Here is a 144179-nt window from a genome sequence, read left to right on the forward strand (position 1 = left end):
TGTTTCAGTGTTATATGAAAGCCAGAATGGTGCTTTTCCCTAGTAGTAGACTCCACTGGTCTTCATGTCTGCTCAAACCCCATATATAATGAGCAACTCTGGAAGCATCTCCAATCTACTCCAGTGCCTTTGTTTTGCAGACTCCTGGGTTTAACTCTTTCCTTTTAATTTCTTATTTTGTGTGGGGGTGCTGGACAAGATGGCCCCAAACAATTTGGCTCAGACTATACAGTTTATCTTTTGATAATGTGTATTCTAATATGGCTTGTCTCTAGTCCAAGCTTCTGCCTCACTATTCTACACAAATGTTTAGAGTTAAGTTGTGACATTATAAGAATTATAAAAAAGATACTATATTAGACTTTGCAATATATTTCTCAGGTCAAAAATTCTCTCATGTCTCTATAAAAACATTATCTCAGAAATACCAATATCTCAAATATGGCAAAAGTGCACTGTGGGTAAGAACCAGGCCGAATCTAGCCTAATTGATTTTCTGCCTTGGTGATTAAATATGTTTGATTGCCATAAATTAAAGCCACACCCCAATGTTTCTATACTCCAGTTAAAAATCTCTAAAGGTAATGATGGCTCACCTATAGACTCCCCAACTATTTGCTCTCATCTTGAACTTACATTGCTAAGAGTGTAATTGGTAAAGAAAACAATTACTCAACAACCTTTAACTTTATTTCCAACGTATTTCTAGTTAATTTTTTCTAAGTACTTTAAGAGCCCTTTTCCATGAGACCATCTGTAGCCCCTTCTCTACCTCTGTGTTCTTAACCCTCTAAAGTCCTGAAGAAATGGTCATTTCCAGTTTGATTATTACCACACTTTGCTGCTCTTGATTGGGTTGCAAAGCCAGAAAAAATGAACACTGCAACTTCAAACAACCTTTGTGCTTGGTTCAATTGCTCATTTAGAAATATAATAATAAGGTCACTAATACATTGGAAGTCACCGTACTGGCTTTTACTAATTCACCAATCTACTTCATTGAGCAAATAAAATGTAAGCTCTGTGAAAGCTGAGACTATGTCTTTCTTGTTCATTGCTATTTTAACACCCTTTACAACATGTGGAATGAATGAATAGATCAATAAAGTAAATGAAAGACTAAACCCTGTTAACACCATACCCCATCACACAATGCCACTCCAGCCCCATACGTATATATAATGGTTAAATATATTAAGATCTAGTAAATACATATGACACCAGAAATATAAATCTTTCTTCCTATTTTCTTCTCCTCTTTATAGATAGAATAATGGCAAAATCCTCTAAATGCTCTAGAATAATTAAGTTAAAATTATATTAACTTGAAAATTAAAATAAATACTTTAACAGGAATCATAAAAACAAAGAGCCAGTGATAATTCTATATAAAAACCTGGTTTTCTAATCTCTTTAATAATCCTACTATCCAGTTTTACAAAGAGGCGGTAAAGCATAGAGGGCAGCGGTATGGACTCTGGAGTCAGATGTCTGTGGCTCATCTCCACTAATACCTGTTGGCCTTAGACAGCTCATCTAAAATCTCTGGCCCTTGGTTTATTCATTTGAAAATAAAATAATCATAGAATTCACCTAATAGGATTATGTGACTGTGCTTGTTATTTGTTCATTGTGTCTCAGCCCCAATACTCTCTTCTATCCTCTGCTCTATAGTACTCTGGGGAAGAGTGCTACAAATGACACTTCTCATCCTCCTCTGTCAGTGGTCATCGTATTAGGCTCTACCAATAAGAGACACAGGAGGGATGTTAGAAGACAGAGAGAGAGAAAAAATACTTCTTTCTGATTTTTGATAGTTTGTCAGCATTATTCATTGCCATTTCTTCAAGCTTCCAGCTTATTTCAACACCCTTGCCCCCTTAGAGATATAAGCAGTAGCCTGTCCATGCCATTAACTCAGGGAATGATTTCTATGGGGCTGTTTCTCAAATTCAAATCTCTTGGTTACAGCCAAGAGATTCCTCTCATCAAAAGGCTGAGCACCCTCCTGTGATCTACCAGATTCTAGTAACCCCAATGTCCACTGTTCTCCTGAATGTGAGGGGAGGGTTCCTGTAGCTGCTTTTTGTAGTTATTATCTCCACTGTGTAATGGATTTTCTATATAAAATAGCCCCTACTCAAATACAGAATGTGATTACTATTTTCCTGACTGGACTCTGACATGCAATAAGTAGATATTTGTAAAGTTCTCCGAACAGTGCCTGGTACATAGTAAGTGCTTCTTATACCATTGTTATTAGTGTATTGCTGACTTATTTATCAGGACAACAGCACCTCATTCTTAGTTTCTGCAGTTGGGAGAACAGTAGCTGAATTTAAGAGAAAAGCTGAAAATTATTCTCCCAGTAACCCATGTGAATGAAACACACAACTTTATAACCAGAAAATAGCATGCAGTAATATTTGCTAAAGAAAATAAATTGTGGCTTCTCTAGCTCTCTGTGAGGACAAACCTTTTTTTTTTTTTTTTTTAACATTTCTAACCCATCACAGACTGGTGTATAGTTCCCTGAGCATGATCAAAATACAGCTTGTGTTATCCATGACACAGCACAAGAGGTCAACGCACTAGACTATTGTATGCCCTGTTCAACAAAACAAGTCCACCAATCATGGGGCTTGCATGTTGTCTTGATTCGTTTGTGCTATTACAACAAAATATCTAACACTAGGTAATTTATAATCAAGGGACACTTATTCCTCATGGTTCTGGAGGCTGGGAAGTTCAAGACCAAGGCACTAGTAGGGTTGGTATCTGGTAAAAGCCAGGTCTTCACTTCCAAAATGGTGCCTTGTTGTTGCATCCTCTGGAGGGGACAAACACTGTGTTCGCACATGGAAGAAAGAACAGAAGGGCAAGAGAGTGCCCCCCTTCAACCTCAAGCCTGTTTATAAATGTGCTAATCCCATTGATAAGGGCTCTGCCCTTGTGACTTAATCACTTCCCAAAGACCATACCTCTTAATACTGTTGCATTGGGAATTAAGTTTCAAAATGAATTTTGGAGGGAATATCATCATTTAAATCACAGCAGAGGTGTGGCAATTTTATATTGCCATAAAAGTTTTTAAATTCTTACTCGCATATTCTATGCCTATCTTCTGTGGGCCGGTTCCCAACAGTTTGAAGTGGCCCGGAATGCACTTTTAGCAGCACTGCTTTGTAGTAATTTGTAGCTGTCTATTCCTTTTATTAGCAAATTCCCCCTAAAAGAGAATTCCAAATAAAAAAAAAAATTAGCCAGCCATGGTGGCATGCACCTGTAGTCCCAGCTACTCGAGAGGTTGAGACAGAAGGATTGCTTGAGCCAAGGAGTTTGAGGCTGCAGTGAGCTAGGATTATACCACTGCACTCCAGCTGAGTAGACAGAGCAAAAACAAAAGAGAAAAGAAAATTCCAATTTTGTGGGAGGCTTTAGTCTTCCCTGATACGACTGTGAATCCCCTTTAATTACAAGGTTTTCTAACTACACAGAGAGAAGAAAAGCTTGGACTACCTTAGAAAACATGTGATTTTGTGGGCTTCCATTTCAGAAAGGAAAGCACACAAACAACTATTCGTATACTTTATGTCTAGGGTAAAAAAGTGCTTCACCTCACTTTCCTTTTCCCGAACAGGAACTACTACCCATTTCATACACTTTCTAATCTTTATACTTTTGACATAGGATACTTTGTCCTATAATGCTGCCCGGTGTTCCCCACCCAGTCATCCTTCTAAGCCCAAAACAAAAGCCATCTATTTCATGAAGTCCTCTCTGAACCCCAATAATAGCACCTCTATTTATACCCGTATACTTGACACATACTGTCTGATACCATAGGTTTGTTGTTATGATACTGTTTTGTTTGTTTTTTAATTTATGGCTTATCTCCTTTAAAGGTTGTTAGCTCCTTGGGGCAAGGTCTCTAACGAAACTTTGTGTCCTCCTGAGAAACTGCGTGTAAGGTTCCACATAAAGGTGTTCTCTAAATGCAGTTTTACAAGTACAAAGAGTACACAGAGATGCCCATATTCATTGAGGAAGGTGCTGGGAGAAGAAAGCATAATATACCCCTAAATTTCAGCATACCTTCCAGATTTTTGTAACCAAACTATATTAAGACCAATGCTTATAAAGCATTCAGAAATTCTTGGATGAAAGACATTTTGTGAAAAGTAGAATACAGTGAAAGAGTTCCAATTAGGAAAAAAAGAGGAATCATGAGGTAAGAATTTATTGATATTCTAAATTCTACAATTAAAAAATTACATTTTTTATTTTTAAAGTATAATAATAACCGAAAGTCTTAAAACTGCATTTTGTGTTAGGGAATATAATAAAATGATCGAGTTCCAGACTTTACATCAAGAATTTTTAAATATTTCAATTTTCTTCATCCAAAATTAGTGGATAAAAACTTCAGATTTCTCTATTTATAAATAAATAATTTGCCAGACAACATGAAGGATACTTCAGTATCTATCTAAATTATTTAAAATATTTTAATCTTAATTAACGATCTGTTTTGTCTTTTTAATGTGAAAACATCTAAGGAATAGAAAGAGATAGCTCCATTCAGAGATTATGATAAAAAAGTGTGTATGTATATATATATATGCACATACATATATATGTTTTGAGTTGTGGCCCTATAACTAACCAATTTTAAAATTCTCGTAAATTTGTTTAAGTTCTTTGTAGATTCTGGATATTAGCCCTTTGTCAGACATTCTGAGCAAACTATCGCAAGGACAGAAAACTAAACACCACATGTTCTCACTCATAGGTGGGAACTGAACAATGAGAACACTCAGACACAGGGTGGGGAACATCACACACTGGGGCCTGTCATGGGATGGGGTTAGGCGGGAGGGATAGCATTAGGAGAAATATCTAATGTTAAATGATGAGTTGATGGGTGCAGCACACCAACACGGCACAGGTATACCTATGTAACAAACCTGCACGTTGTGCACATGTACCCTAGAACTTAAAGTATAATAAAATAAATAAATATTCTCTGCATATCTATATGCTTACCTAAAAACTAAAAATGAGATTTAAAATACATGATATATATGTGTCTTTTCATCAGAAATCTTAAAAAGGTGTTTTTCAAATGAAAATATTTTCCTAAGACGAGAAGCATCAGTGATTGCTGATCTACAACAATGAACAATTTGACATTTCCCCAATAGTTTTTGGACTAAATCACATCTTTTAAATTTTTAAAGGTGATAAGAAGGTAATGACTCAAGCTAACCATTACAAAGTCTGCTTGGCTACTGCCGTGTTTGGCAGAATTATTCTAACTCTAACCCTATCAGAATGCTCTTTTCTACAAAGTGTATTTCTTTGCAATTGAATCTTCCTCTATAAGCTCTTTGTAAGCCGTATGTATCTCAAAAATATATTTTGACCTTGACTTCAATTTGAGAAACATATTTCATGCTGTGGTCCATTTTCTTGCAGTAGAGCCTATGACAGTGGAAGCTTTTGCATAGTTAATTTCTGGCTATTGCTTCATAAATTACTTAGACTGCCCCTTTTCTAGAAATGAAAAGAAAGTTATGTCCATTAAAGTTTCTCAGAGACTACACTAGCAATCCACCTTGGTCTGTGTATTTCCTGCCTGTTTGTAGGTATTTTAATGCCTCATTTACTATGAATATTCCTCTAGTCCTTCAGAATTATAAAGTCCATGTAAATTAGAAATCAAATAATAAGATTCCCATTCAAATGCCATTAATCCTGTGTAAATATTGCTGAGGATAAGGGTGACAAACCATCTTTTGTTTGGGCCTTCCTCATGGCAGGGATGTGAATGAGTATCAGCAGATGGTATATTCATCATACGATTAAGGAAATTAAAACCTATGCCCATCCTGACACTGATTTCAGATGAGGTACATGCTGTTCACACACTTTCTTGTTTGCTTATTTTGCTTGATCTTATTATCAGGAATTACATACAGTTACCATGAGTATCTAGGTGAGCTCCTATAATAACAACTGTTATTATTACAACTTCTAGAGAAGGAGAAGCTATAGAAGGTGTTCCCAGGCCCACTGAACTGCCAGAAGTATATTTGTAAAGGTGGGCAAGGAAGGGTTTACCAGAGTTGTGAGCTTACCAATAAATCTCTGTCACAAAGGTGGGAAGTGGGAAAATTGCATGAACAACATTACTTAGTCATAGGTAACAGACTGACAACATTTGAGCCTCTAGGATCCTTCTGTTCTAGTAACTTTAACTGCAAAAATTGTCTTTTGCCAAAGGTGTGTGTGACGGTTAATACTGAGTGTCAACTTGATTGGATTGAAGGATGCAAAGTATTGTTCCTGGGTATGTCTGTGAGGGTGTTGCCAAAGGAGATTAACATTTGACTCAGTGGACTGGGATAGGCAGACCCACCCTCAGTCTGGGTGGGTACCATCTAATCGGATGCCAGCATGGCCAGAATAAAAGCAGGCAGAAGAAAGTGGAAAGATTAGACTGGTTTAGTCTTCTGGACTACATCTTTTTCCTGTGCTGGATGCTTCCCACCCTCGAACATTGGTCTCCATTCTTCAGCACTGGGACTTGGACTGTCTTCCTTGCTCCTCAGCTTGCAGACGGCCTATTGTGAGACCTCATCTTGTGATTATGTGAGTCAATACTCCTTAATAAACTCCCCTTTATATATGCATTAACCCTATTAGATCTGTCCCTCTAGACAACCCTAATACAGTGTGGTAGATAATGCATATATAATATACTTTATCTCTAACTGTATGATAGAAGTTACAGCAATTTGCTTTGTATTCCAATTTTTTTTCATTCAGTAGATATACTAGGTGCCAAGAATAAAACAGTAGCCCAGTAGAAGAATCAAAAAGCTATACGAATGTTTCAAGTGACATCCAGAAAGTATCTTAATAGAGATACGTGCAATGTACGCTAGTAGCACAAAGGAAGGAACAACCAACTTTCCTTAGCACTGAAGGAAGTTCTCAGGAGAAGAGGATATAGTCTGGAAAGTTCTTTGAGATAAATAGAAAGTTCCCAACAAGACATTTGAGTAAAGACTGATAAAAAAAAAAAGTGTTCTAGTTAGAGGGAACAGAATGCCCAAAAGCAAAGAGGCATGAAATAGCATAAAAGATCAAGATCAGAGAACTACAGGGGAAAAATTAGGGGGCCAGTTATGGTATTGGGGATTTATGCTTTTGGCAATAGGAAGACTCAAATGCTTCCTTAAAGCAATGGAACAGTATGATCATATTTGCCTCTTGGTGAGATTACTCTGGCCAAAACATGTAGAATGGTTAAGTGAAACCATATTAAAGATAAAATGAGTGGTTTGGAGACTTGTAATAATTGAAGCCTGATCCAAAGAGGGAGAAAAGGATGAAAGGAAGGGACTAATTTGAGAGACCTGTAGGAGGAAAAGTGGACAAATAACATTGAGGCTAAATCAGATGGATTTATTTATTTGTTTTGCACTTGGCCTGGGCACTTTACTAGCCCCTCGGGATTGTTAAGACAGACTTTATACAGGAACCTCACAATAGGTATAGGAACCACAGCAATGGAATTTTGCACTGAGAGGGAGAGAGACCAGACTCAACTTCAAACATAGCACAGTCAAGTTGGAATTTGTAGCCAAGTAGCAGGGTGTGGGTCAGTGGATGTAAAATTACTAAGAGGAAACATCAGAGGCAAGGGAGATTCTGGCTAAAGCAACCTAACAGGATTCTTGCTGAAGACAGACCAGGATGATCCGTTGGGGGATAGGGGAGGATAAAGAATATGATTAGACATTGAGTGTGATCAGATAATCAGGGATAAAAGATTCTAACTAAACTAAGCGAAGTTACTTGCTAAAACTAGATTTTTTAAGGAAATGCACAGGTGGGCTTAGGAGAAGATTCAGGTGCCTGACTAAAGTTTGACCAAGCAAAGAATCTTTGTCAGGATACAATTAAATTGAACAGACATGGAACTTAGGGTCTAGCAGGATAGATTGAACATTAAACAAACTTTAACAATGAAATGCAAGTACTATAATAGGGTAATATGGGTTGCTATCACAGCAGACTACAGAGTCTCCAATCCTAGAAAGGAGTTCAGGGAATATTTTCCAGGGAAAAGAAAATCTAAACTGAGACTTAAGAAAGGCTACAGTGAAAAGGGGTATAGGGGAGACTTGCAGAAAGAGAGGAGAGCACTTGAAAAGAACTTGATGTGAGAAATTGCTCAATAAGAGAGAGAACCTAAAAGAAAAGTGTGCAGAGATAAGGAGAGGCAAGAGAGGTAAGCATATGCATCAATTTAAAAAATAATAAAAAATTAAAAATGAATTGCATAATATCTCCGAGAGAGAGAGAGAGAGAGAGACAGAGAGAGAGAGAGGTCAGTAGAGGCCAGAACACAGAGGGTCTCAAGGCAATGTTAAGAAGTTCTGCATTCATCTGAAGGGCAATGCTGAGCCACTGAAACATTTGTAAGCACAGGAATGGTATGCATATTGGTACTTTTAGGAGATCATCCTTGATGTGAGAACTCATTGTAGGAAGGGGCCAGCTCTAGTGTTTACTATGTCATGGTACTCATCACATTTTGCTCAGTTGTATTAAAAACTGTTCCTCCAACTATACTAGATACTTTGTTAAGGCAGAAAAATGTCTTTATTGTTTATTATTGTATTCCTAGGCAGATGTTTAATAATTATTAAATGAAATTAAATGAAATTTAAAAGAATAAATTTAATAATAAATTTAAAAATAAATTTAATAAGAATAATAAATTTAAAAGAATAAATGAATTAGGTGCAATTAGTATGGCATTATAGGAGGCCACAAAGATAATGTGGATTTCTTGACAGGAGTAGGGGTAGCAGAAATAAAAATAACTGAACACATTCAAGAGATATTTAGAAGTAAAATTGACAGGTCATTGAAAGAGATGGGAATAAATTTATGAAAAGGCAAGAATAGTTTCCAGCTTCCTGCCTCATAAAATTAGGATGATAACAATACCATTGTCAGTTGTCTCTCCTTAGCCATCTAACTTTATTTCTCATAATGCTTCGACCCGCAGCTTCATGCTCTTCATCACTTCCACCCAAATCATTCCCCAAACTGCATTGCAAATCACAATTAGCAGTTGCCACCAGATTGTAATCAGTTTCCCTTGAGCTCCTTAAAATCAGACTTAAAACTCACATTTTCCAAAAATTTAAACAAAGAAAAAAGTTATGACAAAATTAGAGAAAGATTTGTAAGCAAGGGTAAGAAGGGAAAACACAGCTGAAGCTCAAATGAAAAATGAGACAAAATATGGCCATCACCGTTAAACATTATAATTGAGAATATATGATGTATAAGACACTAGATAGAGAAAATTTAATAATTGCATTATGTTATTTCAAAGATAGGACATTTATGTCCCATAACGCATAGGTGTATAAAGAATATAAAGCAATATATAATAAGTGCCAAATGAGACGTACAGAGAGAAAGGTTTATGTGAAGTCATGATGTAAACACTCTTGTGTACTGAAACATAGGGCAAGTTGAAGAAAAGACCTAGGAAGCCCCAGATGTCCTAAATCTCTTCTCGATAGGGCTTTGGATCTCTGCTAACAACTATGTCAATTGCTGTTCAGTGGATTTTCCATCAGGATAATATGATGCACTCCAAGTTCAGTGTTTTTGCTCCAACCTGCAGCTGGCAATATTCCTGAGCAGGCATAGCTAATACCCAACAGCTGAATGTATTTGGATTGGTATTCAAAAATATTCATGGTGCCAAATGTGAGAAGCACTGATACTCATGCCACTCATAAAATGAGCAAATAAGTTATTTAATTTTTCTAGCCCTTACAATCTCAGCACTCTCATATTCTCTTTGCCAAAAAAAAAAAAAAAAAAAAAAAGGTGCTATCTGGAGACATGGGATAAAATCAGAACATGTCATCAGGCATACAGAAATTAGGCTATTGCCATTAATATTTCTCTCTCAGTTTGACATGTTCACCTTAATGAAAATACCCAAACAGCAAGCAGTTCTCTTCTTAGCTCCTGGAAAAATAGAATGCAACAGAATCCTAATGCTTTTAACATGATTTATCCACTTTGGATAGTCTAAGGTGTAATGGGAGAAGAAATAAGGAAAAATGAGAGAGATGAAAGAATTATGAGAAAAAGGAAGAGCAGGAGGCAAAGAAATGACATAATGATTTTTTAAAATCATTTTTGCTGATAGTAGCCACAAATGGAAATGTAAAAAGAAAAAAAGCAAGATACCTAAGAAATAAGCCATACTACATGTCCGCCTATCTGTTTTACATATGAAACCTCTGTGTGTTTGTGCGTCTGTCTGTGTGTGTGTGCACGTGTGTGTTTTGCTGGCAAGATTGGTGTTATTTTTTAGTGTTAATGGAGAAATGGCCAACAACCTTTTCTTCCTGCCAAAGATATTCTCCAAGCAGCAAATTAAATATACATAGAAGAAATGAGAACTAAATGTGCCTTTTAAACAAGAATTCCAGAAAGGGGAAGGGAGATAGGTTAGCAAAAATAAACAAATCAAAAACTAACATAGAAATGAGATGGAATAGAAAAAGGAAGGATACACTTAAGTGATACTGGGAGATCCAAATGTCCTGAAGGGAAACAGAATTTAAAATGTAAGAATGTAGGAATTCAAGAGAGAAATATGGGATATAATAACTCTATGGAGGTGTGGTCTTTGATAGCTAGATGTCTTCATGTATTTTATTGCTACTTTTTTATAGCAAAGGTTTTATCAATTTAAAATGGACAAGGAACCCTAATCAGACTAGCTTTTGCTAATTAAAAGGTGAGAGTTTTTCAGCTTATCTTCCGTAAGACACTGCAAGCCAAACCCTGTTACAATTATGGAAACTTACAGAGATCTCCCACTCTTACAGCCATCTAGTGGGTCTTTATAGTAAGATGTGGTGGGTAAAGCAATGAGAGAGGCTTATTGGAGAAGCATGGGTAAAAGGGAGTAGTTGACACAGTTTCCAAAGCAAACTTGAACCAAAACAACTGAGTTAACACATTAACATAAAACTGCCTTTGCATGTCTGTTTATAAAGTGAGAAAAATCAGCAAGTATCTCATTCTCTCTGATTTTCGCATGGCAAAGATAGCTTGTGCTCGGCTCCCTTTAAAACTATAAAACATGCAATTAACAATGGAAATCTGTCAGAAAAATAGGTGACTTCCACATCAAAGCTGTATTTGAAGAAGCGTGGTAGGATGGGATGGAAGGAGGAGGTGAATAAAACTTAATTTGAAGTCCAGTTCTTTCCTTATTCATTGTATGACTTTTGAGTGATGACTTAACTTTTCTGAGCCTTGTTTTCCCCTCTTACAAAATTAAGACAATAATACCTATTTAGCAAGAGTGTTTTAATACATGAGTGCATGTAGTTTGTTGATTTAATGCATACTTTTGGAGCACATTCTATGGGCAAACTGTCAATACTTGTGAAAACATGTATTGATGGTTCAGGGTTGAACAAGCAGAAATGGTCCCTAACCTCATGAAACATTCTATGACAATATAATAAATACATAGATGCCCGATAAATTCCAGCTAATATATTATTTTTTGAAGACATAAGACATGCACTCAGAGTGAGAGGAATCCCTCATACACACCATAAACTATCATCTGCACGTAGATGGATTTTTACTAAATGGAAAACAAATGTAGATGATTTGGTGTAAATTGTGCTGTTTTGACATATGTACAGACAAGATTGAGAGTAAGAAGACTGGCTGATGAAAGAGGTATATGAGAAAAATATGTCTGACTTTATATGTATGTATGTGGCTTCTGTAAAAACCCATTGCGATTGCCCTGTTACATATTCAGCAAGATTTCCTAAATTGAAGAAGCAGGTACAGGTTGTGTTTCTGCTCCCCTATGGACTCACTGTGAGTATCAAGAGAAGTTTCAGTTTAATAAAAACAAAATCGAATTTCTCTCTAGGCTGGTGAATAGGTAGCGTTATTTTAGCTCACTGTAGCGGCAGAAAATTGACTTGATCTCACAGCCCATGCTCATCACAGTGCTAAGTCTGGGGAAAATTTCTTCTTCCATCAGGTATCTACAGAAGCTGCCAAAAATAAGGACTTTGAAATTGAGGCTTGTCTTCCTTTTGCTTTCAGAAGTCTCTGGCATTTAACTCCAGCTTCTTGGGATGCTGTTTTGCCAATAGGTAAAGCCTCAGGCTAATTATTTCACTCAGAAGAAGAGCCTTTGCAGAAACCCTAAGTAAATGCTGCAAAGCTTGCTTTCTTCATTTCCCAAATTCTGTTTAGGTTGTTGTTATTACAGTGACAGCTTTGTTGAGCTGGCCTCAAGTTCCAGCGGCCATCTCTAAGCTGAGGCATTAGAGGAGTTCCCAAGAAACCATTGCTCAATTTTGAAGAAATTAAAAATATGATTAGCTTAGAAATCTCTCGGACAGCAGCAGCCCTATCTCCATACAGGCCAGCAATTGCAAGAGCCCAAATGGAATTCCTTACTGATATTTCAAGAGCATGTCAGCGTCTCCATGGTATTTTGAAAAAATAAAATGAAGAAAGTTCAGGGAACAAAGGTTGAATAACTCTTTCCTTGGGAGATGAAATAAAGAAAGAAGTAGAATAGAGTAAAGGAGGCAAAGAGAATGAGGAAAGTTATTTACAGGAATATATCTCTACAATAATCAAAAGAGTCTCTTCTTTGATTTTTTGGACAAAGAAGCTATTTTATGGCCAGAAGATATATTTGTATTCAATTCAGTAAATGATACACCAAAGAGAAAACAGTAGTCAATACTGTTTATTGGAGTTTTGGTGATTTTTGTTTTCTTATTTTGCCTTTGATATATTCTCTTTGTCCTAAAATAGTAATATGTCTAAGTTGGGTAAATAAATATGTAGATTTTAAAATAAGACAAAAAGATAGTCATGATGAATGTGTTTTGTTCCATGACCACTGTCAGGTCTTTCTCCTCAGTCAGCCCCTTGTGATGTAATTCTTTACACCTAGCCCACTAACTCTACATTAAATTCAGGACCTTATTATCTCTACCAATGAAGGAGGCAGAGCTGCAAGTCACAGAAATCACTAAACAAGGATAATAAAAAGGGGAGTAATTTATTTAGTAGCAGGATAAGGGCTATGTCTTAGAACACAAAACCAAGAAAAACAATAGACCTGAAAAGGGATTAGAACCAATAACTGGAACCAAAGTTATAGTCTCAACCTGTCTAGGTTTGTTGGTCTGTCATCTCTGCTTCTTTCTATATATGCTTCATTCACTCTTTCTAAAGGGTCGTCTACTTTTCTGTTCACATAGTGGAAGGTTGGCAGACTCTTCCAACTGGTTCTATTATGCCTCATAGTGGACACATGGGATAAATAGAGAGGGTATGGTGGCAATTTCAAGCACTGGCCCCCGTTCATTAGGCAGTCGTCCATCAGTGTACAAGGGGGTTGGTTCCAGGACCAGCTCAGTATACCAAAACCTAGGAATACACAAGTCCTACAGTTGTCCCTGCAGACCCTGTGTATATAAAAAGTTGGCCCTCTGTATACATGGGTTTTGCATCTAATGAATGTCGTAGTTTACATCCAAGTTCTGTAGAAAAAATTCCGTGTATAAGTGGATCCACACATGTTACCCAAGGGTCAACTGTACCTGGATTTTTATTTCTTTCTGTGACAGTAAATTCTGTTCAGATGTCTCCAGGTAGAAATCTTATCAGGTTCTCCTGCTCTGTGATATGCTACCACCATGAAGTAGTCAAATTTGTTCACTCCTAGGCTTCTCTGGCTGAGAAAAAACTTAAACTAGGACACCCATTTTCAATGTTCGAAGGTAATGAACCCTGTAGATTCATCCTTCCACTCTCCAAAATGGCCATTTTACCTCTTTCCTCACCGAGTTCTTGACAAAATAATATTTTTTAAAAATTAAAAAATAAAAACAAAATGGCCATTTTTGCAACACCTATTTCTTGTCTTCTTCTATTAAAATGCCTAACACTTCTTCAGACATCACTTAAAAACATAAAGTCAGATGAGAGCCATCTCTTATTCCCACCACCAAACAGCACTGTTCATTTACATATGTTTCTGTCTTACCTCGTGTTACAATGAATGAAATTTCCATACATTTTATCTCATGACAAACCCTCCATTTACACTCTGTTGAGCACTTTATACATGACTAATCCAAATTGATATGTGCTGTAGGCATAAAATTTATGTCAAATTTCAAAGACTTAATATAATATAAACAGTAAAAAATCTCAATAATTTTATAATAATACATGTTGAAATGAGAATATTTTGGATATCTAAGGTTAAATTTAAAATTTTAAAATTAATTGTACCTGTTTCTTTTTATGTTTTTAATGTGGCTACTGGAAAATTTTAAATTACTTATGTGGCTCACATTATACTTTTTTTTAACTGTGCTGCTCCAGATCCTATCCTTTCTTTCCTACTCAGGGTCTTCTGTTCCGCCATTATTTACCTGCTTCCAGCAACATCAGTTTCTCTCTCACTCCTGAATCATTCCCATGATAATGGGAATATAGTTACAGGATTGTATTTCTACAACAGTCAACAGAATCATTCCCATCAGAATGCAGATTTACTTTTCTTTATTCTACCTTTAAAATAAGAACTTTCTCGGATTTTTCTCTGCATTTCTCTTCAACTCTTCAGTACAAAATTCTTCAAAATATTTATTTGTCTGTAATTACTACCTATATTTATCTCCTAAAGATCCCTCAAGTTGGGCTTCAATTTCTTTATTCAGGTCACTATGGCATCGATATTGTCTAGTTACATCATCAGTTTTATCTTCTCTTCTTACTCAGCCTCTTGGCAATACTTGACAAGATTGACCACTCGCTCCTTGAAATAAATTTTTTCCTGGTCTTCTCTGACTGTACAGTGTCTTTTTCTGACTTCTCCCTTTGTTCCTGACTATAAACACTTTAGTTACTGAAAGCACAATCCCAGACACCCTCATCTATTTTCACTTACCTAAATGTTTTCATCCAGTTCTTCCTTTGGCTTTTAATATTATCTATTTGCTGATGACTCCAAATCTGTTTCTGTACCCAAAATGTGTCTATCCATGAGCCCCAAACCCAGAAATCCAGTTGCCTCTTCCACATTTACTCTTGCCAATAGGTATTCCAAGTCCTGAACAACTATAGCCATCCTTCAGATCTGCCTTTCCTTCATGCGGGTTGAGTACTCCTAATCCTAATCTGAAAATCTTAAACCCAAAACATTCCAAAACCAAAACTTTGTCAGTGTGGATATAATGCTCAAAGAAAATAAATGCTCATTTTGGATTTTGGATTTTAAAATTAGAAATGCATAACTGTAAGTATAATGTAAATGTTCCAAAATCCAAATAAATTCAAAATCCAAACCACTTCTGGTCCCAAGTATTTCAGATAAGGGATACTCAACCTGTAATCTCTAACCTCAATCTATGACACCATTGTCTACACAGATGCTCAGGCCACAAACCTAAATGTCGTCACTTCCCTCTCCTTCCCCTTCACCTCCAGTCTGTTCTCCTGGTCACTTTTCAGCATTCACATTGTAGCCCAAGCCACTCTCATGTGTCCTAGAACATCATAAAACCTAGTTCCTTCCTTGGCCCACTTCATTTATTCTTCCTCAGGGCATATAAAGTGTCTTTTTAATATTAAGCTCAAATGAGTTCAGATTACTCCTCTGTTTACAATTTGCAATCACAACTGACATAAAATCCAAATGCCTTAATATGGTTTATAAGGCTGTATATGATCTGAATTTTGTATTGTCCCTGAGCTTATTATTCACAATGTTCATCATCTTTTGCTGGACTCTAGCTTTCTGGATTTTTTTCCTGCCCCTTGAACACGCCAAGCATTTCCTGCTTCAGGGTCTTCACATTTGCTGTTTCTTCTCCTTTTCCCAAATTTGTGCACAGTTGGTCCTTTCTTATTACTTGGGCCTCAGCTCAGTTATCCCATTACATTGGGATTGACCATTTTAGATAACATACTATCTCTGCCACCTTCACAATCACTTTTTTCTATTACTTTATTTCCTTCAAAGAACATATGTTTCTGAAATATTCTGTTAGAATAAAATCTCTGTGAAGAAAAATTCGTTTTGTTCACTATTATATCCTCTATGCCCAAAAGAATGATAAGAATCCATTAAATTCTCAAAAGAAGACAGATCAATGAAGATATTAATTAATAAATGAATGAATGATACAATGAATAGAGGCCAAAAAACAATGAACTGCCCTAGAATTTGTTCTCATGATATGCAGGGAATGCCAGACCCTCAAGGTTCATACTGAATTCTAATCACTGAAGGTGATTTACACTGGGAAATGTTATCAACTCTATTGAGCATGAAATATACACAAGAAGAACACAGAATGTAATAACCTGGTAAAATTGGAGTCCTCCATCACATCCAGCTTCTCCCTCATACCATTCCAAAAGTCAGAATCCTACTCCTTGCTAACCTATGTAGCTTGGCCACAGATGTGCAAAGGGTCAGAGAATTCAGCAGCTGAATTAAACACAGCGTTTACCTAATTTCTTAATCTGAATTTCAGCAATTTCAGAATTTAAGACATCTCAGACACAGGGATTTTCACAGGACATTTTCATATTTGAAATGTTATATTCTTCTTTGGGCTCACAAATCTTTCCTTTAAGACTCTTTTCTTAAAGAATCAGTGTTAGTGTGTGCCAAGAAAATACAAGGGCCAGTTTATTGTTTCATCATCAATAAGTAAGACTATCCCTCTGCTTCAAATGATGACATTTTCACTATCCTTAATATTCTACAATTTTTCCCAGGGGTCTATTACTTCCCACTGACTGATAAATGTCTGTCAAGTTACCATTTGATAGTAAGGCACACAAACTCATTTAACTTAAGCAAACTGTAAAATGCCTCAGAAGAATACCAGAGACATAGCCAAACCTCTCAAAGACTAGAATCAGTTGAGAACCAGATTCGTTTCTTCACCTCTCTATTTCTCTCTGTAAATCTAGTTATCCTTCTCTCTCTTTCAATAGTGGCTATTTCTCTGATTCTTCATTATCATAGCAGAGATCGACAATATAAGTTTCCTGTTTCCTGCTTTTTATCATCTAGTAATTGAAGTCCTAACAAAAACTCAATCAATTGTAAGTTCAAAAGTCCTGGAAAGGGAAGTGTATGTCTTAGCTTGGCTCATGAGAATACCTGTGGTCCAATGGTTACATTTTGGGGTCACCTGGTCCACTGACTATATAGCTGTTGCTCTGAGTATAGGCTTTCTGAGAAGAGGGCAAAGGTAGGTTTTTTAAGAAGGTAGTGTGGAGGCAGGGAGATGGTGAAGAGTAAAATTATTTGCACATCTGGTACAATACCAGAAATGGAAGAAAACATAGCTTCCATTGACTGCTCATTGCTTCCCTAGAACACTTTGATAATCAGGCACTATGTATTATTTATACTTGCCCATTGAATCCCCAGCACTAAATACTGTGCATTACACACAAGAGCCTACATAAATGGAGGTTTAATAAATAAATGGTGAAAAGCAATTTTCACACAATAAATAATATAGAAATAATTTTTAAATAGAAAAATCATAATCCAGAAGAGAAGAATAATCATGGAGCTGTGTATTAAAGAAAGGATAAACATTTACTAGAGATTGAGATTTGACAGCAGAATCCTGCAGAGATATTATATTAGGGAAATAAGATGTATATTCGAAGTGCGTAAATAATCCTTGAATTCTTAAACAGGCAATCTTGACTTTATTCATTAAGGAATAGAAAGCCATTGTGGGAGCTATTACAATCTTCCAATTGTTCCCTAAGATACTACACTCATCTCTCCAGTCTAAGAGAATATCAGTATAACAATGATAATAGGTGTGTTCAAGATGGGCAAAATATCCTAATGGAATGTGGAAGATGCTAGGGATAAGTTTCACAATTTTGGCATTAATACCTTCCATCTGTACAGCTTTTAAACTTTATCCACAATGCTTTCATATATTTTCCTTTTTATCTTAAGCATAAGATTACCAATAGAAAGTTTATACTCTACATTAATAGGAGAAGAAGTGCTGCATTTTTGTTCACAGAGTAGAGATATTTACTATTGCATTTATAATTGGATGGCACTGAGAGAGCTCAAAGATAAGCTGTGGGCTTTCTGGGATATTTATACATATCACAGAGGAAGGTAAAATGAACAGCCAATTGTTTGCTTCTCAAGCAAATGAAACCATGATAAACCAACACTTAGAGATGTGCTTGCCTCTTAAATATGTAACTCAGATCTTTTAAAACTATTTGGTGTACTAGCAATTTTGTTTGATTTGAAAAGGAGTATTAAAATGAAATGGATGTCCTTGATTTCTCTACTTTCAGTGGTGAATCTGTTTAGATTGTGAATGGCACAATTCCTTCCATTCAAATCTCTCAAGTTGAGTTCCATTATTTATAATAGTTAAATGTTTTACACTTAATGCATTTTCAGTAAAACTTTACTGATATTTTTCCATTTTACCCTTACAATCATTCTTCATAAAATGTAAGTCAGACAAAAATATATTGTTCAATCACAAAACAGGTATTATGGAAACAAGTTTAAAAACACATTCTTTGCCCCTAAATCATTTCTGGGAGAAACAGCCATGTTATCAGAAGGTCATCATAGAATATAATGAGAATTAAAGTTAGTAAAGGGTATTCTGGGAGCTCCTAATACACACTAAGAGGTTATTGCCCACTGGAGAAGATAATGCTCAACCTGGTTTCTTAATGATAAAATCAACATACCCGGGTCAAGAGAATAAGAGAGGCTCTTGGGAAAGATGGGGTGTTAGAAAGCTCCATGTAAATATGGTGCCTATCTTACAAGTTATCAATAGATGAATTTAAGCCCAGTTAATCAAGGATAAGATAACATATTTCCTCTATTTGACCTATATACTTTCATGTATCTTACACTATACCTCTTACACAAAAAGATTTTATTTTGTGATTAAAAAAGAATGGAAGATTGAAATTATATGATGACTATAAACTACAGAGTTCATTAAAATCTGGACTGAAAATAAATATCTGTGGCCCTTATTGTATTTTGATATCAGGCTTATCAGTGTTTAAGCACTGTATGTGAATTGTCTCATTTAATTTCACAAAAAACATTAAGGGATATACATTTTTATGTTCATTCTGTAGATGATACCATTGACGTAGAGAGAGGTTAAGACACTTGCCAAAGACTGTACAGCTAATAAAGCAGCAGGGTTAGTATTTAAATGCAGTCAGTTTAACTCCAGTATCTGTTCACTTTGATACATGATATGATTCCTAGCCTCATCCTAACACTGATTTAACTAGTTTTGTGAAAGGTATGTGTAATAAGCTGATTTTTAATGGTATGCCATTTGTGGTTTTTCTACGTATTTTATGCTGTCAGATAATAATGCAAGTGTGTGTTCGTATTTGAAGAGTTGCTAGAGCAATAATTTCTGAAATAAGAGAAGACTACATAAAGAAAGGGCATACGTATGCCTGCAAAAATAGAGCCCAAATGAGCAACTCTGAGACCAAACTAATTAAAATTGTTAGTCTTTAAAATAAAGGAAGACATTCTTTAAACACACAGGAAAAAAAATTAAGTTGCTTATAAGGAAAAACACTGGATTTATATTAGAGTTTTCAACAAAAATATTTTTACGGAAGTAAATGTCAATCAAATATTTTATATCCAGTCAACCTGTCCTTCAGGTATGAAGACCATAGACATTTATTAACTTGTAAGCAATATCTCAAGAATGTTGATTCCAGGAATCTTACCAGAGAAATTTAATAGAAAATAGGCTGCAGGCAACCCCAGAATAATTTCAGAAAATCAACTGAAGATTTGTGTTTGAGCATTAAGTGTTTTTAACTCTGACACAAGTATTAGAAGTTGTGCATAAGTATGACAAAATAATATTAGGAAATAAATGCTCTCACAATGCAGAAAAATGTAAGTAATAAAAATGGGAGGAGGAGAGAGAAAAAAGTTTGCAGTAGATAAAGCTTGAAGATTGATTTATATGTATTATTGGAGAGTGAAAGTTGATTACATAAAGTTAACAAACAAGTACAATACGTTTAGGTACATTTAATGTCACTAATATTAAAGAAAAAATAATACTGGGATATCATAAATGATACAGAAAACCTAAGAAGCATACATAATAGTAAGCTGTATAAATACATTGAACTGTGATTTTTGATTATTAAAAAAATCACTTTTTCCCCAAAGAACGTGTAATTATTATGTAAAAAAAACCCAGTTTTAGCTTAAAAGGAGACAGTAACTTTTTCAAGAAAACAGAATCCATGCAAATAGGATTATCTGACCACAATGCAATAAAACTGGAAATTATAACTAAATAAAACAAGAAGATTTCTACCTATATATATTTTTAAATACTCTATTAAGCACAACACAAAATTGCCAAATTTCTACAAAATCATAATAATAAAAACACGACATATTAGAATCTGTGGAATACAGATAAAGCAGTACTCAGAAGAAAATTTATAGCTTGATACATTTATATCAATAAAGTACAATAAAAATAAGCTAATCATATATAATTTCTAAAGCTATTGATTTGCTTGTCAGTAGAATTATGTATTAATAATTACATCAGTAAAAATGAAGAAAGTCAAACATACAAGTGTAAAATGTACCAATATCCCGATGTAGAAATAAATTTTGTACTTCAATGAAAATCTAAGCATTTCTTACAGTATACCAGCTGAGTCCATCTGATTCTAGTGCTGTTAATTGTTTTTGAGGTATTTTTCACCTTTTTCTAAACTGTAGGTAATTTAAAGGAAAACAGAGCATTATACCAAAAATATACATGTACTAGTATTTCACTGCCATGCTCTTCACGATAGCAAAGACATGGAATCAACTTAGGTACCCACCAATAGTGAACTGGATAAAGAAAATGCGATCTATATACACCATCGAATACTATGCAGCCATAAAAAAGAATGAAATAATGTCCTTTGCAGCAACGTGAATGGAACTGGGGGCCATAATACTAAGCAAATTAACATGAGAAAAGAAAATCAAATACTGCATGTTCTCACTTATAAGTGGGAAGTAAAGATTGAGCACACATGGACATAAACATGGGAACAACGGACACTATAGACTGCTAGAGGGCTTAGGGAAGGAGGGCGACATGGATTGGTAAACTACCTATTGGGAACTGTGCTCACTACCTCAGTGCAATATGTCCATATGACAAACCTGCACATGCACCCCCTAAAATAAAATTTGAATTTAAAAAATTGCAGGTAATTGATAGGTATACAAACTCTATCTTGTAAGTTAAAATTTTCATTGATATTTCTCCACACTATGAAGAAAAATTCTCTCCTTGTTTGTAATTTATCTCAATATTCCTTTAATTCCATATAAATTTCTGAAATTTTGATTTTTCCATTTAACCATTTATAACAGCTGTGGTCCCCTCATTGATTAATAAAGTAAAATATTTTACACATGTGTATTATTTTATCTCTATAAGAGTTACGACTTTACCTTTTTCTTCGAATTATCTTTTGCCACTTATCATAGTAAAATTATGCACTGTAAATAAATGATCAAATAATATCAATACAATAACAAAATTAAACATTGAATTTCAAAATTTAGATATGAATGTTCATAAAATAAAAGGACAAAATAATTAATAATTATAAAATAATAAGTTAAAAAACTAATAAATGAATAAAAAGCTGATTTTTTGAAAAAGACAAACCAAATAGCAAATATAATAAAAATAAAGATTGGAGTACATTGCGAAGAAAGTACAAATATACAAAAAACAAAATTGCAAGGAAGAAACAGCAATTGAAACAGAGAAAAATTTATAAGCAAAGGATTGTTTTGCATTAAATATGTTAATACATTTGAAACATTGATAAATGGATAAATTTATAGCAAAAGCATAAGGATGTCTGATTGTCTTTAAAATTATTTTCACAAAAATATCAACAGAATTATTTCCTGAAGATAGAGAAGTTGACTGTAAAGTTAATTTGAAAAAAAAAACAAGTAAAGATAGCAAGAAAGCTGTGATGGTTAATACTGAATGTCAACTTGATTGGATTGAAGGATGCAAAGTATTGATCCTGGGTGTGTCTCTGAGGGTGATGCCAGAGGAGATTAACATTTGAGTCAGCGGGCTGGAAAAGGCAGACCTACCCTTAATCTGGGTGGGCACCATCTAATCAGCTGCCAGCACAGCTAGAATATAAAGCAGGCAGAAAAATGTGAAAAGATGAGACTGGCCTAGCCTCCCAGCCTACATCTTTCTCTCGTGCTGGATGCTTTCTCCTTTGAACATCAGACTCCTTGTCCTTCAGTTTGGGGACTCAGACTGGCTCTCCTTGCTCCTTAGCTTGCAGATGTCCTATTGTGGGACCTCGTGATCGTGTGAGTTAAGAGTTAATTAGTTCCATCCTTCTAAAGAACCCTGACTAATACAAAAGCCCCAGAAAAAAAGAGTAATGTATGGAGGATAGTCCTATTGAATATTAAAATATTTTTCAGGTAAGCCTTAAGCATTATTGTAATATAAGACTTTTTAAATTAAAACAGGCTGACTAGTGAAAAGTATATAGAAAGTTTACAATTAAACACAAATACATTTCAAATTGGATATATGATAAGGTGGTGATATATTCAAAGTGAGTTGAAGAATATCTCCCAAAAATTTATGTTCGCCTGCAATCTCAGGATAGGATAACATTTGGAAATAGGATTTTTGCAGATGTAATTAGATGAAAATCTTTAGTTGAAATTAGTCATCCTGGATTCAGATGGTCCTTATAAGAGGAGGAAAGGGGCACCATGGTTCATGCCTGTAATCCCAGGACTTTGAGCAGCTGAGGTGAGAGGATAGCTTCAGACCAGGAGCTCGAGATCAGCCTTGCCAACATAGCGAGACACTATACCCACAAAAAAAAAAAAACTTTAAAAATTATCTGAGAGTGGTTGTTCATGCCTGTAGTCTTAGCTACTTGGGAGGCTGAAGCAGAAGGACTGCTTGAGCCCAGGAACTCAAGGCTGCAGTCAGCTATGATTGCACCACTGTATTCCAGCCTCGGCAACAAAGCGAGACCTTGTCTCTGGGGGAAATAAAAAGGAAAGGACACAAAGAAGAAGGCCATGTGAAATAGAGGCAGAAATTGGAGTTATGCTGCCAAAAGCCAAAAACTGTCAAGAGCCACCAGGAGCTGGAAGAGTCAAGGAAGAATTCTCCCTCAGGGAGGACAGCCCTGCGGACACTATGATTTTGGACTTCTGGCCTCCAGAACTGAAATCCAAAGTAAAGCTCTGTAAAAGATTTGCCTTTATCTCTAAGTCAATAGAAAACTTCTGGAAGATTTTAAGAATTATGATATTAGATTTATATTTTTAAAAAGCACATTCTAACTGTAGAAAGAAGATGAACTGAAATGTAGAACTGTTAGGAAGATAGTGTCAGAAGTCCAGGAAAGAGCAAACAGCAGCTTGTATTAGGATGGTAGTAAAGAGACAGAGAAAAATGGTCATATGCAGAAGATATTTAGGAGGTAAATCACAGAAGACTCAGTAATGAATTTTTGTATAAAATATTAAGAGTAAGAGACAAATGCAAAATTGTGGATTTATTGTGATAAACCAAACCTGAAAGAAACACACGGAAGAAATATATAAATTATAGATAACAATCTCATTTTTTTAACTTTCCAAGATGATAATAATGTGGTTATATTATGCTGCTTTTAAATAAAAATAATATTTTAGTTTAACTGCCACAAAATTACAGTGTTAGGGTCCTTCCTCAAGGATACATGAAATGTGTATATGTTTTGATAAAATTTTGTGTGAAATTAATACGATCAAGAGAGGCCTGGCAGTAGAAATTATCTCTGACATTTAAATATACCACAGAGAGTCTGCAGTAAAAGGGGTATTCCAGCACAAAAAGATCCACATAAAAGCTGAAATTATTGTTAGCAAGACTTCTGCAGTTAATTTTCTTGAGGAAGGTTCTTTTATATACAGATAGGAAATTACTTCCTCTTTTACTTAAGACAAGTTTTTAAAACCCTGTGAGGCTTGAACTCATTCATCTCCTATAAAACAAGGTTCCTAACAGTACTTTCTATTTAAAAATATTATAAGGACAAAATGAGATAAAGCAGGTAAAGTATTTTGAACAGGTCTGGTATGCTAAGTGTTCAGACAGGTAATAGTAGAGGTGGTGGTTGGGTTAGTTGTAATTATTATTATTATTTTTATTATTACTTCTACCAACATTTAGAATGCTTAATGTCTGGTATATGGTTAAAACGAAATTGTTTCCACCTTATTTTGTTGATTATAAGTTGAGAAAGATTATTCCTGTTTTGTGAGAGAGTAATCAGTTTACTGGTTTATATTAAGAAATATATACTTGGCCTTCATCCCACGTTCCTGGTACAAAGCTCCTAAAAACTTTGGAATTTCCTGAGTGATAAGGGTGAAAGGAGTATGTTTTGTTACATTACTTAGGTTTTGAACAGAGCTCCTAAAACCATTGGAATTTCCTAAGTAATAAAAATATATTTCCTCCTATATACATCCATTTTATCACACCTACCTTTATGCTAATGAAGTGACTTGGGCTGGGCCCCTAGATAGTCTCAGGATTGGGTTGGTCACCAGAAAGACCAAATAATTGAATGGTTGAAACTTTTAGCCCCACCCAGGCACCTCCAAGAAGGGGTGGCAGGGCTAGGGCCGGAGATTAAAGCTCTACAAAAATTTCTTGAACAATGAGTTTTGATGAGCTTCCGGGTTTGTCTTCCACAGGTTGGGAGGGTGGTGCACCCCAACATCACAAGGACAGGAGCTCCTGCACTCAGAACTCTTTCAGATCCTGCCCTATGTAGCTCTTCATCTGGCTGTTCATCTATATCCTTTATAATAGCCTTTATAATAAACCAGTAAACATAAGTAAAATGTGTCCCTGAGTTTTGTAGACATTTGAATAACTTAGTGTAAATTTATATAGTTTAGTATAAGTCAGCAATTTAGTGTAAGCCAGCAAGAACTGATTGTCTAAGCAAAATGAGAAGCACTTGGTACAAAGTAGAATCTTCTACTATAGTTTTATCTGATTTTTCTTGAATGAGATATTTTTTTTTCACCTATAAGGGAAATTTGAGAAACACATACATTTAAAAAGTTAGATCTTTGTGAAGTTTTGTCAAAGTTACCTAAAGAGCCCTGAAATTCAAAAGTAAAAGAGACAGATGGAATGACTGAATTGACAGAATTGATTGATCAATGTGATTCTCAAGCAATATTGTAATCACCTGATGGGTTCATCTTGCCCACTGCCCAGAAAAAGCCAATGCACTAAGAACAGCAATGTTTTTTGTTTTTGTTTTTGCAGGAAAGAAAGAGTTTAACACAGGGCTAGCCAAGTGAAAGCAGAATTTATTACTCAAATCAGTCTCTCTGAAGGTTCAGAGGTTAGGGTTTTTCAAGAATAGTTTGGTGAGCAGGGGGCTAGGGAAGAAGTGGTGCTGATCAGTTGCGGATGAAATCATAAGGGTGTAGAAAATGGTCCTCCTGCACTGAGTCAATCTCTGGGTGGAGATCAGAAGCCCCCTTGAGTCATGAATCACTGGTCTGGGTGGAGTCAAGTCGTTGCCAGAATGTTAGAGTCTTAAAAACATCTCAAAGACCAATCTTAGGTTCTGTAATAGTGATGTTATCTATAGGAGTAATCAGAGAAGTCCCAAATCTTGTGACCTCTGGCTTCATGACTCCTGAGCAATAAGAAATTTTAGGAAAACAAGCTAGGAAACAATGGCTGAATATCAACAGAATTCAGGCCCTTGACATAATCCTAACCCTGTGGCCTTTCATTAGTTTTACAAAAGTGATTTCAGACCCCAAGCAAGGAGGGGATCAGTTTTAGGGAGAGATTATTATCATCCTTGCTTCAAAGTTAAACTATAAACTAAATTCCTCCCATTGTTAGCTTGGCCTATGCCCAGGAATGAGTGAGAACAGCCAGCTTGTGAGGCTAGAAATAAAATGGAGTCAGCCATGTTAGAATTATCTTGTTTTCATAATCTTTGCAAATGTAGTTTTATTTTTAGATGTGTCCTATTTTAAGTTGTATTCGTGAAATACTTGTAATGTAATGAAAGGTGCACTATTTTTTTTTTTTTTTTTGAGATGGAATCTCATTCTGTTGCCTAGGCTGGAGTGCAGTGGTACAATCTTGGCTTACTGCAACCTCCACCTCCTAGATTCAAGTGATTCTCCTGCCTCAGCCTCCCAAGTAGCTGGGATTACAGGAACGCGCCACCATGCCCCGCAATTTTTGTATTTTTAGTAGAGACGAGGTTTCACCATGTTGGCCAGGCTGGTCTCAAACTCCTGACCTTAAGTTGTCCACCCACCTGGGCCTCCCAAAATGCTGGGATTGCAGGCATAACCCACCGTGCCCGGCCTAAAAGTGCACTTTTTGAACCAATGATGCCTTCACCTCCTGGTTGGCCATCCCAAAATGGACATATTACAAGTTTTTTCTCAAAAGTGTATTTTTGGACCCAAGGAAGTACACTTGTTTCTTGGTAGCTAGGGTATTGGTTCCAGGATCCCCCACAGATACCAAAGCCCAAGGATGCTGAAGTACCTGGTATAAAATGGCATAGTATTTGTCTACAACCTGCACACCTCTTGCTATAGACTTGAAATCATCTCTAGATTAATTATAATACTTAGTGCAGTTGACCCTTGAACAATGTGGGTGTTGGGGCACAGACCCCCACACAGTCAAATATTCATGTAACTTTTGACTCCCCCAAAACTTAACTATGTAACAGCCTACTGTCGACCAGAAGCCTTTTCCAATAACGTAGTCAATTAACACATATTTAGTATGTTATATGTATTATATACTGTATTCTCATAATAAAATAACCTAGAGAAAGAAAATGTTTTTAAGAAAATCATCAAGAAAGATAAAATGTATTTATGATGCATTAAGTGGAAGTGGCTCATCATAAAGGTCTTCATCATCTTTACATTGAGTGTGCTGAGCAGGAAGAGGAAAAGGAGAAGTTGGTCTTGCTCTCTCAGGGGTGGCAGAAGCAGAAGAAAATCTACATACAGCTGAAACCACAGTTCAAACCCATATTGTTCAAGGGTCGACTGTACATTGTAAATGCTATGTAAATAGTTGTTATACTATATTGTTTGGAGAATAATGTCAAGAAGTCTGTGAAGAAAAAAAACTGGTACAGATGCAACTGTCCTTTTAATTTTTTTTTTTTTAAATCCATGGTTGTTGAATTCACAAATCTGGAACCCACTGATATGGAGAGCCCACTGTTAATACATTCATGCACCATATAATGGTGTTTTAGTCATTGATGGACTGCGTACACAATGGCGGTCCCATAAAATTATAACATGTTTTTTTTTTTACTCTACCTTTTCCATGCTTAAATATGTTTAAATGCACAAATACTTACAATTGTGTTACAATTGCCTGCAATATTCAGTGCAGTAACATGCTCTATAGGTTTGTAGCCCAGGAGCAATAGGCTATGCCATACAGCCTAGATGTGCAGCAGGCTATACCATCCAGGTTTGTGTAAGTACATCCTCTGATGTTTGCATGACAAAATTGCCTAACACCACATTTCTCAGAAGGTATCCTGATCATTAAGCTCTGCAGGACTGTAATTAGTATCAGAGTTCTCAGTTTGTTTTTCAGCTCCATCTCCTACTACGTGTAGGTGCAGAAGCAGATTACTTAATCTGACCTTTAGTATCCTCATGTTGAGAAATGAGGAGTGAAACACCTTATGCATGTCATGGTTGTAAGATTTAAATAATATAACATTAAAATCACTTAGCATATGGCCTAGTATATAGTATGAGACTGCAAAATGCTAGTTTTCCTTTCTCTTTTCATAAATGTGATCTGTGACTATTTGGGGAACATTTTGGCTGAGGAATCTGAAATAATACTCAGGTGTGCAGTGAAATAAAACGTACAATTTCAGATTCTTTTCCTAATGCGTAAGAGAGTAAGAACTAAATGATTTTTTTTTAGTCTAAATTCTCAATTATACTTTTAAAATTATATGTCTAAAATTACATGAATTAGGTTGTACTTGGTGTGTTGACGTGATTTGGACATATGGAAAGCAGACTTCATTGGCATCTGATAGATACATTAAATACCAAATTAAAAATACAATAATGCATTTCCAAGTTCAGTGTTTTGTTACTCTATCCCTTTATTCTTTATTCAGTCAAACTGTTTAGCTGGAAACCTCTTCCAATGTCTGTTCAGAGTAAACAACATTTTGAAAGGAGTATTTTAATGAGACCATTTGTGTTCCCAGTGCCTTGCAGAGTGACAGATTATGGAAAGCATAGATAAATATTGTTTGAATTGAGGGTATAAAAGTGGAAACATTTTATAAGCTTACCAGTGTCTCACATTGACTATAAACTAGTAAATTTTCCAAATGTGCACCAAATGTAAAACTTTAAAAGAAGCTAAGTCACAACACCCATTATTTTTTTCAATAAAAAATTTTGGAAATGTCATCCTACAATGTTAATTTTTGAGCATCTCTTGCTTCTATGCTTCTTGAAAAGTACTGAAGCAAGCAGAGAAAGTATTTTCCTCAGTTTTATAATACTAACAATGCTAGTTCATTTCAAAGAGTTTTTACATTTTTATCAAGGTTTTCTGTGTCTACCAATATATCTCTAGTTAGAAACTGATGTGCCATAATCTCTGTAACTGAAAAGTTGTTTAACCTACAAATTTATTTTGCCTTATAATTTTCTGGTACCTGAAAAAGTACTGATAAATGACGCCCTCCCATTGTTCCAAATACCAAGTGTAAAATGCAGTCTGTCTGTGTCTGCATTTAGTATTGATTCTTCAAATGGAAAAGAATCTGTAATAAACACAGGGGAATCAAGATAGGCTTTTAGACTCAGCAGTGGATTCAAGTAGAGAGGGCAGGCCAGAAGTGGTTTTAAACTGCCTGGAAATTACTGTGCAGTGAAAAGGGCTAGGAATCCACAATTTGTTAGTAAACCCAATTCTTATCATAAACGTTGTCAAAGCACTGACACAAGATACTAGATTTTTTTTCCTTTTTTTGTGAACATCTTATAATCTAGCAGTGCAGGGTCAGATGGCACAACAGTTCAAATCATTTCATGAAGCATTGGCCTCAGATAATCAGTAATCCTTTTCTTCATTTTCGTACCCACAGATCTGACCTATAAATACTTTCAACTTGGAAAAACTCCACTTCATGCAGAGTGTGGACAAAGGGGCTGGTCTTGGACTATTGCTGTGGCAAAGGAGTCTTTTTTTCTTGAAAAGGGCAGGTGGGAGGTGAGACTAATTGAATCATTTAGTGGCTGTGACACTTTTAAGTGCTTTCTTGCTTGAGGGGCCAAAATCTATATTAACATTTCTGCCCTTAGCAAGGCAGCCTCTCAAGTCAAGATGAGTTGCCCACAAGTCCAAGGAGTCAATAGAGCTCACTAAATAAATAACAAGCAGGTGTGAATTGTGGCAGTCTGATGGATTGTGCTGGATCAAAACTAAAAGAAAAAAAAAAAAAGCAAGGGGACCTGGTATCCATGGTCAACAGTAAAATGTTTCTCCAATGCCTCCTTCAATCTTGAGTTATTCAGTCAATCACCTCTCTCCCATTGGAATTAGAATGCCAATGTGGTGCATTCAAACAAGTCAACTGATCCGAGAATGTTAATTTGTCAAGGGCATTCTGAAAAGAAAACGAGCAGTATATTGCACTACTCAAACTCCTTCCCCTGTATCTCTACAGCACACCACGTGCCTGCCACACACGCAGCCATAAGCTCCTTATGAATAGAACTAAAGGGTTTAAGGCAAAGCAGCATCGTATTTTGTTTTGCCTATATAGGCTCAAGGAAGGAAAGCTTCCCCTTTGCCCTCTGAAGTTTCACTGAAAATGAACTGACAAAATGCAGATTAATAGGAGGAAAAGGCATATACAATTTTTTAAATGCTGGGCATGGTGGTTCATGCTGTAGCCCCAGCACTTTGGGAGGCCAAGGCAGGAGGATTGCTTGAACCCAGGTGTCAAGGCTGCAGTGAGCCATGATCCTGCCAGTGCACTTCAGCCTGGGAAACAGAGTGAGACTCTGTCTCAAAAAAAAACAAAGAAAAAGTTAAAAAATTACTTAACATGCATAAACACAGAGAAGTCACAGGAGAACGATTACCCAATAACCCAGTGAGGTCTAGATGCTTATGTATTTTTCTTCATAGGGGAAGCTGAGATGGGAGGCATAGGAGTAAATGATTTTCAAGGGAAATAAATGAGCCCAAAAACCAATGGCCTGCAACAAAGTTCCTTTGAGTTCTGGGAGAGATGGCAGGACTTCACGGTGAGCAACGATGGTCTTATTATGCAGATAAAGCTTTCCAGGTATTCTCTTTGAGCTGCCACAGAAAAATAGGTAAAAAGTCTGACTGGATATGGGCAAGACTCCCAGTCTCTTCTCTACTCTGGTAGTTAATATTTCCTGGTTATTGACTGATATTCCCAGGGAAGAGGATACTAAAACAATTGCATTTCTTTTGGAAAGAAGCTTTCTTAGATAAGGAAATCCCAGAAAGACTGTCGCCCTTCTTGTGCTTCAGAAAGAAAGAGAATCAGAGAGACAGAAGAAAGATCAGCGAGAGACCTTGCTTCTGAGGCTTATTTCTGAGGGCTTTCAGTTTTCTTTAATTTAAAGCAACCGGTGTGCCAAAGCATCATATCTTGTAGTATCACTTTCTGTTCCCCGAAACAAATGGCCAAGTGAGTAATAAGTCTTTGAATTATCTGAGATCATTATATTAGGTGTGGTATGTTTTTATATCCCATACCTTTAAATGAAAGGAGTAGAAAGACCAGCTCAACAAGGAACCAACTTGATGCAGGTCAGTTTCCCTAAAGAAGACTAAGAGGAGATTAGCCTGCAGGATGTTTAATGAGGAATGTCTTCAAGGTCAATATCTATGTGAAACGTAAGAAAGCCGGACTTGGCAGAGGGAGATGTTGGGCCCTTATTCAATCACAGAAAGAGATCAGCTAACCCCATAAGAGCTTTAAAGCTTTTAAAGCCCTTGAAATACGTCCTGAGTTGAAGCAAAGGGGCTGGATTTGATCCCTGACTGGCTGCAAATTGCCCCTGAGAAGGAGTATGACCTCCAGCAATGTGGGCCTCTTCAGCTTGAAACTACTTTCGAAACATTATGACCATAAGAGAAATCTGGCACAGTTGACTCCATCTTGCATCTGACCTCCAAGCTGTCCATGGTCATTCCTGGGCATAGGTCAAGCTAACTCTGGAAGGAATTTAGTTTATAGTTTAACTTCAAAGCAGAGATGATAATAGTTTCTCCCTAAAACTAATCTCCCCCATCGCTCAGGGACTGAAAACTGTCTTTGTAAGATTAATGAAAAGCCACAAGAATAGAATTATGACAGGGGCCTGAACTCTGCTAAAATGTAGGTGCAGGTTCTATAATGCCTTACTGCTCAGGAGTCATGTGGCCAGAGGTTACAAAATTTGTGACCTCAATTGCTCCTATAGATAACATCACTATTATAGAACCTGAGATTGGTTTTTTAAGAGATTTTTCAGACTGACCCCAGCTACACTCGTGACTCGTGACTCAACTCGTCCTGTGGCCCCACACATAGGTGAACTCAGTGCAAGAGGACAGTTTTCTACACACCTATGATTTCATCCTCAACCAAATCAGCAGCACCCATTTCCTAGCCCCCTGCCCACCAAATTGTCCATATAAAACCTAGCCTCTGAGCCTTTGGGAAAACTGATTTGTCTTGAGGAAGTTTTCTCCCACATGGACTGACCTCACATTAATTAAACTCTCTCTCTAATGCAATGCTGTGGTCTCAGTGGATTGTTTTTGTCTGTGCAGAGGGAAAGAAGAAACTTTCGGGTGATTACAATCTAAGACAAACTCCTAGAAATATTAGACAGCTGAGAACTATTTGTACTCCCAGTAGCTGGAAGAACAATTTCAGTGCTGTAGGAAGATCTCAGTTATGAGCACAGTTTTCACTATAGAAAGATAACCAAAAGATATTATTTTATGTGAGTTTGGATGCATTTTGAGTTACAGATTTTTTCCCCTCTCTATTTTATCGCTGTGCCAGCAAGGGAGGTTCTGGCAGTATAGAAAGCGGAAGTAGCCAACAGAAATTTTACACTTAAGACTTTCAAAAATTTTATATGCAACGTGGAGACTAAGGTTCCAGGGTAGCAAGGGATAAGACTGTGGATGCTAGATCAGTAGGGAGCTGGCCCTGCTCCCTGGCAGCACTCCAGAAAGGTAGCAAGATAAAAATCCGTGTGACATTTTTAAAAAGAGAGAACATGGACATTGGAGTACCCAGCTTCATGAAATATCTCTGTGTCCTAAGAGGAGCTGGCTCTAAGTGGGCTACGGAGATGAGCAACAGGGATGTATTGGTGTTCACTCCTGTGACCATTACCAGAGGATACCTACTCCTTCCCCATTGAGAATCAGTGGCACTAAATAAAACCCTGTCAGCTCTGGGGATGGAGGGAAGCCCAAAGCATAACAAAGTTTGAATATCTTACCAGCCTACAGTATAAGGGCTTAGAATTAAAGTCATGTGTAGTCATAAAAAAATGAAAGAATGTAATATTTCTTGCAAACCTAAGTTTCTGGCCTGAGGTCTACACTGGGTTGAAACCTATGCTGAACTAGCTCAGGAATAGAAAATTATGACTTCAGCTTCTATACTGGTAAAACAAGTGTAGAATATTCCAAAAGATTTCATACCATACTTAAAAATTGTTGCTAACAAGAATGAACAGAGTTTCTGTGCTGCCACAGAAAGCATTGCAGTAGAGGGACCTCCAGGGGAAATTGATACTTTTAGAGAAACAAGAGACATAAAACGTTCTGGCAAGTCCAAAAGACTTGTGGAAGACCTAAAAATATTTACATAAGGAGAATGATAGCAGAAATCCAACTTAAGGGGCCAAGAGTTGAGAGTCACCTAAAAAGTTGTAAAAAGTGGAAGTAATCATACAAGGAATATGTGCTGCCAATATTTAATATTTTTTTAACATCTTAATAAAACAGATACAAAATAAACAAAAGTTTTAAAACTAAGGAGAAAATATCCAGATACTTTTGCCAGTAACCACACGTCTTTTTTAAGGAATAGCCGAGCTTTATTGTGAGTCTGCTATGGTCTGAATATTAGTAACCTCCCAACATTTGTTTTGAAACCTAAGTCCCCCGACTAACCCATCAATGCAATAGTATTAAGATGTTAGTGTAAGGTTAGCCAAGAGAAAAAACGAGAGAGAGACCCAAGTTCAGGCAAGCCTCTATTTAACCTGCCGGCTGCTCCATTACAGACAGAGGAGGCAGACTTGAGCTTACAAAATGAGGGGTTTATATGGGGGAGAGAGACCCGGGGCTTGTTTGTTGGTTAACTCTGCCACATATCACCTTGTGACGTTTTTGGTGCCGGAGGGTGTAGGTAAAGTTTGTTAATGCTTCCCACGACCTACTTCTGTGGTCTGCATAGTTTGTAATTGGGGTTGGCTTTACAGCACCAAGGCCTGATAGGTAAAGTCTGCTGGCTTCAACGGGGCACCTAGATAAGGGCTTAGAAAAGTAAAAAGGTTTAAGAGAAAGGTGGGCAGCACAGAGAGGTCTGGGTGGAGTGTTGGCAGTACCAAGAAGCTTTTTAGGGCAGTTTGTCCCTAACAGTCAGGCCTTTAGGAAATGAGTAAGTGGGATTAGTGCCTTTATAAAAGATATTGAAGGGAGCTGCCTTGCCCTTTCCACCATTTGAGAACACAGCATTCTCCCCTTCTGTCATGTAAGAGAGCAGGACCTTATCAGACATCAGACACTGAGTATGCTGATGTCTTGCTCTTGGACTTCCCAGCCTCCAAAACTGTGAACAATAAATACCTGTTGTTTATAAATTACCCAATCTAAGATATTTTGTCATGGTAGTCTAAGCAGACTAAAACAGAGTCCAACAGAGAATGGTTGGAGATTATGTTTATACAATAACTTTATCATGACTTTAGCCTGAATACATAAAGAATAAGACATTTTTCCATTTGTTTCATTTGTCTGTAATGTCTGTAGGATGGCAGACTTTAGCATTAGGATACATACAATTTTCTGAAGGAATGTTAAATTCTGTCAACTCCAAGTCCAATCAATGTGGCTATATATATTTTAGGTGGGATTTCACTATAGTGGCCAGGCTGTTCTTGGACCCCTGGGGTCAACTGATCTTTTTACCTCAATCTCCCAAGTAGCTGATATTACAGGCATGTGCTACTATGCCTAAAGTCATACCTATTTTTAAAATTTCAGGTATACATTATGTATTACACCATAAGTATCCTGGAAAATCAATGATATCAGCAGGAAAGAAAACAGGGAATCTTAAAGAAAAGCTGAAATATTAAAATAGAGATGGTTTACCAATGACACTATGTTTTGAAAAATTTTAGATTTACTCTCTCAAAGAGTAACATAAATTATTTAAACTTTTGGGTAGAATTTTGAGTTGTTATCTAAAAATTACATCAGAAGGATCAAGATGTATGTCCACATTTACATATGGCAATTTTTTTCGCCATCTGTCAGAATTGACCTTTTATGAATTTGAGATGATGTAGGAAGAGGTATCAGATCCCCCTGGCATGAATGAAAAAAAATGCTAATAGGGTTCTAGTGGAGGTTATTAAGCAGCCGGATATAGAAATCAATAGAACTGTGCATTTATGTAAGAGAAGGTTATTGAACACAAAATTGCAAGACTAACAGTAAGGTTCTGTTGAGAGAGGTTTGCGTTCAAGTTAGCTTGCTCTGTATTACTCTCTCAGTCTTGCTCAGAAATAACTATAGCAATATGCAGGAAAGCAGATGGAATTTGGCACCATTTCAAAGACTGCAGATTGGATGCTATGTATTTAAACTGCATGTAATTGAGAAATTATGAATGAGTCTTTGGGATAGAAAATGTCAACCATTTCCTGTTTTGCTGCAATTGCTTTGATTTATAATGACTTTATAAATAGTAAAATAAAAGGAAATGTATGTACTAAAATATTAGAGCAGAAGAGGAAAAGATCAGTGAAGTCACAAAGTGTGCCATTTTTTTAATGGAAAATGATTGACATTCAATTAAGAGACAAAAGTAATAATAAGCTTACCCTTATATAACCATAGTATCAAAATATAGAAAGCATTATAATAAGCTAAAGTCAATAGACAAAGATACAAAGTGAATAATGCAGGGCAAAGTCTGGCTTTGAAAAGGGAGATAGAAATTGCCTAATTACAATTTTCCTCATTGTTTCAAAGTCAATCTTTTTGTTCTCTGATATATCTTCAGATAGTTTATTTTGCTTCTGACTGTGAGGTAATCAACATCTTGCCCCAGGCATAGCTGGTATTCAACCTATGTTTCTCCGTGCACTCAGTAGGGAAGCCAATAGCAAAAACAGGCAAGTGCTAGAATTTAACATGGTGACTAAAAACTCAAGGACTGCAGCTTGGTGGGAGTTCTGGTTTTTCTAGGCAGTAATTATACTAAACAACATAAAGGGTACTTGGTTTACATACTGATGGAATCAATGAGCCAACCCACTTTACATTTACATATCATGTTCTTTTATCTTAGAATTACCCCAAGCAATGACTCAAAGGCTCTTGCTGTTTAATGAAAATAGTTGCAAATGAAACCTTACTACTGTAAAACTTACCAGAAGCTGGCATCTGTTTCAGGGAGCACTTTTGTGTCAGTTTGTCTTATAAGAATCCCTCGTTCTGAACGACCTGAATAAGTAATGTTGTTTTCTTCTTCCTTTTGAAGTAGATGGTATCCAATATCCAGCAATGTCATCATGAAATTCTCTCATAATTCTTGGTAAATTCTGAATGTTTAAAAGATTTAGGAATTTGTCAAGCAGTCTATCCATTTTTCTCTGATTTTACAAAGCTCTGAAGAGTCTTTTAGAAGAGTCTCTTCTGTTGGGGCACATGTAGTATACATATGTAACAAACCTGCAGGTTGTGCACATGTACTCTAGAACTTAAAGTATTAAAAAAAAAAAAAAAAAGAATGACAGCTGTGCCAAGATCACCTAAGGCTGATGACGGCTAGCAAAGTTCTTTACTTAAATCTACCATAGCCAAATAAACAGCAGAAAGCTTTCCAAAAAAAAAAAAAAAGAAGAGTCTCTTCTCTCCAGTTACTTCAGAGGTAGTTCCTATTACAGAAAACAGATAACTCCTGAGAGAATTACACAGTAGTCTCTTCTCCCAGCATCAACATAGAGTTAGTTGATATGTACAATAGGTATTTATTTATTTATTTAGAGACAGAGACTCACTCTGTCTTCCAGACTGGATCACAGTGGCATGATCACGGCCCACTGCAGACTCAGCCTCCTGGGCTTAAGTGATCCTCCTGCCTCAGCAGCCCGCGTAGCAGGGACTACAGGCATGCACCACCACAACTGGCTAACTTTTTAAATAAAAAATTTGTAGAGATGGGGGTCTCTGTGACTTAGCTATGTTACCTAGGCTGGTCTTGAACTCCTGGGCTCAAGCAATTCTCCCACCTTGGCCTCCCAAAGTGCTGAGATAACATGCGTGAGCCACCATGCCTGGCCTAAAAATAGATATTTAAATTGCATGGGGAGCATAGAGAAAACTAGTTCCCCTAACAATCCACAGATAAAAATAAATACAAATTATTTGGGGGGAAAACTTGTCAGCCTTTGTCAAATAAAACAAATCCAGACTTAACAAGGAAGACTTTATCAAAAGGATTACTTCAAGAAGGGAAGAGGCTAATGGAATAGAAGAAAAGGGAACTATTGCAACGGTAAGAATACCTTGACATAGATCTAGTTGCTTCAAAGGGTTAGGCAAAAAGGGGTTTTCTTCTAAAGAGAAGAGTTAACAAACGTGGATAGAAACAGGTGTTAAAGAAGTAGGATGAAAGGATGGTGGGATTTGATAGTAGATCAAGCCATATTTTACTCTGAGGCCAACCAATTTTCCTATTTTTCACGAGCAGCTGTATGCTGGTTCAGGCTAAGGGGGGGCCAAGTTTAGGAGTCTGGTAGAAGGAGAGAATCTTAGCCGAAATTTGTTTAATAAGAACTTTGCTTCCAGTAATCAGTGGGGACAACAAATTCAGCTAATCATTTAGGAGAAAAAAATGAAAATTTGGAGGGTCTATGTCTGGCCTTGTGATAGGCAAATAAGCCATCAGTGAGCCTTATCTAAGTCCTATGGGGAAGGGTAGTTATTTCCAGTAAACTATTTTCTGGAACACAAAAAGGTGGAGGTTGATGGGGTTAAGGACACACTACCATAAAACATGACTCCTTGGCATTTCAGAAAACAGCAGAATCAAGAAGGTCCCCCTGACTTTCTTCTGCCCTTCTCCCTTGATTCAGGCTATAAAAGAATTCTCCAGTTTTCCTCTAAATCCAGCCATAAAGCCTTCATTCCAGAGGTACTCTCCCTATTCCTTCTTATCTCAGAAGACACAGAGATGCCAAGAAGAAATTCAACAAATAGGCCTTGCTAAGTAACCCCCAATACAATTTGAATGTCTCCTCCAAAACTCATGTTGAAATTTAGTTGCCAATGTAATGGCTTTGGAAGGTGGGGCCTTTAAGGGGTGATGAGGTCACCCTCATGATTGGATTAGTGTCATTATCAGGGGAGTGGGTTAGTTATCACTTGAGGGGGTTAGCTATTACATGAGTAGGCTCCTGATAAAAGAATGAGTCTAGCTCAATTCCTTCTGTCTCACACGCTCACTTGCCCTTCCACCACGTTATGACACAGCACGTTGCCCTGCCAAATGCTGGCACAATGTTCTTGTACTTCCCAGCCTCCAGAAACATGAGCCAAATAAGCTTCTTTTCTATATAAGTTATCCAATCTGTGGTATTGCATTATACCAGCAGAAAATGGACTAAGACATCACATTGGTACTGAGAGTGGGATTGTTGCTATATCAAATACCTGAATGGGGATGTCTACCCTATGCCTGTCTCATCATTGTATTTTGGAAGTACATAACTTGTTTTGACATCACAAGCTCATAGCTAGAGAGAATTTGCTTTGGCATAAATTGTGCCTTGAGTCTCACCCATATCTATTTTAAATGAGACTCTGGACTTTGTACTTTTGAGCTGATGCTAGAATGACTTAAGACTTTTGGGATTATTGGCATGGAATTAATGTATTTTGTATGTGAGAAGAACATTTTGAAGAATGAGGCACAGAATGCTGTGGTTTGAATGTCCTCTCCAAAACTCATGTTGAAAGTTAATTGCCACTGTAACAGTATTGGGAAGTGAGATTTTTAAGTTGATTAGGTCATGAGGGATCTGCCCCTATGAACAAATTAATGCTGTTATCTCAGGAGTGAATTAGTTATCATTTGAGTGAATTCCTAATAAAAAGGATGAATTTGTTTATATTTCTTTTCTTTGTCTCACATGCTCATTTGCCCTTCTACCATGATATAATGCAGCACAAAAGCCCTCACCAGATGTTGGTAGCATGCCCTTTGACTTGCCAGCCTCTGGAACTATAAGCCAAATAAAACTTATTTTTTTTAAATAAATTAGTCTGTGGCATTCTGCTTTAGCAGCAGAAAATTGACCAAGATACCCCCCAGTTTATTACCATTAGATCATACCCTCTCTGTTCAATTACACTTCTGCATGACCACCCATTATCAAACTTAGCACAGAAATACCCAGATTCCCCTGTTTCTTGGAGTCTTCATTTCTGAAGGTTCTCGCGTCATGTAAAACTTATATTAAATAAATGTATATGTGTTTCTCTTGTTAATCTGTCTTTAGTTAATAGAGATTTCAGCTGTGAACCTTGTGATAGGTGGAGAAAGAAAACCTTTCCCCTCTGCAGGGGATTTCTGATTTCTTTAACCTTCACTGTTTTCCAGAAGTACATGGCTCAGGTAAAATTCAACATTGTCATCTTTTATGTATAGGCATATTTTATGGATATAAGAACTGCTCATCTTAGATTCCTAGCCTCTAGTGTTGGCCTGACACATAAAAGAATTTCAGTGTTTCATGAGGTCAAGGGTAAGACTCCTTATCTTGTAGAGGCAAGGGTATGAATCTCTTGTACATACTCAACTTTATTTCTGCCTTGGTTTTGTTAAAGAAAAATCCTTCAGACACTTGTTAAAGATGGTAAAGAAAACTTTATCCAAGAAGAGGATGACTGCAGTGGTGCCTTTGTAGTAGGAGAGAGATCAAGCTCAACTTTAAATGTAACAAGGACAGGTGGGGATCAGTGGGTGAAAAATTAGTATGAGGTAATGTAAGGCTAGGGAGATTCCTGCTCAAGGTAGGCCAGGGTGATATTGAGAGTGAGGGATAAGAAATTTGATCAGATATTGAGGCTGGGAGATTTTTCATTGAACTGATTCAGCAGGATTCATGCAGAAACTGGACTAAACACACCAAAGACAAAGACCAAGTACAGAGCCTAATCAGAAAGAGAACTTGGAGAAGACTGATTCTAGTTTATTCAAGGATTCTTTGTCAGTCTAAAAATATTAGCAGGCAAAAATCTGATTGTAGGAAAATAAAAGAAATAAGGTGGACCCCAGCCATCGTAATAAATCTAAAATCCCTAAAGCTCAGGCAATCCTATTTTAAGTATATTTGACAAAGAACAGAAGGGGCTTTGTGATTCCTAATTAAGATCACAGCCCACCACAAAAGCTGGTTCTTCAGGAGAAGTGTGAATTGATTTTGCATGAACAAGAGCTAGTTTAAATTGACATAGGAAACCACTTCTGCAGACCCGCTGACTTCTTAGTCAGAAGCACCTCCATCATCATGGCCACACTGCCTTGTTAGACAATTGAGGTCATTTGTTGTGGTTGCAGGTGTCACTTGCATTATTCTTATCTTCTAGTTTCACACTGATCTGATCTCTTCACAACGTTAAAAAGGCCTGAAACCCTATCTCTACTAAAAATACAAAATTAGCCAGGCATGGTGGTGCATGCCTCTAATTCCAGCTACTTGGGAGGCTGAGGCAGGAGAATCGCTTGAACCCAGGAGGCTGAGGTTGTGGTGAGCCGAGATCGTGCCATTGCACTCCAGGCTGGTGACAGAGCGAGACTCAGTCTCAAACAAAACAAAACAAAAAGACCTGATTCACCTTAACAGATTTCTTCACTCCTTCCTGCTAAAATAAAGGCCTTTTGTGTTCTTCAAAAGTCTAAGGGAACTGGAGATGACACAGTACCTGGGAAATTTAGAGAGGGAGAGTGGAGGCTCCCCACAAAGGAACACAATTCTAAGGGTGGAGAAGAGATGCAGTTGAGGTTATTTTATTCATTCAGACTTTGCTGCACATTTTCTCTTTAATGACAAAAGTTTTTAGATGACATACTTATAAATAACTTTCAAAATAATGGTGTTAAACTTAGCCTTTGACTCTATCCTATGTATTTTCCAGAGCTGATAAATAAAAGTTTCTGCAAAGTCAGAATTTATTCTTTTATGCCTCTTTCAATAATGGATTAGTCAAAACAAAAGGATTCTACCTGTGTGTATAGTGATTACATCATGCTGTTCCACCTCACTGCTAAAGATCATTATGCCTTTGGAAATATTTTGATTCTGGAAAGATATGGCCTGACTTCCTTAGTGCCAGAGAAGAACAGTCCTGCTATTTTCCACTGTTCTCCCTGCTAAACCTCTCATTCTGTTCCTTCAAATTCACATCCCAAGTGACTGAATCAAACAACACCAACGCTATAGTCTTAAATACCCCTAAGCAACTCCCTGAAGTGCTTGGAGGACTACTCAGACGAGGTACTGATGGAAGATCTGATCGATGACTCACGGGTGCTGTAGACAAAAGTGAAGTGGTGGCACGAAGCTAGAAAAGGAACTGCTGCTAAGACTGAGTATTCTCCCAGAAACTGTTCCCTAACACACCTGGATTACCTTTTCAAAGACATACACATACTCGTACACACACAGAGGCACTCTGCTTTTTAGTGAATGACAAAATGATTTTTTTGTATATAACTTTTTTTTAAACCAATTAAAGAGAAAACAATTACATTAACTTCAAATCTATGGCCACGGTAATTTTTTTTTTCTCCTCCATTTGGCTAAATGCTTGATAATTCCAATATCATTTCACTCGTGGATTGATCACTCTTCTGAATCTGAATACTAGGCTCAGGTACACTCCTCACATTTTGTGAATCCTTCACCTAATTAATAGGAGGTGAGTCTCTTAACCTGCTGCCCAGGTCCCATGGCAGATTATTAGCACTATTGCTTTGATTGATCTTTTTAAGTGCTCCTCTTGGGAAAGATATTTGAAAGTCATATTTAAATAAGGATTCAAAAATTACTGAACATTAATTCTCTTCTAGTCTCAAATGCTATTTCTGGCAAAGGTTATGGAGACAATTTTCATGGGAGAAATACACCATTATTTAGTTACTCCTGATTCCCAATACACGGCAAACAGTTTGTGCTAATTTTTTTTTACTGACCTTCTCTAATGATATGGATTTTCATTCACATTTGAAATGTAGAGAATAAAGCAAAAGAGAAAAGAACTAGAACTTGCGGAGGCTTGTTGTACCTCTTTATTCTAAATACAGCCCTCAGTGACATGGCCTCTCATTCAAAGCATTTAAATGATGCAATTTAATTTGTACCCAACGAAATTCTTCCTCCACTCTCTCATCTGTCTTATTCTCAATTAATAGAATATAGCAAAATCAAAAGGCTTTTTCCATATAGAATCATAAAGCTGAAAAGAACCAAATCTCATTCACTAAGACAAAGAGACAGACTCAGTCAGTGTAAAAAATATTCCCAAAGACACAAAATTTCACAGCAGCAAAACCATGACTTGAGACCAGGTCTCTGGACATTCAGTCTTCTCGCCTCTGCACTGCTTAAATATAACTTGTGAATTTGTTATTTTTGAAAGTCAAGCATATATCTTTTCCTACCCTGCCTTCAGACAAAAATTTAAAATGGAGAAAATTCAGATTCCAAAAGAAGTAATTATGTAATTGCGATTGCATTTGAAATTTCTAATCTATATAGTAAAACTGCTTATGGAAGGAAAATAAAGGGGAACCATGAAATCAAAAAGGGAATGAGTTTGAAACTCTCTTAAATTTTACAAAACTTTTAAATAAAGATATATTTTTATAAAAACAACCAAAATGCAAACTAATGGCTGAGGGAGACATTAAAAATACAAAGCAATGCTAAATGCAACTTAACAAAATTTTTCTACTGTCAGGAAGATAAGAAACCAATAAAGAAAAAAATGAGAATAATGGTGGATGAAACAGAAAATGAAGAAGCTCCGGATGGCAAACAGCTCATCTATTAAAAAGGCAAAGAGGAATATAATTCACATATTAAATGAACACAAAGTATCAGTCCTCAAACATTGATTTTGCATTTAACCATCAGAGGGGACTTCGGTCAGAAAGTAAAGATAGTTAAAGTAAACCAAAGGTGCCAGGCCACAGAAGTGAAGAAAAAATGATTACAGAATGTTATTTAAGGGAAAATGAGAAAACAGTTGAAGTATGGTTAAATAACAGGCTGTTTTATCCGTTTGTATGCACATGTAAATCATATTATCTTCATAGAAAGTTTACACATGTCTAGAAAAACCTCTGCTTTCTCCCTTAAGCAAGCAAATAGTCCTGTTTCAATAGCAGCATGCTTGTGGAGGTTATAGGTGGCATTAATGAAATCAGGGCACAGATGGGTCTTCTAAACAACTCATCCTCTTTGGAAAAGGGCTTTGTGATATGAGAAGCCATGAATCATCTATTTACTTCCAGTCTTCAGTGAGAAGAAAACTAGCCTGCCCATCACTGAACTGGCATGCCAGCTCTGAGAGTTTCTAGCACACGTAGCTAAGTAGTAAGAGACAGGAACTTCCTCAGGTAAGCCCCAATGCCTATCATTTCAAATGCATAACATCTCCCTTAGGCTCAAAATTAGTATTAGTATTAACATTATTTATAATGTTTTCTAAAATGTATCTTTCACAACATTTTATAATTATATATGATGCTTAAATTTAAAAATTCTACTTTCGTGCCAAAAATGCATACATCTCTTTCATATACATCTAACGAATAAGACAGAAATTCACATGATAGCTTTTTCAATGGCCATCAGTAGATATCACTACAGAAAGGTAAACACAACCATAGTTAAATGAAGGAAGTCAAATTTAAAGTTTTCCAGAGGCATCAGTACTAATTTCTAGGACAAATGTCAATCACATTTGAAGTTAATCAGCAAGTACCCAGCTGGTTAACAGTGGGCAATTCAAGTTTTATTTGGACTCTATACCCACCTTGTGGGGAAGACAGTTAAAAGGATACTTGTTCAAAGACAAAAGCTTCCTGTCGTGGTAGAAGAAAAGGTAGGATCTACCCTAATGCTCTAGCCATGTGCTGCAGAAAAAAGTTATTTTTTTGTGGCCAAAATGCTGTGACTAGTTTACTCTACATCCCCACTTTGTGATCCCTAATGGATAGGGGTATGAGGGGTTTCCTGGAGAAGTGGGGAAGATGATTCAGCCTCCAAATATCAGCTCTAGGACAACAAATGTATGAAGGACAGAAAGAAATGAAGTTACTCTGGAAGCTACCATTGGATGGGAGGCAGGTGGGAGGAAGAAAATCTTACTGAGGAGGAGAGCATTCAGGTGCCCTGACCTTGATCCTGGATCCCAGATATTATTATTGAGAAAGCAGACTTCAGCACAGTGGTTTTGTTCATCATTGACTGCATAACCTTATTCAAATAGGCATGAGGCATTTATTTCTTTTATAACACTTTCATTATCTTTTCTTCTGACGGGCTTTCATATGAAAATGTAAATTAACATTATATCTTGTGTGTTTGGGGTACATAATCTTTGGCACACTCATGAGACTATACCATGCTTATGCATGTCATTGGCCAAGCACATTGAGTCAGTAAGGTGTAACACTCAGGTGGTATTGTTGAAAGTCCATTCTCCAGGTTGGAGTTGGGTAGAGCTAGAGGTTTGGGGAAAGGGGGAAACACAAAGAACAAAGCAATCCTTTAGGAAGCATAATGAAGAAGCAGTAACTTCTGTGAGTAAAGTATTCTCACTTCTTCAGGAGAGCAGCTTCCACTTCTGGAGATGCAGATGATTTAGAACTTTCAAATCAGACAGAGCAGCACTTAAGCAGCAACTTATGCACCCTACTGACCTACTGCAGTCAGTAGGGTGGAAAACAGGATGGGTGGGATGGCAGGCAAATACAGAAGGCCAGCAGAAGTGGTGTGTAAGAAACCAGTAACCACACCTGCTAAGGTCAGGGACTTGGTATTTGAAGTCCCAGTGACTGTATTGGTTGAGGACAAGAAATCAATCCAAAGGTAGAGAAAGAGCTAAACATTCCCTCCTCTGTGTTCTCAAAACATGAATTACAATGATTAATAAACAGCAAGCATCCATCTACATAACTCCCTCACTAAATTGTGAGCTTCTGTAAGGGTTGGGACCATGTCTTCCTCACCTACCTGTCCCCAACACCACTTGGCATAGAGTAGAGAATCAAAAATGACTATTGAAAGAGAAAGTATAAAGACCTTTGGAAGAGGCAAGCTGAACAGCAGAAATGATACAGTGGTGGTAGTTAGAAGACTGCCTGTTATAATTCTGCCTCTGCCTATAAACCAGCTGTGAGACCTTGGAAAGCCCTTTAATATTTCTGAGATTCAATTTCTTTATTGGTAAAATAAAGCTATTCTTCAAGATTGCTCTAAAATTCTATTACTGTGAAAATAAAATCTAGATTTTTTTTGGAAGTTTTCTTATATTAGCTAAGTTCCAGCTTTTACTAGATTTAGCACCTCAAAAAATAGTGTCTGTTAAAACACCTAAAGTGTTGAGATTTTAGCTCATCCTAGTAATGTACGAAACACTTAAAATTAACTGAATTATTACCTCAATGATAAAGTCACTAAGTTGTGAGAAATACATTTTCAATTTCTCCAATGTGAAAATATATTGTTCTTACCACTCCTATGACAAAGCTGTGAGGTTATTACTTTGCAATAGTTTAATTTCTGATAATGCCCCCGGAAGAGAATAAGCAGCTATGTCTTAAGTTGATGAGCTCTGTTAATCTTCTAGGTGATGCCTTTTTTACAGAAAGTAAAAATTGCAGTTATCCTGGATGGCTTCATTCTTCCAAGGATGAGGGAGTTTTGTAAAGATTAGGAACATTTAAAATAAATTGTGTAAGAGCATACTTATTTGTTTAATTATCTATGTAAGCCATAGCATAATGAAAATATTGTAATTGTGCCACTTTTCAAAGAAACACCAAGGAGAAAATTGTAAACATCGTGGATGGGGAATTATGCACACAAAGACTAATAGCCACAATAATGTTATTCAGAACTGAGCTGGTAATTTGCCCCTTAGGGGGTAAATTTAGAAAAAATATGTATAAGGTTTAACCACATGACTATCATTTAATGGGTGTTGTACTGCAAAAGCCACACACACCACACATTGAACATTCAGTAATAGTTTTTATTTTTTAGTTATTCTCCTGGTGGCTCCTCTAGTATCTCTAATTGCCGTGTTCTCAAATACAAGCATTCTTTATATGGCGACTGCCCAAAAAGTAAAATGAACTGGTGCTTACAACATATGATTAGCAATTAGAAATGTTTTTTTTTCCACATTTAATTACCAAGGGCTTATTCAAGAAGAGGAACAAAAATACAATGAGTAGATGATGGTTTTCTCTCTTGAGACCTAGGAATCTCAGCTGGTGGAATCTCTTTATTAAGCGTTTCGCTTAAGGATTATTTGTCGAAATATGTTCTAGGAAATGGCTTGCTTTTTATGGATAAAAGAGAAACCTATGTTTTGTTTGGGAACTATGCTGATTATTCTCCATTTGCCAGTTCTTATCCACTGTTTTCTTTTCTTTTCCTACTCTTTGCCCCAGGAGACTGACCCTATGCATTGCATCCCTCAGACTTATTTGTTAGTTGGCTTCCAGTTAAGTAGGCCTGTGAGAAGGGACCAGCAAGTGATCAAGGGCTTTGGCATCACCTCTCTGTTAGTAGCTGTACACCTCTAGGACTATAGCTCCTGTTGATGGTAGACCAGCTCTCATCGGGCTTCAACAATTCTCTTTACATTCCTTATTCTTTCTAACTCAGAGAAGTTAACTGAATATTTCTTTTGTGAGTTTCTGGGTCCTCGTCATCCCTATTTATTCCTCCGACTTGTCTATACCTTTGAAATGGAACTTTCATAGAAATCTTTTTATGGAAACCATTAGGAGTGAATTTGGTCTTCTTCTTAGACACTGGCAATAAATCCTAATGGCATATGCACTTAATGATAGTTAATGATACATACTTTTTACATGTCGAGTTGTTGTTGCTTGATTATAAGTCAACTATTGCTATTCCAGCATCTGTGCACTGTTTCCTTATGTGACAAAGTACTGTAATGGATACTCCTACCCAAATAAGTAAATTACTGGATTAATTAGAGGTACAAGGTCCTTGCCCCTTGCCTCAATTTGGCACAACTCTGAAGGGCCATATCAACTCCAGAGCTCACCGCAAGATTAGCTGATGCATCATCAGTTTCTTCACTACGGGTCAGTTTCTCCCTCTGCCCAATCTTGCAAATGTATCGCCTAAGAAAAGCCCTCAGTAAATCTCCTGATTGCAAGTCCCAGTCCCTGAAACTGTTTCCAGGGAAACTAACCTAAGTCATACAGTGATTGGGGTCAGCCTAGACCTAAGCTAGTAGAGGAATATAGCTAAAGCCCAAAACTCAGCAAACACACCATGACTATTAGAATCAAATTTTCCTACAGTCTCTCATGATAAAAATTGCTGCAACCACCAGTGCAGTTCTCACTGAGAAGAGAAAAGATACTTTCTCCCTTATGGTGTTATAGCTCTTTCTTTAGGCATGCCCAAAGAATGACTTTAGCTTCTAACACATCATGTTGTGTTCCATCAGGGCCTTGACAGGTTAACATTTGAGTTGTGTCAACTAATTTGTAAGTGGTATTCCCCCAAACCACCTCTTCTGTTTTCCAGTCTCTGTTATTCCTTCTTTCAGAGATTAGGACTGACCTTGCCTGTTGCAGGGAGTTGGTTCCATAAAAGCAAATTAGAATATGCGTTTCTACTGAGGCAGCCAGCTTGGTATGGGCCTGAGTGAAACAAGTCATTCTTTAAAGAGAGCTAATCAAAAGCAATCACTGAGTCAAAAATGGTCAGAAACAAGTTTAAAGTTTGAAATTCAGAAGGAGTGATATTGATAGGGATGAGTGGAGTAAAAATAGGTTCACAATAAGTGAACAGAATTCTGGGCATCTGCTACAGAAAGACTTGGGTTTTAGAGACTCATCTGCAAGTGACCTGAAAGGGTGGATAGGGCAAAAAATCAAAAGGCGATTTCCGTCATCACACTCTCTCTTCTCTCAGTGATTCCTAGGGCAAGAATCACTTGCATGCTGGTAAAAGCCAGGGAGGCTCAGAGAAGCTAGAAACAACTGGATCATCAACACAAACTACTGCACTCCACTGGAATTGGTGAGTGAACCAGAGCCTTGGCAGGGGTAGAACAGGAGATGAAGAAGGCAGAATGAGGGAAGTAGGCAGAGAGCCTTTAAATCTATGGCAATGACAGCATCAAGAAATAATGTCAGCATAATATGCATATAAGATAACTGGGTATCTAAAATTACATTTAAGTGGATTAAGTCCACTAAAAATAATCAATACTAATTTTATAGTTTCTTAGAAAGATCAAACCTCTCCAACTATTAGTGGTTTCTTCCCACATAGAATAGTAGAAATAAAATCAAAACAAAGAAAAAATATGACCACATTTAAAAATGGAAAAAAAGCCTTAAATGACCAATCAATTTTCTTCAGAAATACACATTTAAATATCACAGTTAAAAAGCTTACATTAGTTTCTCTTTCAATGCTTGAAAGTTAGCAAGAGAAAAATGTGATTTTCTTTGCAATAATGATAGCCTTGCTGTGCCTACTTAGTATAAACAAAAGATAAAAATTGCTCAATAACACAATGAGCTTATTTGCCTCCTATTCTTCTAGGCCGACTCTAGCTAAATAAAACAGGTAATTTAAGGTTAGTCTTTCATGAAAATGGTCTTTTAATGAAAAACAAACCTTTTCCAACTAATACCCATTTTAAACAGATTTAGAATTAAGAATCCTCTTTAAATTCAGGCTAATAAATTTAGGGTGAGTCTAAGTACTCATAGTCCAAATAGGTTTTTACCAAAAGATTTGCTAGCACAGCAGACTGGATTTAGAGGGACTAATCCATGAGCAAGGGACATGCAAAACATTAATAGAGTTACTCACAAAATGGTCCTGATGAACTACAACTAACTTTAATAGCCATTATTCAAGGTGGCTTCTGCCCAATTTAACCACATCCATGGAGGTGATGCTTTTAGGCAGGAGTGATCTTCAAGTCTCTTTCAGTTTAGAAATACTGAATAACCTCCCAGGTATTTTAATCTCATAATGCTCTATGTGGGTTTCCATGTGTTTTTTTCCCCCACATGTCAAAGCAGAATGGCAGATTTGCATTCTGTTATGTCTGGGAAGCTATCGTCAAGTATAAGGTGGGAAGCACACATAGTGCTTCCCATGGTTTACTTCCGCCATGTAAGCCCACTTCCAATATGGGCGGAAGTGAGGGATTGGAGGCCTGAATTTTAAGGTGGTTCCCCAATTCCCACCAGTTGTATACATACCATGTGTAATTCTTTTCCCTTGAGTGTGAGCAAGACCTGTAAACATGATGAGGTAGTCTCTCCCTTGATTCATTTTATTATATGGCAAAGATTGAAGCAGGAAATTTTCACTGACCTCTTTGTGGGTAGGAACTGGAATACACCTGTGCTAGAACTAGCCAGCGGCTTCACTGCAGCAGAGATGGATACCACTTGCTTGGTCCCACTGTATTCCACCCTTTGCAGGAGGAGGAGCACAGATGAGCAGGTGCAGGAGCCAGGGCTACTGGTTTTGGGTGCCAACAAGAGCAAAACTCCCTGCACTGCCACAGCAGCATCTAGGGAGGTGCCCTTGATCCCTGAAGCCCCAGAAAGAGTGTTGCAAGCAGCGCTGTTTTAGCTTTGCCATCTGTGGATGACTTCAGTGTTAACAGCTCAGTGGAGGATCAGTGCAACAGCCTTTTGCACCCACTCCTGAGTTCTTGTCTGGCATTCAGGAGGAATGAGGTCACATGAACAAATTGGAGATGGTAAATTCAGGGGATTTTATTGCTGATGAAAGTGGCTCTCAGCAGGAAAGGGAGATGAAAAGAGGACAGAGTGGGAAGACAATCTTCCCCTGGAGTCTGGCTGATACCCCCACCCATGCCCAGGGACAATTTTTAAAAAGTCATTTTGTTCCTTACTAGCTGCCTCACCCATTATTTTCATAGTCCTGGAATTTGTGGTGCAAATAACAATGTATAGCCATTTAATAGCTTACGTTATTTTAATATAAATCCTTGGTAAACAACTTAGAAACTGCCTCTTCTTTTCCTTTAAAAACCTACCAGTAACTGCCAAGCGCGGTGGCTCACGCCTGTAATCCCAACACTTTGGGAGGCTGAGGCAGGCAGATCACGAGGTCAGGAGATCGAGACCATCCTGGCTAACACGGTGAAACCCCATCTCTACTAAAAAATACAAAAAATTAGCCGGGCATGGTGGCGGGTGCCTACAGTCCCAGTTACTAGAGAGGCTGAGTCAGGAAAATGGCATGAACCAGGGAGGCAGAGCTCTCAGTGAGCCGAGTTCACGCCACTGCACTCCAGCCTGGGCAACAGAGTGAGACTCCGTCAAAAAAAAAACAAAACCCTACCAGTAACTGCTACTAATTGGAACATATATCCAGGGCAACTTGAATCTATGCTCTATGCACCCAGGTTGCAGTTCTCAAACTTGGCCCAAATAAAGTCTCTATTTTTATTAAGTTTACCTCAGTTTTTTTTTTTTTTTTTTTTCTCTAGGTCAACAACAACAACAGAAAATGAACAAGGGTGAGGTAAGAGAGGTAGGAGTGGTTGGGATCCTGAATAGTGTTATTGACTCTCCTGTGGTATGTATATAAAATATCCAGACTTTGGTATGGTTTGACTCTATGTCCCCACCCAAATCTCATGTTGAATTGTAATCCCCACATGGCAAGGGAGAGGCCTGGTGGGAGGTGATTAGATCATGGGGGTGGATTTCCACCTTGCTGTTCTCATGATAGTGAGTGAGTTCTCATGAGATCTGGTTGTATAAAAATGTGTGGCACTTCCCCCTTCACTATTTCTCCCTCTTTTGCTCCACCATGGTAAGACGTGCTTGCTTCCACTTTGCCTTCTGTCATGATTGTAAGTTTCCTGAGGTCTCTCAGCCATGTTTCCTGTACAGCCTGTGGAATGGTGAGTCAATTAAACCTCTTTTCTTTATAAATTTCCCAGTCTCGGGTAGCTCTTCATAGCAGTATGAGAATGGACTAACACGACTTTCTCAAAGCTGCTTCTACACAAGCCCTGATGGCAAAGAAGAAGGTAGTGTTGCATAGTGGGTAAAAGAATGGGCCCTTGAGTCAAGCTGTGGAGTCTGAATTCTCATTCTGTCACTTATTAACTTTTTTGTGCCTCAGCTTCCTCATTTATAAAATAGAGATAATAATAGTTCCTTAGGTATATTATTGTGAAGGCCATCTCTGCAACTCCATCATAATAAAGTTAGGATAGTTATGTTGGAGAAACAGAAATTCTGGCTTAAATGAAAAAAAATCTTTTTTTCTTTTATTCTCAGGTAATAAAAAAGTCTAGTAATTGAGATGGTTTCAGGTGCTAACAGGGCACAATGTCATCAGGGTGTGGTTCTCTGTATATTGTGGTATTCCTTCTTCTGTATGTTGACTTTATTCATATTCTACTGCCTGTAATGGTAGTCAGATGGCTTTAGCAACCCCAATTTTAAAATCTTATACCATAGTTGGTCTCCAAACAAATAAATGAAGAAAGAGAGGAAGAGAAGAAGAGAGAAAGAGAGAAGGAAGGAAGGAAGGAAGGAAGGAAAAGAAAGGGAAGGAAGAAAGGAAGAGAAAGAAAGAAAGGAAGAAAGAGAAAGAAAGAAGAAAGAAAGAAAGAAAGAAAGAAAGAAAGAAAGAGAAAGAAAGAAAGAAAGAAAGAAGACGAGCAGGAGGGAGGGAGGGAAAAAGAAGAAAGCAAGAAGGAAGGAAGGAAAGGAAAAAGAAAGAGAAGGAAGGAAAGAAAGAAAAGAAAGAAATAAAGAAAGATAAAGAAAGAAGGGAGGGAGGGAGGGAGGGAAGAAAAGAAGGAAGGAAGGAAGGAAAAGAAAGAAAGAAGGAAGAAAGGAAGAAAAGGAAAGAAAGAAAGACGGGCAGGAGGGAGGGAGGGAAAAAGAAGAAAGCAAGAAGGAAGGAAGGAAGGAAGGAAAAAGAAAGAGAAGGAAAGAAAGAAAGTAGGGAAGGAAGGAAGGAAGGAAAAGAAAGGAAGGAAAGAAAGAAAGAAAGAAGGAAGGAAGAAGGAAGGAAAGAAGGAAGGAAGGAAGGAAGGAAGGAAGGAAGGAAGGAAGGAAGGAAGGAAAGAAGGAAGAAAGGAAGGGAGAGAGAAAGAAAAGAAAGAAAGAATCTTTTCCCCCAAGAACCCATACGAATTTCTCCTAGTGTCTTAATGTTTTGACTGAAATATATGCAAATAAGGACAGAATTCTCTGATTAAACAAGTCATAGTCCTTCCTTGGAATTGAGAATGGGGTCAATTCAATCCTATTCAAAACTTACACCTGAGACTGGAAGTATGATGGTTTCTCAGAAGAAAATCAAGCCACTTGTTATGGGTTGAATTGTGTCTCCCAAAAAAGATATATTGATGCTCTAAGCCCCCAAACCTGTGAATGTGACCTTATTTGGAACTAGGTTCTTTGAATATGTCATTAAACTAGATAAGGTCACTAGGGTGGACCTATGGGACTTGTGTCCTGATAAGAACAGGGTAATTTGGACATAGACACAGACACATAGAGAAGATGGTCATGTGAGGATAGAAGCAGAAATATGAACTGAAGAATCTACAAGGATCTAACAAATACCAAGGATTGCGGGCAAATACCAGAAGCTAGGAAGAGGCAAGCAAGGATTCTCTCCCACAGGTTGCAGGGGAAGCATGGCCCTGCTGACACCTTATTTACAGATGTCTAGCCTCCATAAGTGTGAGAAATAAATTTCTATTGTTTTAAGCCATTCGGTTTGTGGTGCTTTGTTATCACAGCCCTGGGAAACCAATATGCTACCACTGGTGAGGATAGAGAGAAATCTGATACTAGTGAGACAACCAAAAATTATCGCTTATGGTTTCCCAAAGCAGCAAAGGAAGGCTCTTAGAAAATTAAGTCACCCAGGCCACACCTGTAATCCCAGGACTTTGGGAGGCCAAGGCGGGTGGATCAGGAGTTCGAGACTAGCCTGGCAAACATGGTCAAACCATGTCTCTACTAAAAATACGAAAATTAGCCAGGTGTGGTGGTACACACTTGTAATCTCAGCTACTCGGGAGGCTGAGGCATGAAAATAGCTTGAACTTGGGAGGCGGAGGCCGCAGTGAGCCCAGGTCGTGCCACTGCACTCCAGCCTGGGCAACAGAGCAACACTCTGTCCCCCCCACACACAAAAAAAGTAAATAAAAAATTAAATCACCCAGTAGACACTGTGTACTTTGCCTGGTTTCACAGCTACCCTACTCTACTCATCACTCCTTTGTGACACCTATTGGGATCAAGGTCACTGAGTACTCAATGGGAAGCAAATAATTTGGTTTTCCACCTTCTCTAAACAGACTTTTAAGAAAATGAAAGAAATTCGAAAGGAAGAAATATGCAGATACATGGAGTGGAGTGATGAATAATTCTTTAGCATTGGGTGAAGTGACCAAAGGTTATTAAAACAATTGTTTTGGAAACCATTGCCTATATCACTATGGTCTCAGCAAATAGTATAAACAAACACTATCATAGAGAAATCTTAACTTGAAGTTACTAACGCATAGCTTCCCAGTTTCACTCCTCAGCACAGAGCATGTAAGCATTTATATTGCTGTATTAGAGAAAGAGAAAGCAATAAGAAAGCTCAATCTACTATGTGCTCCTACTACTAGCTCTTATTTCATTTGATTATCACAACAATACCACTAGGCACATATTTGTGCCTATTTTATAAATAAAAATGATAAAGATCAGAAAGTTCAGGAAGGGTAGTAATGTACCATTGTAGGCTGCATAACGGCTCACAAATCTGTCAAGTTCTAATCCAAGGAGCCTGTAAATTTTATCTTATCAGGGAAATGCTTCTTTGCAAATGTAATTAAGCCAAGAATCCTGAGATGGGGAGATTATCTTGAATTATACAGGTGTGTCCTAAAAGCAATCACAAGTGTCCTTATAAAAAAGAGGTAGAAGGAGATTACCCCATACACAGAAAAAGAGAAGGAGATGTGAAGTAGAGGCAGAGATAGAAGTGATGTGGCACAAGCCAAGGAAAGTCATCAGCCACCAGAAGCTGGAAGAGGCAAGGAACGTATTCTCCCTTACAGCTCTCAAAGGAGTGCATCCTTGCCAACACCCTGATTTTTGGCCCAGTGAAACTGATTTAGGACTTCTGGCCTCCAGAGCTTTGAGAAAACACATTTCTATTGTTTTAGGCCGCCAAGTTTGTGGTAGTCTTTTATAGCAGTCATAGGAAACCAATACATAGGTAACTGCTAGTGCTTTACTATATAATGGGCTCTGTTAAAAACATTATGCAACAAAGATAAGAAGTGGGTAATATTATTATTCCCATTTTATAAAAGGGGAAACTAAGGCATAAAAAATTGGGTAACTTGCCCAAGGTCACACAACTAGTGGGTTAGGGTTATCAAATATACCAGTTTGTCTACTGCTGTCCCAGTTTTATCTTTGAAGGTCTGTGTTTCAGAAAATCTCTCCATCCTGAACAGATCTGAATGATTGGTCATCCTATATAGAAATGTAAATCCAGGCAGTCTGATGCAGAGATGGTGCCCTTAAAGCACTCCAGCCCATACTCTCTGCCTCAATTACTGACATTTGGGTAATGAGGCATTTGAGTCACCTATGATTGGTCCAGAGTCTATGTTCATTATCTTATAGCTCACCACATCTCAAACTCCATAGCTCTAGGCTGTAGAAGCCTCACTTTGTATTCAAAGAATGGAATGCTACCATTTGCATTTGCCTCCTAAAAAATATGGTAGCAGGATGCTCCTCCGTTGTCAGAACCACCTCTCAAAGCAAAAGGGATGATGTGGTTTGGCTGTGACCCCACCAAATCTCATCTTGAATTGTAACTCCCACAATTCCCATGTGTTGTGGGAGGGATCCAGTGGGAGATAATTGAATCATAGGGGTGGCTCTTTCCCATGCTATTCTGGTGATACTGATTAAGTCTCATGAGAGCTGATGGTTTTATAAAGGGGAGTTTCCCTACACAAGTTCTCTTCTCAATTCTGCTGCCATGTGAGACGTGCGTTTCACCTTTCACCATGATTGTGAGGCCTCCCCAGCCACGTGGAACTGTGAGTCCATTAAACTTCTCTCTTTTGTAAATTGCTCAGTCTCTGGTGTGTCTTTATCAGCAGCATGAAAATTGACTAATACATGGGAGTATTCATTTGCCCAGAGAGTTCAAGGGTACAAGGGCAAAGTTCTTGTACCCCAACAGGCTCCTGTCCTGAAATGAGACTTAGGACTCACTGAAGGCTTGAGTGAAGAGACAGAAATAATGGGTTAGCTAAGTCACCTGGCCTGTGACACTGTGACTCAACCTCAGCACTTTATTTCAGATTAGGTCAATCTACAAGATCTGAGTGCTCTTTATACCTTATGGATTTCTTCTAAAAAAAGATATACTGATTCTATTGATATCCATTTTCTGACGGCTATTGCTCTTGTTAAAAGTTCTGTGCAGCAGCTAAAGCCACCTTTAAGTACATTACCAGTCATATTAGAAGAATAATTTCAGGCATTCTCTTACATTTTCTTAACCTTCCTGAACTAAAAGCACTTTACTTTTTGGAGATGTATCAGAAAAAAAAGAAGACAGTTACTGGCTGAATTTTTACTTTTTAAATTCATTCTTTGTAAGACTCTTTTCCATGCATTGCCCATCCCTCATCCTTCATAGTTCAGCCTAAGTCATGTATTTTCCAGGAAGCCTAGCCTAAACTTCTTTGTACAAAGAAGTAGTGGTAAAATTTTTATATTATAGCACTTTATTATGTGCCAAACACTGTGCTTTATAGATAAGTAGGTGAGTGGAGAGATGATTGATAGACAAATGGATTATATATATATATGTGTGTGTGTGTGTCTGTATGTGTATAAATATATATTTTAATATGTATAAAATATATACTTTATATATAATAGATACAAAATAGTGCTATTAATATTTTAAAAATATATAAATATTTAAAATATAAAAATATTTTTATAATACATACATAAAATAAAAATATATAAAATCTTATTTAACATATATTTATTTAATATGTAATATATTACAGTATATATAAAATATATAGTATATAACATATAAAAATCATATATATTAAGTTAAATAAGATTAAGATTTTATATATTTTTTATTTTATATATAAAATATATAAAATCAGATTTAATCACAATCACTCTATGAAGTACTATTTTAATTCTCAGATCAGGAAATTAAGTCACAGAGAAATCAACAAGTTTGTCCAAATTCACATGGCTACACAGAGTCAGTGTTCAAACCAGGTTTGTCTCAAGCAAAATTCTGTGTCTGTAAGCTGTAACCACTTCATGGTAATTCCCCGTACACTCACTTCCAGAAACACTCACTGAGTATACTGCGTCGGTATGGCTTAGCATATGTTTTCCTTATTATTAGGTAATTTTTCATGTGCGTGTCTTATTTACACAAGCTATATCTACAAACCCATCTTCAGCACTTAGCATAGTGCCTTTTTCAGTTTGAACCTTGATTTTCATCCAAAGCTAACATTATAATAGCATTTGTGTTGGAAGGAATGCAAGTCTAGGTTAACTGCATGCCACAAATGAGCATTTGATTTATAAGTGTACAATGTTTTATTCATTTACATTATTATTATTGAAATATTTGAAAACTTGAAGTGAGAGAGATTACATTCATTCATTACATATTCAAAATTATTTATCAAATAAATATCTAACATTTCTACTTAAAAGATGCTTTTTTGAGCACTGAATGAATGCCCAAAAATAAATCAGATGTAGATTTTTGCCTTAAAGGATTTTCAATGTAGTAAGGAAGATAAGGCATGGAGGTAAATGACCAGAAAGTAAAGTAAGTGGTCCGGGCGCGGTGGCTCACGCCTGTAATCCCAACACTTTGGGAGGCCGAGGCGGGTGGATCACGAGGTCAAGAGATAGAGACCATCCTGGCTAACACGGTGAAACCCTGTCTCTACTGAAAATACAAAAAATTAGCCAGGCGTGGTGGCGGGCGTCTGTAGTCCCAGCTACTCCGGAGGCTGAGGCAGCAGAATGGCGTGAACCTGAGAGACGGAGCTTGCAGTGAGTAGAGGTCTTGCCACGGCCCTCCAGCCTGAGTGATAGAGTGAGACTCCATCTCACAAAAAAAAAGGGGGGGAAAGTAAAATAAGTGAAAGGGACAGATATTCCTTCCAGTTGGGGCCTGAGGATGGTAGAATTTGGACAAGAGAAAATGGGCAACCACATTCCAGGCGGAGAGAACAACATGAACAAAGAAACACAGACAACAAAGGAGGCACTGCACGGAAAACAGGGGCCCAGCCTAGGTAAGTGGGGAGCAGAAAGGAAACGAAACTCAAAAGGTAGGTCATATCGTGGTGGCCTCAATAGCAGGCTACAACATCTAGGCTTGGTCTATAGGGTTTGAGAAGGATAATAGTAAGAGATTTGCTTTCAGAAACTCAGTACTGCATAAATGTGAAGAACTAGTTGAAAGCAAAACAGCTGCAGTAGGGAAGAAGACAATTAGGTGATGGAGTGGAGGTGATTGCTTTTTATTATGTTGGAGGTTATCAATATTTCGTTTGACTATTGACAAAATATTGACTATTTGTCTCTTTTCAAAAATTTATTTATTTTTCTTTTAAAAAATGTTTAAAATTGACACATAATTGTACATATTTATGGGGTACATAGTCATGTTGTAATATATGTAATGTATAGGGGCAACTATTTTAAGATTATTAAAATATTGACCTTAAGATATTTTATAAACTTTTGAAGAAATATTTGCAGTAGATGCCTCTCTTAAATGATCAGTTCTGGACAACCAGTCAACCCTGTAGGTATTGAATCTCTGTCGATACTGTCACCTCCCCATTTTCACCCCCACAGTCCTTTGTTTAAAAACATAGAGATTTGTCACAGCTTGTCTTTCATTTAGATTTACCTGTATCTGTGGTGATCGTTCGATTTTCAGCTCCTAGAGGACAGAAAACACTATGGAGGTCATCATCCAGAAAATAATAGTAGTTGATAAATCATCATTAAATTAAACCCAAAATGTATTAGTCTGTTCTTGCACTGCCCTAAAAATCAACCTGAAACTGATTAATTTATAAGGAAAAGAGGTTTAATTGGCTCACAGTTCCACAGGCTGCACAGGAAGCATAGCTAGGGTGGCCTCAGGAAACTTATAATCTTGGCAGAAGGTGAAGGGGAAGCAGGCATGTCTACATGGCTGAAGCAGGAGGAAGAGGCAAAGAGGAGATGCTACACTCTTTTAAACAACCAGATCTCATGAGAACTCACTATCATGAGAACAGCAAGAAGGAAATCCACCCCCATGATCCAGTCTCCTCCCGTCACGCCCCTCCTCCAGCACTGGGGATTACAAGTGGACAGGAGATTTGGGCAGAAACACAAATCCAAACCATATCATTCTGCCCCTGGTCCCTCCCAAATCTCACTTCCTTCTCACATTGGAAAATACAGTCGTCCCTTCTTAACAGTTCCCCAAGTCTTAACTCATTTCAGCATTAACTCAAAAGTCCACAGTCCAAAGTCACATATAAAACAAGGCAATTCCCTTGTCTATAAGTTTGTAAAATCAAAAACAAGTTAGTTACTTCCAAGATACAGTGGGGGTACGGGCATTGGATAAATAAACTCATTCTAAAAGGGAGAAATCAGCCAAAAAAGGGACTACAGGCCCTATGCGAGTCTGAAACCCTTCAAGGCAGTCATTACGTCTTAAAGCTTAAACTAATCTCCTTTGACTCCATGACTCACGTCCAGGCCACACTGATGCAAGGGATGGGCTCCTAAGGCCTTGGGTTGCTCTGTCCCTGTGACTCTGCAGGGTACAATCCCTTCAGCTGCTTTCATTGGCTGGCATTGAGTGCCTGAAGCTTTTCCAGGTGCATGATGCAAGCTGTCAGTGGATCTACTATTCCAGGATCTGGAGGACAGTGGCCTCTTCTCACAGCTCCACTTGGCAGTGCCCCAATGGGGACTCTTTGTGGGAGATCTAATCCCACATTTCTTCTCACACTGCCCTAGTAGAGGTTTTTCATGAGGTTTCTGCCCTTGCAACAGACTTCTGCCTGGACATCCAAGTGTTTCCATACATCCTCTGAAATCTAGGTGAAGGCTCCCAAGCCTCAACTCTTGTCCTCTGTGCACCACAGGCTTAACACCATGCGGAAGCCAACAAAGCTTATAGCTTGCATTCTCTAGAAAAGCGATAAGCTGAGATGTATCTGAGGCTTTTTTAGCCATGGCTGGAGCTAGAGTGGCTGGGATGCTGGGAGCAGTGTCCCGCCTTTATGCAAGGCAGTGAAGTCCTGGCTATAGCCCAGAAAACCATTGTTCCCTCCTAGATCTCCAGGCCTGTGATGGGAGAGGCTGCCACAAAAGTCTCTGAAATGTCTTTGAGGTCTTTTCCCCATTGTCTTGGCTATTAGCAGTTGGCTCCTCTTTACTTTTGCACATTTCTGCCATTGCCTTGAACTCCTCCCCTGAAAATGGGTTTTTCTTTTCTACCATGTGACCAGGCTACAAATTTTCCAAACCTTTATGCTCAGCTTCCCTTTTTAATATAAGTTCCAGTTGCAGATTATTTCTTTGCTCACTGATAGGAATATGCTGTTAGAAGCAACCAGGCCATATCTTGAACACTTTACTGCTTAGAAATTTCTTCTACCAGATACTTTAAATCATCTCTCTCAAGTTCAGAGTTCCAAAGATCTCTAGGGCAATGGCATAATGCCTCCAACTTCTTTGCTAACACATAACAAAAGTGACCTCTGCTCCAGTGCCCAATAAGTTCCTCATCTCCATCTGAGACCTCCTCAGTCTGCACTTCATTGTCCATGTTACTATCAGCATTTTGGTCACAACAATTCAACAATTCTCTAGGAAGTTTCAAACTTTCCTTCATCTTTCTGTCTTCTTCTGATAACATCATACTCTTCCAACCTCTGCCCATTACCCAGTTCCAAAGTTGGTTCCACATTTTCAGGTATCTTTATAACAATACCCCACTCCTGGTACCAACTTTCTGTATTAGTCCATTCTTGTATTGCTATAAAGAACTACCTGAGACTAGGTAATATATAAAGAAAAGAGGTTTCATTGGCTCATGATTCTACTGGCTATACAGCAGGCATGGCTGGGGAGGCCTCACACAATCATGGTGAAAGGTGACAAGGATGCAGGCATGTCTTTCATGGCCAAAGCAGGAGGAAGAAGGAAAAGTGGGAGGTGTTACACACTTTTAAACAACCAGATCTTGTGAGAACTCACTTACTATCACAAGAACAGCAAAGGGGAAATCTACCCCCATGATCCAATAACCTCCTACCAGGCCCCTCCTCCACATTGGGGATTACAATTCAACATGAGATTTGGGTGTGGACACAAATCCAAACCACATTACAAAGTCATTTATACCTTTTATTGATGCATTTAGTTTTTTTTAATCATCCATTGAATTGTTGAACAAATATCGATTACCTACTATGTACAGACACTAAAATCAGGCAGCAGGGATGCAGAAATTAAAAACACATTCCTGATTCTAAAGACACTGACAGAAAAAGGCAAGAACGCAATTATAACACAGTCTTATAAATGTAATGAGAGAGACAGTAACAGTTACAAAGCCTTCCAACTTAGCTGGTAACATTGAAAATCTTCTAAAAAAAATGAAACTTGTAGGATAAGAAGAAACAACACAGAAAGACAAGGACATCAAAAATCATTGCATACTGCCCTATAAATGAAAAATGTTTCAAAATACTCTGGAATTTCAAATTAAAGACAATTCTTTCCTCAATTTGTATCTGATTCACTAAAATCCCTTATCATTGAAAGACAAGACTGTTGAAGGCACATCTCTGTTTTTATATTCCTTGGGCTTTTACATTCCTTGGGAGGCAGACAGACCCTAAATTTGATTTTCAGTTCTACTTACTAAACCACGTAGGACTAAATTTCTCACCAACATCATGGCAACACAATAGAACAGCCTTCCTTTCAGGCTTGTTTGGAGGATTAAATGAGATGGCTTATGTAAGCAAGACATCTATCAAAGTTCTCTATTGTTCTTCCTCTCCACCTCAACTTCACCTCACACCTTAGATGACTCCTCTCATCACTTCCTGATCTCCCCCATATCCTCAAGTTAACCTTAACTTCTCCAAAGAATATATTTAAGGTATAACTGTTGTAGCGACAGGGTTGGCAGTGGCCAATGGAAAAGAAAGAGGGAGAGAAACTCTTGTCCTTTGATGTGGTGATATTTATGCTAAACATTCAAACAGCTTGTAATTATGTCATCCTATACTCAGAAAATTCAGGATCTCCCCAAGTGTTATATTTTACATAAATCCTTATTCTTAACTATTACGATTTGCATAATGTAGACTCATTTCTTTCATCCCAAATTATTACCTATACTTTTTATTGTAGAAACTCTCCTCTACTCAGACTACTACACAAATGTAATAGGACATATACCACTTTTATAACTTCAGTTATACAGCTGTCTACACGTAGATCTCTATTCACCTTTATTGATTTCTATTCAGCTATCTTTTGGCAACAAATTCAATTTATACATCTATCTCCTTATATATTTTCAATTTCACCAGGCATCACATATACCTTCTCCAAACTATAGTCACTATCATAAATTTAGTACTATAATAATGCCCCCTGATTGTTTTATATGCTATTTCATGCACCACATTTCTCCATGCTTTTGTGCATGTTGTTCCCAGTTTAGAATACCTTCCTCCTACTCATCTTGAATGACTGTATTTAAACATCTCCTTTTCTGCACTTTCCAAGACCCCAGGCAAAAACAAAATTGATTATTCCATAACTCTATTATCCTCTATTATAGTACTCATCAAATGTTATGCTCATGTTTTTATGTAGCAGATGTCTCTAATAACCTATATGATATTTAGGGCAAGGACAGCATTCCCTAGAACAGTGTTTGGGATGGTTGGTACTCAATAAAATTTATTGAATGAATGAATTAATCCACTATAAACTCATAGTACTGTGGGATTGCTTCTTAAAAGTTTATTTTTCTGCAACATAAAAATCAGTACTAGTACCACAGAAGTTGCAATAAACAGAATGTCCCCCTAAACATATCCATGTCCTAATCCTCAGACCCTGTGAATATGAAAAAAACTCTGTTACATGAAACTGCTACATGATCCTATTACATGAAATAAAGGAATTAAGGTTGCAGATAGAATTGAGATTCTTAATCCCTTAATTTCTTAATTACCTTACACTTAATACCTTAATTACTTTAAAATGGAGAAATTATCCTGCATTATCTGGATGGGCCTAATCCATTCAAATGAGGTCTTAAAAGTAGAACAGGGAGGCAAAAGAGCATCAGAGGCATGAGATGTGGGAAGGACTCAACCCTCCACTGATGGTTTTGAAGATGGAGGAAGTTGGCCATGAACCAAGGAATGAGAGTGGCCTCTACAAGGTGGAAATAGCCCTCAATTGACAGCTACAAGGAACTGAATTGTACCAAAAACCCCAAATGACAAAATAAATAAATAATTTCGTAGAGCCTCCAGAAAGAAACACAGCTTGTCAAGAGGTAAAATCTGTCCTGGATTTCTGACCTACAGAATTCTAAGACAATAAATTTGAGTTATTTTGTGATTAAGTTTGTTATTTGTTATAGCAGTAAAGAAAACTAATACAGTAGACATTCAATAAATACCTGCTTTTGTATATTAAAGGTTCAACTCACACAATCTGGTGAGTTGCAGGATAGCTTGAAAGCATATGTGTTCTAGCCTTCCATCTTTAGGCAGATAAATTTCTCATTCAACTAAGACAAATAGTTACCAAGCACATTAAATGTTTAACATTGTTTTCTTCAGCAGCCAATTTCGATGTTTTATCATCCATATGATCAAGAGGTACCTCCCATGTCCATCAGAGCACTTTCTTGCCATTGATTTAATATTTTCTCTTGACCATTTACTTCTGAACATTAAGTATAACTAGTAAACATCCCCCAACTAAATGTCCTAAAAATTCTCAAAGACAGTAATCAAGGTGCTCCTTAGAGCTTTTCTCATCAGAATTTCACTTTTCCTCAACAACTTTTCAATCCCTATAATCATTTTTCTTCCTTTTGTTCGGATGCCTTTTCTGAATGACTAACATGAAATACAAAATATTCAGTCAGTATTAAGGCTAGGCTAAATTTAGGGGGGAAAAAAGATTCCTCACTCCCAAACTTTGTAGTGACATAGTGACAAAACCATGCAACTTCAACAATGGTAAAACATCATATGAAACTTCTCAGATTACATACATTTTTGTTCAGCAAAAAGTCTTAGCTGCTTTCAATTTGTTTGGACCAAAGCCTATAAAATTCACACTGTTTTCTAAAATCTTTGTCCAAAGGAGTTGAAAGGGAGAGAGAAAGAGAAGATGAGAAATTGACTTCAGAATGAAAAAACTTATTTTTATAATCATATATATCTTTCCTAGAAATTTTTATAAAGATGTTCCTCTACCCTTATTAGGGCCAGACTTTCCCAATCAAAGATCTGACTTTTCTGTTTCCTTTTAAATGTCAGCCAGCATTTCAAAAAATCAATATGCTTTGCTAATAATTCATAACCCTCTCTGTGCTGCCTTTGTTGGCTAGTTACAGCAGTCATATCTTGCTAGCTGAGTTTTTAGGAGAATGCTAAACAACAAACCAGGAATCACAAATCACAAGTGCAGAGTTCTCAGAAACCTGCTTGTTCTGCTGAGCAGTATCACAACGTGAGACAGGCACACGCGGTAACTTTGATATAAGCAAAATCAGAGTTCTCCCTGGAAAAAGCAGTTGAACACTTGACTAATATTCTTGTGTCCCTATTATAGAAGAGTTGTAAGTTCTAAAGAATCATTGATTTAATAATATTTCCTAACCACATATCATCATTTTGATCTAAGTGTATGGAATCTAAACTATACTCCATACTTTTTGGAAGAGCAGAGAGTTCTTTCAGTTTGTGTGTATGACAAATTATCTTTGCAGAATGAATAAAATAAGATATTTTTTAGAAATTTGCACTTTTGATGGTTACTTTTGTGTGTTGAATTAGCTAGGCTATAGTACACCCTAATTTAATCAAATGGAAATCTAGGTGTTGTTATGAAGATATTTTGTAGATATGGTTAACATCTCCAATCAGTTGACTTTAGCTAACTAAAGCAGATAATCTTCCATAGCATGGGTGGGGCTTCATAAAATCAGATGAAAAGCCCTAAGAATAAAATTGCAGTTAACTGAGGAAGAAAAAATTATGCCTCATAACTGTGACATCAACTCCTGCTCAAGAGTTTTCAGTCTGCCAACCTGCTCTACAAATTTTGTACTTTCCAGCCCCCACAATCCTGTAAGCCATACATGGCATAAATACTGGTTCATTTTCTCTGACAAACTCAACTGATACAACACTATTTTTCAAAGTATGTAGATAAAACTTGGATTTAAATACATTAATTGATTGCAAATATATGCCTATGTAGTAATGTCTGTCATTATGTATTTTCACGATTAATAAATACTTAAGTAAAACTAATACCAAGAGAAGTCTGCAAATTTTTTTGACATCAATCAATGGTTATTATAATGGGAAAAATTAGAAAGTATAAGATGGCCAATGAGCTTGGAGATTAAATTTCGCCAACTCTTTAGAGTTGTTGAATCGGCCCTATGCATGACTTGTAAGAGAAAGAAAAAAGTGAGATCATGAAGTTCAGAGTTAAAAGTCACAGGTTACTTCCAGGCAACTGCCAGACTGGGAATTATATGAGCTGCCTTCAGATCCAAAGCCCTTTTGCCCTCCCACGGCCCTTATCATAATATTTCAATTGTCCCCTCAGAGGCTCTGTGAGTTCACAGACTACAATCTCCACCAATAACAGTAATACCCTATCTTAAGCACATTCTACGTGTCATGCACTGTTTACAGATTATCTCAGGCATATAGGTTATTCTCAAAATCCTGTAAAATGGGAGTTATTTTTAACAACTTGTTTTCCATATGTAAAAACTGGCTCTTTGAGAGGTAATCACCCAAAGCACTTTTAGTTTTGTGTTGGCCGTCTAGAACTTAGAGTACTGAACACATTGTAGGCACTCAGTCCATCTTTATGGAATGAAGTAATGCAGGTGCTCTAAAGAGAATCTGATGAGGAACCTGAGGCCAATGCTAAGGTTAAAGTTAAGGTTAAGTGATTTGTTCCATATAGCACAGCAAGTTAATGGCACAGTCAGGACCAGAAACTAGTTCTCTTGACCACTACTCCAGGATATCATAGACTTGATATTTCTGTTTCCAGTGGCCACTGCTTCCCAGGCCCTTCGCACCCTCAGTTTTTGTACCAACTAGCCACATATCATACTTGTATTCTGTTAAAGAATGGAAGAAAGTTAGTAACTAATTCCTCCTTCTCATCCCCACAAACCACCTCTACCTAGGACCAATGAATGCAGTCTGTCAAAAAGCACAGCATTGATAGTGTTAGTCTTCTTTTGAAGAAAAACAACAAATAAACAAACATAAAAGCTTTCTCCTAACCCATCCAGATAGTAGGATTTTTATTTGAGTTTAGAAATATTACTTAAACTCTCCTATGGTGTACAGTGTTTTTACAGAACACGTATAACTTCCCTCAAAGAACCTGGGAAGACTCTAAGAGTTGTGAATGTTCTCTGGTCAGTGGCACTAAGAAAGGATGATACAAATACCTCTTAGGATTTTAAAATCCCAAGTCAGGGACAATTTTTAGAAGCATTAACTAAGAAAGCTAATTTTTGGTGAGAGTTTTTTTTTTTAATTATAAGGTTCAGTGGTTAATATTTGTACTAGAGCTTACATTTAGTTGAACACATATATTTGAAACCAGAAACAAATGTTCTAAGTGTGTATATTGGAGACAGAATAAGAGAGCTAATTTAAAGCTAAACTCTGGGGTTGGGGAAAAAAAATCAAAGAATTTCAAGCTCTCAGAAATTCTAGAATTAATGTATCTCCTGGCCAATGGAACTCCTTTTTCCAAGTACAAATTATCTATTCATGTATCTTAGACAGGTCTCTAAGCTGTGACCTGGATGGAGCCATAGCAGGAACCCACCAATCGATAAGCAATTATCTCTAATAAAGATAAATAAGCTTCACTTTTCAAGTGTAGAGAGAAAGGAGCTATAATTTTCTTCCTTTCCAAGCTCTGATTCCTGGCCTGAAGAGATCATCTTCATCCACGTAGAAATGTGGGCTTATGAAATTACACCTTCTTTAACAATGCATTAAGCCTTATCTCTTAACATCTTCTAGTATAAGTAGAAAAGCTTAATTACATCCTCAACTCACCATTATTAAAGTCAGTTTGTCTGTTCAGCACATTCCAGCCCCAGTGGTCTTTAGATTCTTCCAGTACCTCAAGCACCCTACTGCAAGAGTTTTTTAGACTTTGCTTTCTTCATGCGAATGGTTTCTTCTTCTTGTTTAGGGCCACCTAAATAAGTTCTTACAAGAGGATTTCTTTAGTCATACTATCTAAATTGGTTCTTCCTACCTGTTACTCTCTATCAAAAACACATTTGTTTTCTTCACAGTCCTTATCTCAATGTATATTTTTTTGTTTGTATGTTTATTTCTATTTCCTTTTTTACAGAGTAAACTCATTGAGGTTAGGAATCTTTATATTGCCAGGATTTAGCAGAATATGTGGCATATAATAGATGTTCAATAGATATAGATCAAATGAATGTTCTAGCCCAGAAATATAAATGCACAAATATAAAAATCCTACATGTTTGATCTGCACTTTTGTTGGCCTAGTATATGTCTGAAGCCTGATTTTTTTTCTTCTACACAGACAACTATATCAGTTTTGCAATTTTATCTAGAATATTTCTAGAAGAAATAGTGCACTTTTTTTTTTCAGTTTATCTTGTAGTTCACCACCATAGAGAGTTGTGATTCACGGGTGACATTAAGGATTAAAAAGAACCAGGCTATCCTTTCTTGGCTGTGTAATCTTATTCTAATTATTTAAGTAACTTAATTTACTTAAGTTAATTACTTGAGTTTTGTAGTCAGTTATAGAGACATAATAATAGTACATTTCAGAATAAAAGTGTTATTTCCAGGATAAAATGAGGAGATATAAAATCCGTAATATGATGTCAAACTTTATAAAAACTCAAAAAATGGTAAAGTAACTGTTTTCCTGATTATTTTAACTGACAATAACTGTGTAGTCACAAGGAATCTGGAAGCTATACATTCATATGCTTTTCTTTCTCCACACCATATTTAAACAATTTTTAAATGCTGAATATAGCAAGAGACATAATATTTTCAAAGAAATTTCAGATGAATTGCAAGATATCTTATTCCCAGTTTTTGGAATGCATATTAAACATTTTAATGCCTTGGCCCTTTCTAACCCCTGATGCCTCCCATGTGGTATTAGGGATTGTTTCTCTGCACTTTATGAAATGTCTCAAGGATATTTTCCAAAAGCCAGTGATTCTCTAATGATAAATACAGATTTTCAATCAATAAACAATTTGCTAATAACCAAGATCTTAGAACTGCCACATCAGGACTGAGTTGCCTTGTTGCAGCATACCTCAAATTTTTCCATTGGATAAAGTTGCAATGCATACAGTTTATTTCTCCTGTCTTAGGCATTCTTCACTTTGAAAGTCAGTGAAATGCTTTTGAAGATAATGCGATCTTTCACCATTATTTCAAGAGTGACTGAAACCTACAGTCCAACTAATTATCTGTCCTCCCAAACTCAACATCAAACCTTTCAGTATTCTTCTGAATGTTTTAAAATCACTTCTCTCAGTACCTACTTTCCGACCTCCAGCAGCAAAGTTTACTGAAGTAGTCTCAAAACAGTAGGAAAGGAGCCATATTTGTCAAGACCTAGTGCTCTACTCATATATCACATTAGCAAATTTTAAAAATTCCATTTGCAAGTAGAAAATTCTGTTGGAGAGGCATTTATAAGAGGATATTCTTTCCTATACACATTTAAATTGAAAAAGCAGAAGTGAAAAGAGTATTTCTTTCATATCTAAAGTATAGAAGAGCAGGGCACTACTAACAATAAAAAGTCATTATTGGGTATAGAATATTCAGGGTATAATATATACATGATATGTATATATATACATACATATATACACACACACACAGACACACACACACACACACACATATTAGAGATAGGACCAAACTCTGTATCCCAGGCTGGAGTGCAGTGGCACAATAATAGCTCACTGCAGCTTACAAGTCCTGGGCTCAAGGGATTCTCCCACATCAGCTTCCCAAGTAGCTAGGACTACAGGCGCGGACCACTGTGCGTTTTATTTTGTTTGTTTGTTTTGTTTTTTTGTAGAGACAGGGTCCTGGTATGTTGCCCAGGCTGATCTCAAACTCTTGGCCTCAAGTGATCATCCCACTTTAGCCTACCAAAGAACTAGGATTATAGGTGTGAGCCACCATGCACAACTAAAAATTCAGTTTTGATGTGATGTAATGAGTATACAACCACATTATAGGGAAATGTTGTCTATTAATAGTACGATCTTTAAAAATGTACCTTATAGGTAAAGAGTAACTTAGGAAAACTATAATTCAGTTTATATTATCGTTTAGAATACTGCACAGCGCTCTCTCTTTTCTGACTTGATTACTTAGTAGAAGAGCGTAAAAATGGCAAGTTGCTTTCTTAGGTCATCTCTACACCAGCCATGAGAGATATGCTGATTTTTTTTGTCTGCACGTGGAAGTGAAAAAACCTGTGGCCTCTTCACTTACTTCACCCTGCCCATTTCTATCCCTAGTGAGGAATGGATATATTGGCATAATGATGCATAAAGCTGTACTTTAAAAGACAAAAAAATGTTATTGAAAGAGAGGGGTTTATTTGTCTTGTAGACAACTACAATTTAGAAATTTTGAACCAAACAGGGTTTTAGAAGCTTGGTATCAAAGAATAAATGGAACTTGGCCTAGGGCACAATGGCTAAGGCTAAACAGAGATAGTACCCTAAAGAGAGAAGAGGGAGTAGAAAAACAGGGAAGAAACTTTTAGGTACCCTTTGGCAAATACATAGTCGGCCCTGTGAGCTGACCTCTGGAGACTGACGGAATGTGTCCATGATTGCCAGTGAATAGTTATTGAGTTATTTCTGGTGATAAGCTGAGCTCACAAACCCTCCCAGTCATTGCAGCTCATGAACCGAAGATTATAAAGTTAATAACTGGTGAATTTTCAGGTAACTTTAATCGATATGTAGAGACAAACTCAGGCTTAAATGTAAAACATTTTTGGCCAAGAATTTTGTAGGCTGTGCCCAAATATTTTAGACCGTTCACAAAATGGTTCATTTTAACTGTGTCATATAACTCTGAAATTAATAGTTCTAATAACTGAAATAGGGCATAGTAGCAACAGAATATTTTATTTAATAGTTTCTGGTCCTCAAGTCAACCCATCTTCCCTAGAGAAAACTATTATGGGTGCTATTATTATGATAGCATAATTGAATGGTCAGAAAAGATCAGCTTCTATTAATAGGCCTGGGTAGATATAGTCATAAGCTAAGATGAAAAACTTCATCTACACTGATCATTAATTGAAGTAAATGACAGATAATTCTAATTTTAAAAGATGGAGAGCAAAAATAATGAAGCCTAATCTGATCTAGAGCAATTGCTTATGTTGATCAGTTTCATGACATAATTACTGAGTTCTCTATTTTCTTTTGTTTGCATAGATCAGGGTTAGTTTATAAAGAAATCATAGTCTATCAGCTGGGCACAGTGGCTCATACCTGTAATCTCAGCCCTTTGGGAGGCTGAGGTGGGTAGATCACCTGAGGTCAGGAGTTCAATACCAGCCTGGCCAACATGGTGAAACGCTGTCTCTACTAAAAATACAAAAATTAGCCAGGCGTGGTGATGGGCGCCTGTGGTCCCAGCTACTTGGGAGGCTGAGGCAGGAGAATTGCTTGAACCCGGGAGGCAGAGGCTACAGTGAGCCAAGTTGACTCCAGCCTGGGCAACAGAGTGAGACTCCCTCTCAAAAAAAAAAAAAAGAAAGAAAGAAAGAAAAAGAAATAATAGCCTATTGCCTATCTTAATAAAAATCTCTTTATAAACTGAGCTTATAGAAGTAGAGAGTAGAACTGTGGTTATTAGAAGGTGGCTAGGAAGGGTAGAGGGAAGGGAAGGATAGGGGAGCGACTGGTTATCACATACAAAGTACAGCTCATTATAGATAAGAAAGGGAAGAATAAGTTTTAGTGTTCTTAGCACTGTAGGGTAAATACGGTTAACAATAATTTAGTGTATATATTCAAAAAGCTAAAAGAGGATTTTGAATGTTCACAAACATAAAGAAATGATAAATGTTCCAGGTGATGGATATGCTAATTACACTGATTTGATCATTCCACATTGTATCCATATATTGAAATATCACTCTGTATCCCATAGATATGTACAATTATTATGTATCATCTAAAAATAAATGGAAAAATGTTTTTATGATGTTGAGAAAATTTATGAATTACAAGTATTTGGTCCTTCAAACTGAGTCTTCCACTATTTGTCTATTTTCCTTAGGATAGCATTTTCCCATCTGAACATTACTGCTGCTTTAGGCCATTCAATAAAAATATTATTTCCTTCCTATAAATGTCTGTTATGATTTGCTTTTATATTGTTTCTTTAACCCCAATTTTGTTTTACCCTATGGCAATGTTTTCAGCTGAAAAGGGTAACTTTACTTGGCTTTATACCTGTAAGAATTACTGACGTGAAGATGTCACAGTTATAAACCAAGTGCAGCAATGATTAAAATAGAAGAACAAGAAGAAGAGGGTTAGTGTTACTGAAAAATATGCCTTTCAAACATCTAACTCTTAATGGATACTATTCTCAAGTACTAGAATAAATTGTGTACTGTAGCACAGTAGCTGGTGTAGGAACAAACTTTGAGAATTGAAATATTGTTAAAATAGTATACTCTAATAAATGAAACAGCTTGGTGACCAGAACACTTTTGCTTATTTTAATTACCAGACAAAGTATGCTATAAAAATGCTTGCATGATTTTTTCTTTCCAGAACAAAGACCTTTGCTGAAATGCCCTAGCCAGCAAGAAATGGTAACATTCAGATGAGAGATGACCTTCAAGCAAGTACTGGTTAGAGGTAAGCAATGGTTCTCCTGCTACAGAAGAAGAACTCAACACAGACAAATTGAATTAAACTAAATTGAATGGGATGGAATAGAATAATTGAATGAGAAAATATTTTCTTTTCTTATGAGTTTTTCCCAATCAATATCACCAAGTATACTGTGAGAAAACACCAAGGGAATTATACAAATAATCAATCGTAAATATTAAGGGGAATCCTTCTGTATCTTGCATTTTCCAAGGAAGTGTATGTGCTCTCAGAGATCACAGGGCAAACTATCATGATTCAAACTTTACTGAAAAGCAAGAGTTCACATCACAAAAGTAAATAGTTGTCAGTTTTCTCGCACACCAAACTTCATGGGTTAGACACTAAGCAGAGTTACATAAGGCCACATACTAGGCAGCTTGAAACCCTCTTGCACGAAATAGTGATAAATAGGGTATCACAAAAGATAGAAAATAAAGCATCATTTGGGGAACTATTGGCCTACAAAACAATTTGTCTTTTTTTCCTGACAGTGTACATGAAAAGCTAAAGGAAACCGGAAAAATGAGAACCATTTGATTCTCTACACACAAACTACCTATGGAAGCCCAGAGAAATGACTTCTGGCTTAGGAGTTTGTAGCCACTCTCACTCCTCCAAAATTTGCAGTTTAAATTTCCACCATCTCCAACCTCAGGTCTAAGTTCCTCAAGAAGTATAAAACATGGAAACAGTAATAGATGGAGAAAGAAGGTAAATTGAGATTCTTACTAGAGGGAATTTATAAAATTCAGTATCTAGGATTCAACTGTAGCAAATGTAATTTAACTTTTTTTTAAGTTTAATAACAGAGCAGCTTCTCTGTAAGCCACAAAGTTGGCATCTGAAAAAGTTCCGATAAACAGTTCAAGCTATATGGAATGTCATCTTTAGTACTTCTTAATGCTCTTCATTTGGTATTTTGCATGGTGTGATGGAATCTGTTTCTGTTTCTTTTACCTGGCAATGTAATACTATCTGTGAATTCTCACGGGTTCTAAGAATATGAAAAATAACTTGCAAAATGATGTTTGCAGGTATCTTTCTAGTCTATGTTAATATAAAATGTCTCACCTTCATGTTTGAAGCTCTCCAATCAAAATGTGCAAAGAGAAGGAAGTGCTTTTAAAGTATGAGACTTTCAAGGAATGATACGGGCCCGTGTGGGGCATGGCATGCAGGCTTAGGATAGTATTAGGGAAGTAAGTGTTTAGAAGTTGGAAAGAAAAAAGCACTATGATATAAGAGATAAACCCAACAAAAGGTATGGCGGATGCCAAGCAGAAACTGTCCATCTCCATATTTATTAAAGATCATCTTGTAACCAATGAAGTGGGTTTTTTTAAACAGATATCTTTCATTTACACCAGGTTTCAACCTACTGTCTATTATGGCTTCTAATCTTGTCCATTAATTTGTGTGTTTTTGTCAACTTAATAAGTTTTATTAGCTAGTCTATAAATAGGATTTTGTGGAGCAGTTTGGAAATTCAACCGTCACTGACTGTGTTGCTCCTATAAACAAATTACAGTTCAGATAAAAAAAAAAAACATTTAGAACACACTCTATTTAAAAGTCAAGAGGCTGGGGGGGGAGAGGAAATGGACAGTTATTGTGTAATAGATATAGAGTTTCAGTTTTGCAACATGAAAAAGAGTTCTGGAGATAAATGGCAATGATGGCTGTACAACATTAGGAATATACTTAATATCACTGAATTGTATATTCAAAACGGTTAAGATGGTAAATGTAATGTTATGTATATTTTACCATATTAAAAACGAATTGATAAAATGAAGGTCTGAGTCTACCTAATTTAGCATATCCTTATGACTAAAATCATCTATACTTAATTCCTAGTCAAAGGAAAGTCCTTAAAGTGTGCTTTATTTTACTATATCTGAAACTATAAAAGACACAAAAAGTATATACGAACCACAAGAAAATCTGATGTTACAAAAAGGATCATCATACATATTGCATGCAATTTACCAATCTGGCAACACTACACTTTATCAACTAGGGTTTCCTTTGTTTGTATCTTCGGCTCAAAATCAAAACACAATCTTCTTAAATTCCTGGTCAGACCCTAGAATAGTAAGATTTCATATCTACCACTTAATCTATATCTTAATTAAACCATTCAATGCTATCTCAGTGCATACAGAAATTAGCTTTTTTATTTTTTTTTTTTTTTTTTTTTTTTTAAAATTAATAAAATAAAAAGATTAGATTAATTATAAGATTTTTTTTTTTTATTTATTTAAGGATTAATCATTCCATTCCCAAAGGAGATTTCATAAATGAGTTTTCAGTGTTCTTTATCAAAAATTATTATAATTTCTTCATAGCTGCTAGAAGACAGGAAGCAATTGATGTCTCTGTCACATAGAATACTAGAAGTCAATGAAAGAATTAGGATGTTTAAAGAAGAATTAGATGTTCACAGCATGTTATATTGCAGATAAAAAAAATCATATTGCTACCTTCTAGTTTGATGTTCTGGCCCATGTAATTAGAACCTCTCCTCCCCCAGAATTATTCTCCCTTTATCATGACATCACTTCATTGAGGGAACCTTCCTTGGTGTCTTTACGCTGGATTACATGCCCCTCTTAAACATTCCAATAACCTCCTATATATCCTAACTATGGCAATTAGCATATTCATTATAATCATGTATTTAATTATCTGTCTTTTTTCTCAAAACTCTGAAAAGGTATTGATTCTACACTCTTCTCGGTGTTAGTTTCAGGTCCTACCATATTGGCTAGCATGTTATTAGGATTAAATACATTATGAAGAGAAATTATTCTAAGCCTTTTACATTTGTTAAATTTCCAAATCAACCCTATGACCTAGGTACTATTGGTATCCAATTTTATAGGTAAAGAAACTGAAGCACAGACAAGTTGGGTAAGCTGCACAAGTTTACAAAGATAGTAAGTAGCTCTGGTGACTATACATAAAATCATGCTAAACCAAATAAATAGAATAATTAGAGCTGAAAAATACCCCACACACCAATTTCTGGGTGACTTAAAATTCTAAGACATGAAAGGCCATATGGAAAGAAAAACTATTCTTTGCTTTCCCCCAACCTCGTGCTTTTTTTTTTTTTTTTTTGAGATGAAGTCTTACTCTGTCATTCAGGCTGGAGTGCAGTGGCATGATCTTGGCTCACTACAGCCTTTGCCTCCCAGGTTCAAGTGATTCTTCTGCCTCAACCTGTTGGGTAGTTGGGATTATAGGTGTGTGCCACCACGCCTGGCGAATTTCTGTATTTTTTGTAGACATGTGGTTTCACCATGTTGGCCAGGCTGGTCTCAAACTCTTGACCTCAAGTAATCTGCCCACCTCGGCCTCCCAAAGTGTTGGGATTACAAGCATGAGCTCACCGCGCCTAGCCCATGCTTTATATTAAACTAGCAAAATAACTTTGTTGATGAGATGTGTATTATCACCATGCAACCAAAGATAACCAGTTCACATTTGGGTACCAATTCTTCAAAACTACTTTTTATTTTCTTTTTAAAATTATTTTACTTTAAGTTCTGGGATACCTGTGCAGAATGTGCAGGTTTGTTACATACCTATACATGTGCCATGGTTGTTTCCTGCACCTATCATCTAGCTTTTAAGCCCCACATGAGTTAGATATTTGTCCTAATGCTCTGCCTCCCCTGCCCCTCCACCCTCTGACAGACCCTGGTGTGTGATGTTCCCCTCCCTGTGTCCATGTGTTCTTATTGTTCAACTCCCACTTACGAGTGAGAACATGCAGTGCCAAACTACTTTCTATACAAGAAAAAAAATTGATACAAAAAAAGGGATCATAGTTCTTTTCTTTCTTTTCTTTATTGTTTTGAAACAGGGTCTCACTCTGCCTCCCAGGTTGGAGTGCAGTGATGCAATCACAGCTCACTGCAGCCTCAATATCCCAGGCTCAAGAAATCCTCCTGCCTCAGCTTCCTGAGTAGTTGAGACTACAGGTGCTTGCCACCACACCCTGCTAATTTTTTTTTTGTATGTTTTGTAGAGACGGGGTTTTGCCATGTTACCCGTGCTGGTCTTGAACTCCTGGGCTCAAGTGATCTACCTACCTCGGCCTCCCAAAGTGCGGGGATTGCAGGCATAAGATTACATTTCTATGTACTCTTTAATAATCTATTTTTGTCTTTTAACATTATATTGTATACATTTTTCCACAACAAGAGATATAAACCTTCATCATCATTTTTAATAGTTGGACAATAAAATTGTCTCTAAATGCATTGTTCCAGTATCATCTATGTGTTCCAGTAAGTCAGCATAAAGATATAAAAACTTAAAGCTGGTCTGAAAGGTACAGGTGTTAGGTGAAAGATCAAAAGATGAGATAGGGGAATGCTACTGACAGGATATAAACAAGAGACAAGACAAAAGAAGTTAAGGTTATAATGGCCACTGACAACCATGGAAGAGGTGTAACTCTGGTAGTGGATACAAAGAAAGAAGTTAGGAGAGTGAAGATATATTATTTTTATGATCAGGTTCACAAGCATGCATCGATTAATTAGTTTCACTGAAAATTCTCATTAGATGTGAAAGAGCCAAATGGATATTAGGACACCTTTGAGAAAACTTGACACTGGTTAAATACAGTTGGTCATTTAAACCTGCAAGGTAAAACCTTTTGCACCTTTTGTTTTCTTCTCAAAATGGTTGTGTTTTTCTAGTTTAGAAATTGCATCAAGAATGTCCTGGCATTAAGACTAATGTATAGAAGAGCCTAGATCAAGGATGGTTAGCTACAACTGAAAATATAAGAAGAAGAAGGAATGACTGCATTATTTGCCAAATTTAAGCAAATTTATAACTTATTTTGAATTCATATTTGAATGTGTCAGGCACAAATGAACCAGGTGCTAGAGACATGCCTTGACAGGGAGCAAGAAAGGAAGATACAGGGTACACTTGCATGACAATGCACATTTTCCTGGGACAGCACAACCATGGCACTTAAACTGTACATAAAACACTTTTACAAGCAGATCTCTTTCCAAGGAAATGAAAAGACATGCTTAATCTGTAGGGAAATAAAACTTCCTGGGGTGAGGCCTCAGACAATTGGTTTTAAAGGTTCATTCTTTTTCAATTGTGGTATTTTGTTTTAACGAGGCACTTGAAACACTTCGATTTACCCCTTGGCCACTTTAAAACCTTGTTTTAATTCCCATCTGTCCTTAATAGGGTTCTCAGAAAAGAGAGATCCTCTATTTTCATGAAAGTCAGCCATGTAAAGGAGTTCAAGCCTCATGAAGAAGATAATTCCTGGATCACTAAGAAAGTACTTGTAGCATAGGTGAATGAAGTCTCCCAAGATCTATGATAATCAGGAGCCAAGGTCTTAAATTTAGGATGGACCAAGTTTGGTTGATATCTTCTTCAAAGTCTATGTTTGCAAATGGAAGCACAGAGGTAATTATTTTGCATATATTTCACACCTCTTCTCTCTTCTTAAATGTTCAATACTGCCCTTCTTCAGTTCACTCCTATCTCTTTTTATGTTGAGGAAATAAAAACAAAATCAGAGTAGAGTCACCACAGAGGCCTAACAACCTGCCTTCATCTATAGTCCAGCAAATGAATTGCCCTGGTTTCTAAATTTTGAATCTCTTCACTTGCATACTAATCCCAATCCTCTTTCACACCTGTAGTACTTTGGCTCCTGTAGTATTCTCCTTTTTGTCTCAATCAACTTCTCTCCAGAAAGGATCATTTCTATGTTTATGTGAGCCGGTGTCCTGTATTCTAAAGAGCCTGGGAAATAACTGGGTTTGAAATCCTGGCCTGGCCCTTTAGCAGCTCCATTGAGTCCATTACTAACCCTTTTGGTGAGTCAATTTTATCTGTAAAATAAGAGGTTCTTATGAATATTATGAATTAAATAAATTGGTACTTGTAAAACACTTAGAACACATTCTGGCATGTGCTAAGCTATATAAGCATTAGCTAATTTTATTATTAGCATAGAAATATACTCCAGTATTTTCCATATTTTAAAAAGGTCATCTTTAGACATTGGCCACCTTCCATCTACAGCTCTGTTTACTGATTATCTTTGTAACAAACTCTTCAAAGTAGTCTCTTATATCACCGCTCCCTCCCTTCCCTCTTGGTCTTCCAATCAAGTGTGACTCCCTCACAAGACTCCACTGCATCAGCTCTCAGGTAATCTCACCAGTGGCCTTCATTTTGCCAAAGGGAGTTAGCAAAACTGTGCTATTATTTTCCTACTAACAAGGATAGAGTAATTTCAGCCAACATCTAGGTTACATTAATAGCAGTACAAACAGAATATTTTCTAGGATCACACAAATCAAGTTCACTTTAACAGTTAGAACCAAAGCCTGTTGGAGCAACAGTTCTCACACACTAGCACAGCACCTCATCTCTCTTCTGTATAGTACAGCTGTGAAATCTCCAGCATGGGGCTGTCATATATGGTCTGCCCACAATCTCTTTTCATTTCTTTCCACCTGCCTGCTGCTGTCTTGCAATCTCACTGATTCTCTCAACCAGGACCCAGCTTCACTCTGCTTGCCTCTGCTGATGTTGCCTGTGCTAGACTTTGACACTTAGGGCAAATTTATCGTCCAAATCAGGACACTATTGAGAGTGAAAAAGGCTGCCTTAGAGCAACTTCCCAGGAAGTGGAGCCCACCCGAAACAAGGATTCATGTGGACATAATTCATCAAGGGAGTGCTTTTCAGGTAAAACCATACCATTGACTGTGACTCACTCCTGAAGGGCCTCTTTCTGAAAGCTGAGATAATTCTGCTTGCATGTATGTGTGTGTTGTACAGAAAGGGGCTAATGTGATGTCAGCTGTAAGCCATCAGCAGTCTACACACCAATCGAGATATGGGAACACCAGGCTATAAAATAATCTGAGTGAGTCACTAATAGCACCTAATACAGAAGTACAGAAGTACCATTAATAATTATGCCAAGACCATCTCAAGCAAACCAGGACATTTGGTCAGTCTTTTATCCCTTTTACTCACATCGTCATCCATGCTGTGGCTCTCCTCTGCTTTAAGCCTTCAATGGTTCCTATGGTCATTGGGGATCATCGCCATACCCATCCAGAATCACTACATGGACTCCCTCAGGCTGCTGCTCCATGCCTCTGTTACTGACCATCACTCTCTGCACAGCCTACTTCATGAGCTGCAAGCTGCTTCTGCTACACAGCAGATGATGGAATGCCACTCAGAAATCTTTGCCTTCATGACTTGCCTTTGGGTCTCTGCCTCTGAGTCACTCTTGCCTGTGGCTTTCAGAACTCTTTACCATCAAAGTCCACCTGTAAATCTTTGGTGCTTTTTGTGGAATCCCTGCTGCCTCTCAAAAATGTCCTATTTTGGGCAATAAATTCTAATTTTGCCCCACCGGAAATCCTGGTTTTTAGTATTCAGCACTCTTCTACAGGGCACACAGGAACTGCATAGAGGCCTTGGGAAAAGTGAGTTCAAATGCAGCCTGTCACTGTCCTCGGAATCACTGACCCTTGCAATTCAGGCTATGTTACCAAATCCAGTTGGACTGATGATACTATTTATCCCTTCACATTCTCTCAAAGATTTCATAGCACTCCCTGTAGTTTAGATTTATTTGGGCCCTCTCCAAAGGTCAGCAGGTATTCAAATGTATTCTGATCCTGAAGTGTGTACAAGTTATTTATGAAAACACTCAAAGTCTTTTGCAGATAAATGCACAGAGCTGGAACTATATACCAGGACATTTTGCCTAAGTCCAAATATAAATTTTAATTCTGTTTTTACTATGAACTAGACAGACTCTTAGATACAAAACGACATTGTAAAGTATGGAGATTTGTAACTTTCATTGTATTTGTGCCTTAAGATGATGATCCTAAAGTTCACTTGAAGAAATGCCTCTCAGTAGAATAAAAGAACATCTCTTGTGGTATTCAAATGGATATCAGTTTCTTCCCATTTTCGTATAAAAGCTCAGAGGGTTATCGGGAATTCACTTCACATCACTGTGCACCAATATGCTAATACCCTGCATAATTACTTAGCCTCATTTGTACATGAATGGTCACATATAATAGATGTTCTAACTAAGAAAGTTAAAGTCAATATGAGTTTGAACATCTGGGAACAGAGTTAAGTCCAGTAGATCTTATTATGTAATGTTCTTATTTAGATACTTCCCAAGTCTTAGGCAATTACTTAATAGTGGAGTGAGAAGAACAAAGAGCACTTGGATACAGATTTGCTTCCAGGTGAGAGCACCATCTCCCATAAGACAATGGGTATACATTAGGTACATGCCCATGTATCAAGCAAGACTCAATATTTCTAAACATATAGTTCCAATCTATATTTTAGAATTATAATGTATATTTTATTTAGAGAAATCAAAGTACAATTTGCACTGAAGACATGTCTGATATGGTCATCAAATTATAATCAGTATGTTCTGAAGATCAGTAAAAAGCTAGAAATTAGAAGATATGTGAGTTATTGCCTGTAGTTAAATTACAAAGAATGTTAAGTACACTATAAAGTGTTACTTACATAGTTACTGGTAGCCTTTAACAAAATGAGCTTCATTGTTAAGATTTATTAACTGTATTCAGCCTGGATGGTCATTCAATTCAAACTTTAAAAGCTTTCAAGGTACCAAGTAGCAGTCTGGTTTTAATATAAGTAACAAAGTAATCATAAGAAAGACTGAATAGTTGGATTTCAGGAAATTTGCCAATCTTGGGTTAATTTTTAATGGCCTTATCAGAGGCATAGGTCAAGTCTATAACTTGGAGGGTTAAGATAGAATTATTCCCTGAAGTGAAAGGGTATTCCCACTGTCAATCATCCCAAGTAGTGGTTAATCCTGGGGTATATTGTCAGCCACAAACCTGAGCTGAGATGGAGGATGGTCTTTCTCCCAGGGCCTGGAGCTAGGGGAGAATAAACTTCAAGTCTGGAAAGGCCTACAGTGATTCCTGGAGTGGAATGGTATTCTCCAGCCATGCAGGGCCAGCATGGAAGTGAGTAGGGGCAGTGGGCTTCTGCTGTTCGCCAGCAGCAGAATAGAGTGAGGTTGCCATCAGCAGTCATGGCAGAGCAGTGCAGGGCCTGGCTTCCAGAAGCAGCCAACATCTGTGCAGCAGTTAAGAGTAGACAAACTGACCTTTGAACAGGTTCGTGAGCAGCAACCACACCTGAGATAGGTATGGTGGAAGTAGAAGAAGCATTAGCACAAACAGCTTTGCCCAGCAAAGCTCCTGCTTCACAAGTATCTTCGGCAACAGGGGTGGCTGACTGGTGGTAAGAAAACTGCCCAAGTAAAAAAATTTGAGGCTCTTGCTTTGGAGTCACGTGGTGCAGAACTGTCTGGAAGAAAACTCTCAGAAACGTGGAAAACCTTTTATGCGGGAGTAATTTCTGGAAAGGAAGTACATGGCCTGGGTCTTACGCCATTATTATTTGACTGAATAAAGAAATATAAGGTTATTTGTAGTCATAGGTTGGTGAGGACAAGGAAAGTTGGGATACATAGAAAAATAAAGTATTTCTACTTGTGATCTTGTTGTCTAGTGTGTCTACAAGTCCTAATTAACACTTTGAAGGATATTTCTTAAAAATTGGAAGGGTAAGCAATTCATTTTTAAGATAAAATTTATACTCAATTTTAGAAGGAAAACTTGAGAAAATGATGCTAAGTTTATAGACAATCAATTGAACCAAAATTAAAACAGAAAAAAATAAAAGTGATGATAAGATTGACTTTTATTGTCAAGATTAACCAGTTATATTTATCAGGCACTGATTAATTGAAAAAGTTTCCGTATCTTTTATTTCAAACATAGTTTTCTTATTTTAGAGATGAAATAAACTTTTCCCTTGTTCTGTCATTGTGCATCAAAACATGAGCCCTCAAATATTTCTCGTTTTTGCTTGAAGAATAATTTCTAGTATTTAAAAACTATTGTACTTTATAATGTTTGCTCATAATTATTTTATTTCATTTTATAATTACTCTGTGATCATCTCACTGTTATTACAATTATTCTTAGAACAATTATTTTTTACATATAAAAAAGGGTCTAAGAAATTAAGATTTCTCCAAGATTTTTAAAGTACTGAAACTTGGAGGCAGAATATAGTTATTATAAATCATCGCTTTGTTTTACAAAATATTTCAGTGTTACTTTTTAGAAATAGAGTCTTCCCCTAATATACTAAAAGCAGATTAAAGTGGCCAAAACTCATTATGCTTTGGGGTACATCTTGTTTACATAGTGTGGGGATAGTTGTACTTGCATAATTCTTTCCATTTGAAAATATCTTTTAAATGGCAGGGCTCTATTTAACTGCAAATATTTAGAGAAAAAAGCATACATGTGCCATATGAGGTTTGTCTCTCTGTGTATAAGAGCAAAAGTAATTTTTGATCAAATTTTAGTAAAGTTTAACTGTCCAAATTGTATAGAATTAAAAATAGGGTTTTTTTCTTTCTTTTCTGTTTTTTTTTTTTTTTTCCTTCATGGAATTACCTCCAACAGATTCCATTTAAGCTGAAACTCTGCCTACAAAGCAAAATGGAGAGCTGGAGCAGAAGAGAGTACTTTAAATTGTAAGTTTTCTTCAAAATGGTCTCAAAATTGTGATCAAAATTTTTTTTTTATTATTGTACTTTAAGTTCTGGGATACATAGGCAGAACGTGCAGGTTTGTTACATAGGTATACATGTGCCATGGTGGTTTGCTGCACCCATCAACCCATCATCTACATTAGGTATTTCTCCTAATGCTATCCCTCCCCTTGTCTTCCACCCTGCAACAGGCTCTGGTGCGTGATGTTCCCCTCCCTACGTCCATGTGTTCTCATTGTTCAACTCTCACTTATGAGTGATAACATGGTGTTTGTTTTTCAGTTCCTGTGTTAGTTTGCTGAGAATGATGGTTTCCACCTTCATCCATGTCCCTGCAAAGGACAAGGATTAATTCTTTTTTATGACTTCATAGTATTCCATGGTGGATATGTGCCACATTTTCTCTATCCAGGCTATCATTGATGGGCATTTGGGTTGGTTCCAGGTCTTTGCTGTTGTGAATAGTGCTGCAATAAACATATGTGTGCATGTGTCTTTATAGTAGAATGGTTTATAAACTTTTAGGTATACACCCAGTAATGGGATTGCTGGATCAAATGGTATTTCTAGTTCTAGATCCCTGAGGAATCACCACACTGTCTTCCACAATAGTTGAACTAATTTACACTTCTACCAATAGTGTAAAAGTGTTCCTGTTTCTCCACATCCTTTCCAGCATCTGTTGTTTCCTGACTTTTTAATGATCGCCATTCTAACTGGCTTCAGATGGTATCTCATTGTGGTTTTGATTTGCATTTCTCTCATGACCAGTGATGATGAGCTTTTTTACATATGTTTGTTTGCCACTTAAATGTCTTCTTTTGAAAAGTGTCTGTTCATATCCTTCACCCGCTTTTTGATGGGGTTGTTTGTTTTTTTTAGGAAATTTGTTTAAGTTCCTTGTAGATTCTGGATATTAGCCCTTTGTCAGATGGATAGATTGCAAAAAATTTCTCCCATCCTGTAGGTTGCCTGTTCACTCTGATGGTAGTTTCTTTTGCTGCACGGAAGCTCTTTAGTTTAATTAGATCCCATTTGTCTATTTTTGCTTTTGTTGCCGTTGCTTTTGGTGTTTTAGTCATGAAGTCATTGTCCATGCCTATGTCCTGAATGGTATTTCTAGATTTTCTTCTAGGGTTTTTATGGTTTTTTTTTTTTTTTTTTTTTTTTTTTTTTTTTTTTTTTTTTTTTTTTTTTTTTTTTTTTTTTTTTTTTTTTTTTTTTTTTTTAGGGTTTTTATGGTTTTAAGTCTAACATTTAAGTCTTTAATCCATCTTGAGTTAATTTTTGTATAAGGTGTAAGGAAGGGTTCCAGTTTCAGTTTTCTGCCTATGGCTAGCCAGTTTTCCCAACACCATTTGTTAAATAGGGAATCCTTTCCCCATTTCCTGTTTTTGTCAGGTTTGTCAAAGATCAGATGGTTGTAGGTGTGTGGTGTTATTTCTGAGGTCTCTGTTCTGTTCCAATGGCCAGGAGATTCCTTTGGGTGCCTACACCACCAGGGTCCTGGGTTTCAAAATGATGTTTTAAGTTGTTTTGACTATATAGGCATATTTTGTTATGTCATTCAGAATACTTACTGAGTACTAGCAATGTACTAAGCATTATTGTAGGTTTGGGAATACACTAATGGAGAAAACAGACAAAAATCAAAATAATACGTAAATATATAATATCCTGAAAATATCATTTCTGTGCAGGAAAAAAATGCAGTGAGAGAAGATAAAGAATAATGAAAGAGGAGCTATGTTATTTGCTATAGAGCAATCAGGTAGGGTCTTCTCTAATGGAGTGATATTTGAAAAGGACAGAAGCGATTTTTTTAAAAAAGATGTTTGAGGCACAGGTATAAAAACCTAAGATAAACAATAACTTGGTGCACACACAAAAAATAGTAAGAAGAGCAGTGTAAATAGTGTAAAGTGTGGAATAAGTGACAGACAGAGACAAGTGAAGTGAGGGGCTCCAGGGTATCCAGAATATGGAACTTGCAGAGAACTAAGAACATACTGTTTAGCCACTGAAGATATCTGAGAAGGGATAAGAAATCAACTGAACCATGTTTGTTTTCTCTGCATCCACTGGAATTGAATTTAAAATGTACATAAAGCAAACCAAGAGAATCTCTAACGTACAGACCATATGTTTTACACATGTATACATCACATAGCCACAATTCAGGATTATAATTTTAAAAGATCAATCTAGGGAAATGTAGAGAATTAAAGAATTTTTTAAAAGCATGGAAACTACTTAGGAAGAAATGGCTATAATTTGAGATAATGTAGGCTTGAACTAGGATGGTATAGCCATTGAAGTGGTGAGAATGTAATTTGGAAATTAGAATTTATATTTCATGATGGAGCCAATGGGATTTTTTTTCTGCATTGAATGCATGGTGTGAGGATACAAAAAGTTGAAATGACCCCAAAGTTTTGATTCTTAGCAATGGTAGTAATTAGAAGAGACAGGAGGTATTGATTTGAGGGTGAAAGTTATCAAAATTTCTGTTTCGGCCATGTTGAATTTGAGATGGCCATTAGAATCCCTGAGGGGAGATTGGATGAAACTGTATATAAAAAGTATGAGTAGATAGAGAAAAGCAGAGGAGAAGAGGAAGTAGAGCCAACAAAAGCCTACAGAAGAAAAGCCAGGAAGTAGCAGGGAAAATCAGAGACTTGAAGGTTTTGAGAAACCCCACATATGCACATGCAATTTTCTGTGAGAGAAGGGAGCAGTGATATGGGCTGGACTCCCTCCCTCCCACGGCCAAATTTATGTGTTGAAATCCTAACCCCTAGTACCTCACGATGTGATTGTATTTGTAGATACGGTGTTTAAAGAGGTAATTGAGTTAAAACAAGATTGTTAGAGAGGGCTCTAATTCAATATCACTAGCATCTTTATAAGAAGAGGAAATTAGTTCTAGAAGGAGTTGGACTGCACATCTAGTGCCCCAATTATCTGGCTTCTTTCAGCTTCTCCCTAGGAGTTGCACTACATATCTAGCTGCCCAACTTTTCTGCCTGCTACCCAAGGGACTGGCTTCTAACTTGACTATCCCTGAGAGCCTCTGGGATCTGGCATCTGCTAGGCCCCTGGGAGCTGCAGAGAGCAAAAACACAGTTCGAAAGAGTGTGCAGAATGAACAAGAGTACAGGCATTGCTATAGCTCTTCTCCCCAGCTCAAAGGGGAGCCACGTGGATGACAAACTCCAGCTTTCAGCTTCTCTCTGAGGAGAGAAGGGATTGGACCAGCCATCTAATGCCCCATTTTTTTAGTTGCTATGAGATGGACTGGCTTCTGCCTTCCTGTCTTGGGACACTGGTGGGATTTGGCACATTCCAGGCTCCTGGGTTTGAGATAGAGGTTTGAATGAGCATGGACATTTGAGAGGCATCAAAAATCTCTGGCTATGCTGATTGGCTAGTGTCTTATTTCATATGAGACCAGTCTGGGAAGACTTGATAAGATAGCTGTTTCTTCTAATGTACACACATCAACACAGAGAATTTAAAAAAATTGAAAAGGGAAATATGTTTCAAATAAAAGAACATGATAAATCAAAAAGCTACTCTGATGAAAATGAAGATATGTGGCTTAGAATTCACAGAGAATTCAAAATAAAAGCCATAAAGATACTTCCAAGTTCAGGACAGTAATATATGAGAAAAGTTAGAATTTCAAGAAAGAGACAGAAAATATTTTAAAGTATTAAAAAGAAATAATAGTGATGAAGAATATAATAATTGAAATGAAAAATTCAATAGAGGGGTTCAACAACAGGCTAGATCAGCCAGGTAAGTCATTTGAGAAGAAATCACTTGAATACAGCTCACTGGAAATCATCTGGAGAAGTAAAAAGAAAACAAGAAAAGAAATGAAAAACAGTGAATATAGCTTAAGAGAACTATGGGGCACAATCAAGCAAATAAATACACATTATGCAAGTTCTAAAAGGAGAAAAGAGAGAAAAAGCGGCAGAAAGCTTATTCAAGTGAATAATGGTGGAAAATTCTCCAAATCTTTAGAAGTAAGTGGACGGCCAGATCCAGGAAGCCAAAAGGGCATGAAATAAGGTAAGAGACCCATAGCGAGACACATTATAATTAAACTGACAAAAGTTAAAGAGAGAATTTTGAAAGCAGCAAGAGAAAAGCAACTTGCCACATATGAGCGAAACTTCATAATACTATTAGCAGATTTTTCAGCAGAAAATTTTCAGGCTAGAGAGAGTGGGATGATATATTCAAAGTGATGAACATAAAAATATAATTTTAAACCAGCCCATCAAGAATACTATACCAGGCAAAACTCCTTCTAAAATGAAGGAAAGAAAAATACTTTCTTTGATAAACAAAGTCTGAGAGAGTTAATCACTACTCTATTTGCCTTTCAAGAAATGCTAAAGAGAGTTCTTCAAGTTGAAATAACAGGACACTAAACAGCAATGACATAGCATAAAATTATATAAAAGCCATTACTAAAAGTAAATATATATAAAAATATAGAATGCTGTGTTATTGTAATGGTAGCAGGTAAATCACTTTTAATTATAGTATATAAGTTAAAAAAGTATTAACAAAACTGTAACTAAAATTATGTTAATAGGCACACAGTACAAATATATATAAATTGTGACATCAATAACATACAATGTTGAAGAAAAAAGAGATAAGAATATAGAGCTCTTTATGAAAGTGAAAGTGTTAGCAGCTTAAAATAAATTGTTATAGCAATAAGATATTTTACAGAAGCCGCATAGAAACCATTAACAAAATATATATAGAAGTCACACAAAAGAAAAAAGAAATGATTCCAAGAATATCAGCACACATACACACACACATAAACACACACAAAACTACAAAGGAAGACAGCAAGAAAGAAAAAAATAAAGAACTACATGACAGACAGAAAAAAGTTAACAAAATTACAACAGTAAATCCTTCCCTATTAATAATAACTTTAAATGTAAATAGATTAAACTCTCCAATGAGGAGACATAGAGTGGCTGTTTAGATTTTTAAAAACAAGATCTAACTATATGCTGTCTATGAGAAATTCACTTTAGACTTAAAAAGCTATACAAAGTCTAAAAGTGAAGGGATGGAAAGATAATTCATGCAAATTAACATATAGATATGTTATACTCATATATGTGTATATATACACACCTGCTTTTTTCTGGTTACCATTTGCATATTATATATATATATATATATCAGGCAAAATAGATTATATAAGTCAAAAATTGCTTCTTAGAGACAAAGAAAGTCATTATATAATGATAAAAGTGTGAATTCAATAGAAAGATATAACAAGCATAAATATATATGTACCCAACATCAAACACCTAAACATATGAAGAAAGTATTGACAGATCTGTAGGAAGAAATTAACCAGAATACTATGAATAGGATACTTCAGTATCCACTTTCAAGAAACTACCTATGCAGAAAATTGATAAAGAAAGGAAGACTTGAACAACACTATAGGACAAACGGACCCAACAGACATACACCAAACTTTCAACCCAACAGCAGAAAAATATACACTCTTCTTAGGTGCACATGAAACATTCTCCAAGCTAGGTCACATTAGATTACAAAACAAGTCTTAACAAATTTAATATTGAAAGAATACTGAGTATATTTTCTGACCAGAGTGGAATGAAACTAGAAATCATCAACAATAAGAGAATAAGAACACTTACAAAAACATGGAAACTAAACAATATGCTCTTGAGTAATCATTAGGTCAAATAGAAAGTCAAAATTGAATTTCAAATATATCTGAAGACAAACAAAAATAAAAACACAACACACCAAAACTTATGGGATGCAGCAAAAGCTGTACTCACAGGATAGTTTATTATGATAAATGCTTACATTAAGAAAGACAGTTCTCAAATAAAAAACCTAACTTTACATCTCAAGGAACTAGAAAAACAACAAAGTAAGCCCAAAGTTAGTGGAAGGAAAAAAATAATAAAGCAGAAATAAATCAAAGAGAGAATACAAAAATAATGGGAAAAATCACAATACTACAAGTTGGTATTTAGAAAAATAAACAGAATGAACAAATGCTTAGCTAGAATAAGAAAAAAAGAGAGGAATCTCAAATAAATAAAAATAAGAATAAAAGAAAAGACATTACAATGGATGCCGCAGAAATAAAAAGGATCACAAGCATTATTTAAAAAATTATATGCCAACAAATTGGATAACTTAGAAGAAAGGCATAAATTCCTACAAATGTACAACCTACTGAGACTGAATCTAAAAGAAACAGAAAATCTGAACAAACCACTAACAAATAAAAAGATTGAATCAGTAATCAAAAACCTACCAATGCAGAGAAGTCCAGGACCAAATGGTTTCATAGGTGAATTCTACCAAACATTCAAAGAATACTAATGCTTCTTGAATACTTCAAAAAAAAAAGAGGGGGAAATACTTCCAAACTCATTTTATGAGGCCAGCAACACCCTGATACCAAAGCTAAAACATGTCACCACAAGGAAACTACAGACCAATATTCCTAATGAAGATAGATGCCAAAATCCATCATAATATACTAGCAAACAAAATTCAGCAGCACATGAAAGGATTATACACCATGATCAAGTAGAATTTATCTCTAGGATGCATAGATATTTCAACATAATCAGTCAATGTGACTCACTACATTAACAGACCACATGATAATCCCAATACATTCAGAAAAAGTATTTGACAAAATTCCACATAGGCTTATGGTTAAAAAAAAAATCCTTCAACAAATAGATAAAGAACAAACTTACTGCAACACAATAAAGGCCATTTATGAAAAGCCCACAGCTAACATCATAATGAGTGAGGTAAACGTTTTTCCTCTGAGATCTAGTACAAGATAATGTTGCCCACTCTCACCATTTCTATTCAACATAGCACTGGAAGTTCTAGGTAGAACAATGAAGCAAGAAAAAGAAATAAATGTCATTCAAATTGGAAAGGAAGAAGTAAAATTGTCTCTGCCTGCACCTGATGTAATCATATTTGTAGAAATCTTTAAAAGCTCAAAAGCAACAACAAAAATTATTAAAACTAATAAATTAACTCAGTGGTATTGTAGAATACATCAATCTACTGAAACATTTCATGATACATTAAAAATAAACTATCCAAAAAAGGAAATTAAGAAAGCAATCCCATTTACAATAGTAACAAAAGAATAAAATACTTACGAATAATTGAACCAAAGAAGTGGAAGTCTTATACACTAAAAATCATAAAACATTAATGAAGGAAATTAAAGAAGATGGATAAATGAAGAGACATTCTGTGCTCACGGATTGAAAGAATATTGTTAAAATGTTTATACTACCCAAATTGGTCTACAGATTTGATGCAATCTCTATCAAAATCTCAATGTCATTCTTTACAGTAATAGAAAACATAATCCTAAAATTCATGTGGAACCACGAAGACCCCAAATGGCCAAAGCAATCTTAAGCAAGAATAACAAAGCTGGAAGCTTCACATTTCTTGATTTCAAAATATATTACAAAACTACAGTTATAAAAACAGTATGACACTGTCATAAAAACCGATACATATATTTTTGATAAACTTTCCAAAATAAAATTCTAAATTAAGTCTTTTCTTGACATTGAATTAACTTTGAGACTTTCCATATGGGCCTTCAGAATATCTCAAAAGGACATTCTCTCCTATAGAAAGAGACATATTAAACTAATTGGGCTGATCTGATATATTAAATTATATGGGAAGCATTATCAAATAATAAATAACACTAAATTTTTTGAAATATATTTGTATGAATGTGTTATTAATATGTATTTCAGAAATTGTGTAAAATTCATAGAAATCTAATAATCCTGCTATAAAGCTATCAGTCATAATTCTAGTTATTGTCTTAAAATGTTGAATACAACAGAATTAACTGAGTTTCCTTGTCAATTGTGCCATTATTGTAATGAATCCTTACCAGATCTTTAAAGTCGTTGCCATTTTAAGTTTTTTCATTCACAGATAGTTAATTGCTTACTCTGGTATTTCCTGAGAAACTATAAGCCTAAAGTGTTCCTCTTCAAGGAGATTCATGGAAAGAACTCTGAAAGGTACAGGTTTCTGATAAATTTAAAATCATACAATTGGATTGGGTAAAAAATTCCAGGACTCTAATGAAGAAATCAACTGATTCATAAAACTGCTAACCTAATGTCACATAGAATAAGAAATAATACCAAGAAAATGACCTGGGCAGGATTTCATGCTAATTAAGCCAGTAATGAAATTATTAAGATGTACAATTTGAATGAACTCTATAATATCGATCCAAGTCAAATTACATTTGATAAAATCTATTCAATAAACAATGCTACAAGCACCTGAATTGGAGAAACAAAGTTGGTATTTAAGAGAATGTAAATGCAGTGTTAAACCTGGACACAGGAAGAACCTGGATGGCTGCCTTGTTCTTCCAGAGTCTTAAATCTTCCAACATTAAAAGCTCTGCACTCCATGGTTCATTATGGAGGAGATAAAATGATTCAAATTATGAAAAAAGATTGGTGGCATGACTGTTATAAAATTTCTAAAATAGTTTATAACCAATGTTTTGTTTGTCAAACCCATAATTGTGGTAAGACAATAAAAGCTTCAGGTGATACAAAAACAAAACAAAACAAAAATACCAACAACAGACATATAGACCAATGAAATAGAATAGAGAGCCCAGAAATAAATCTACACATTTCCAGCCATCTGATCTTTGACACAGATGCCAAGAACACACAAAGGGAAAAAGATAGTTTGTTTAATAACAGATGTTCAAAAAACTGGATATCCACATGCAGAAGAGTGAAATTTTATTCACATCATATACAAATATCAACTTAAGATGGATTAAAGCCTTCAGCATAATAAATGAAACTTTAAAATCCTACCAGAAAACAGGAAGTTTCTCAACATTCGTCTTGAAATAATATTTTGGATATAATACCAAAAGCATAGGCAACAAATGCAAAAAACAGACAAGTGTATTTCATCAAATTTAAATGTTTCTGCACAGCAAAGGAAATATTCCATTGATTGCACAATCTATGGAATGGGACAAAATATTTGCAAACTATACATCTAATAAGGGGATAATATCCAAAATATATAAGGAACTTGTACAATCTCATAACACACAAAAACTGATTTAAAGAATGAACAGAGCAGGTGAATGGACATTTCTCCAAAGAGGACATGAAAATAGCCAGAAGGTATATGAAAAGGTTCTCCACATTGTTAATCATCAGGGAAATATAAATCAAAGTCACAGCGAGATATCACTTCACACCTGAAGTGATACACAGCCACACCTTCTAATAGCTATTATCAAAAAGACAAAAGATGTAAAGTGCTGATGAGGATGTGGAGAAAAGAAAACTCTTGTACACTGTTGGTAGAAATGTAAATTGGTGCAGCCATTATGGAAAACAGTATGGAGATTTCTCAAAAAATTAAAACTAAATTATCATGTGATCCAGTAACCTCACTTCTGAATATACATCCAAAGAAAATGAAATGTGATTCTTGACAAGATATTTGCACTTCCATGTTCACTGCAGCATTATTCACAATAGCCAAGATATGGAACAGCCTAAATGTCTATCAGTGGATGAATAAATAAAGAAAACATGACATCTACATACAGTTGAGCCTTCAACAATGTGAGGCTTGACTGCTAAACTTTGTGCAGTCAAAAATTTGTATATAACTTTTGACTCCCCCAAAACCTACCTGCTAATAAATAGGCTACTGTTGACTGGAAGTCTCACCAATAACATAAACAGTCCATTAGCACATATTTCATATATGTATTATCTACTATATTTTTACAATAAAGTAAGCTAGAAAAAAGAAAATATTATTAAGAAAATCATAAGGAAGATAAAGTATATTTACTATTCATTAAGTGGAAGTGAATGATCATAAAGGTGTTCATCCTCATCACGTTCATGTCCAGTAGGCTGAGCAAGAGGGGAAAGACGAGCGGTTGCTCTTACTGTCTCAGGGTGGCAGAGATGGAAGAGGTAGGGGAGGTGAAAGGGGAGGCAGGAGAGGCAGGCACACGTGGCATAACTTTATTGAAGTATGATATAATTTTTGTCTGGCTCTTTTGCTTTTTCATTTATCTAAAAATGTTTCCATACAGTACCAATCCTTCTTTCACTGTTTGTTTAATTTCAGTGCCTTTAATATAGAGGAGACCATGTCATAAAAGACATCAAAAGCCATCTTAAATAATTGGAATCCTTCTGCCAGATTGTATAATGTCAATTTGTTTTCTGGCACTCCTACATCTTCCTCATCGTGCAGCACTGGATCAGAAGCACTCGCCTCCATCAAGTTGTCTTCTATTAATTCCTCTGGTGCAGTGTTTATTAGTTCTTAAATTTTTCCAAGATTCATATCTTAAAACCCTAACCTCCCCCCCACACACACACATTTTTACCATGTTCACAATCTCTTTTATGATTTTATGATTTCCTTGATTGGCTCTGCATTGTGTATAATGTTACCCAGTATACAAATTGCACCTTGTACATATGCGGACTGGCATGTCTTACAGTAGCTGTGAGCCCCCACCCCCAAGGTTCAGGGAACAGGTATTGAAAGCTACTATCAGAATATTTGAGCTGTGGGAACGAGGGTCTTTATCACCCAGGCTGGAGTGCTAGAATGAGGTGGTATGATCACAGCTCACTGCAGCCTTGACCTCCCAGGCTCAAACAATCCTCCCACCTCAGACTCCTAAGTAGCTGGACCTACAGGTGTGTACCACATGCCCAGCTAATTTCTTTTAAATTTTTTTCTTTTTTTTTTTTTTTTTTTTGGTAGAGATAAGGTCTCCCTATGTTGCCCAGGCTGGTCTTAAACTCCTGGGCTCAAGCCATCCTCCTGCCTCGGACTCCCAAAGTGCTGAGATTACAGACATGAGTCACCACTTCTGGCATGTGGGAACCTTTAAGTTCACATAAAGTGGCCACCTTGGGTAGCATTTTAAGCATAGGGCTTTGGAATTGAAAACACATGTTTCAATCTCTTTTCCACTACTTAGCCTTAATATGAACTAGGACCTCTGTGACCCTCAATGCTCAATGTCCTCCTATTTAAAATGGGGATTCTAATAATTGGAAGAATCAAATGAGATTCATGACTTAGTACAGAACCTGCCAGACAGTAAGTGTCCAGTACATGCTATCTGTTATTACTGGGTGTTCAAACATGTTGTTGACCATTCAGTGAATGATCATAGTAGATCTTCATTCTGCAGATGAGTAAACTGAAACAACCTGAGTTATTTCCCTGGGTGCCTGTTCCAGTTTTGCCACTAACATCTAAGCCCATGCTCTTTCCTTTAAACCTCACAGGAAAGCAGACCGGAGATATGACTCCCTCTCTGAGACAGCTTTTAAAACAAAATCATTGCCATTACCATCTCTGAAGCTTTGCTTCTTAGGTACTTGCCTTATTTAGCAAAACTGTTACTGCCTAAATGCTTTTAAACAAATATGATGTCTGTAACAGATGCAGAAATAATGTGCTTTATGTTGCAAGTCTACTCCTGTAAAACAAATTACCTCAGATCAACAATTATTTTTAAGAATTTCTCAAGACTTCACTAGGTTTAAGTTGCAAATCATTTTCCTTCTAGGTATTGCATTGCTACCACAGTACTTTGTTGTGGTGGTGGTTTTTCGCAAGTAAAATGCTTACAAACTGTAATCTCCTAGCGAGGACCATGTACACCATGCACGGTGAAAGAAGCAGGTGTTCTTAACAGGAGTCAGGATTGAGGTTTTCAAGGATTAGATTTCTATGGCACTAGGTCAAGATGATGGACTGGATTGAGAAGGGCTGGGCGTTGACTGGCAATCATTATCATGACTTCTAAGAACAAAAATCAGGAATAAAGTTTGGCTGCATGCAAATTGGAAGACTCAGGCAAGATTCATTGCCTGAAAATGTGGAGAATTACGTGGGTAAAAATCACAATCTTGGTATACCTCTATGGTTTGATAGTCATAGCTGATAGCTACTTATTTTATTCTAAATATTTACAAATATCCAAATCTTAATTTTTGGACCAGAAATCTGATTTTGCTCAATATATCCAATATGAACTATCTGCTTCAAAATCTTATTTTCTTTTAGAATCCATCCTTACATAAAGTATATGATCTACCTTGGTGGAAGTGGTCTCTTCAATCTCAAATATCCTTAAATTCCATTCCTTGTTCCATCAACCATCAGAGGTCCATCTTGATGTTCCTTTTCTGTATCTTTCCTAACTCCCTGTTACCTCACAGCCTCTAGCAACTGTAACTCTACGCTGTTCTTTGTATTTTCTCTCATAATCATTTTTTTTTTTTTTTAGACAGAGTCTCGCTCTGTCACCAGGCTGGAGTGCAGTGGTGCAATCTCAGCTCACTGCAATCTCCACCTCCTGGGTTCAAGCAATTCTCCTGCCTCAGCCTCCTGAGTAGGGTGGGACAGATGTGCAACACTACACCCAGTTAATTTTTTTTTTTAATTATTAGAGACAGGGTTTCACCATGTTAGGCAGGATGGTCTGGATCTCCTTACCTCATGATCTGCCTGCGTCTGCCCTGCAAAGTGCTGGGATTACAGGTGTGAGCCACTGCGCCCAGCCCATAATCTTTTGAATTTTAAAAAATATAATTTATGTTAGTCTACTTAAATGGTGAGTACCAGTAAACTGTTTTCATTAATATGACTATAATGATTTTTTCCCTGAAACATAAAGCAGTACACTAGCATTATATTTCCTTCTGTATAGGTCAGTATGTTGAGCCTATGCAATGCCTCTCTTTTACAGTTCAAATAATAATTTTTTTGCTTTAAGTTTAAATTAATTTTCCTCTTTATAATTTATCAATGGTATCTATTATAATCTTGGGTTCTTCCAAGTTCTAAATCATTCTATCACATATGAAATCTTCCTTTATCAAATAAACCTGCCTCCCAGGGTTTTCTTGAAAGTTTACAGTGAGCATTAATGGAAAACATATATATAGAGTGATTAGCACCAGATCTGTCACTACTAGTTAGCAATAAATTTTATTATAGCATTATTGTTTCAAAAAGTTCTCAGCTGGATGGAAGACTCCATTAAGGTCAACCCCGTTTTTTATGTTTACTATCATATCTTTGTCACCTGGCGCAGCACTAAACTGGAGCCATTCAAAATAGCTGAATGCATGTTCAAAAATAATAGATTCATATGTTGTAAGGATCTTTAAGAATTAAGAAATAAAGGTGCTTAGTTGTCCCAATATTTAACATTCCACATAATCAACAGTCATTTGACATAGTAAAAGAAAAATAAGTAAATAAATTCTAGTTTGTGGTTTTAAAATTTATCTATATGTTTGATAATTATTTGGGAAAATATGTTTCAATGTGCTCTAAAATTTTTAATGTTTTTGCTCAAACTGACTTTTCTACATCATGATCAAAGGATGAGGTTTTCCTCATGTGTTTATAGTAGGTCTTTTTAAAATTTATTTATTGACAAATCAAAATTGTATATATCTATCATTGTACAATATAATTTTTAAAACAAATTTTATTGTGTATACTTAGTGAATAAACATGATTGTATGAGATACATATACTGTACAGTAATATTATTACAACAGTAAGTCAGATTAATATCATCTCCATAGTTACCCCTCCACTTCCCTAAGCAAGAGCAACTATAATCCACTCATTCAGCAAAAGTCTTGAAAATGATGCACTATTAGTAACTGTTATAGTAGATATTTGTGTAAACCACATTGTGTTCTGCTTCTCTGTCCTGTTGAATTAATTTTAAACAATTTATACTAGTTACATGCTGGCAATTTTATGACCACAGTGCATGAGCATAATAATTGAAGATTTTTCTCTTAGAGCTGTTATAGTATGGATGTCCCCTCCAAAACTCATTTTGAACTTTAATTGCCATTGTGTCAGTATTAAAAAGTGGGATGTTTAAGACATGATTAAGCATGAAGATCCTGCCCTCATTAATGGATTAATGTTATTATCTTAAGAATGGGTTAGTGATTGTGGAAGTGGGCTCCTGATAAGGGCATAAGTTCAGCCTGATTTCCTCCTTCTGTTTCCCACTTGCACCATGTGATGCCTTTCATCACAGTATGATACAGCAAGAAGGCCCTCACCAGATGCAGCCCATTGATCTTGGACTTCCCAGCCTCCAGATCAATAAGCCAAATAAACTTCTATTCTTTATGAATTACCTCGTTTATGGTATTTTGTTATAACAGCAGAAGATGGGCTAAAATAAGGACCATGGATAGACGGCATGTAAGTAAAAGCCTATTACTGTCTGCTTTACAAAAAAAATTGCTGATTCAGAATTCTTACATAATTTTTCAGAGTAGTTTCAAAAGTATTAGCTTTTACAATGCTTAAATATCAATTTGTAAGAAAGTAAAAATATAAAGAGCAATGTATTTCATGATATTCAGCATGTATTGTAACTTCTAATTTTGAGATAATTGTGGCTTCTCATGCAGTTGTAAGAAATAATGCAGAGAGCACTGGTGAGCACTTTGCCCCATTTCTTCCAGTGGAACATCTTGCATATATATATAGCACAGTCAATCAGGAAATTGACATTGATACAATTCACTGACTTTATTCTAATTTCACAAGTTATAAGTACGTGTGTGTATGTGTTCAGTTCAATGCAATTTTATCACAAGTGCAGATATATGTGCCCATCATCAATGTCAAGCTACAGAACAGTGCTATCACACTCATCATTATTTTTTAATTTTTCATTTGTTAGAATAAATGTACACTTTAGCCACAGTGTGTTTAATTATAGTTACGTGTTCCAAACTCAGGTACAATTAAGCAAACTATAGTTACTGTTTCAGTTTCAACTCAAGTAAACTTTTAAACTCTAATTACATAAACAAGAAAGATACTAAATATAGCTAATTACTACTCTTTTACACTATACTTTTTAAAAGATACGTATTTATTACGTAAAATTTAAAAGAAAAATTTCTTAAATATGTCAGGAAGTAGCTCTTCGTTTCCCTCAGGTGTTGGTGGAATACCTCTTTCTAACTCAACCGTGATTTGTTGGTAGCTATGAAAACTCCAATGGGCTTTGGGCGAAAAGTCATACAATTATATTTCCAGCTTTTGATCATCTCTTTAATGAGAGACCTGAATAGCCATGTCTTAATCTAAAATGTATTCCATTGCCTTACTCTTTCTGATCACCTTTACCACACTATGTAGCTGTCCCACAGTCCTCAGATTCCTCACCCTCACCTCAAAGCAAGCAGAAATGAAAGATAAATGAAATGAAGAAACACCACGATGCTGCTGGTCTGCATGAAAACACCATTATTATCTTTTTCTAATCAGATGGAGTAATTTTCTTGCTCTCCACCTGACTAATTTTCTTCACTCTTCCCCCTCCCATCAGTTGTCTAACTGCTAAATGTTTACAGATCAATTTGTATAAAATGGTCCCATAACAACGATCACTCACAGGAGCAAATTCTTCTGCTTTTTGATATAAGCATTTTTTTTTCTGATGATACACCTGCTTTTTAAATAGACTTAAGCTGAAAATAAAACTCGAATCTCAGAATCCAGCCTACATAGACCATAGCTTTTAAAATTAACTTTTAAAAACATGGTTTTTACGCTGATACAAAATATCTTTAAATTCCAGAATATTTATGTCTTTTAGATCATGTCTATTCAACAGGAAAATTTATATTGAGCTGATTAGTTCAAAGAACACAGTTGCTGCTTGCTGTCAAAAGTAAAGTCACCAGGTCACCAGAGTTTGCTGTCTACAGCCCTGACTCCTGTGCCCCAAAGGGTGAAGTAATTAATGACAGTAGGAGTAATAGTGGACAGGAATAATGAAAGGCCCATGGTCTAACAAGACTGGCCTTTTCTACCACTATTGTTTATGTAACTTTGTCAAAGACAAAGACAGTTTACAGTGTTAGATTCCAGTTCTGCCAAATGATTATTACCCTGATAGCTTAATTGTCAGTTGGTTTTAACTCTAAGTTATAGCCAACAGAGGGTTACGGAGGACTCTAATGCAAATGAATATACCTCCCATATACACAGTAATGCAAGCAATGGGTGTTTTTCCTGATAAGGGAGAGATAATTGGGGGTTGGCAGAGATTCCCAAGCCAGCTCCAGCTCCAAACATAGCAAAATGTTCAACAAAATTATGGAAGACCGTTGTTTTGGTCTGGCCTTTATGCACTCAGCCCCAGTAAACTAGGTCAAACGAAAATGAAGTCACTCATGCTACACGCCAGATAATAAAACTAAGGAAGCACATAGATCTCCCAACAGACCAATTTATTCTGAAAACAGGACGTTTCAGTCTACTTGAAATGTGTGGTAAGAAAGCTCCCTCTGTTTTAACCCTTACAAAGAAAGGTAAACTAAGTAACCTGATGTTAACCAATCAGCTTTTTTTCTATTGGTCTGTTTTCTTGTTCCTTCCTTACAAAACCCACTATTCTGCCATTGCCCATTGGAATTCCTCATTCTGTTTTGCAGAATGGAGGCTACTCTGAGTCATGAATCACAAATAAAAGCCAATTAAATCTATAACTAAATTTCTTGTAATTTCATCTTTTGACAGCAGGAATGACGTTTTAGCAATAGCATGCTTGAAATGTGCTAGCTCATCAACATTTACCAAGTATTTGACATGATTTTTTTTATTGGTTCTACCTGGTTCTCAGAAAGCTTGAGGCTAAAGGAAAGCAGTTTTAATAGAGCTCTTTCTTTAATTATTGATTTGTTGCAAAAATGTTAAATGTTTTAAAATAAATAAGTTGTACATTATTTTTGTTTTCGTAAGAACAAACAAGTTACCTTTCTAACATCAGAGTCACAAGATTTCCTTTGAAAGTGGTTTAGTGTCAGGGCCCTAGTGTCCTGAGCCTTTATGTCTTCACCAACCCACAGGGCCAGACTTCACCTAGAGAAACTTAATGGTCCAGCAATGCTGTCTGAATATCACAAGTTGCCTGGGCAACAGTGCGGGGGGGATCACTAAACATGATATTATTTAACGTCACCATACCTGCTACTTGGGATGTTTACAACAGACACGGGATTTCCCCACATACAGGCACTCCATGGCGCAGTCAAGCTGGCATACAAAATTAACCCTCACGATATTATTACAACGTATGCATGAAATACTCACCACTAGAAACGTCTGCATTCCCTGCAGTCTATTTTGTAAACTTCATATTTAGTGACAGTAAACCTGTGTTGACAAGAGAGGCCAGCAGAAAATTTGCATGAATATTTTACCTATTTGTGATATATAGTATCACATTCCTTGGGAAAATATTGTTTGGCATAATCTGCAGTGCTACCATCTTTCAGATTAATTGTTCTGACCTTGGTCTACAAGCATAAACGGAAATTCATTTTAGATAATGTTAGCTCCTGTCATAATTATATTCTGTGCACATTCAGGTGGAGAGGAGTTAAGGAGCATCTGCGTTTGCCAGCGGGAACAAGAAACCTTGAACAAAAACCAAATGCATAAATTTAATCTTAGGTAGGATGCTAGCTAGTAGACGAACACTGAGCAGGGACAGGGACATGCAAATCTTTGCCTGAACCAAAACCACACCATCCAGAGAATAACATGAATGATAAATTACCATAAGCTTGTGCCTATAAAATGAATCTTGTGAATGGGCTTGAAAAAAAGCCTTTGTTTGATTACATCTATTAGATACTAGATATGACAAACATCTTTTAATGTATCTTAAAATCTGCTGCATGCTTGCCAGTGTTAAAAAAAAAACTGTCAAATGACTGTCTATTGGGAGTACTCTGAATCACACTGCATTCATCAAAAGCAATGCTATTTGGGGGAACATACAAAATAGTTATGGCAATATGGTGATTGATAATAATTAGGCCCTTAAAAGTAACTTTGCAATTTATAAACATTTGGTTTCCAAATTTTTACCTGACTTGCCAGATACGAGAAATCAATGTGTGTCTGATTTTAAAATTGTGCATGCCTGCTAACATAAAATGTGTCTCAAATTAATAAAAATTGGAAAGGAGGTAAGCACATTTCCACTTCAAAGAAAGAAATGAATGACTGTGGGTTGAGAGAGGGAGAGAGAAAGAGAAGAAGAGAATGGTTTGTGTTCAAGACATGGAAAAAAAACAAACCACCTGTAGCGGTCTGGCTTTTTCCTTGCAGGGTGCATCTAGAAACAGAAGGCAAATCAAAATTATCTTTTGGAAACTAAAACAGAGAGCTTTTTTTTTAAATTTTACTCTGAAATCTGAAGTAGGCGTAGCATCTGTAGAAAGATTTTTCTTTGCAACAGATGAAAGCAAAAGGAAGAATCAAGGTGAATTTTGTGTGGACATAAAATTAAGTGGGCAAGAAAAATAAAATGTATTTTATAAGTGAGAATAAAAGCCAATGTTTTGCTAAGCCCTTATTGGTAATATTTGATTCAGTGAGCAAATATGCCATCTTTGTACATAGATGTTGTTCCTTAAAGTGTACTTTACATTGAATCCTTCTATCACTATAAGAGAATATGCAAATTTTCTATTGCTGTTTTATTAGCTATGCAATTGCTGAATATAACTAACACATTTCACTTCACATTTCTCAATTATACTGAGTAATCTATGAATCTACATACAAAGTATCATCTTTTACCTAATGTAAGCTTCTGAAAAAGCAGACAAGATTTCTAGAAAAAAAAATCTATTTCTATTGAGCCATTTTGCATTTCCAAATATGCAAAATTTATTAGTCAGGATACTTTAAGTTACATGCAAATTAAACTTAGCTGAAACCAGCTTAAGTAAAAGGGAATTTATTGAGTCATATAACCCAGAAGCCCAAGAGTGGGATTCAAACATGGTTAGACCAAGGAGTTCAATAGCTCTCTTTCCATATGTTGACATTTGGAGAAGTATAAGGCATAATCCTAATGTCAAAAACTGGTGGTAACCTAATTAGTAGACACGTCGTACCACATGATAAAAAGAAGAAACAATTTCCCATTGGAGAAGGGTTTGGGAATGGTGAAACACACAAATGTCTACTGCTTTAAATGGCCAATTCCATGAGGCATATTAGTTATATTTCTGTTTCTCACTTGACTCCAGAAACTCTGGGTTTAATAAGATGAAGTATATACTCTTCCAAAATAATGCAGATATCCACCATTTATTCAAAGCACTATATTAATCATTATAAGCAGTTCCAAGAGGAAGATAAAATATTTCTTCTAATGACCTTATAACCTATGAAGCTGTTGTGGAGAAAAATATGGAAATGCATTTTGGGAAAAAAGTGATAGAATTATAATGGAAACTTAGTTTCATCAAATATTTTATATCCTATTCCATAAAGCAAGCAAAGATCTTACACAAATATAGGATATTCTCATTTATAAGTAAGCATTTACTTATTTTGTTTATTTATAGACTTAATTATTTTCCTTCCCTGGGGTTTCATTTGGCAAATTAACATACCAGGACACTAAATGGTATTCAGGTGATCCGAAAGAATTTAGAAACCTTTCAATTTGCCTGAAACTCACTTTTCCCAAAGGTGACCTAATTAAGGAAGTGTTAAAACACTCCCAAGAGAAGACTCAGGTTGTCGCCAAAGAGAAAGCTGTAATACAATATTTCTGCTAAACAGCATCTATTGCCATGTTGTTCTACATAAATTCTTAGGCAGAAAAATCTGTGCAAGAATATCCAGTGCTAAAAGGCATCAGGGTAGGAATTCAGACATCATGCCTAAACATATACTTTATTTAAGATCATCCTTACAGTGTCTTCCTTCTTTCATTAGCCTTTGTATTATAGATTTTTTAAAAGTGACTATTGGTCAATAAATCAGTAAGTTCCTGAAGCACATTACATTTATCTGTCACTCTATGTATGTTCTAGATATATATATTTTTTCTTTTTGGACTTCAAAGAGAAGGTCATGCCAGAAATAAAGGCATCATCAGGAGAAAATGTTTGACTATAAGTCGTTCTGAATCATTGGAGAAAATACAAAACTAAACATATTACCCAAGAAGGAGTCCTGTTGAGCCATCCAGAACAACTTTTACTGAAGCATAACTACAGGGGCTGTGAATATATTTGCTTTAATGGCTGGTACTACACCTACAATTATAAGCACTCCATTTACCTGATGCATCTCTAAACAAATAAAGCAATAAAGGGCTTTGAAATACTGGACAGCAGAGGTTGTTTCTCTCTGCTTCTCAGTGAGTTACAGCCATGACGGCTATCTCAGTGACAAAGAGGCTGTTAGCTTCATGCCACTCTATGGCAGATACACACCTCCAGTGCCCCTGAGTTCTCCAGACATACCCCAATCACTTATTATTATTGTTATTATTATTATTTTGCCTTTTCTAAACAGTTGAGTTGTTTTTACTGCTTTTTCAAACTTAAGGTACCAAGGAAGGCCAAAGACAGCAACCAAAAATTTCATTTAATCCAAAAACTTTCTATTTAGGGATTTTATGTACAGATGAGAAATCAGTAGTGTAAACACTCTCATTTAGCCTTTTCAATAACTATAAACTTTAGCATAAATGAAGAGGTCATGTCAGAGATAAGACAATAAGCAGGCTCAAAACTACAAACCTAGGGCCTACAGTAAATCATGTTAGTAGAAAACAGTGCAAACTGTGGATGGCCAAATACCTCAAATCCATAATCCCTTTGCTGAATGTCAGATGTGTTTTAGAATTCAGAATTGTTTCAATTTTAAAAATGTAGCACAGTCTGAAAACCATGTATTGCATAAAGGCCCCAGCAGGTTTTAGGCTAGCTCCTATAATCAAACACTCCAACAATCTGCAGTGAAACCTATGAATATTCCAGAGGGTCAAATAGAGTCTCTGAGGAGGTATGCATACTCACTTAAGTTCACTTAAGGCTTTCTCACCAAATGTGTTTGCAGAAGATAATGGAAAAATCTTCGTTTCCATAGTTTTTGGGGTTTTGAGTACAAAACAAAAGGAATATTGTATAGCTTAGCAAAACTGACTTCTTTCTGTGCAGACTTCTGTCCTAGGGTCCCTTTCACCCACTTTGCAAGTGGGCTTGTGCCCAGACCTGCCTGCATCTCAGCAATGGATATAGCTCAGTGTCAAGCTGAAAATTGTGGTATAAATGTGTATAGCTGATGGGAGGAATCCTTAAATTACACTTACTACTTGCTGAGAGAAAGAATTGTTTTGGGGGCCGAAAAACAAACACGCACAGCAGACTGGTGATATTTACACATTTAACTTGGCTGATTCACTTCTAAGAACTTTGAAACAAAAGAGGGAAAAAGAACAAACTATTTAAATAAAGCAGGTGAATCCTGTCACTATCTAAGTCAGTCAGTCAATAGCCCAGAGTGAAAATTACATGAGAGGAAGAACTCACCCTTCCTCGATTAGTCTCAGTTCTGTACGTCCACATTGTGCACGTGCTCCATGCTTATTATAATTCCAGGGTTTAAAGTTGCTATACTTTGTTTGTATCATATGACTCCTAAAAATAAGCCAGATGCTTAATCTGGTGCTCATTCCAAGAAACAACAAGGAAAATTAGCTGTATGAAACCTATTCAGGTTGCTATAGTGATATACTTGATGGGACATTTCAAGGGCAACATTGATTGTATATGATTTTCACCTTTTGTCCTTGATTTATATTCTAACTACTGAGAAAGGTGTAATTTTACTGCCTATGTGAGTCATTCAGGGCATTAATGAATATCATACTATTAGCAGATAATTTCGTTTCAGAATGGATTGGGATTAGAAACAAGTATGCTATAGGCCAAACTCAAAGATATGGATGATTCAAAACAGGCACAGCAGAAAACATGACATACCTTTTAAAATTCATTGCTTTGTGGCCAGGCACAGTGGCTCACACGTGTAATCCTAGCACTTTGGGAGGCCGAGGCAGGCAGATCACCTGAGGTCAGGAGTTCGAGACCACCCTGGTCCAACCTAGTGAAACCCTGTCTCTACTAAAAATACAAAAATTTGCTGTGCATGGTGGTGTGCACCTGTTATCCCAACTACTTGGGAGGCTGAGGCAGTAAAATCGCTTGACCCTGGGAGGCGGAGGTTGCAGTGAGCCAAGATTGCACCACTGCATTCTAGCCTGTGAGACAGAGAGACTCCATCTCAAACAAATAAAAATTCACTGCTCCTCTTTTTGCACACATCCATATGTGAATGCAGACTCATCTCCAAATTACTGTGCTCTTTAAGACTACAAAATTCTGAAGAAAATGCTATGAAACAAAAAATCGGTGAACAACACAATTGTGGCATTTTTGTGCATTAAATATTCTTAGATACCAGATCGTCAGTACCCATCACCTCTTAAGACATTGTATAACAACACTTCATGAATGTGTCACGGTAATACTAACATCCTTTTATGTAAACTTAATGTAAAAAGTTGGTTAACAAAGAAACTTCCTTCTAACTCTTACTAAAGAACATTGGTCAGGGTTTTTGTGGCTCCTATTCTATTTTGGAATTTTCTTTACATTAAAAACCTTTTCCCGGAGATTTCATCATTTATAATATATATCTAATAAGCACAGGCTCAACACCTTTAGGACACAATTTCCTTACATGTAAATCAAATCACTGTATTAAATAATATAAAGCTCCATTCTTACCCTAACAATATATGAATCTATGAGCCAATGTTATGAAAGAGAATTTAAGAGCCTGTGACTCATTCTACACAAGTGCATTCAAACTACTTATCAGTATGGGGTTATATGCTGCACTTTGCAGATCTGATAGTCGAAATCTAGGCCATAGTTCTGCAAGCCAATAGCCAAGAGCCCTACTCTGGAAACTAAGAATTCATGTTAAGTCAGACAGGGCACGGTGGCTCACATCTGTACTGCTAGCACTTTGGGAGGCTGAAGTGGGCGGATCACATGAGGTCAGGAGTTCCAGACCAGCCTGGGCAATGTGGTGAAACCCCGTCTCTACCTAAAGTACAAAAAAATTAGCTGGGCGTGGTGGTGCGTGCCTGTAATCCCAGCTACTTCAGAGGCTGAGGCAGGAGATTTGCTTGACTCCGGCAGGTTGCAGTAAGCCAGGATCGCGCGCTGCACTCCAGTCTGGGCGATAAAGCGAGACTCTGTCTCAAAATAATTTCCTTAAAACAGATAATCATTGAGCTTCCTTTCCTATCTCACTTCCCAGCAAAGGAGGACTTTGAACACTTTAAAGAAGTGGAAGGATACACCGTATCTGAAAAATACCAACCATAGAGTCAGAAGACTTGCCTTTGAGGTCTATCCCAACCATTTTCCAGCTGTTTGGCTGTGAGCAAATCACTAAATTTCTTTGTCTCCATTTCACCAATTATGAAATGAGAATGATTGCTTCTGTTCATTTAGTAACTCACTGTAAACGTGAGAGGATTTTGTAAACTCATACATCCTATTCAGATGCGAGGATGCATGCCTCTTTCCCTCCACTGAGGAAATGATTAGGAATCCTAACATAAATGAAAACTCTCAGGAAGATTAATTTCTCTCTGGAATCTTCTCTCGTGTGTGGCTTGGCATCTGGCTACTCTTACACAGTGGCCTAGAGCCCCTCCTCACCATTTCTCCAAGGCTGTTAACTCATGTTGAAACCAAAGCTCAGCTTGAGTTCCCTTCTGGCTTTGGGATTCTTCGATTAGTCCTAACAGCATAGTTGCCACTGATGTCTGGGTTTGTGTATACATGTTCAATACCCCACTTCCTTCAGGTAGCTTGTGACGCATTTAGAACATTCTTATTCTTCAGTCAAAAAGAATAGGTCAAGAAACATAGATGTAGTTCATCCACCTGTTTTCTGAATGAAACTTCTTTAAATTTAAAAACCTCTAGAGAAGAAAATTGTGTTATCTACTCCAGAGCTATTTTTTAATATTCAACACCTTCTACCAGGAGGAAATTCTCTTACGTTATCCAATCAATTAAAAACCTTTCTTGCTTCGTTGTTTCCTACTCACACAAGATGTTGGTAACTATTGAGAAAGTTTAAAACATTAAATAAAAGCTGCCATACATTTGCAGGTAAAAGAAAATAAAGAAGCTAATTTTGAAAACATCATTTCATTCACATTAGTGGAAATCCCAAAATTAATTTGGTTTCACCTTTAGAAAGGACCATATATATAGAGAGAAGATGGGGTTTTTTTAAACCTGAAATTTCTTCTACATCTCAGAAGATAGGTTTCTAACCAGAAGCCCAATGTCTCACAAAGCACTATAATACTCATTTCCGCTTACTACAAAACAGCTTTTTTGCCTGTATGACATTGCCTTTTAGACCCCATACATGACTTTAATTAAGATCTAACTTATTCATGACTATAATTCAGATCTAACAACCAGTCTAGTCAGATCAGGGTAATTAGTCCCAGAGGGTATTGTAAGAGAGCTCGTTTTTCTTTTCATCTTCATATTCTGGCAAACAAATTGGGGTACTGATTCATTTGGAGAATTCTATAGTTCAGAGAACTCAAAAAGTGGGAGTAAATAAGCTAAGTAAATTATTTTAAAGAGATTCTTATAAAGGGCTCATGTGCTGGTTAATTTGGTTTGTGTTCCTTTACTGTGGTCCAAAACAGAAACAGTAAGGATGATTAACCAGCATCAAGCTAATAAACTTTTAACAGCCTGTTGCCAATTTTATTAGAAAATTTAACAGCAAGGAATTAACCCTTATATCACTTGCCCACTTGAATTTTGGTGGCTTTAAAAGCATTTATCTTACCCTTACTTCGTTATTTTTTGTTATCAAGGATTCTATTAAGAGCTTACTTCAGTCAACTGGAAAGATCAAACATCTTATATAGACCAGGATGGGGTAAAGTGAAGCAATTTTTCCCTTTAAACTGTTGTTATTACAGGATTCCTTTTTGCACTACCATTGTCTGATGCTGTAGGACATCCAAGCTTATTCTTAGACGTCACTGTTCTTGCAACAACCTTAAACATTATAGAAGCCTCCTCCTTTTCCTTTATCTCTCCCCATTACCCTTACTTTGTAACACAGTTTCACAGTGATTCTAAATATTATAACCAAATAATTCAGAGCTTCAGGGACTTTTTAGAATGTGACTTATTAAATTCCCAGCCTAACAGGGATTTTGTTTAGTTTAGCCCATTCTATTTAGTTTAGTTTAGTTTAATGCATTATAAACAGCAAGGCATTGAATTTACAATAATTTTAAGGTCAAGAATTATCTATGATGGATACTCTGTACCAAGTAGTCAAAAATTATGTAAGACTTTAAATCATTTTCAAAAATATATATATAAGGAATGCCATATGCCAAATAACTAAGTAGATGGCCTTAAGTAGATGGCTGTATTTTGTTTTGGGTTTGTTTTTTGTTTTTTGTGTTTTTGTTTTCTTTTGTTTTGAGATGAGGTCTTCCTCTGTCGCCCAGGATTACTATCTTGGCTTACTGCAACCTCCACCTCCCAGGCTCAAGCAATCCTCCCACCTCATCCTCCTATGTAGCTAGGATCACAGATGTGCCACCACACCCAGCTAATTTTTTGTATTTTTGGTAAAGAGAGGGTTTCCCCATGTTGTCCAGGCTGGTCTCAAACTCCTGAGCTGAGGCGGTCCACCTAGCTTGGCCTCCCAAAGTGCTAGGATTACAGGTGTAAGCTGCCACACCCAGTATAGATGGCCAATGTTGATGGTTACAGATAAAACATGAACCTTCCTATCCAAAAGACAATAGTTCAAATGGGATGGGGCTGTAAACCAGGAGACTACAATTACCATCCCAATAATATCTTGATCTCATTTATTTTTTACGTTACTGCAATAAGGCACTAAGTAGAGCCATTGGTAAGAGTGGTAGACTTCTGAGTCTTTAAAGCTTGGATTTAAATTCTAACTCCATTATTTAGTTGGCTATATAACCTTGGAAATATTGTCTACTTTTTGAGTATTCTTCCCTTAAAAGTAAAATGGAATTAGTACTCTAAGCTCACAGGATTGTAGCAAGGATTAAATGAGATTATGTTTACTGGCTCAGAAAGCAGAGTACCTAGAATAGTTTCCTCCTCCTTGTTTCCTTCCTTCATCCCTCTCTCCTCTTACCCCCACTCTTTTTTCTTCCAGGTGCATTTTACTGAGGAATATTTCTCCTCTAAATTACTAGCTATAAATTTGGAATACAGAGGCTATCTCTGAAAAAAGAAGTTGGGGGATAAGTCCCCTTTTCTCATCCCTCTTCAATTTCTTTTCTCCCACCAGACTGCAAGATTACTAATAACTGACCCTCTTGACAGTAAGCAATTGATGTCAAGAATTACTTAGATTGTACCAAAATATTATTACACCAGCCAAAGGTAAGTCTTTACCTTCACCAGATAGAGAAAATAGTATGTTCAAAGCTTAGCATAAATGGGCAGGAATTTTTGGGAAATAGTGAAGGACACAAAGAGGGCAGACAGCAGGTGTGTGAGACTGTGAGGTAAGAAGGAAATGGATAGGGATAAATGAGGCTGAATAGGCTGAGACCACATAGAGAATGTCGTATAAATCAAGGTTTCCTATTCGTTAACTAGATTTGCCTTAACCAGTGGTCTTCAGAAATTACAACAATTATATTTAAAGCATAAATTTCTCTTTCATTCTGGTCTTATCCAGAGGTGAATTTAGTTTGAAAAGTTCCAGAAGAACCCCGTCATGTAGAGTAGACTTATTTATAAGGCAGTCAATATCATCAGGATGTTATTGTAGAAATTATCGTTTTATAGAAAGATGGGAAATTATTTCTATGAAAATAAACATACACCTGCAAATTCACGATACACCAAATGACAGTACCACGATAATTGAATTATTCTATTAGAACAGAATTGGGTTATTACTTGTACTCTAACTTATATCCTAATTTTCCCAAGACACATAAAGAGTCATGGAATCTCATCAGAATAAAGGGATTTCCTTTTATGCGTAACTTCTGGAAATTCCTATTAAGATATATCTACAACTTGAGTCTATGCAGGGAGAGGCATCCTGAATATAGCACATGGAACATACTCCACCACCCAAACTGAGCTTACATTTCCAGTCACTTCTCTCTGGAATCCTCCTTCTTCATCAAGCTCCACACCTACAAAAATCCCATGAACACACATTCCACCAGTCTGCACTATCCCAAGATTACTGAACCTATCTTACTCTTTCTTACACTTGAGGCTTTGCATATGCTACTTTCTCTGTCTGAAATATTTTCTTCTGTCTTACTCACCTGGCCAAAGATTAACCGTCTAATCTGCTTGAGTTATTCCTTTACAATTTGGCCAAGGTACTACATGAACAAGATAGATGAAAAATAACTGGTTGGATATTGTGGGTCACAAATTGGAGAAAGATACCGGTAGGGATCTGAGGTAGCATGGAAATCAGTGATGTCCCCATGTTTATGAAGGCTAAATTCAGAGCCCAAAGAAATACTTACGGATCATCTATCATACATATTCTTTGATGCCAGTACTCAAATGCTTAAGGAAAATATCTCAGTACAGAATTTCCCTGGTTCTATTTATTCTCTTTATGCTTAGAACTGGATTTAATTGTCTAGATTTTTCATAGCTGTATCTCTGCTTTCACTTTTTCCAAATACAAGCCTAGTCCTTAAAGCTCACATGTCACTCGTCACCGCATCAACTTGGACACTGTTTTATTAGATCAAGTATCTAGCCAGACATCGCTCACACCTCTAATCCTAGCACTTTGGGAGGCTGAGGCAGGAGGATCACTTGAGGCCAGGAGTTGAAGACCAGCCTGGGCAACATAGCAAGATCCCAGCTCTACAAAAAATAATAATAATAAAAATTAGCTGGGCGTGGTGATCCATGCCCATAGTCCCAGCTACTCAGGAGGCTAAATTGAGAAGATTGCTTAATCCCAGGAGAGTGAGGCTGCAGTGAGCTATGATTGCACTACTGCACTCCAGCCTGAGCAACAAAGTAAGACCTTGTCTCAAAAAATAAAAGAAAAGAAAATGAAAAGAATAAAAAGAAGTGAAATCCCAGAAATCTACAGTGACTTGCCCAAAGCTATGTAAACAAAAAGGTACCAAATCAGAACGAAAATATGGGCCCCCTGATACCCAGGTCAATATATTTTTCTCCCCAAGAATTTGAGAAGTTTGTTCAGTGAAACACTAGCTTCTCGGAGTGGCAATAGCCAGTGCTCAATACATTAGTTCTGTGATCAAGTACATTTGGGAAATTCTGAATTAAACAGAGTTAAGCAGATTTATTTACTGGGAAGCCTTTAGTATGATAATGTATATTGATTTACTAAATATAACAATGTCTTCAGTTATGTCCTCTTTCTGAAGCTCCTGTGTAACCCAAATCCGCTTGTCTGAAGATAATGGCCAGCAATGGAGAATTTAGTAAACATTATATAAAGATAGTAGAGCATATTGGTTAGGGCAAAATGCTTGAGTTCAAATGCCAAACTTACTAGCAAGGATGACTTTTACTAAGTAATTTCGCCCCTCGATGCTTCATAAATAAAAATAATAGCACTGCCTCAGAGAGTTTCTGTAAAGATTACATTATTACAGATGTAAAACCCTAGAACAGAGTCTGGCACCTAGAAAGTGTGCAATAATCATTAACTATTATTAGAGGAGATAGAAAATAGGACATTGTAATGTAGGTAGCAAATATCTTAATAAATTCCAATTAATGTTTTTATCTTCTCTCCAAAGGATGCTTTGATCTGTTCAACAACCTATGGCCTTTTCCATGCTTCCTCCAACACACTGTGCTCAGATCCAGAGCCCTCCTCTTTCCCTGTCATTTTCATCTGCACTTGTTTTTTTGTTCTACAAGAAGCTTGGATGCCAGATAACCAGACAAGCCACCTTCTATCCTGAGTTAATTTCTTCGTAGCCTCTCCATTTTTTTTTTTCTTAAGAAAGAAGGATACCGCTTTGATAGCCCCACACAAGAGAATCCTCCTACCACCTATTAAGAGGACCTTTTTTGGTATACATTAAAAGTCTTTTTTCTTTGATAAAAGTCCAGTATCAAATGAAAGACCACTCTTTGGGAAGCAGTGCCTTGCAGTGGTGCAGACGCCAAACTTAAAATCTATAATTTTATATTCATACTTCTAGGGCTTGTTACTCTTTGTAGACTATTAGAATTAGTTGTAGTACACTTTAGGCTACTGTAATAAAGAAACTAAAAAAAAATATTTAAGCTTAAGTCAGATAGGCGTTGGCTTATTTCTCATGTAAGGTCTGCATAGATATTCCAGGGCTGTTATGGCACATCAGAAGTGATGGGAAGCCAGGCTTCTTTTATCTTGTTGCTCTATTTCTGTTTAAAACTTAGCTTCCTTCTCTTGGCCCAGTGGCTGTTCCATTCCCATCATCATATCCACATTCCAGCCAGCAGAAAGGTAGAAAAAGACAAGGGGAGAAGAAAATGCATGTTCTTCATAAAGGCATGGCACCAAAGTTAGCACATATCACACAGCTGATGCCACACTTAAGAAGCTAGGGCATATTTGGCTGTATAATTATGTACCAGCACAAAGTTCTATTGAAAGAAAAGGAAAAACAACGGTTATTCTGGGATAAATAGCAGAATCTGCCACGTCTGGGTTAAACAAAATTGATGCTTTTATGCCTGATAACCCCCATGAAAAAGGCTCTCGTAACAAAAATCTCCCCTCTCCCACTTCATACCCTAAACTCTTGGCTAATTTCTTTAATCATGTTTATTCTAAACAGCCCTCAAAATAAAATGGAGACATTATTTGGAAGGCTGAAGTGAGGATAGATTTATTTCAAAAAAAAGATACCACAGGAAAAAGAATAGAGGTATATTTTCAAGGTTTTTAAGTACTTGAATTCAATTATTTTTAAATACGATTAAAATTTAATAATTTTTAAAAATGTAATCACCTGAATTTTTAAGAATGAATGGTTTTCTAGTCTCAGAATATATGCCTTCTTTATCTGTATCTATGTGTTTGGTTAAAACATTTTGATCTCCTGTGCCATTTTGATCTACCGAGCAAGATGAAATCAGTCTCTATCCTTTGTTTCTACCATTTCTAATTGATCTATTTTTATTATTAATAATAATAGTTAACATCGTTGAGCACATGCTGCTTAATTTATTTCTCCCAAATGCCCAGTGATGTATGCACTATTGTTATCCCTATCTCACAGATTTAAAAATTGGAACTAGCAAGGGTTATAGCCAGGATGCCACCCAGATAATCATCTATTGAGCAACAAACTAAAACCTTGTGCAGTGTTTTATCAAGCTAACAAGCTTTTTATACAAAAACCGAATCAGGGTGGGTGATCAAGCGTAAAGCATTCAGTACAAACAAACACTGCAGAAGAAATAAAGGATTATTTGCAATAACAGAAAAACTAAAGACAAGAAAAATTTTAAGCAGTGTTTAGTGTTTTTAATTCCATAGTTCCAATGCTTCCTAACCAAGAAAGACCACGAACAGACCACTTCTGTTCTATACAGAAATGAAAGTAGAAAATGCAACATATTTTCATTAATGAAAAGCCCAGAATTCAGTTATTCAGAACTGGCAAATGATAATATGTATGGTTTTAACTAATCATTTTTCAAGAGTAGATAACTGGTTCCTTGATAGAAATCCTTGGCTTGTTTTCATTTCTAAAATGTGTGCTGTTGACTTTTCCATCACATTGCTCTAAATGAACAGGAGAACGTGGGCTGAGCCTGAACAATGAGAACTCTAAAAGCATGCGCAGGTAGCACACTTGTGTGTGCAGATGTTTAGAAGGAAAGGTGCTCCCAGGAATTGCTAACCAGAGGATTAGAGCTCCGCACCAGACAAGCTGTCGTTTTCTGTGGATGTATTTCTGAGCTGATTTACTAGGTGGCGATATAATCTTAAAAATAAGCATTAACTTTTTGGTGCCAAAGTGTCAGCTCTCCATTTTTTTCACTGAAGCGTTTTTCACTTCCACTCCTTCTTTTCTTTGGCTCTTACTTTTGCTGTCTTTCTCTGAAATTTTGTGTCATCTGTTTTATTTTCATAACAGAAAAACTATTAAATCATAAAAGCTGGCTTAAGAAAGAGAAGCTTGAAATCCCTCAGTAGTATGATCTGAATATAGAAATATAGGATCTTCAGTCTTTTGCTATCAGCAGCTCCTGAGGGCTGACTAATATTCAGATTTATTTGCTGTATATCTGGAATTCTCTTTATTGCTAAAACATTAGAGAAGTAAACCCATTTTCTAGTAAATGGGTAAAGATATATACATATATATCTTTCTCAATACTCCTAGAAATAGACCTCCTTGAGACCAATGAAAAGCAATACACTATCAAATGTTTTTGCAAATACAAATCCTTCACCATTACTTCCTCTATCTCATCTTCACACATCACACCACCAGCCTCAAAGTGTATAGTAATTTTAGAAGAACTTATGGAATTATGAATAAGCAAATATCAGTGAAGGTGCTTTATAAACAGTTAAATGGCATTCAAATACTAATTACTATTATTTTACAATATCCAGTTCTATCATCCAGGGACAAGGCAGGGGATATCTTGTCTGGAAATAAGAAATGAGAAGCCTTCTTTTTTCTTGCATTTTAAAATTATCTTGAGAAAATATCATCCCACTGGTCTATAGATGATGACCCAGAAAATGCCACCACAACAAACTCATGTAATTTACCCACTAATGTTATATGGTCGTCTACTACACAGCATGATGCTGGACATTATGACACTGTGAGAATTACTGAGGAAGATAAACCATAATCTCTCACCTCAAGAAGCATATGTGTTGGTAAAGCACAGTAAACACAGTGGTTCTGACATAATATTTCTGCACTCAGAGCTCAGAGAGAGTAGGGAAGGCAGGAGGAAGTTGAAAGAAAAATAATAGATGATTCAAACTTGAACATATCCTGGAAGGATAGGAAGGATATTGACATGTGAGAAGGGGAAAGGGGCAAGAGGAGAACCTTCCAGACAGATTGACCTTGCAACTGGGATTGAACAAGTGTTCATTTAAGCCAGAATCAATGAGGAAAGGCAGTGTGGGTGGATGCTATTTAAAAGGGGGAAATAGAGAAAGATTGGCGGAGTGGGGTTTGGATTGTGGAAGGCAGTGAGAAGCAAGCAGAAGAGTAGATTTAATTTGACAGCAAACACCATTTCTAGGAGCACCAGAGCAACACTGTGAAAGAGTTGTTTTAGAAAAATCAGCCTATGCTGGGCCCGGTGGCTCACACCTGTAATCTCAGCACTTTTGGAGGCCAAGGCAGGGGGATCACCTGAGGGCAGGAGTTGGAGACCAACCTGGCCAACATGGCGAAACCCTGTCTCTACTAAAAATACAAAAAAAATTAGTTGGGCATGGTGGCAGGTGCCTGTAATTCCAGCTACTTGGGAGGCTGAGGCAGGGGAATCGCTTGAACTTGTGGGGTGGAGGTTGCAGTGAGCCAAGATCCTGCCACTGCACTCCAGCCTGGGCGACAGAGTGAGACTCCATCTCAAAAAAAAAAGAAGAAGAAGAAGAAAAAAAAAAAAAAAAAAAAAAAAAAAAAAAAGAAGAAGAAGACGAATATCAGCCTAGCCATGAGAGAGGAAGGGATTAGAGAGGAAAACAAGACAAAATAGCAAGGTGATCATTCACGCATGAGAAGGTCTGGGCTAAAAGGATGTCAGTAAGGATATATTCATGAAAGTAAATATGAAAGCAATGTCAAAAGAAAATAATGCCTAAAATCTAAGACTGACTGATATGGATGAATGAAGGGAACAAAAGTTACTCTTATTAACTGGGATAGTGGTGGTTTCACTGAAAGAGATTGTGAAATTTGGGAGGGAAAGACAGTAAATGTGGCTCTAGAAATACTATTTTTGAGGTGACCATAGGAGACTAAGTATAAATTCCAATAGGCAATATGAAATGTGATTTCATAGCTAAAGGGTTATAGAAAAGTATGTGCACCAACATAGAGGTAATAGTTGAGGAAGGAAAAGAATAAAATAATTCAGCCAGCCAATTCAGTATGATTGTAACATCTATATTTTAGACACTGTGAAACACTAGAGTGAGAAGACACAGAGATGAATATGACATCTCTGGAAAGAGAGACACGCTGAAGTGTTTACAATGGAATAAAATCAATTCTATATCAAAAGTGCTATGAAAAGGAAGAAGAAAGAGAAATCAATCATGCAGAGGAAGCTGAAGGAGAGGAACATTCTTCTAACTTGTTCCAAGAGCAGACTAGAGAACACTAAGCAGTTTAGAAACATGTTTCTTCCTTCTTGTCAGAAGAAACAGTATCTGGAACAGCATAAAGATATGAAGGAACATATCTTACTCAAGAAAGTATTGATGTTCAAAGATGACTAGAGCTTAGGACACACAGAAAGAGTGGTGGGAGGTGGACTCAGTGAAGAAGGTCAAGGAGAACTCATAAACGAACTGTAATGAGTTTAACTCTATGGGGAAAACACAATGGAAGCTTAGTAAGAGAGAGTGACAAGACCCGGGTGTTGAGTCTTGCCAGTTTTGGGGGAGAAAAGCAAAGGAACCAGAACCAAGGAAAGTGATGGAGACAAGTAGTAAGGAAGTGGAAGTGATAGAGAGAGTGGTGAGTGAAAGTGATAGAGAATTTGAGTAGAAAGCTAAAAGGAAGAAAGTTTTGCAGAAAGGAAGGAACACACAGTCTTGGTGCTTAAAATTATTTAAGAAAAAACCTATCGATTGTTTATCAAAATGTAAGTGTCCTATGATAATGAGTTAGCTAGTTTTAAAAGATGTCCCCAATGAACCATGCCTTCTGACATTCATAATCTTGTGTAGTCCCCTCCCACAATAAATCTGTGCTTCCCTGTGACTTCCATGAACAATACTACATATTAGGAGTGACATAGTGACCCTTCTGGACTTAGATTTTAAGAGGGCTGGCAGCCTCTGCCTCCCTTTGCTTGGTTTTGGGAACTCTGAGTGGCTACATAAGAAGTCTTCTTCCTGTTGCGTGCAGTGGCTCATGCCTGTAATCCCAACAATTAGGGATGCCAAGGTGGGAGGATCACCTGAGGTCAAGAGTTCGAGACCGCCTGGCCAACATAGTGAAACCCTGTCTCAACTGAAAATACAAAAATTAGCCAGGCATGGTGGCGCATGCCTGTAATCCCAGCTACTCAGGAGGCTGAGGCAGGAGAATCACTTGAGCCCTGGAGGTGGAGGTTGCAGTGAGCTGAGAGATTACGTCATTGCACTCCAGCATGGGCAACACAGCAAGGCCCCATCTCAGAAAGAAAAAAGAAAAAAAGAAAAAAGTATTCTTCCCTGGTCCAGCTATCACAAAGACACATCATTAAGACATCATTATAGAGAAGTCCTGAGACTACATGGAGAAGGAGGGAGGTTCAGCCCTCCCAATATCTCACACAGGCCTCCAGATTTTAACAGCAGCCTGCAGTTGAGGAAATAGTCATCGTCTGACTGCAACCACATGAGAAACTGCAAGCAAGAGCAGCAGAATAATACCCAGCTGAACATAGTAAACCCATGGAAACATGGGAGATATCAAAATGATTGCTGTATTAAGCCACACGTTTTGGAGTGAAACCTACTCCTATGAAGCAAGGTACATTCAGCCATAAACACTCAGCACCTGTAAGGGTAAATGTCCTGTTTAGGTGACTGCTGTCTGGGAAAGGCTCCCAACCACAGCAGGTATAAGAATCCAGAAAAGGTTGTAGCAACTCTATGTCCAGAGGACAGCATAAAGGACCTGGACAGCCTAGCAAAGTGAGGAGAATATGGTTAAAAGGAGACAGTGGAAAGGCACTGGAAGAAAATGGGATTTTCCTTATTAAAACAAAACCTCAAACCTCCAGGCTTTTCTTATTTCTGGAAAAACAATTGACCCAGTAGTTCTTTCACTCTCCTTGAAGTCCTTGCTTTCCTCTTGAGATTCTCACATTTCAGATATTGCTGCCACCATCTCGCTAGCCTCAGGAGGGATGGGGTGCCCTTTCTTTGCTCTATCTAAAGCACAAACAAAATCTCTTCCATGTTTCTCTTAGCACAGTTTAGGGAGGCTAGAACTTTAAAAGAGACTTTATTAAATACCAAGGTAAAGAAAAAGCAGCAAATATAGCAAAAGACAAAAATGATCTATTATTCAATGACTAAGATATTCAATGATATCTACTCCAGTTCCAAAGGGCTGGCCAACTTCAAAGGCACCTTTCCTAGATCCCTCACTCCTGACTTACCCCACTTATTCATTCAACAAACACTGACTGAAGCTTACTGTATATCAGACACAGCTAAGCATTATAGATTGGTAAATAAAAGATAACATTTCTAGGAAAAAGGAACTTACAGTGTAGTGGGTAATAGTTAAATGAACAAAGAATATCCAGGAGGAACGAAAATCTCAGTTGGGGTTGGGACATTGGTGTAAAATTAAGGGAGTTTCCTTGAAGGAGTAATTGCATTCTAGAAAATGAATAAGAGTTATCCAAGCTAATTTGTAAAATAGGTTTACAGAGTGTAGGAATCACAAATCCAAATATAAGGAGATGAGAAATGTAGTAGCCAAGGTATAGTAGACAGTTCAATGTAACTAGAAAATAATGCATGAGAGGGCCAGAGAGAAGAGATGACATTAAAGAGCTAGTCTGCGGTCTGAGGTGCCATGATTAATCTTTAGATTTTTATCCAGAAGGCTACCGGGAACTAGTCATCATAGATGATTGACATAAGAACTGCATTTTGAGAAACACTTCAGAGTCATTGTGGAAAAATTTGGAGAGAGACAAGGCCTCCACCTAAAGTATAAATTTTCCATCCTGAATATCATGATATATTTTTAATCAAGACAAACGCAGACAGATTCAAATTCTAAGCCCACCTTGGGTGGACCCTCTGAGTTTTTGTCTTATTTGTAACAAATGTAGATTCTCCAGTAGATTCACAATAAGAATAATCCCACCTTGGCCAGGCATGATGGCTCACGCCTGCAATCTCAACACTTTGGGAGGCCAAGGCGGGCAGATCACGAGAACAGGAGTTCGAGACCAGCCTGGCCAACATGGTGAAACCCCGTCTCTACTAAAAATACAAAAAATTAGCTGGGTGTGGGGATGTGCACTGTAGTCCCAGCTATTCGGGAGGCTGAGGCAGGAGAATCGCGTGAACCTGGGAGGCAGAGGTTGCAGTGAGCCGAGATTGCGCCATAGCACTCCAGCCTGGGTGACAGAGCGAGACTTCGTCTCAAAAAAAAAAGGATGAATGATCACACCTTTCGGGTAAGGCCGTACTCAAAGGTGTTTGTAATTCTCTTTCAGGCCCTTAGCACAGAACAATTTTAATACAGTACAATAATCACATTTCTCCATATTTTGTCTGTCAGATAAACCAAAGACAACCATTACTATATTTATAATTATCCCATGGGTCACCACACAGCTCAGTTCTATTTATTATATGGCTACGTGCAACAACGAAACAGGAAAACAACTCATAGCATTAGATGTGGAATGCCACAATGCCTCATCTATCCAAGAGTTTGTAAAATTCTTCATAGGTTATGAAATGTTTTCTTCATAAATCTTTAATGTTTAGTTGTTTCTCAGTGCTGTTGATGCAGGCATTAACCATGAGAAAATGGACACACCTGGTCGGGCAAATCAAAACCTGGACAAACCAATTGCTTATTCTCTTCCTTCTAGTCCAACCTCTGGCCACTAACTATACTTCAGAGAACTTGAACCATCCATTAATCTTGCTAAGCTGGTCTATGCAATGTCCCATCCATCCAAACACAGGTCCTCTACAGCACTGCTGGTCCAATATTCTAGAAGCAGAAGCAAAAATGAAAACCAGATTCTTGAATTATTTTCCCAGTATTGTTTCAATGGAGTGTCTAATTTCCTGATAACAATCTAAAGAAGTCAATGTCACGTAGGGAGCAGATGAGGATCATCAGGGCACACCCAAAAAAGGTTCTGCTGTATTTTCAAGGAACTTAACTCCACATTAACCAGGACCTATTTGCAAACAATATCACTAGCTTACTTACTTGAAATAAAATGCTGAATATAATTTTAGTTGGAAACGTCCATGTCACTGAAAGAAACAGGAGTAAAATGGTCTTACTTTGGAGATGTTTTCTTTCTTAGGACATCCGTCATTTCATGAACATTCATCTTCAGGCCCTCCTTGCCTTAAGTGAGATTAACAGACACTCTGAATCATGTTTATTTATTTATTTTTTATTGTGGGAAGAACAAAATGAGGGCAAGGAACGTAATTGGAACTTGTAAAATTTAAATATTTATATCCTGAAGAGAATTAAGCCAATTTGATACGGTAATGTTGTAAATGAAATGCTAATAAGCAAAAGACTGTGTAATCTCACCCTGTTCTATGACAATCATTTGACAAAATTCAAAGCCAGCTCTGTGGTTTAATGCTGATGAAGGACCAAACATTCAAGGGCAATTTTCCTGTGGTGGGTGCTTAACAGGAGACTGTACAAAAAAAGGACCCTGGTGAAAGCAAATACTTTATTACAGTTGAATTATGGCTGCATTGACTAATTGCAGTCCTGCTCCCTAAAAACCTGTATGGGTGTGAAGAGCCAAGATGAGGCATTGTTTGTAAGAAGAGAGAAGTTGCTGTGGGGAATCAGGCTGCAGAGGGCTCATTGACTTCAGTGCCAGCCTCAAGATTTGTGAGGTTAGAAGACTAGAGTAAAATATGAGGCTCCCTGACAGCAAAGATGTTTAAAACTGACCTTGCTCACGTTGGAGGATAACCAAGGAACTGATTGTTCCACTGTACTGTACAGCTGCCAACCATGAGGAAAAACAATGTCAGGTTGGCTCAGGCAGTCTCCACCAGGGAGAGCTATGTTCAAAGCCTTGCAAGATTCCAGAAAATTTACCCATTCGTCAGATGTTGTTACCCTCTCAGCATGTCCTTCATTGAGTACCACAATGTTTATATAAACTTGCTGAGCTTTTTTTTTTTTTTTTTTTTTTTTGGATAAACCTGCCATACTGCTAGCCATTCATTTTGGGACAAAGCCTTCCCTTTAGCAAACCAGCTTAGAGGGAGTTTGAGTGTAGCCAATCACGGTTCCCTAAATGACAATGTTGTTCTGTCCACAGTGTGGCCTAGACTAAGACAGAACATTAAGAGGAGAGAGATGGTTTTTTTTTAATGTCTCTGACAAATGGAGAGATGAAAGAAAAGAAAGTATCCTATTTTCGTCCCAAGGATAGTGAGACAAAATCTCTTTGCTGAGACAGCCCAGAAATGTCATATAAATTATAAATTTAAGAGCTAGACTGAACCTTGGAGGTATAATGGACCTTGTGTTTTCTAATTCTTTCACTATGAATATAAGGAAAGCTGGAGTTCAGAAAGTATTAATTTTGCTGTGTTCACACACCTCATAGAAGAAGATTCCAGCCTTAATCAGCTCTCCTAACCTCTACTCCGTTCTCTCTGCACTACGTTGCCACATTGCCAATTTAAAATGAAATTATGTGCAAGACATTTATATGAACCTGGATGATTCATTTTAATCAAGTCAAGATCCCTTTAGATGAATTTTGTGGGCCATTATTCACTCTGCTGATCTTTGGATTAGAAAAATAATAATGATTGAATTGTATTTAAAGCTCTCAGGAATCCAAAATAATGTACTTGAAAGACATATTCCTGCATGGATAATTCATGATCTAACAATAGAGTTAGGACTGGGGTAGAGTGTATCCTTGGCCTGTGGACCCACATCTTTCTGTAGGAGAGCTCTCAAAACTAGTACTGAGGAAAGGTGTCTCTGAGAAACATTGTCCGCTGTCACTACCACATATCCTTAAGGTTTACAAAATCCCCCAAATAATACCACATCATGTCTATTGTTTCGAAAGAGTACATCAGTTGGCCTCCATAGAATAGACAGTATCATTCACTTAATACTTTTCCTGTAAGACACACTGACAACTTCATGTTTGGGTTCCCATATCTCATCCTTGGATTGTATAACACCAGGAATTTGGGTATGGAAGACAAAAGTTATCTTCAAGATACGAACCTACAGCAGGGATGCTCATATGCACTTTTCCTCACTAAAAGGAGGTGGGCTTACTATTGAGGAAGCCTCACGTAGTAGTGGTAACAAAAGAGGAATAAATCCTAATTTTTCCTCTGGAATACTTCTGTAATGACTAAATATCTTTTATTTTTTTAAATTTAAGAGAATTATAATATTTTCTGCATTGGAATGGGTATACATATATCCACTGGAATAAATGTGATTCCATTATTGTTCAGAATTCTGTTATTTGTGTATCAAACGGAACTCATCTAGTCTCATTTTCTGTATGCTCTGAGGACTGAGACTGCATGAGTATTTCTCCAAATGAGAAAGCAAAAACAATTATATCATTTCTATTTCATTTCAGCTTACTTAATAAAGGAGAAACAAGCAAATGTAAAATTAATTGCAAGAGGTAGGCTAGTACTGGGAAAGTTAATGAGGAGCTTTTATGGGCTGTAATTTTTATTTATTTATTTATTTGTTCAATTAATTATTTATTATATCTATTGGATATGGCTAGTGTGTAATAGCCATCTGAGTGCGTTTAAAGCTATAATTACCCAAAAAATGAGTCCTGCCCTTACAACTTGTAACCTAATCAGATTCAGGAAAGCAGAACATTCACATATGGAGTGAATGGAATTTACTCAGCTATCTCATAAAGTGAGATTTCAAGGAAATTTCTTTTCACCTGATAAGAGGGTGATATCTACATGGTCTTATTAGTCAATAGACAAGTTGATAAATAAGTTACTTGCCACCTACTACTGGAAGACAGTGGTGAGCAAGGTGAGAGGACAAAAAAGCATATGATATGCTGTATTCATCCTCAAGTCAAACTAGCAGTGACCAACCACTGTGTACCAGGCAGACTACATATATCCTCTTTCATAGATTCACAGTTATTGAACAACAAAGCATTATCATCCTCATTCCCTAATTTTACAGACCAGAGAGCTGATTTAGTAGCTTGAATGATCTATATTAATGATTTCTCTGTTGGCTGTTGCACTAGCCAGACATAACATGTGGTTGCCATTCTACGTGTTATTTAGAAAATTAACTTGCCTACATAATAGTAAAATAAAAGTGGTGTTTTTCTGTTTTTAAATTAGTTTTTAATTGGGTAAAATTTGCCTGATGTAAACTAACCACTTTAAAGTATTAAATTAAATGGCACTAGTACATTCACAATAAAGAAAAACTGTATTTTAACTTATCTTTCTTGATGTTTCAGAAAGAAAACTCATTGATATGAGAGTCTGAAGTTCTCTATTTTAGTTCTCATTTGTCCGAATCATCTCTGTGAACTTGGCTAAGTTGCTGAATTTCTCTAGAACAAAGGTATCTTTCTGTAGAATAAACAATGATTTTCATTGTTTGCATCAAAATCACCTTGGGAAGTTGTAAAAAAAAAAATACATGGCATTGATCTATCCCCAGAGTATAATACAGTAAGTTTGGCATTTGTGATTTTTAACAAGCCACATTTCAGAACTACTAGCCTTCATAATTTCTAAGATTCCCATATAATCTTATATTTTTATGATTCTAAAAACCGTGATTTCATAGTACAAAGCTGGAGTAACCAAAAAGTTTTAAAAAAGTTGAATTCAGATAGAGGAGCATGAGATTTAACATGTGTGTGAAGCTACATAACATTTGGTAAATATTAACATTATTTGGAAAATTATATAAAAAATGAATGTGTTTTAGCGAAGAGTAAAAGTAAGTAGTAGAAGTCAATCCAGGCAGCAAATGGTTGAGATAAAATTCAAACTCAATTTATGATAACAGGCATTTTCTGCTAAATATACACTGAAGTGTTCCTCCTACTCTGTTTTGTAACCATACAAGTCATCCATGTTTTTTCTTCAAGCTACATGTTCATCTCTCATATAGTCAACATGGTGGCTCCTATGAAGATTATACACTCAATATTTTTCATGGAAAATTTGATCCAAAAGTTGGTTTCATTCAAAGAATATGTATTTTTGACACACTTTCCTGGTAATTTTTAGTATCACACAGGATAGTAAACAATGACATAGGCAATAGTTTATTTTATTGTGAGGCAGTCATCCAAAAAACAAAAGGCTCATCTGATTTGTATTTATCAAATATTCATAGTAATTCCTTTCTCAGCTGTTTTCTGCCTCGATCTTGATTTGCCATCCAGTTTCAGTTGGAAATAGAAAATTCAGATTGTTGATTTCTAGCAAATGCACCCATTCAAAACATAGTAGTAGCTCTCCCACTTATTCGTTATATTTGTATGCTTCCAAGCTATCCGATGGGTCAGTACTGCTGGTCTCTATTAAGTAACTGCACATTTGTGCAAGTCGATTCTGAATGGTTTTAATACTGGATCACCCATAGAAGAGATTTATCAGAAAATAAGAATTATGAAGGCAGAGGTGGACATTATGAGAAATGAATTTAGGTAAGATAACTTTATTTTCCTCAGATATAGTCTTACTGGACAACAACACTTTTGGTAATTTGCTTCCTACTAAAGCTCACTTTTGGCCTAATGAGAGTGATTTTTTTGTGCTCCTTCAGTGGGTTTCTTGGTCTGTTTCATAATAGATGCCACAATATTTGCATTTCCCAATAGTCCACTTTCCTTTTCAAGTATCACCCAGTGAAGACTGATGTTCTCAGACTCTTCTAAATACAATGCAACCTTTCTCAAAATGCTGCATAATGAACCTAAACATTCACTTCCTGATTATGAGATAATAACCTTTCGTGATTTTATTAGAATATGTCATTGTATGCTATTTCAATAACAGATTTTTATTTTATGATGTCTTGTGAAAGAATAACACCCCTCTCTTCCAATATACACACACATACAAAGCCTTACATTCTTAAAAGTCTTCTTACTCCTTTATGAGTTTATGGTTGCTTTTAATATTTTTTAGGACTAATGAGAGGGATGGAAGGGTGAGAGTTTGTACTGAAGGGCTGTGGATTCTATGATGCTTTGACTCTGGCTCAGCTTAAGATCTCCACCTAGCCTGCCCCACAGGATTTTCCATTTCTGTTTGATCATCCAGTTCAGCCCACATGCTTTCACCCATCCTTAAGCCCTGAAGAGAAGTCTTGACAAATCCCAGATTCCCACAGGAGTCATCAAGTGTCCACTCACTTTGTCCCATCAGATTTGTCTGGTGGATAGCTTCCCATTCTGCCAAAATCATGGGGGAGAGGGTGGGAGACAGAGAAGACTGCTTTTTGCTATGTTAATTATCTTCTTACTTTTCCAACCTCCATCCCAAGATGTGCATTTAGCAAATAATAGCCACTCCCTTATTCAAACTGGAATGGAGAAAAAAGTACACAAAATGAGAAACAGCTATAACTAAAGCAAGTCCTCCTGGAGAGCTTAAAAGTTTTCCAGCAGTAAAATGATCTCTAAAATTCAGATTCTCCAGGGGGAAGCAGACAGGTGGTAGCCCTAGATTAACAGTAAATGTGATTAACTCATTGTTTGTTTATTTGATAACAGCTAACAATTACACAAAATATGGCAATAGTAGCCAGAGATCAGAAACTCAAAGTCCATAACCAGTTACATAGCCAATGTTTATAATGTAAGTAAGGAAACCTTTTCATGTGTAATAAGTCAAAGATAAGCTGAAGACCAACATGGATACCACAACAATAAGCAAACCTACTTCCTAGGCAAACTCAACCTTTTCACTTGCCAATGTTTCTGAGAAACACAGAAGGTCTCAATTTCACAAATAAGCATCTAGGAAATGAAACTGCTTACTAAGCCACGTTGTTAGGTAAGATTTTCTTTTACTTGATGAACAGAACTTGTTTGAAATGCCTCTAATCTGATCATGAGTCTGACGCATAAGCGCTATTTCACGAGTGCATCTATTCTTTGAGGAAGGGTGAGGGGAGGACACCCTGAACAGAGGCATGTGTAAAGACTTGCAGGCTGAAAAACACTTGGCAGTTTTGAGAATCCAGAAGGCCATATGGTTGGAGTAAAGTAAGTGGATGAAAGGTGGCCAGAAATAATTTTGGAAGGATATGCCAAATCTATACCCCTGTCCACCATTAGAAAAATGTGAGAGACAAAGTCTAGTGGGAAGTCACTGAGGGTTGATACTCTCTAGCTTCCATGTGTAGAATGGACTGGAGGTATTAGAAGACAAGTGGGCACTCTATACCCACAAGTTCATGTGTCACAAGGTTAACACTCACCACATGGATACAGAATATTTAGCTATCCTCCCTTGTTGTCCAGACAGTGTAAACCACTCTCTGTTATGTTACCTCTTTATGCTTTTTATTAAAGCATCTTTCACTTGGCAGTGTATATTTTATATACTTCTGCTACAAAATGAAATGAAATGAAATGAGTGGAGGTACCTATTACTGTGTTTGACACAAAATGATTGCAAATATTGGTTCCTTCTTTCTCCTGAGCTACACATAGTCACTCTTCATTTTCTCTCCCCTACAGAGAAGACTCTTGAGGATAATTTTAACCAGAAACTGCCAGTAACACCACAATCAAGGTAGTGTGCAGAGAAAGGTTGATAGAGAAAAAGAGGATGTTGGCAAGTTTTGACAAACAAAGTAGGGTGCCAGTCACAGATATTGAAAGCCAAGTAAAGAACCAGGGCTTTAGAAAGTCAGGGAAATGAGAACTTGCAGAAGCATACAGACAGAATTAAGAAAAGAATAGTCCTTTTTGGCCGGGTGCGGTGGCTCACGCCTGTAATCCCAGCATTTTGGGAGGCTAAGGTGGGCAGATCACAAGGTCAGGAGATCGAGACCATCTTGGCTAACACGGTGAAACCCTGTCTCTACTAAAAAAATAGAAAAAATTAGCCAGGCGTGGTGGCGGGCACCTGTAGTCCCAGCTACTCAGGAGGCTGAGGCAGGAGAATGGCGTGAACCCGGGAGGCGGAGCTTGCAGTGAGCCGAGATGGCGCCACTGCACTCCAGCCTGGGTGACAGAGCGAAACTCTGTCTCAAAAAAAAAAAAAAAAAAAAAAAAAAAAAAAAAAAAAGTCCTTTTTGCGTATCTTAGGCAGATTGGTTTTACTTGGTGAGGGAGCAGACCAGCTATGTCTAAGTGGTAAGAAAAGCGGTGAAAAGCCCTGGCTTATTCTCCATTGACATAACCCCATGTCATAGCCATAGAGCCAGGCTCACAGGAGAATATCAAAAATGCTATTGAATGATTATAAATAACACATGCTACTGGGAGAAACAAGCTGTTAAACCGAGGTGCAATCAAGACCCCCTTGAGGAGAGGATAACAGTGCCCAGGGAAAATGCCTCTACGTGGCCTTGTGTTATACAGAAAATTGAAGTGTGGCCGGATGCCCTTAGATAACTCTCATACAAATAACATAAACATAGTCAAAGAAGAGTGGCCATGCCTTGATTGTTAGAATGCAGAAAGGAGGGAAAATGAAAGAAGAAAAAGGCATAATTATGTCTTACAAGCAAGACTGTCCCATACTGAATTGGTGATAGAAAAGTACAAAGATGAGAGAGGCCTTTTTCTGAATAGCACCAACAATATGATTCGGAACTAATGGGGTTTAAACTCTCGGAGCCTTTTCCTCTATTTCAGGCTCCCTTCCAGCCTTGCCATGACATTATCGTTTGAAGTTTCAACTATTGGCCTGAACCTGGTTTTCACTCACTCTTTTCCGCAAAAATCATAGTCAAGCCATTTGAGCTCAGCCATTTAATGACTGGTTCATTTGTTACTTCTAACTCCTAACAGGGGTGGAAGCCCATCTAGTGGTCATTTATAAGAACAAAAAAAAAAAGAAAAAATGTTGTATTTCCAATGCCCTTAAAAAGCACTAGTTATCAAAGTTCTTGCTAAACCCCATGGTAAGCCTCGGAGACTTACATCAGAAAACTATGGTAGCCAAATTCTAACAACACAGAAAGACTGGAGATGAAGATCCTGTTCATAACTGATTCATACTGTGAAGTTTCCAGGTTTAAATTGAAGCCTATTCTCAAAGGTTGTCCCTCAAAAGAAAGGCAACTATGCAAGGCAGATTTGCAGCCTTTGTCCACCCATACTAAGGTAAGGACTGATGGGGTCCAGTAACGAATGACTGTGGTGAAAGGTAGAAAGACATAGGGTTACTTGAGTATGAGGTAGCTTGTGCTCAGATGGAAAATTTTCTGGCTTTGGTTAGTCATGACCTGAAGAGAGAAGGTGTTAGTAACTGTGAAGCTACCCTAGGATTTGGCACTTTATACCTCCTCAATAAAATGTAGTTTATTATCCTGTAATCATTCTTTTCTCATCTCGACACTACCCTCCACATACCCCATCATACACACACGCACACACACACACACACACACAAGGTTTGTACAAGGCAACCAAAAATCTAGCACTGAAGCTGACAGCAAGTGAAGCCAGATAATGAAAACAAAATGGAAAAAATTGTCTTGGGAGCAAATAGCAAAATATGCTTGGATGAACTTGCTTTATGTAGACTTTTCCTAAATGCATGTCTTTCAGAGAGATGCTTTTGTTCTCAGTGGCCAATAATCTGTGACAAAATAGGAAGAAATAAAAATGCCTTAGAGAAAGAGGACATACTGCTGGGAAACATGGGTGTATCAGTTGCACATCTCACATAATCCCCAAACCTTAACATTTTGAAACCATACTTATTTCCCTGCTAACGTAGAATCTCGAGTTCCCTGCTTACCCCTCCAAACTATCTGAGACACAAATTAGCCACCAGAAACCCCAATATATACTAATTTTCTGATTAAATTCATGAGTAATAAATGATTTGAAAATACTTCCGGATCAGCTAGTTTTTCACCAGGATGGATAAAATTATTTATTTGCCTTTGGTGAGTTAAAAGGCGTACAGTTACTTAACAGCCTTGCCTGAATCCAGTTCCATAAACATTCATTGTAAGTCTTATTTTAAAAACTCTAGTGTTTTCCATCCCCTAGCCAAGCTATAAAATTTGGCTCTGTCTTGTTTAATGCATCCTTTCATCTCATTACCATATCCTGTTAATATAAACAATATAAATAAAAATTTAAAAAGAACAGAGCGTTACATTTATGGCTTTAACTTGTGTAAGTTTTTATTTAAACATAAGTAATTAGTGTTAAATGTGAATAGGCTATGCCTTTCTTATGTTAACAAACATAATTCCTTTTAAAACTCAGTGGAAACTGTTCAGTGGTTGATGTGGCAGCTTCTACTCCAAGTTTTAATTATTTTGTATGAAGATAGGTAATGTAATAATTAATCACCTTCAACTCCTGAAAAGAAAATAGCAAGTCCTTTGTTTCATTAGTAGTGATGGATTTGGTAATCATTAACCACCTCAACTCCTTTATTCCATAAGTAGTAATAAAATTGATATTTTTAAAATAACTGAGACATTGACATTTTGCCTAAGATTATTAGTGAAGTCATTTTAAAAATAAATATCTAAAGCATGTGAAGCATTTGAAGATTTTAATCAACTCAAGCCTTGGACCATAGTACACATGATGTAAAATATCCAGTGAAAGCTTAGTTGGTAAACTAGCATATCTAATAAAACCTTTCATTCCAATTTAGTTGATTAAAATCTAAAAAACACAAAGGAAACAAAATTGGAAAGTTGGGACTTATATCATACAAACACTCAGATATCATTTCCTTTTTGGTGGGTACAGGAAAACATTTAAAAATGTAAAAGACATTCTTAATCTTCTTACCATTAAGTAAAATGGTAAGAACCAGGGGTGTAAGTCTTTCAAAAAAATTTATCTAACTAGCAAAATTTAGGTTGCTCTATTTACATTAAACAAATTATCTTGAATCAGCTTTCATTTTCCTCATCATTTTTTGGCAGTATTCATTAGGATTCTTTTTCTGTCAAGTGATAGGAACCAGATTAAACTAACTAAAGGGAAAAGAGGAGAATTTGTTGGTTAACACCAGCAATGGCACTCAACAAACAAATGCAAGAAATACATGGATGCTAGAACAATTAAAGCCAGATTGTTAAACACAACAAGGAGTTTTTTTTCTATCTTTCTGTCTCTGTATCTCTCTTTCATCTTTTTCTGCGTCTCTGTCTTTCTCCATGTCTGTCTGCCTGTCTGTCTGTCCCTTTCTCTCTCTTCTTGTCTATAAATACTGATCCAATTCTTCTTTGCAATGCCTGGCAGAAAATGTAAGCAACAATTCCCATGTTTAATGTCTTACAGGTATCATTACAGAGACTGACTTGTTCTGTTTAGACTAAACAAAATAATCCTGACATTTCCCTACTCCCACATCTTCGTAAATTAACTCTCCTCTGATTTTGACCATGCTATAGGTTTCTTGTTATGATTTTGATTGATATGCACATCCAATCAAGAATCACAAATTTGAGAAACAGCAATGCCATGAAAGAAGAAAACAAATTTAACAAAGAGAATAACTTATATCTGAGATAAACACAGTTAATAGATCAAGGAAAACAAGGTTTTTAAATATATCCTTAGAGATTTAGGCTTGAATACTATATTCTTTTTAATAATTAAGCAGAAGAATTTTGCTTCCAAATATGATGATATAACTAATACCAGTTAATCCCTCTAACATGAATAATTATAAAGCTGGACAAAATGTATGAGGCCACTGTTTTTAGATTGGATAACATGAAGTGCAATACTGCAAACCTTGAGGAAAGGGAAAGCCCATGAGATAAGTCCTATGATAACCCCAGTTTTCCTCTAGTAACAATTTCATGACCATGGCACATTGAGCTGGAGTCCAGAGAGAATATGACAACTGCTTCAGCTACCCTACACCCCGATTTTTACCTCTTCAGCTTAGTAGGATCTTCAGAGCATCAGGAGGAAGAAGCTGTACAGTGGATGGGCAAAAGTCTGTTCGGGGGTTCCATGCAAGTCTTTCATTAAGGGATGAGTTGCACATGTGCAAGCTGAGATCTCATCAAACTTAACAGACAAAAGCTGCTGCATGCTTCAGAGCTTGATATAAGAGACTGAATATTGCTAGAAGATGGAGTTTGGCCCAGAAAGTCTCTCAAACACTTCAAGAACCCTGGAAATTCAGCTAAGACACTGCAAGGTTTAAGACAGACTGCTCTAGACCTGCCCAGTAAAACCAAAATCTAAGCCATGTAGAAAGTTTCAGGAGACATATAATTTGGAATAATTTGAATTCTGGCAAGTTGGAATGACCTGGGAAACATGTTACACTGTGTCAGACCTACACTAACCAAGTGAAAACCATGTTTACACAAATTCAAGTTATTTAACAAATAATTACCTTTTTTGCTAGAATGAACACCAGGACGCTTAGAGTAAGACAGAATAATTTATATTCTTCACAATCCATTATGCAAAATGTGTAGTACACAGTAATAATTTGTGAGATATTCAAAGAAATAGGAAAATGTGATACTAATGCAATAAAGCAGTTAATAGAAATCAGCCCTGTAATAGGCATAATGTCAACTTTAACGAAGATGCTAAAGGAGCTATTATAAATACTTTCTAAGAATTCAAGGACAAGATGTTCGAAGAATTACAGAAATATATAACATTAATTAGTATACTGAAAGGGATCCTTTGCAACAAAATGGAAATTTAAAACCAAAAAATTAAAGGAGCAAATTGAAATTCTAAAACTGAAAAGTAAATGAAACTCTTTAAAAAAATTCCTGAATATCAGCAGATGGGAGATCTTGAAGAGGAACTTAGAAAATTTGATAATAGGTCTATAGAAATTATCCAATCTCAAAAACAGTAAGAAAAAGATGGAAGAAAACGGAACAGAGCAATATTTATCTTTGAATAATATTTACATATGGTCTAGCAGATATTTAATTTGAATCCCAGCAGTAGAAGAGATTGTGAACGTAGGAAAAAGTGTCTGAGGAAATAATGGCCAAATTATTCCCAATTTTGATGGAAAAAACAAACAAACATTGACTTATAGACCTGTAAGTTCAGCAAATGCAAAATAGAATAAATACAAAGAAAGTACCCACACACATCATAAACTACTAAAAAGCTAATACAAACTCTTGAAAACAGAGAAAAGAGAAACATTACATGCATGCAGAGAGAAACCAATGTACTTGACAGCTGACAATGATACAAATTATAGCTAATTTTTCAAAAGAAATATGAAAATCAGAAGATAATGGAAGGGTATTTTTTAAACACTCAGAGGAAAAAAAAAACACTATCAATTCAAAATTCTGTATCCAGTGAAAATATCCTTCAGAAACAATAATGGAATAAATACATTTAATATAAATTAAATCTATTACCAGCAGGACTTTACAATAAGAAATATAAAAAGGCTGGGAGCAGTGGCTCACGCCTGTAATCCCAGCACTTTGGGAGGCCGAGGTGGGTGGATCACCTGAGGTGAGGAGTTCGAGACCAGCCTGACTAACATGGTGAAACCCCGTCTCTACTAAATACAAAAAATTAGGCAGGCATGGTGGCGCATGGCTGTAATCCCAGGTACTCAGAAATCCAGGAGGCAGAGGTTGCAGTGAGCCAAGATTGTGCAATTGCACTCCAGCCTGGGCAACAAGAGCAAAACTCCATCTCAAAAACAAAAGCAACAAAAGTACATATATATATATATATATATATATATATATATATATATGAGACATATATAAATATAAATATATAAACGTAAAATATATTTATATCTACATATTTTACATGAATATGCAAAATATTTTATATTATATAAAATAAAATATTAATATATTATAGAAAATATATTTTACATAAAATATATATGTAAAATATATTTATATGTATATATTTCACATTATAACATATATAGGATATATATATAAAAGTATATTCTCCAGAATGAAGGAAAACAATGCCAGGAAAAAACGCAAATCAATAGGAAGAAAGGAATAGCACTGTAAATGGTAGATAAAGAGGTACATATAAAATACTACTTTTTTGTCATAAATTCCTTAATATACAACTGTCTTAGTCTGTTTGGACTGCTATAGCAGATTACTATAGACTTTGTGGCTTATGAGCAACAGAAATTTCCTTCGTGCAGTAATTGAGGCTGTGAATTCCAAGATCAAAGTGCCAGCAAATTCTGTGTCTGGCAAGAGTCCACTTGTTAGTTCGTACAGCACCATCTTCTCTTTGTCCCCTCACATGGCAGAAAGGGCAAGGGAGCTCTCTGGGAACTTTTTTTTTTTTTGAGACGGAGTCTCGCTCTGTCGCCCAGGCTGGAGTGCAGTGGCCCGATGTCGGCTCACTGCAAGCTCCGCCTCCCGGGTTCACGCCACTCTCCTGCCTCAGCCTCCCCAGTAGCTGGGGACTACAGGTGCCCGCCACTAGACCCGGCTCATTTTTTTGTATTTTTAGTAGAGACAGGGTTTCACCGTGTTAGCCAGGATGGTCTCGATCTCCTGACCTCGTGATCCGCCCGTCTCAGCCTCCCAAAGTGCTGGGATTACAAGTGTGAGCTACCGCGCCCGGCCCTCTGGGAACTATTTTTAAGACACTAATTCCACTAGTGGAGGCTCCGTCCTCGTGACCTAATTATCACCTCCCAAAGGTCCCACCACCAAATACCATCACACTAAGAGTTAGCATTTCAGCATATGAATTTTGGAGGGCTGCAATTACTCACACTCACCAAGAAGAGTCATATGCTGGACAATAAAATATTTCTGACTATATTTCAAAAGACTTAAGTCATCAAATATGTTCCGTGACCATTAAAATGAGATACTTAATCAAAACAATAAGATATATAGAAAATGATTCCAAATTACTTGGAACTTATATTATACACTTCTAAATAACCCATAAACCAAAGCAGAAACTACAAAGGAAATTAGAGAAAACTTCAAACTGAAGGATAATGAAAAAATCACCTATATCAGCATTTAGAAGAAAAATTATAATTTTAAATACCTCTATTAGATAAAAAGATTTAAAGTGATCTAATATTTCATATTAGGATGCTAGAAAAAAATTGAAATCCATAAATGAGAGGAAAGAAACAAAGATAAGAACAGAAATCAAATAAACAGAAAGCAAACATAATAGAAAATTTTAAAAGTGAAAAGTTTGTTCTTGACAAATAATAATAAAACTGATAAACTCACAGTGTTAAGGGAGAAAGCCACAAATGACCAATTATCAAGAATAAAAACAGAGAGATCTCTTTCACTCTTATAGATACTAAATGGATAACAAGATAATATGAACAATTTTGATAGTACATTTGATAACTTAGATTAAATAGGAAATTTAAGGAAAAAAAATACTGATTTTACCCAAATTTTTGTTTAAAAGACAGGCAGAGAGGAATCCCACACCATTTTATGAAGTCAGCATTATCTTTATACCAAAGCTTTAAGAGATATTATAAAAAGGGAAAACTTTTGTGTCATAACGAAGACACAAAAATTCTCAAAAGTAGTAGAAAACCAATTTCAGCAATATATATATAAAGGATAATACACCATGACAAAGAATGCAAAGTTGGTTTTACATCTTAAAAATTAATTAATATAATTTGTCATACTTACAGAATAAAGATATATCATATGATAGTTTCAAAAGATCCGGAAAAAGCATTTGAATTGTATTAGTCCATCTTCATACTGCTCTAAAGTACTGCCTGAGACTGGGTAATTTATAAAGTAAAGAGGTTTAATTGACTCACAGATCAGCATGGCTGGGGAGGCCTCAGGAAACTAACAATCATGGCAGAAAGCAAAGGGGAAGCAAGGCATCTTCTTCCCAAGGCAACAGGAAGAAGTGCCCAGCTAAGGGGGAAGAGCCCCTTATAAAAGCATCAGATCTTGTGAGAACTCACTCACCTCACGAGAACAGCATGGGGGAACTGCCCCCATGATTCAATTACTTCCACCTGGTCCAATCCTTGACAGGTGGGGATTATGGAAATAACAATTTAAGGTGAGATTTGGGTGGGGCCACAGAGCCCAACCATATCAGACTAAATCCAAGCCCACTGATTAAAAAAAAAGTAGAAACAAACTTTCTCATCTAATAAAGAACATTTTCTAAAAGGTCATCAAGTAACATAAAACTTAATAGTGGAAGAATAACTCCTTTCTCTTCAGATTAGGAACAAAGGCAAAAGCATCATTTCATTGTATTGGAGGCCTATCTATGTAACAAGGCAAGAAAAAGTATGCATGTTGAAAACCAAGAAGTAATAAAGTTTCTATTCATAGACAGTATGATTATCTATGAGGAAAATCCGTTTTGAAAGTCTCAGAAAAAGTACTACATTAATAAATAAATTTAGAGTTTACAATATAAAAGTCCAATATAAAACAATCAACTATATTCTACAGACAAGCAATAAATATCTGAAATTTGAAATTTAAAAACAACATCATCCCAAATACAAAATATTTATGGGTCAATTTGATAAAAGATATTTGTAAACCCTACTGTAAAAACTTCACAACATTGCCGAGTGAAAGTAAAGATCTAAATAAAATGAAATACAACTTGTTCACGGATTAATCAGCTGAATATTATTAGGATGGCCATCCTCACCAAACTCATCTATACATTCAACACAATCACAAACATAATCCCAACAGGCTTTTTATTCTGCAGACATTGACAAGTTGATTCTAAAATTCATCTAGAAATATAAAAACCTAGAATAGGCAAAATAATTTTGAGAAAGAACAAAATTGGATGATTTATTGGATTTTAAAGACATGACAACGAAGACTGTGGTAGTAGCATGAAGGCAGGAATACAGATCAATGGAAAAGAATACAGAGTTTAAAAATAGGCTGACACATACAAATCAAGTGATTACAACAAAGGTGCCAACATAATTTAATAAAATTCAGATATTCCAATTGGGAAAAGGATATTCATTGTTTTCTAAGCAGCAACAGCTACAGATAGGAGATAGAGGAACACGCCTCACAAACCCACAAGGGACAATATCACTGCTAAGAGGTCATGGCTAATTAGGCAAAGCTGAGATTAATACTGCAATTACCCAGTTCCCTGTCCTTGATTTAATCCACTGAATCACTCAGTCCTTGTATTTGATTTAAAGTAACGCAGTCAAGTTTCTCTAATTGACTTGCAAACAACTGAGAGCCAAATTGCAGTTATAGTGGAAAAAAATGTATATGGGATGAGTATCATAAGATGGGGAGGAAATTCTTTTTTTTTTTTAATCAAACAGATTTAGGTTTCACTTTTCTACTCCCTTGTTGGATGGTTGAAACTTCTTGGAAGAAAAAAAATTTCCATCAATTAGATGTAATTTGCTTCTGTTATGAGTGAAGGAGCGTTAACAGCAAATTTATTTTTGTTTCATATAATGTATAAGTGAAAATAGAATATATTTTGTCAAATAAATTATCTCTAATCTAAGTTATTTTTAATTGTAGAAAGCTCATTTTGGTGGAATCATTTCTTAATGAAATTTAGCTTGATTTGAGTAAGAAAAAAATTACTGCATATATGCCTCATTTGTTCCTGCTCATTTGAATTAACAGCCAAAGTAATATTGTCTCAAAGAGATATTTTTTCAAATGTGGTTTATACAGCAATAAGTTATTGATGTTAACATTTCCAGTCATTATTACTACAAACTAAATGTCACCAAAATCTATTCATTTCTATTTGATACACAGGATGTGATCAAGGTTGGGAGGTCCTACATTGAACATATTATATTTTTCTCTTATCTCCTAACGGAGTCCATATAATTTAATTACATTGCATAATGTTCTGATAATATGTTAATTTTTTAAATGCCATTCTTCCCAACAAGCAAAAATACAAACCTAGTGTATAGAGAAAAAGTCATGTTGTCACTGACTGCTTTTTAAACACAAAGTCTATTATTGGTGGCAGATGGATTTTTGTTCCGAAAAGCTTCATCTTCCTCTTCTGTTTCCCACCAACACAAAATTAAGTGGAGCTTTGGTAATCAAATATTTCAGTGAATTTGGATTGTGAAAAAGCAAATTTGGACCTTGTATCATTTAGCACTTATTGTCCATGAGAAATAAAGGTGAATGCTTTAGTCTGAACTATGCTAACCATCTATAAAGATGTTTCATGAAACAATTGTAAATCTTCTTGATTGGGCAGGAATTCCCTGCTCTAGTTACATTATTTCACCAAACACATAAACATAAGCCTGGAAATTTTTTAATTTTATTCTCTTCATTGTGCAACTTAATTTTGTAAGGATCTAATTGCATTTACTTTTCACTATTCACTTAATTTTACTTTAAAAAAATAAATGGGCAGCAAATCATGGAGTACAGGGAACAAAGGACAATACATAGGGAGTCCATTATATATGAAATTATTTGCATACTGTTGAAATCAAGAGATCTTTACATTGTGCCTCTTAGCTTTCTCTGCCATTCTCATAATCACTTAAAGGGGATGAGTCATCATTAATGTAACCACTAAGAAGGGCAGTAAGGACCTTAGAGAAAAGGACTCAACTTGAGGAGTCATTGAATTCTAAGTTTCAAATAACACAAATATGCATTGGCATATGAATGGGCACATCACAAGGTAGTTTTATCTCGCTACAACTAGATTATACTCCATATAAATTTCCTAACTAGAGGGAACCTATTGCAAGAGAATGTCAGTGAAAATTATGCATGTCTTTCAGAAGAAAATTCTGCCGTGGAGCTTGTTTTTAAAATGACAAACTATCAGAACCTGAAATTAATCATTTGCCATGACTGTAAAAACTGCCACACCAACATGCTAAAGGGTTCTTTGAGACAATCCTTTCAGTTGCCAATCTTTATAAATGTCTTTCTTTCTTTCTAATCCGTTCCTGGATTCTTCTGGCTGGTAAAACTGGAATTGTGCCACAGTTTGTGACTGCATTGGACTTGCTGGGTACTTAAGAAAATCCTCCCCACTTTCTTCCCCATTTGAAAGTTCCCTATTGCTAGCCTAAATATAACATTACTTAATTATAGATTGCTTTAAAGTGTTTTTTTTTTCCAGAAATTAATTACAAAAGTTGCCTAACCAGCAACTTGAATATAATTTGATGCTAGTTTCACCTTCTATAGCACAATTAAGTGCTCTAGAAACTCATGGAATTCTTATGCTTCAAATGTTTTATAAATACCATCACCTAGGGACTTTACCAAAAGCATCAAAGATTCACTTTGCCTTTTATGCCAGGAGAATTGCTTCAGTGCTGCTACTTCTTGTGTCTGGTGTTGGAAAAATTTCTTAACTCATCCTGTGTTGGAATGTGGAATTACAATTTAAGGATGGAGAGAGTTTCCCTGCTTATAGGTCCAGAATGAGAAAGAGCTTTGTCAGAGCAGGAATACATCAGCTTCTTGACACCAGGAGCTGGGATGTGGGTATCAGCTGTTTACAGGAGCTGTCTGAGAAGGCTAGCTGCCCAACAGCTGGAAACCTTGTGGCGTGTAAGATGCTGGCAGAGTAAAGGATTCATTAATGCCATGGGAGGTTGAGCTTGGAGGCAATGTCACCTTTCCCACCTGAAGAGAAAGAAGGCAGTCTCCCTGCTGCCTTACTGTCCAGTCAACTCGGATTCAGCCTTTGAAACCCCTTTCAAATGGTTCTGCTCAATGCTTCACACATTGTTTTAAAAAATGTCCTTACTAAAGTATTATAGCACGTGATTCGGGAAAATAAGTCAGCAAAGCTCAGGTTAATTTCCTTTCAGGACTTGGTTCCAGGAAAGTTTACTCATTGTTAAACCTTCGACGATAACAGAAAGACTCTGTTTATCTCCAAAACAAAGACAGAATGGTTTTGAACTACCAATGTTTTACCATCAAAGTAATATTGACTTACTTCTATCTGCTGACAGTTATAGAACATAGCAGAAAATCCCTTCAAAGATGACTTTTCCCATAAAATACACTTAGTGGGCTCTATCCCATTAGATTCTACAAGAAATGTTGACTCCTTTAGGGAAACATGTATTCAGTTGATTTTTATTTGCTTTGCCTTTTGATCCAAAGATTAAATTCTTTGTCAGCATCACAATTGTTACTGATTCATCTTTTGTTTTATTATGATTATCTACTTCTATGCTAGCATATATCTGTCTTCTCATCCATTGACAACTTGAACAAAGCAAGGATGAATTATTTTAGATTTTCAAGAATTCTAGGTGCGTATATTGCATGCCATTTATTCTTACCAAACTGGTTGGAAGACTCCCGGTGCCAATGTTTTCGTGTTTCTGAATACTCATGAATAAATCTTATTTTATACATGTCTCCAAAGAAACTTTGAGTTTTACAAAGATTTCCTCCTCCATGCAAATAATCATGCTAGAAAGGAAATAATTACCACTTTGTTAATTTCTTTATACATTTAAAATTGAATTGCTAATATTTTCTAAAGTCAGGGTGTATGTCTCATGTCGTAAAGAAAGCAAATCATCTTTTTCAAAATGGATGCTTCTGTTTTTGAAATGGCATTTACAAAATCTTCGGGATAAGTAAGATTGAAAAAGTATCATATTAGCAGTGTTTATGACTAATAGACAGCTACATTGTATGTATTTATGCATGAGCTGTTCTGCTCCCGAACCAGCATGTTTCTGTGTGAATATACTGTAGCATGAGGCAGTGCTAAGCTGATGGGACTGTATGTTAATGTTCACAGATTTACTGAGGCATCATATTACTAGAGTGATTAGGTTTGGTATACATAATGCCATGGTGTCAGCAATGTTGATGTTGGCTCAGAAGCCTTTGAAATTAGCATTGCTCATGGCATTTTTTGTATACCAAGATGTTATTCATAATGGCAATAGTGAAGAAAATACTTCTTCTGTAGGTGTAACACCCCCAACTGTCAGCAAAACAGATTAAGCAGAATTTAAATTCAGCTTTTAGAAAACAAAAGGATGAAGCATTAGAAATTATGTGATCATTTACAAATGACTGTTCTAAAATTCTTATGTTTATATATTTACTGCAATTTTAGGTTGTGTTTACGTTATGAAGCCATAACTCCTGTGCATGCCGTTGGGTTTTATAGAGGCTTCTTTCAGACATTTGCATTAGGAATTCAGTTTTGAAATAAAAGTCATTCCCAAAAAAGGCTGATGCTTTTTATTAAAATAAAATTTATGCCCAGACCCCCAAATGGCTCTGGTGGTAATTAAGCAGAATCAAGTATTGGAATGTAGCAATTTTTAAAAACCAAGCTGACAATTTTTAAAGAGAGACAGTCACCTATTAGAGATCAAATTTTAATGCATTTTCTTCCTGCCGCCATTTCCAGAACTTTGTCAGACATTTCCTATTTTCCAAGTAGAATAAAAAGTAGCACATTAAAATGAACCTTTTTCCTTTTTACAGTGGTATTTCTTTGCTGAAACATGTACTCAGTTGAGCTTATTTACATGACCTCTTCTCTTCCAAAAGCTCACTGCATTTTATAATATAATCTAATTTTAGTAATGACAGTGTCTCTATAATACCAGGAAGTGAAAAAAGAGTATTCTCATTTTCCAGCTGAATAATTACAGAAAATTAAAAATAAAAAGGTAAGTCACTTTTCTAAGGTCACTCAAATGAGAAAGGGCATAAATATCTAAACAGAATTCATGGCCCAAACACCTGCAGTTCCTAGGATACATCCCACAACTCCCTTGAGCATTCCATTCATTTTATGATGAATGATGGTATATGATTTAATCTCACAGCACCGAAAGTTTCCGTGAAACTTTAACATATGTTGTTACATGTAATTCTTACGATGATGTGAATTTTTAATCACATTTTACTCACGATGAAAAATCCCAACTTTAAAGACATAAATTGACCTTTCTAAGGTTATATAGATGATAATTGGAAGAGCTGAAATAGGAGCTTCAAGAATAACATTCTTTCCTCTTCCTTATAACTACAGTTGCCTTTTCCTGAGTTATTTCTGTCTCTGCCTTTAAAGCATGTTTCACCCTTCAGGATCTGTCTCAGTACTACCTATTCCACAAACACCCTAATGCCGCAACATTTTCACAAGGAACTTTGTACAAATACCTTGCATACAATTATAATATGTGGCTTATCTCTTTTTTCTAGACTAAAGCAGTAAAGGGAAACGACTGATGAATCTTGCTCATACCAGGTATCAAAGAACATAGATTGGATTAATTAATGGAATGAATGAATGGATTAATGAAAAGGATGGATTAATGAGTGGAATCATTAAGAAAAACAATTTTTTTATTTTCACATAACAATAATAATAAGATGAAAGTTAAAATATTATCCTGGCCTATTCTCAAGGATCTGTGGATCTGCTATGGCCTGAGTATAGCAGAAGGCAAGGATAATGCTCAGCTGTGGAAAGAACGAGGTGAGAACTAATTCCCAGTCCCAGGATAGGTGTCCAGGAAACGTGGCAAGTTCTGGAAATTCAAGTCTAAGGAAGCAGGTAGAGATGGATCTTATATTCCGCAAAACTAGATACTAGTTACAAAAGAAGCTTGTCAAACAAGCTTTTTTTTTTATGAACCAAGAGGTGTTTCTCTAAGAAACTTATCCACACAGGTCTCAGAGCATCTCATGCATCTATATTTGTGTTTGCAATCACAGTTGAGTAGAAATTAGGACAAAAGAAGCTTTTCTTGCTTGTTACCTCACTAGACTCTAAGCTCCTTGGTGGCCAGGACTGTGTCTTAATCATCATTATGTTACTAATGTCACTGGTACAAAGCAAAGTGCCTGACACATTTGAAATATTTAATATTTTTAAAAAAATAAATAAAATGCCAAAATCCAGAGTATTATAGAGGGGAGGTATTCCCTCTTCATCCTCTGTGTCATGACAGCATATTCTCCTCTCAAGATGTTTTTCAGGATGACATTAACTTAATAATTTTTCTAGGACAGAAAATCTGGCCCTTACCCTTGAAGAATGTGAAGCCTTATTTGTCAGCACAAATAAAGTGATCTGTCTCTCAGACGCAGATTCACATTAACTACACACAAAACTGATGACTAATATGAGTGACAACTGATTAATTTTAGTGTAAAATCTATTTGATTCAATTTCCTCATTTCTATCCAATGCATTTTCCCCCTGAAGACAAAATATATGGGAAATCCAATTATAATAAAATGTTTTTGGATGAAAATACAATTGAAAATTGGATATTCAAATAAAACCACCATCTCCTATAAAGGACAATTTTGATAAAAGAGTAGATATAGTCAAAGTCATTGGCCAAAGGTCTTCTCCACTCACCAGACTGTGCTAGCATGGGTCTTTCCTGTTTACCTCCCTAACCCTTTTTATTTGTTCTGGAGGCTCTTAGTACTTTTTTTGATAGATTCATTCATTTTAAAAATAGTCTTTGTTAATATATTTCATTGGGTTATATCAAGTCTTGTAGGACTGGAAGCTAGACTCCTTTGTGTAGCTCTATTGATATAAAAATGTGACTGTCATAGAGAAGAGAACAAATAGATTTTCCTCATTTCAAAGTTCCTAGGAGAAACCATATTGTATTATGATGACATCACAACAATTAGATACAAGAATGATTAAGAAGAGGAAAAATTGGTTTTTTTCCTACTAAAAGAATTAAACTCTCACGATGCCAAAAAAAAAAAAAAAAAGGAATGATGACTATTGAGTCTTACCTGGGTCCACGATGCTCTGCTGGCTTCACAGATGAAGCCTATTGACTTCATCTGCAATGCAGATTCAGCTCACCCAGGTCTGTAATCATAGGCAAACGAGATTCAAGAAGTTTTTGCCCTGCATTCTGGATATCTTCCTCAAGCCTCCTTAGAGAGCTATATCTCTACTCTTACTACAGTATGACAACTAGGCATTTTACATAAGCTGGAGACTGTATCCCCATCACGTGCTAAAGTATTAGACACTCTGAGAGAAGAGACTTGGGTAGCTTGAAATGAACCTTTAGGGAGAGATGTGGCTGAATATATACTTTGATCTCATTCCCCTCCTTCCTTCTCCTAACTCCCCTCTAATCTCCTCCTGTCAGCAAGAGTAAGGTGGAGAAGGATGCAGAGTGTATCCACAAAGCCAATAGAAGATATTTGAAACAGTAGGAAAAAGTGCAAACGAGTAGTGTGAATTTGATCAAGTCTCTTCTCTAGATCTTAATCTCCTTATTTTTGGCATATCAATAACAATAGCCACAGAATTGGTGGGAAAATTAACTAGTTCATGAAAGAATGTTTAGCAAAGCACTTGGCATCTAGTACGAGTTTTAAATCTGCCAGCTCTCATTGATGCTGGCATTATTATTATTACAATTACTATCACAGTCCATTCTTTGGTACAAATTCACTTCAAACCAACCTGCCACCAAGACCACATCTTCCTGAGGATAATTTTGTCCATAAACCTTGGCTTGTGAGAAATACCTTCTTGCCTGATGATCCAAGTGATCAAGGCTGAATCCCTGCCTTCTTGCTTTACAGATTCCCCATCACTTGTTTCCACTGACCATTATTGCTTCCCTGAAAAACATTGCCTTACTGGACTACTCACTGATGAGCAGTGCTACCCCTATTAAATATTTGTATTAGTCCATTCTCATACTGCTATTGGGAAATAACCTATAAAGTGTAATTTATAAAGGAGAGAGGCTTAAATTGACTCACAATCTGCATAGCTGAGGAGGCCTCAGGAAAGTTACAATCATGGGAAGCAAACACATCCTTCTTCAGGAGACAGGAGAGAGAAGTGCTGAGCAAAGGGGGAGAAGCGCCTTATAAAACTATCAGGACTCATGACTCATGAGAACTCACTCACTACCATGAAAACAGCAGCATGAGGGTAATCACCCCCATGATTCAATTGCCTCTCACTGGGTCCCTCCCATGACTACAATTCAAGATGAGATTTGAGTGGGAACACAGACAAATCATTTCATTCCACCCCTGGCCCTTTCCAAATCTCAGGTCCTTCTCACAGTTTCAAAATACAATCATGTCTTCCCAACAGTCCTCCAAAGTCTTAGCTCATTCCAGCATTAACCCTAAAGTCCAAGTCCAAGTCCAAGATCTCAATTTGAGACAAGGCAAGTCCCTTCTGTCTATGAGCATGTAAAATCAAAAGCAAGTTAGTTACTTCCTAGATACAATGGGGGTACAAGCATTCATAAATGCACCTGTTCCAAACAGGAGAGATTGGCCAAAACAAAGGGATTATAGGCCCCATGAAAGTCTGAAATCAAATAGGGAAGTCATTAAACCTTAAAGTTCCAAAATGATCTCCTTTGACTCCATGTCTCACATTCACATCATGCTGATAAAAGAGGTGGGCTCCCATGGCCTCAGGCAGCTCCACCCCTGTGGCTTTGTGGGGTACAGTGCCTCTCCCAGCTGCTTTCATGGGTTGCCATTGTCTGAGGCTTTTCCAGGTGCATGGTGCAAGCTGTTGGTGGCTCTACCATTCTGGGGTCTGGAGGATGGTGGCCCTCTTCTCACAGCTCCACTAGGCAGTGCTCCAGTGGGGACTCTGTGTGGGGGCTCCAACCACATATTTCCATTCTGCACTGCCCTAGCAGGGGTTCTCCGTGAGGGCTCCACCCAGTAGCACATCTCCACCTGGACATCCATGCATTTCCCTACATCCTCTGAAATCTATGTGGAGGTCCCCAAACCTGAATTCTTGTCTTCTATGTACCCACAGGACCAAAACCACATGGAAACTTCCAAGGCTTGGGGTATGCACTGTCTGAAGCAATGGTCTGAACTACACCTTGGCCCCTTGTAGCCACTGCTGGAGCAGCTAGACACAGGGGCCGAGGCTGCACACAGTAGGGGGACCCTGGACCCATCCCAGGAAATCATTTTTCCCTCCTAGGCCTCTGGGCCTGTCATGGGAGGGGTTGCCTCAA

The sequence above is a fragment of the Nomascus leucogenys genome, chromosome 21 (assembly GCF_006542625.1).
Source record: "Nomascus leucogenys isolate Asia chromosome 21, Asia_NLE_v1, whole genome shotgun sequence".
In the NCBI taxonomy this organism is placed as follows: domain Eukaryota; kingdom Metazoa; phylum Chordata; class Mammalia; order Primates; family Hylobatidae; genus Nomascus; species Nomascus leucogenys.